This window comes from Platalea leucorodia (assembly GCF_965183815.1).
Source record: "Platalea leucorodia genome assembly, chromosome: Z".
Lineage (NCBI taxonomy): Eukaryota > Metazoa > Chordata > Aves > Pelecaniformes > Threskiornithidae > Platalea > Platalea leucorodia.
The window spans coordinates 79,931,784-80,063,729 of NC_138858.1; the positions used below are offsets into that span (position 1 = coordinate 79,931,784).

The 131,946-nt window shown below is 45.1% G+C and overlaps 6 protein-coding genes across 15 annotated transcripts; 4 read left to right on the forward strand and 2 right to left on the reverse strand.

Annotated features, from left to right (window-relative positions):
* Nucleotides 1-35,926: 35,926 nt before the first annotated feature.
* On the reverse strand, nucleotides 35,927-54,130 carry RAD17 (RAD17 checkpoint clamp loader component). Of its 5 annotated transcripts, XM_082336017.1 has the most exons (16): nucleotides 53,906-54,130; nucleotides 52,277-52,555; nucleotides 51,086-51,169; nucleotides 50,194-50,350; nucleotides 49,554-49,690; nucleotides 48,390-48,442; nucleotides 48,171-48,296; nucleotides 48,015-48,084; nucleotides 47,255-47,366; nucleotides 44,644-44,844; nucleotides 43,095-43,180; nucleotides 42,360-42,506; nucleotides 41,698-41,844; nucleotides 40,825-40,945; nucleotides 39,436-39,493; nucleotides 35,931-37,005 (listed from the first exon to the last, which is right to left on the reverse strand). In XM_082336017.1, the coding sequence occupies exons 1-16, from the start codon at nucleotides 53,945-53,947 to the stop codon at nucleotides 36,738-36,740; spliced, it is 2,088 nt and encodes a 695-aa protein (XP_082192143.1). In that variant the 5' UTR covers nucleotides 53,948-54,130; the 3' UTR covers nucleotides 35,931-36,737. The 5 variants fall into 5 exon arrangements, with proteins under 5 accessions (XP_082192147.1, XP_082192145.1, XP_082192144.1 ...); XM_082336021.1 differs by lacking the exon at nucleotides 53,906-54,130 and having other exon boundaries at nucleotides 35,927-37,005; nucleotides 52,275-52,377; XM_082336019.1 differs by lacking the exon at nucleotides 42,360-42,506 and having other exon boundaries at nucleotides 35,929-37,005.
* Nucleotides 54,131-54,256: 126 nt separating this feature from the next.
* AK6 (adenylate kinase 6) lies at nucleotides 54,257-57,015 on the forward strand. Of its 2 annotated transcripts, none has more exons than XM_082337600.1 (5): nucleotides 54,257-54,315; nucleotides 54,847-54,939; nucleotides 55,281-55,339; nucleotides 55,426-55,571; nucleotides 55,722-57,015. In XM_082337600.1, the coding sequence occupies exons 1-5, from the start codon at nucleotides 54,288-54,290 to the stop codon at nucleotides 55,909-55,911; spliced, it is 516 nt and encodes a 171-aa protein (XP_082193726.1). In that variant the 5' UTR covers nucleotides 54,257-54,287; the 3' UTR covers nucleotides 55,912-57,015. The 2 variants fall into 2 exon arrangements, with proteins under 2 accessions (XP_082193726.1, XP_082193725.1); XM_082337599.1 differs by lacking the exon at nucleotides 54,257-54,315 and adding an exon at nucleotides 54,421-54,556.
* An 849-nt stretch (nucleotides 57,016-57,864) lies between these two features.
* Nucleotides 57,865-70,432, forward strand: CCDC125 (coiled-coil domain containing 125; the record flags this gene model as incomplete). 2 transcript variants are annotated; one of them, XM_082335646.1, is made up of 12 exons in its annotated part: nucleotides 57,865-57,938; nucleotides 58,219-58,595; nucleotides 60,073-60,167; nucleotides 61,536-61,622; nucleotides 62,490-62,567; nucleotides 63,299-63,384; nucleotides 65,497-65,579; nucleotides 66,477-66,592; nucleotides 67,169-67,276; nucleotides 68,306-68,477; nucleotides 69,834-69,967; nucleotides 70,097-70,432. In XM_082335646.1, the coding sequence occupies exons 2-12, from the start codon at nucleotides 58,325-58,327 to the stop codon at nucleotides 70,430-70,432; spliced, it is 1,566 nt and encodes a 521-aa protein (XP_082191772.1). In that variant the 5' UTR covers nucleotides 57,865-57,938; nucleotides 58,219-58,324. The 2 variants fall into 2 exon arrangements, with proteins under 2 accessions (XP_082191772.1, XP_082191773.1); XM_082335647.1 differs by having other exon boundaries at nucleotides 60,109-60,167.
* Nucleotides 70,433-70,970: 538 nt separating this feature from the next.
* Nucleotides 70,971-101,683, forward strand: ZFYVE16 (zinc finger FYVE-type containing 16). Of its 4 annotated transcripts, none has more exons than XM_082335490.1 (18): nucleotides 70,971-71,098; nucleotides 77,553-77,661; nucleotides 77,851-80,024; nucleotides 84,516-84,612; nucleotides 85,492-85,668; nucleotides 86,507-86,658; nucleotides 88,429-88,807; nucleotides 89,344-89,466; nucleotides 89,560-89,715; nucleotides 90,342-90,566; nucleotides 92,345-92,427; nucleotides 94,401-94,505; nucleotides 95,390-95,540; nucleotides 96,729-96,809; nucleotides 97,347-97,509; nucleotides 98,293-98,398; nucleotides 98,828-98,992; nucleotides 99,891-101,683. In XM_082335490.1, exons 2-18 carry the CDS (start codon nucleotides 77,592-77,594, stop codon nucleotides 100,050-100,052), a joined length of 4,569 nt encoding a protein of 1,522 aa, XP_082191616.1. In that variant the 5' UTR covers nucleotides 70,971-71,098; nucleotides 77,553-77,591; the 3' UTR covers nucleotides 100,053-101,683. The 4 variants fall into 4 exon arrangements, with proteins under 4 accessions (XP_082191616.1, XP_082191618.1, XP_082191619.1 ...); XM_082335491.1 differs by lacking the exon at nucleotides 70,971-71,098 and adding an exon at nucleotides 71,326-71,599; XM_082335492.1 differs by lacking the exons at nucleotides 89,344-89,466; nucleotides 89,560-89,715; nucleotides 90,342-90,566.
* Nucleotides 101,684-102,053: 370 nt separating this feature from the next.
* Nucleotides 102,054-112,151, forward strand: FAM151B (family with sequence similarity 151 member B; the record flags this gene model as incomplete). Its single annotated transcript, XM_082335878.1, has 6 exons — nucleotides 102,054-102,085; nucleotides 102,214-102,339; nucleotides 103,521-103,686; nucleotides 107,216-107,433; nucleotides 109,098-109,233; nucleotides 112,001-112,151. Exons 1-6 carry the CDS (start codon nucleotides 102,067-102,069, stop codon nucleotides 112,149-112,151), a joined length of 816 nt encoding a protein of 271 aa, XP_082192004.1. The 5' UTR covers nucleotides 102,054-102,066.
* An 11,069-nt stretch (nucleotides 112,152-123,220) lies between these two features.
* Nucleotides 123,221-124,777, reverse strand: ANKRD34B (ankyrin repeat domain 34B; the record flags this gene model as incomplete). Its single annotated transcript, XM_082335604.1, has 1 exon — nucleotides 123,221-124,777. One exon carries the CDS (start codon nucleotides 124,775-124,777, stop codon nucleotides 123,221-123,223), a length of 1,557 nt encoding a protein of 518 aa, XP_082191730.1.
* Between the last annotated feature and the right edge of the window lie 7,169 nt (nucleotides 124,778-131,946).

Below are 131,946 nucleotides of genomic sequence, written 5' to 3' on the forward strand. Positions count from 1 at the left end.
AGTAAGGAGTGGTGGGGTGTCCCTCAAGGGTCCATACTGGGACCAATACTGTGGACTGTCTTCCTTAAGGACAGAGCTAGTGGGATTGAGTGCACCCTCAGAAAGCTTGCAGATGCCACCAAGCCGAGTGCTTGGAATTTGGGGTTTCTTTTTGCCAGTACAGGGTCCAGCTCCGGCGGGACCCGGCGGGGTGAGATTCCCATCTCTTTGCATGCTGCTGGTGCTCTTCCCTTCCGTAGTGTGTGTCTTGCCCAGGGCAATGCCAGGACAGGCTGCTCTGTGACGCTGCCCAGGGCGCTGGCACCTGCGCTCCACCGTGTCCTGCTTTTCTGGATGGCTCGCTGATAGGCTTTTTGCAGGGAGCTGCAGCCCTCCGGGGCCTCCTTCTTGCTCTGGTGTTGGGGCTTGGGCTGATGGGGCCTTTGCGCCTCGCCCGGTAACGGGCTCCTCTTTCCCTCTGCCTGCCGGGCTTTCTCCTGGCACCGCTCTTAGCGGATCTCTTGCTCCTGGGCTGTGCCCACGGTCCCCACGGGACAGTGGGGCCCCCGGGGGTGGAGCGAAGCGTTTGCGAAGCCGCTAGTCGTGCCTCGTGAAGTCTTCCAGGATGGCGAGTGTGCCTGGGAGGATGCATTTGCAAGGCTCGTCGTGGCTTTGCAGCAGCCCATGCACCATGTGCTCTTGCGGTCCTCCTTGGTGCCTCCTGGGGGGGTGAAAGAGGTCTATCCCAGTGGCCCTAGGGGACAGGAGGGGCTGAGTGTCGTCTCATCAACCAGAGCTCCACGTTGCTTCCCCCTGTGGCCCGGGCTCCACTTAGCGGGCCCTCTCCAGCCCCCTTGCGAGTGCGCCAAGCCCCTTCAGCATTAATGCGCGTTCCTTCCCGGCTTCCCATTTTTTCTCCGTCGCCAGCCGAGGGCGGCTGAGCTGAGATAGCCAGCGGGAGTGTCAGCCTCAGGTGCGCAGTGGGGCTGCCCTTCCCGTGCTGGGGCCAAACGTGGGTGGGGCTGCGAGGTGGCGGGTCCCCGCAGCCCTGTGTGACACGGCGCCGTGTCACAGTGGGACACGTGCATCTCAGCAAGAGCTCTCTCTCCCCACCGTGCCTCCAGCCACACTCCGCGGCGAGGCCTGGGCGACGCCAGGGCTGCTCTCGCCAGCGCTGCTCTCGCCAGCGCTCTGCTCTGCAGGAGCTGCCCTGCCGCCAGCAGGAGGTCAGGGGAAGCCGCGGGAGAGCGTTGGAGACGCCGCTTGGGGAAGTGGCAAGGAGGAGGAGGACGAGGAGGAGGAGGAGGACGTGGAGGAGGAGGAGGAGGAGAGGAGCAGAGGGGGTTTGTAGCAGGCCCAGCACCTCTCTCCCAGCTGCTGCAGCGCAGGGGGGCAAAGATGACCAAGTACCTGCTCTTCAACCCCTTGGGGCCCGAGAAGCTTCCAACCCTCAAGGAGCTCACCACCAGCGGTAAGCGCCTGGGGAGCCCTTGCAGGAGTGCTCTCGGAGCCACGAGGAGTGGAGATGAGCTGTGGAAACCCTGAGGCTGGGGCTGGGGCTGGGGCTGTAGCGGGGGTCTTCTGGCAGGGACTGGCGGCCGCAAGGAGAGCCCTGCCTGCTGGCGCCTTGGGGCTCGGGGGTGCCTCCGGCAGACCAGGCCTCCTGCCGCTGCCCGTGTCAAAGGGATGGATCCCCTTCCCCAAAACACGACGGATGCCTGCCCTTCCTGGGCCCAGGGCGGGCTTCTTGGAGGCTAGGGGCGCTCAAGAACGCAGCTGGGCCGCCCCCGCGCTGCGAGCGTTTGCTCAGGGCGAGGCGGGGCTTGAGCGCCCTGCACTGTCGCCTCCGTGGGTAGGGGGCTGCTGGACGGTTGGGCCTTGCTGACTCAGAGCATGGCGTGCCTTGCCTTTGCCTTCCAGAAATCTGCAAAGTCTGGGCTGCCGCATCCAAGTACATCCGGAGACAGCTCTTGCAGAAGAGGGTGAGCCTTGCCTCCTGCTCATGGCCCATCCTGCCCCTCTGGAGCTCCGGAGCGGGCAGGGCGCAAAGCAGCATCCCCAGGGCCACGCCAGTCACGCGGCAGCCTTCCCCCTGCGCAGCACTGCCAACGCTCCCTCTCCTTGCTTGCCTTTTCAGGCGGTGGACATCGGAATTGGGACATTTGCAGTTGTCCCAGCGTGTGCCACAGTGGGAGAGGACGAGGTTTTGCCTGTGGAGAGACCTGTGTTCCAGCCGTGCAGGTTTCTGAAGAAATTTTACAAGCTCAAGTGTGCGAAGACCAAAATGCCCGGTAAGAAGAGGGATGCTTCCCCTGCCCAGCCCTTGCATTTGACTCGGCGCCCACACCTCTGCGACACGGCCGAGCAAAGGCTCTTCCAACCTCGAGAGCGCTGAGCGTGGGCACACGGACGGCAGCCCAGCACCCTGCCCCTCCGCAGGGAGCCAGCCCCATCTCCCCAGCTCGCCCTACGCTCCAGCTGCTTGCCCGCAGCAGGAGGCAAAGCTTCTCTTTGCCTTCTCTTGGCCATCACGTCCGTGCTGGAGACGTGGCCGAAGCTGAAAGGGGAGCGCTCTCTGGCACAGCGCTGCCCGAGGGCTGGGCGCCCGTGGCACCCGGTCTCGGAGTCAGCGGAACTGCGGTGGGGTGACTTGCTTGCTTTGCGCTTGTTTCCTAGACGACACACCATCCGGTCCACTGGACTTCGAGCAGATTGCTGCGGACATCCACTTCCGCCAAGACATCGTGGAGCAGTGCATACACGAGACCCTGCTCTTCTTCGCTGGGGCCCTCCGAGACGACAAGGAGGTGGAATTCTCCTTCAAGGGCATTGGCATCCTAGCCGTGCGAAGAAAAGCACTCAGCATGACCTTCTTTGATGACTGCCTCCTGCAGCTGGATGCGACCGGGAACATGCTGGCAGCTCTCATCGGGGTGAGCTTGTCCTTTCTCCGGGGCTCCTCCTCATGCCTCTTTGGCAATGCTGCCAAAGCTCGCTCCAGCGGCTTTCTCTTGGCTGCCGCCACCTGCCTCGCCACCTGGCCTACACACGCTCTCGATGAGCCAGGCCAAGCCTCGGCAGCGCCTCGGCCCCTTCGAGGGAGGGGCTAATGACATCAAGGGAGAAGGGGGTGCGCGGCTTTCTGAGAAGCAGCCTTTGGGCCTTTGAGCAGCGAGGCCGTTGGCCGCCTTTGTGAGCAACCAGCGCGTGTCCTGGGCGTCTGCTGACGTGTCTCTGTCCCCTTGCAGGATGCCAAGATGCGGGCTATCGTGGCCTTCCCGGGCAAAACCGATTTCACTCGGCTCAGTCGAGACGGGGTCGTCACGCTGCCAAGGTGAGCAGGACGGCTTGTGCAGCCCCTGGCTGGTCAAGGGAGCAGCTGCTCAGCTCCTGCTGTGGGGGCAGCCTCTTGCCGAGGCTCCTCTCCTGCCAAACCTGGGCAAGAGCAGCTCTTTCCCAGGAGAGCTTCCCGGTCCGCCCGCCAACGGCTCCTCCTTGCCTTGGAGAGTGCAGACGAAGCGGCCAGTCCACTCTCCATGTGCCCTGAGAGAGTGAGAGAGGCGGGAGGGTCTGTGCGGGCAGCAAGGAGGGCTTGCGCTAGGATCATCAGCTTTCTGGCAGGAAGGCGAGGGAAGCAGCGGCAGAGGCTGATGGAGACCGTGGGGCCCCGCAGGTCCCACAGAGAGCTGCGTCCCCCAAGGGCTTGGCGGTGGCTCCCAAAGCTGCCTGCCAGCAGCTTATTAGCGTCAGCCCCCGAGGGAGCGCGGAGCCCTTTTGCCCAGCTGCCGCCGCCTTCTTCTTCCCAGGCTTGCAGCTGAGACCCCACACCAAGCAGCGGCCCCTGCCATTTCTCTGAAGCCCCAGAGAGAGCCGGCGCCTTGGGGCGGGGGTGCCCGCAGAGGTAATGTCCCAGCTGGGTGCTGGCAGGGGGCTGTGGGCACTCCGCTCTGGCCCGCAGGGTCCCAAAGACGCTCTTGTGCTCTTCTCTTGCCTCCCGCTTGCAGTGAGCGTGCTGGATCCCGTGTTCCTGGCTCAGCGGAGGGTTTCTCTAGCCAGGCAGCTGGCGAAGGAAGGCGAGCACGCTAAAGCCACGGAAGCCGGCCCAGACAGGTGAGCCTCCTGGAGGAGCGACGTGGCTGGGGGCGCGGGGGCACAGTGCGCCCTTGCTGTCGGGCCAGTGAGCTGTTTCCCTTGGCCGCGGGGGTGCCTGTGCTGATGCCGAAAGGCCCCGGAGACGTTGTCCTGCTGGACACGTGGCCCTCCTCTCGAACCGCCTGGTGCTGACGGAGCCGCGGGGCAGGCTGCGAGCCCAGCCTGCAGCAACTGGCTCAGTCTGGGCTCGCGCAAGCTCAGCCTGCCGTGCCTCTTCAGAGTCCTGCCAGAAATCCAGAAGTCCCAGGAGGAGCTGAAGCAGCCCAGACCTCCAGCTCAGCCGCGCTTGGAGCTCCCTGCATGTGTTCCGCAGCCCTCAGGAACGGTACGCCCTCGGGATTTGCCAGCCCTGCGTCACATTTTGGGCTCTGGGCCGGGGCAGAAGAGGCGGCAAGAGCTGCCCTCCGTCCCTGCCCTGCCGCCCAGCCCAAGCCCGAGGAGACTAACGCTGCCTGTGTCGTGTGTGCGTGGCCTCCAGGGAACGCGGTCCCTCCGCACCCAGAGGGAAGAGAAACGGCTCCGGCTGCTCATGGCATCCAAGCGCCAAGAGCTGGAAGCGGAAGCGTGGCGCCAATACCGTGCCAACAGAAGGGGACGGAACACGGAGCAAGGCCAGGTATGGCATGCGCTTCACAGCCCCCAGGAAAAGGGCATTTCCCCTCCCCGCTCCCTGGGGAGCAGGCACAGCGGCGCTGCTTGTGGCCAATTGGCCAGGCAGGGCTCTTCTCTCTGCCCGCTGCCCTGCCCGTTGCCCTGACCTGACGCAGGAGCTGTCCCTAAGGCCCCAGGCCAAAGCGTGCAGTTGGCTCTGGCACGGGCAGTCTGTTTAGTGCCTGGACCTCCCTGCGAGGGCTCAGCACCACTCTGCCCGGAAGACTAAGGCAAGCCTGCGCAAGTCACACGCCTCGGCTGAAGCCTTGCGAGCAGCCCCAGCTGTTGGAGGCAGTGCTTCAGGAGACTCTCTTCTGCCTTTGCAGAGCCCCTGCCGCCATCTCTTTGAGGATCCCCATCGCCCTCCGCACCTCCTGAGAAAGGCCTACGCCGAGAAGCTGATGAAGGAGGGGCTACAGCAGAAGGAGAAGGAGAGATGCCAAAGCCCTGCAAGGCAGAGGGCATCAGAGGGGCGCGCAGAGCTGCACCTCCCGGGGAGAGCACGGCAAGAGTAAGTGTGTGCCGGCTCCTGCAGGGGCCAGGGAAAGCTTGGGGGGGGCTCCAAGCCCTGGCGCTGTCCAGGCTTTCGGAGGCTACGCAGCTTGGCATCCCCCAGCTCCTCGCGATGCAGGAATGACCGGCCTTAGAGGCCACCTCCGGGGGCCTCTCTGCGGCCCCAGGCCAACGCAGGACGCTTCTCCCCAGGGCAAGGCTTTGGGTACAAAAGGCAATGGGGGCCGTGTGCGTGACTGCCTGCGTCTGCACGTGCACGTGCGCGTGCAGGCACGGCGTGCTGGAAGAGGCAGGCAGCATCCCAGCCAAAGCACGACAGAACCAGATGCGTGGGGTGCCCCCGTCCTGCCCTGCCCTGCCCTGCCCTGCCCTGCCCTGCCCTGCCAGGTCCTGGGGAAAGCAGCTCTTTCCCTGATGGCCCTTGCGGCCTCGCAGACAGCTCCGCAGTCCGGCCTCGAACCAGGCGCCTTGTCCATCCACGTGGCTGGGTTCCCACCCGCTGGGCGCTCAGGAGAGCCTTGCAATAGGGGGGACACCGTCCCGGGGGGCTGAAGACGAAACGCTGGCTCCGCTGCTGGCCTCTGCCTTCCCAAAGGCGGCAGCCTGTGCTCGCCCTCCACGCGCAGCGACTCCGGGCACCCGGCCCCCAGCTGCGATGCCCGCTCCGTCCCGGGACTCGGCCCTGCCCGGCTTCACCCCCGGCTGATCTGCGCTCTTCTCGCTGCACATTGCTCGCGGCACGAGGGGCCACGAGCCGCCACGCAGAGCAGCGGGCTGCCCTCGGCAGCACCTTCCAGAACTACCGGCCTGAGCCAGGCTTTGGGGCGTTGCGGGCCCTCCTCTCCGACCACAGAGCTGAGGCCCTTTCTTCTCTCTCCTTTAGCAGAGGGGAGAAGACGAGGCTGTTGGAGCGCCGCTGGAAGGCCCAGGGACTGGCAGCCATGCCAAGAAGCTGCGAGCAGCCCCGGAGAGCCCAGCGGCAGGGGCCTTAGCCGGCGCGGCAGCCACCCTTTTCTGCAGGAGAGCTGTCAGCACCGGGTGGCGGGGGCCAGGAGCGCCTTTGCAAAGGGGACCATGCCAAATAAAGGTGGCTGCTGGTGCCTGTTTGAGCGACCACGCTGCACTGTGTTTCTCTGCGGCCAAGGGGACAGAAAGGGGGGTCCTGCAGACCCCTGGTCGGAGGGGTTTCCGGGCAAACGGGCCGGGGGGACTGCCAGCCAGTCACGACAGGTCACGCGACCCAAAGAGCGGTGTCCCTTCCAGGCCACACAGCACGGGGGCTTCAGAGCACGGCTTCTCTGCATCCAAACACCGCTCTGTAGGCAGAAGCAGAGCTCCGTGCCTGGGCACAGCGCTCTCTCAGAGCACATTCGCACTGGCCAAAGAAAACGCGGGGCTTCATGCTCCTTGAAGAGCTACGCTCACGTGGAGAAACATGCTTTGTTGAAGACGCTCCTTACTTGAGCCCCTGGCTGGCCCTCAGGAACTGTCCAATGGCCCTCTTGGTAGACACTTCAGTCATTTTAGAAAGAGAGAAGATCTGGAGCTCAAACCAGCCTCACGGAAGGGAGGTGGCTGCATCAGTGGCCAAGGGAAGAGCAACGGAGGTCATCTAGCTGGACTTCTCTAAGGCCTTTGGCACAGGCCCCCACAACGTTCTCATCTCTGCATTGGAGAGATAGGGATTGGATTGGATTGGACTCGATTGGACTGGATTGGATTGGATGGGATTGGACTGGATTGGATTGGACTGGACTGGATTGGACTGGATTGGATTGGATTGGACTGCATTGGATTGGATTGGATTGGACTACGTTGCATTGGATTGGATTGGATTGGACTGCATTGGCTTGGGTTGGACTGGATTGGACTGCATTGGATTGGATAGATGGACTGGTAGATGGATAAGGAAGTGGCGGGATGGTCGCATCCAAAGAGGAACAGTCAAGGGCTCAATGCCCACATGGAAAGCAGTAAGGAGTGGTGGGGTGTCCCTCAAGGGTCCATACTGGGACCAATACTGTGGACTGTCTTCCTTAAGGACAGAGCTAGTGGGATTGAGTGCACCCTCAGAAAGCTTGCAGATGCCACCAAGCCGAGTGCTTGGAATTTGGGGTTTCTTTTTGCCAGTACAGGGTCCAGCTCCGGCGGGACCCGGCGGGGTGAGATTCCCATCTCTTTGCATGCTGCTGGTGCTCTTCCCTTCCGTAGTGTGTGTCTTGCCCAGGGCAATGCCAGGACAGGCTGCTCTGTGACGCTGCCCAGGGCGCTGGCACCTGCGCTCCACCGTGTCCTGCTTTTCTGGATGGCTCGCTGATAGGCTTTTTGCAGGGAGCTGCAGCCCTCCGGGGCCTCCTTCTTGCTCTGGTGTTGGGGCTTGGGCTGATGGGGCCTTTGCGCCTCGCCCGGTAACGGGCTCCTCTTTCCCTCTGCCTGCGGGGCTTTCTCCTGGCACCGCTCTTAGCGGATCTCTTGCTCCTGGGCTGTGCCCACGGTCCCCACGGGACAGTGGGGCCCCCGGGGGTGGAGCGAAGCGTTTGCGAAGCCGCTAGTCGTGCCTCGTGAAGTCTTCCAGGATGGCGAGTGTGCCTGGGAGGATGCATTTGCAAGGCTCGTCGTGGCTTTGCAGCAGCGCATGCGCCATGTGCTCTTGCGGTCCTCCTTGGTGCCTCCTGGGGGGGTGAAAGAGGTCTATCCCAGTGGCCCTAGGGGACAGGAGGGGCTGAGTGTCGTCTCATCAACCAGAGCTCCACGTTGCTTCCCCCTGTGGCCCGGGCTCCACTTAGCGGGCCCTCTCCAGCCCCCTTGCGAGTGCGCCAAGCCCCTTCAGCATTAATGCGCGTTCCTTCCCGGCTTCCCATTTTTTCTCCGTCGCCAGCCGAGGGCGGCTGAGCTGAGATAGCCAGCGGGAGTGTCAGCCTCAGGTGCGCAGTGGGGCTGCCCTTCCCGTGCTGGGGCCAAACGTGGGTGGGGCTGCGAGGTGGCGGGTCCCCGCAGCCCTGTGTGACACGGCGCCGTGTCACAGTGGGACACGTGCATCTCAGCAAGAGCTCTCTCTCCCCACCGTGCCTCCAGCCACACTCCGCGGCGAGGCCTGGGCGACGCCAGGGCTGCTCTCGCCAGCGCTGCTCTCGCCAGCGCTCTGCTCTGCAGGAGCTGCCCTGCCGCCAGCAGGAGGTCAGGGGAAGCCGCGGGAGAGCGTTGGAGACGCCGCTTGGGGAAGTGGCAAGGAGGAGGAGGACGAGGAGGAGGAGGAGGACGTGGAGGAGGAGGAGGAGGAGAGGAGCAGAGGGGGTTTGTAGCAGGCCCAGCACCTCTCTCCCAGCTGCTGCAGCGCAGGGGGGCAAAGATGACCAAGTACCTGCTCTTCAACCCCTTGGGGCCCGAGAAGCTTCCAACCCTCAAGGAGCTCACCACCAGCGGTAAGCGCCTGGGGAGCCCTTGCAGGAGTGCTCTCGGAGCCACGAGGAGTGGAGATGAGCTGTGGAAACCCTGAGGCTGGGGCTGGGGCTGGGGCTGTAGCGGGGGTCTTCTGGCAGGGACTGGCGGCCGCAAGGAGAGCCCTGCCTGCTGGCGCCTTGGGGCTCGGGGGTGCCTCCGGCAGACCAGGCCTCCTGCCGCTGCCCGTGTCAAAGGGATGGATCCCCTTCCCCAAAACACGACGGATGCCTGCCCTTCCTGGGCCCAGGGCGGGCTTCTTGGAGGCTAGGGGCGCTCAAGAACGCAGCTGGGCCGCCCCGGCGCTGCGAGCGTTTGCTCAGGGCGAGGCGGGGCTTGAGCGCCCTGCACTGTCGCCTCCGTGGGTAGGGGGCTGCTGGACGGTTGGGCCTTGCTGACTCAGAGCATGGCGTGCCTTGCCTTTGCCTTCCAGAAATCTGCAAAGTCTGGGCTGCCGCATCCAAGTACATCCGGAGACAGCTCTTGCAGAAGAGGGTGAGCCTTGCCTCCTGCTCATGGCCCATCCTGCCCCTCTGGAGCTCCGGAGCGGGCAGGGCGCAAAGCAGCATCCCCAGGGCCACGCCAGTCACGCGGCAGCCTTCCCCCTGCGCAGCACTGCCAACGCTCCCTCTCCTTGCTTGCCTTTTCAGGCGGTGGACATCGGAATTGGGACATTTGCAGTTGTCCCAGCGTGTGCCACAGTGGGAGAGGACGAGGTTTTGCCTGTGGAGAGACCTGTGTTCCAGCCGTGCAGGTTTCTGAAGAAATTTTACAAGCTCAAGTGTGCGAAGACCAAAATGCCCGGTAAGAAGAGGGATGCTTCCCCTGCCCAGCCCTTGCATTTGACTCGGCGCCCACACCTCTGCGACACGGCCGAGCAAAGGCTCTTCCAACCTCGAGAGCGCTGAGCGTGGGCACACGGACGGCAGCCCAGCACCCTGCCCCTCCGCAGGGAGCCAGCCCCATCTCCCCAGCTCGCCCTACGCTCCAGCTGCTTGCCCGCAGCAGGAGGCAAAGCTTCTCTTTGCCTTCTCTTGGCCATCACGTCTGTGCTGGAGACGTGGCTGAAGCTGAAAGGGGAGCGCTCTCTGGCACAGCGCTGCCCGAGGGCTGGGCGCCCGTGGCACCCGGTCTCGGAGTCAGCGGAACTGCGGTGGGGTGACTTGCTTGCTTTGCGCTTGTTTCCTAGACGACACACCATCCGGTCCACTGGACTTCGAGCAGATTGCTGCGGACATCCACTTCCGCCAAGACATCGTGGAGCAGTGCATACACGAGACCCTGCTCTTCTTCGCTGGGGCCCTCCGAGACGACAAGGAGGTGGAATTCTCCTTCAAGGGCATTGGCATCCTAGCCGTGCGAAGAAAAGCACTCAGCATGACCTTCTTTGATGACTGCCTCCTGCAGCTGGATGCGACCGGGAACATGCTGGCAGCTCTCATCGGGGTGAGCTTGTCCTTTCTCCGGGGCTCCTCCTCATGCCTCTTTGGCAATGCTGCCAAAGCTCGCTCCAGCGGCTTTCTCTTGGCTGCCGCCACCTGCCTCGCCACCTGGCCTACACACGCTCTCGATGAGCCAGGCCAAGCCTCGGCAGCGCCTCGGCCCCTTCGAGGGAGGGGCTAATGACATCAAGGGAGAAGGGGGTGCGCGGCTTTCTGAGAAGCAGCCTTTGGGCCTTTGAGCAGCGAGGCCGTTGGCCGCCTTTGTGAGCAACCAGCGCGTGTCCTGGGCGTCTGCTGACGTGTCTCTGTCCCCTTGCAGGATGCCAAGATGCGGGCTATCGTGGCCTTCCCGGGCAAAACCGATTTCACTCGGCTCAGTCGAGACGGGGTCGTCACGCTGCCAAGGTGAGCAGGACGGCTTGTGCAGCCCCTGGCTGGTCAAGGGAGCAGCTGCTCAGCTCCTGCTGTGGGGGCAGCCTCTTGCCGAGGCTCCTCTCCTGCCAAACCTGGGCAAGAGCAGCTCTTTCCCAGGAGAGCTTCCCGGTCCGCCCGCCAACGGCTCCTCCTTGCCTTGGAGAGTGCAGACGAAGCGGCCAGTCCACTCTCCATGTGCCCTGAGAGAGTGAGAGAGGCGGGAGGGTCTGTGCGGGCAGCAAGGAGGGCTTGCGCTAGGATCATCAGCTTTCTGGCAGGAAGGCGAGGGAAGCAGCGGCAGAGGCTGATGGAGACCGTGGGGCCCCGCAGGTCCCACAGAGAGCTGCGTCCCCCAAGGGCTTGGCGGTGGCTCCCAAAGCTGCCTGCCAGCAGCTTATTAGCGTCAGCCCCCGAGGGAGCGCGGAGCCCTTTTGCCCAGCTGCCGCCGCCTTCTTCTTCCCAGGCTTGCAGCTGAGACCCCACACCAAGCAGCGGCCCCTGCCATTTCTCTGAAGCCCCAGAGAGAGCCGGCGCCTTGGGGCGGGGGTGCCCGCAGAGGTAATGTCCCAGCTGGGTGCTGGCAGGGGGCTGTGGGCACTCCGCTCTGGCCCGCAGGGTCCCAAAGACGCTCTTGTGCTCTTCTCTTGCCTCCCGCTTGCAGTGAGCGTGCTGGATCCCGTGTTCCTGGCTCAGCGGAGGGTTTCTCTAGCCAGGCAGCTGGCGAAGGAAGGCGAGCACGCTAAAGCCACGGAAGCCGGCCCAGACAGGTGAGCCTCCTGGAGGAGCGACGTGGCTGGGGGCGCGGGGGCACAGTGCGCCCTTGCTGTCGGGCCAGTGAGCTGTTTCCCTTGGCCGCGGGGGTGCCTGTGCTGATGCCGAAAGGCCCCGGAGACGTTGTCCTGCTGGACACGTGGCCCTCCTCTCGAACCGCCTGGTGCTGACGGAGCCGCGGGGCAGGCTGCGAGCCCAGCCTGCAGCAACTGGCTCAGTCTGGGCTCGCGCAAGCTCAGCCTGCCGTGCCTCTTCAGAGTCCTGCCAGAAATCCAGAAGTCCCAGGAGGAGCTGAAGCAGCCCAGACCTCCAGCTCAGCCGCGCTTGGAGCTCCCTGCATGTGTTCCGCAGCCCTCAGGAACGGTACGCCCTCGGGATTTGCCAGCCCTGCGTCACATTTTGGGCTCTGGGCCGGGGCAGAAGAGGCGGCAAGAGCTGCCCTCCGTCCCTGCCCTGCCGCCCAGCCCAAGCCCGAGGAGACTAACGCTGCCTGTGTCGTGTGTGCGTGGCCTCCAGGGAACGCGGTCCCTCCGCACCCAGAGGGAAGAGAAACGGCTCCGGCTGCTCATGGCATCCAAGCGCCAAGAGCTGGAAGCGGAAGCGTGGCGCCAATACCGTGCCAACAGAAGGGGACGGAACACGGAGCAAGGCCAGGTATGGCATGCGCTTCACAGCCCCCAGGAAAAGGGCATTTCCCCTCCCCGCTCCCTGGGGAGCAGGCACAGCGGCGCTGCTTGTGGCCAATTGGCCAGGCAGGGCTCTTCTCTCTGCCCGCTGCCCTGCCCGTTGCCCTGACCTGACGCAGGAGCTGTCCCTAAGGCCCCAGGCCAAAGCGTGCAGTTGGCTCTGGCACGGGCAGTCTGTTTAGTGCCTGGACCTCCCTGCGAGGGCTCAGCACCACTCTGCCCGGAAGACTAAGGCAAGCCTGCGCAAGTCACACGCCTCGGCTGAAGCCTTGCGAGCAGCCCCAGCTGTTGGAGGCAGTGCTTCAGGAGACTCTCTTCTGCCTTTGCAGAGCCCCTGCCGCCATCTCTTTGAGGATCCCCATCGCCCTCCGCACCTCCTGAGAAAGGCCTACGCCGAGAAGCTGATGAAGGAGGGGCTACAGCAGAAGGAGAAGGAGAGATGCCAAAGCCCTGCAAGGCAGAGGGCATCAGAGGGGCGCGCAGAGCTGCACCTCCCGGGGAGAGCACGGCAAGAGTAAGTGTGTGCCGGCTCCTGCAGGGGCCAGGGAAAGCTTGGGGGGGGCTCCAAGCCCTGGCGCTGTCCAGGCTTTCGGAGGCTACGCAGCTTGGCATCCCCCAGCTCCTCGCGATGCAGGAATGACCGGCCTTAGAGGCCACCTCCGGGGGCCTCTCTGCGGCCCCAGGCCAACGCAGGACGCTTCTCCCCAGGGCAAGGCTTTGGGTACAAAAGGCAATGGGGGCCGTGTGCGTGACTGCCTGCGTCTGCACGTGCACGTGCGCGTGCAGGCACGGCGTGCTGGAAGAGGCAGGCAGCATCCCAGCCAAAGCACGACAGAACCAGATGCGTGGGGTGCCCCCGTCCTGCCCTGCCCTGCCCTGCCCTGCCCTGCCCTGCCCTGCCAGGTCCTGGGGAAAGCAGCTCTTTCCCTGATGGCCCTTGCGGCCTCGCAGACAGCTCCGCAGTCCGGCCTCGAACCAGGCGCCTTGTCCATCCACGTGGCTGGGTTCCCACCCGCTGGGCGCTCAGGAGAGCCTTGCAATAGGGGGGACACCGTCCCGGGGGGCTGAAGACGAAACGCTGGCTCCGCTGCTGGCCTCTGCCTTCCCAAAGGCGGCAGCCTGTGCTCGCCCTCCACGCGCAGCGACTCCGGGCACCCGGCCCCCAGCTGCGATGCCCGCTCCGTCCCGGGACTCGGCCCTGCCCGGCTTCACCCCCGGCTGATCTGCGCTCTTCTCGCTGCACATTGCTCGCGGCACGAGGGGCCACGAGCCGCCACGCAGAGCAGCGGGCTGCCCTCGGCAGCACCTTCCAGAACTACCGGCCTGAGCCAGGCTTTGGGGCGTTGCGGGCCCTCCTCTCCGACCACAGAGCTGAGGCCCTTTCTTCTCTCTCCTTTAGCAGAGGGGAGAAGACGAGGCTGTTGGAGCGCCGCTGGAAGGCCCAGGGACTGGCAGCCACGCCAAGAAGCTGCGAGCAGCCCCGGAGAGCCCAGCGGCAGGGGCCTTAGCCGGCGCGGCAGCCACCCTTTTCTGCAGGAGAGCTGTCAGCACCGGGTGGCGGGGGCCAGGAGCGCCTTTGCAAAGGGGACCATGCCAAATAAAGGTGGCTGCTGGTGCCTGTTTGAGCGACCACGCTGCACTGTGTTTCTCTGCGGCCAAGGGGACAGAAAGGGGGGTCCTGCAGACCCCTGGTCGGAGGGGTTTCCGGGCAAACGGGCCGGGGGGACTGCCAGCCAGTCACGACAGGTCACGCGACCCAAAGAGCGGTGTCCCTTCCAGGCCACACAGCACGGGGGCTTCAGAGCACGGCTTCTCTGCATCCAAACACCGCTCTGTAGGCAGAAGCAGAGCTCCGTGCCTGGGCACAGCGCTCTCTCAGAGCACATTCGCACTGGCCAAAGAAAACGCGGGGCTTCATGCTCCTTGAAGAGCTACGCTCACGTGGAGAAACATGCTTTGTTGAAGACGCTCCTTACTTGAGCCCCTGGCTGGCCCTCAGGAACTGTCCAATGGCCCTCTTGGTAGACACTTCAGTCATTTTAGAAAGAGAGAAGATCTGGAGCTCAAACCAGCCTCACGGAAGGGAGGTGGCTGCATCAGTGGCCAAGGGAAGAGCAACGGAGGTCATCTAGCTGGACTTCTCTAAGGCCTTTGGCACAGGCCCCCACAACGTTCTCATCTCTGCATTGGAGAGATAGGGATTGGATTGGATTGGACTCGATTGGACTGGATTGGATTGGATGGGATTGGACTGGATTGGATTGGACTGGACTGGATTGGACTGGATTGGATTGGATTGGACTGCATTGGATTGGATTGGATTGGACTACGTTGCATTGGATTGGATTGGATTGGACTGCATTGGCTTGGGTTGGACTGGATTGGACTGCATTGGATTGGATAGATGGACTGGTAGATGGATAAGGAAGTGGCGGGATGGTCGCATCCAAAGAGGAACAGTCAAGGGCTCAATGCCCACATGGAAAGCAGTAAGGAGTGGTGGGGTGTCCCTCAAGGGTCCATACTGGGACCAATACTGTGGACTGTCTTCCTTAAGGACAGAGCTAGTGGGATTGAGTGCACCCTCAGAAAGCTTGCAGATGCCACCAAGCCGAGTGCTTGGAATTTGGGGTTTCTTTTTGCCAGTACAGGGTCCAGCTCCGGCGGGACCCGGCGGGGTGAGATTCCCATCTCTTTGCATGCTGCTGGTGCTCTTCCCTTCCGTAGTGTGTGTCTTGCCCAGGGCAATGCCAGGACAGGCTGCTCTGTGACGCTGCCCAGGGCGCTGGCACCTGCGCTCCACCGTGTCCTGCTTTTCTGGATGGCTCGCTGATAGGCTTTTTGCAGGGAGCTGCAGCCCTCCGGGGCCTCCTTCTTGCTCTGGTGTTGGGGCTTGGGCTGATGGGGCCTTTGCGCCTCGCCCGGTAACGGGCTCCTCTTTCCCTCTGCCTGCGGGGCTTTCTCCTGGCACCGCTCTTAGCGGATCTCTTGCTCCTGGGCTGTGCCCACGGTCCCCACGGGACAGTGGGGCCCCCGGGGGTGGAGCGAAGCGTTTGCGAAGCCGCTAGTCGTGCCTCGTGAAGTCTTCCAGGATGGCGAGTGTGCCTGGGAGGATGCATTTGCAAGGCTCGTCGTGGCTTTGCAGCAGCGCATGCGCCATGTGCTCTTGCGGTCCTCCTTGGTGCCTCCTGGGGGGGTGAAAGAGGTCTATCCCAGTGGCCCTAGGGGACAGGAGGGGCTGAGTGTCGTCTCATCAACCAGAGCTCCACGTTGCTTCCCCCTGTGGCCCGGGCTCCACTTAGCGGGCCCTCTCCAGCCCCCTTGCGAGTGCGCCAAGCCCCTTCAGCATTAATGCGCGTTCCTTCCCGGCTTCCCATTTTTTCTCCGTCGCCAGCCGAGGGCGGCTGAGCTGAGATAGCCAGCGGGAGTGTCAGCCTCAGGTGCGCAGTGGGGCTGCCCTTCCCGTGCTGGGGCCAAACGTGGGTGGGGCTGCGAGGTGGCGGGTCCCCGCAGCCCTGTGTGACACGGCGCCGTGTCACAGTGGGACACGTGCATCTCAGCAAGAGCTCTCTCTCCCCACCGTGCCTCCAGCCACACTCCGCGGCGAGGCCTGGGCGACGCCAGGGCTGCTCTCGCCAGCGCTGCTCTCGCCAGCGCTCTGCTCTGCAGGAGCTGCCCTGCCGCCAGCAGGAGGTCAGGGGAAGCCGCGGGAGAGCGTTGGAGACGCCGCTTGGGGAAGTGGCAAGGAGGAGGAGGACGAGGAGGAGGAGGAGGACGTGGAGGAGGAGGAGGAGGAGAGGAGCAGAGGGGGTTTGTAGCAGGCCCAGCACCTCTCTCCCAGCTGCTGCAGCGCAGGGGGGCAAAGATGACCAAGTACCTGCTCTTCAACCCCTTGGGGCCCGAGAAGCTTCCAACCCTCAAGGAGCTCACCACCAGCGGTAAGCGCCTGGGGAGCCCTTGCAGGAGTGCTCTCGGAGCCACGAGGAGTGGAGATGAGCTGTGGAAACCCTGAGGCTGGGGCTGGGGCTGGGGCTGTAGCGGGGGTCTTCTGGCAGGGACTGGCGGCCGCAAGGAGAGCCCTGCCTGCTGGCGCCTTGGGGCTCGGGGGTGCCTCCGGCAGACCAGGCCTCCTGCCGCTGCCCGTGTCAAAGGGATGGATCCCCTTCCCCAAAACACGACGGATGCCTGCCCTTCCTGGGCCCAGGGCGGGCTTCTTGGAGGCTAGGGGCGCTCAAGAACGCAGCTGGGCCGCCCCCGCGCTGCGAGCGTTTGCTCAGGGCGAGGCGGGGCTTGAGCGCCCTGCACTGTCGCCTCCGTGGGTAGGGGGCTGCTGGACGGTTGGGCCTTGCTGACTCAGAGCATGGCGTGCCTTGCCTTTGCCTTCCAGAAATCTGCAAAGTCTGGGCTGCCGCATCCAAGTACATCCGGAGACAGCTCTTGCAGAAGAGGGTGAGCCTTGCCTCCTGCTCATGGCCCATCCTGCCCCTCTGGAGCTCCGGAGCGGGCAGGGCGCAAAGCAGCATCCCCAGGGCCACGCCAGTCACGCGGCAGCCTTCCCCCTGCGCAGCACTGCCAACGCTCCCTCTCCTTGCTTGCCTTTTCAGGCGGTGGACATCGGAATTGGGACATTTGCAGTTGTCCCAGCGTGTGCCACAGTGGGAGAGGACGAGGTTTTGCCTGTGGAGAGACCTGTGTTCCAGCCGTGCAGGTTTCTGAAGAAATTTTACAAGCTCAAGTGTGCGAAGACCAAAATGCCCGGTAAGAAGAGGGATGCTTCCCCTGCCCAGCCCTTGCATTTGACTCGGCGCCCACACCTCTGCGACACGGCCGAGCAAAGGCTCTTCCAACCTCGAGAGCGCTGAGCGTGGGCACACGGACGGCAGCCCAGCACCCTGCCCCTCCGCAGGGAGCCAGCCCCATCTCCCCAGCTCGCCCTACGCTCCAGCTGCTTGCCCGCAGCAGGAGGCAAAGCTTCTCTTTGCCTTCTCTTGGCCATCACGTCCGTGCTGGAGACGTGGCCGAAGCTGAAAGGGGAGCGCTCTCTGGCACAGCGCTGCCCGAGGGCTGGGCGCCCGTGGCACCCGGTCTCGGAGTCAGCGGAACTGCGGTGGGGTGACTTGCTTGCTTTGCGCTTGTTTCCTAGACGACACACCATCCGGTCCACTGGACTTCGAGCAGATTGCTGCGGACATCCACTTCCGCCAAGACATCGTGGAGCAGTGCATACACGAGACCCTGCTCTTCTTCGCTGGGGCCCTCCGAGACGACAGGGAGGTGGAATTCTCCTTCAAGGGCATTGGCATCCTAGCCGTGCGAAGAAAAGCACTCAGCATGACCTTCTTTGATGACTGCCTCCTGCAGCTGGATGCGACCGGGAACATGCTGGCAGCTCTCATCGGGGTGAGCTTGTCCTTTCTCCGGGGCTCCTCCTCATGCCTCTTTGGCAATGCTGCCAAAGCTCGCTCCAGCGGCTTTCTCTTGGCTGCCGCCACCTGCCTCGCCACCTGGCCTACACACGCTCTCGATGAGCCAGGCCAAGCCTCGGCAGCGCCTCGGCCCCTTCGAGGGAGGGGCTAATGACATCAAGGGAGAAGGGGGTGCGCGGCTTTCTGAGAAGCAGCCTTTGGGCCTTTGAGCAGCGAGGCCGTTGGCCGCCTTTGTGAGCAACCAGCACGTGTCCTGGGCGTCTGCTGACGTGTCTCTGTCCCCTTGCAGGATGCCAAGATGCGGGCTATCGTGGCCTTCCCGGGCAAAACCGATTTCACTCGGCTCAGTCGAGACGGGGTCGTCACGCTGCCAAGGTGAGCAGGACGGCTTGTGCAGCCCCTGGCTGGTCAAGGGAGCAGCTGCTCAGCTCCTGCTGTGGGGGCAGCCTCTTGCCGAGGCTCCTCTCCTGCCAAACCTGGGCAAGAGCAGCTCTTTCCCAGGAGAGCTTCCCGGTCCGCCCGCCGACGGCTCCTCCTTGCCTTGGAGAGTGCAGACGAAGCGGCCAGTCCGCTCTCCATGTGCCCTGAGAGAGTGAGAGAGGCGGGAGGGTCTGTGCGGGCAGCAAGGAGGGCTTGCGCTAGGATCATCAGCTTTCTGGCAGGAAGGCGAGGGAAGCAGCGGCAGAGGCTGATGGAGACCGTGGGGCCCCGCAGGTCCCACAGAGAGCTGCGTCCCCCAAGGGCTTGGCGGTGGCTCCCAAAGCTGCCTGCCAGCAGCTTATTAGCGTCAGCCCCCGAGGGAGCGCGGAGCCCTTTTGCCCAGCTGCCGCCGCCTTCTTCTTCCCAGGCTTGCAGCTGAGACCCCACACCAAGCAGCGGCCCCTGCCATTTCTCTGAAGCCCCAGAGAGAGCCGGCGCCTTGGGGCGGGGGTGCCCGCAGAGGTAATGTCCCAGCTGGGTGCTGGCAGGGGGCTGTGGGCACTCCGCTCTGGCCCGCAGGGTCCCAAAGACGCTCTTGTGCTCTTCTCTTGCCTCCCGCTTGCAGTGAGCGTGCTGGATCCCGTGTTCCTGGCTCAGCGGAGGGTTTCTCTAGCCAGGCAGCTGGCGAAGGAAGGCGAGCACGCTAAAGCCACGGAAGCCGGCCCAGACAGGTGAGCCTCCTGGAGGAGCGACGTGGCTGGGGGCGCGGGGGCACAGTGCGCCCTTGCTGTCGGGCCAGTGAGCTGTTTCCCTTGGCCGCGGGGGTGCCTGTGCTGATGCCGAAAGGCCCCGGAGACGTTGTCCTGCTGGACACGTGGCCCTCCTCTCGAACCGCCTGGTGCTGACGGAGCCGCGGGGCAGGCTGCGAGCCCAGCCTGCAGCAACTGGCTCAGTCTGGGCTCGCGCAAGCTCAGCCTGCCGTGCCTCTTCAGAGTCCTGCCAGAAATCCAGAAGTCCCAGGAGGAGCTGAAGCAGCCCAGACCTCCAGCTCAGCCGCGCTTGGAGCTCCCTGCATGTGTTCCGCAGCCCTCAGGAACGGTACGCCCTCGGGATTTGCCAGCCCTGCGTCACATTTTGGGCTCTGGGCCGGGGCAGAAGAGGCGGCAAGAGCTGCCCTCCGTCCCTGCCCTGCCGCCCAGCCCAAGCCCGAGGAGACTAACGCTGCCTGTGTCGTGTGTGCGTGGCCTCCAGGGAACGCGGTCCCTCCGCACCCAGAGGGAAGAGAAACGGCTCCGGCTGCTCATGGCATCCAAGCGCCAAGAGCTGGAAGCGGAAGCGTGGCGCCAATACCGTGCCAACAGAAGGGGACGGAACACGGAGCAAGGCCAGGTATGGCATGCGCTTCACAGCCCCCAGGAAAAGGGCATTTCCCCTCCCCGCTCCCTGGGGAGCAGGCACAGCGGCGCTGCTTGTGGCCAATTGGCCAGGCAGGGCTCTTCTCTCTGCCCGCTGCCCTGCCCGTTGCCCTGACCTGACGCAGGAGCTGTCCCTAAGGCCCCAGGCCAAAGCGTGCAGTTGGCTCTGGCACGGGCAGTCTGTTTAGTGCCTGGACCTCCCTGCGAGGGCTCAGCACCACTCTGCCCGGAAGACTAAGGCAAGCCTGCGCAAGTCACACGCCTCGGCTGAAGCCTTGCGAGCAGCCCCAGCTGTTGGAGGCAGTGCTTCAGGAGACTCTCTTCTGCCTTTGCAGAGCCCCTGCCGCCATCTCTTTGAGGATCCCCATCGCCCTCCGCACCTCCTGAGAAAGGCCTACGCCGAGAAGCTGATGAAGGAGGGGCTACAGCAGAAGGAGAAGGAGAGATGCCAAAGCCCTGCAAGGCAGAGGGCATCAGAGGGGCGCGCAGAGCTGCACCTCCCGGGGAGAGCACGGCAAGAGTAAGTGTGTGCCGGCTCCTGCAGGGGCCAGGGAAAGCTTGGGGGGGGCTCCAAGCCCTGGCGCTGTCCAGGCTTTCGGAGGCTACGCAGCTTGGCATCCCCCAGCTCCTCGCGATGCAGGAATGACCGGCCTTAGAGGCCACCTCCGGGGGCCTCTCTGCGGCCCCAGGCCAACGCAGGACGCTTCTCCCCAGGGCAAGGCTTTGGGTACAAAAGGCAATGGGGGCCGTGTGCGTGACTGCCTGCGTCTGCACGTGCACGTGCGCGTGCAGGCACGGCGTGCTGGAAGAGGCAGGCAGCATCCCAGCCAAAGCACGACAGAACCAGATGCGTGGGGTGCCTCCGTCCTGCCCTGCCCTGCCCTGCCCTGCCCTGCCCTGCCAGGTCCTGGGGAAAGCAGCTCTTTCCCTGATGGCCCTTGCGGCCTCGCAGACAGCTCCGCAGTCCGGCCTCGAACCAGGCGCCTTGTCCATCCACGTGGCTGGGTTCCCACCCGCTGGGCGCTCAGGAGAGCCTTGCAATAGGGGGGACACCGTCCCGGGGGGCTGAAGACAAAACGCTGGCTCCGCTGCAGGCCTCTGCCTTCCCAAAGGCGGCAGCCTGTGCTCGCCCTCCACGCGCAGCGACTCCCGGGCACCCGGCCCCCAGCTGCGATGCCCGCTCCGTCCCGGGACTCGGCCCTGCCCGGCTTCACCCCCGGCTGATCTGCGCTCTTCTCGCTGCACATTGCTCGCGGCACGAGCCCACGCAGAGCAGTGGGCTGCCCTCGGCAGCACCTCCCAGAACTACCGGCCTGAGCCAGGCTTTGGGGCATTGCGGGCCCTCCTCTCCGACCACAGAGCTGAGGCCCTTTCTTCTCTCTCCTTTAGCAGAGGGGAGAAGACGAGGCTGTTGGAGCGCCGCTGGAAGGCCCAGGGACTGGCAGCCACGCCAAGAAGCTGCGAGCAGCCCCGGAGAGCCCAGCGGCAGGGGCCTTAGCCGGCGCGGCAGCCACCCTTTTCTGCAGGAGAGCTGTCAGCACCGGGTGGCGGGGGCCAGGAGCGCCTTTGCAAAGGGGACCATGCCAAATAAAGGTGGCTGCTGGTGCCTGTTTGAGCGACCACGCTGCACTGTGTTTCTCTGCGGCCAAGGGGACAGAAAGGGGGGTCCTGCAGACCCCTGGTCGGAGGGGTTTCCGGGCAAACGGGCCGGGGGGACTGCCAGCCAGTCACGACAGGCCACGCGACCCAAAGAGCGGTGTCCCTTCCAGGCCACACAGCACGGGGGCTTCAGAGCACGGCTTCTCTGCATCCAAACACCGCTCTGTAGGCAGAAGCAGAGCTCCGTGCCTGGGCACAGCGCTCTCTCAGAGCACATTCGCACTGGCCAAAGAAAACGCGGGGCTTCATGCTCCTTGAAGAGCTACGCTCACGTGGAGAAACATGCTTTGTTGAAGACGCTCCTTACTTGAGCCCCTGGCTGGCCCTCAGGAACTGTCCAATGGCCCTCTTGGTAGACACTTCAGTCATTTTAGAAAGAGAGAAGATCTGGAGCTCAAACCAGCCTCACGGAAGGGAGGTGGCTGCATCAGTGGCCAAGGGAAGAGCAACGGAGGTCATCTAGCTGGACTTCTCTAAGGCCTTTGGCACAGGCCCCCACAACGTTCTCATCTCTGCATTGGAGAGATAGGGATTGGATTGGATTGGACTCGAATGGACTGGATTGGATTGGATGGGATTGGACTGGATTGGATGGGACTGGACTGGCTTGGACTGCATTGGATTGGATTGGATTGGACTACATTGCATTGGATTGGATTGGACTGCATTGGCTTGGGTTGGACTGGATTGGACTGGATTGGATTGGATAGATGGACTAGTAGATGGATAAGGAAGTGGCGGGATGGTCGCATCCAAAGAGGAACAGTCAAGGGCTCAATGCCCACATGGAAAGCAGTAAGGAGTGGTGGGGTGTCCCTCAAGGGTCCATACTGGGACCAATACTGTGGACTGTCTTCCTTAAGGACAGAGCTAGTGGGATTGAGTGCACCCTCAGAAAGCTTGCAGATGCCACCAAGCCGAGTGCTTGGAATTTGGGGTTTCTTTTTGCCAGTACAGGGTCCAGCTCCGGCGGGACCCGGCGGGGTGAGATTCCCATCTCTTTGCATGCTGCTGGTGCTCTTCCCTTCCGTAGTGTGTGTCTTGCCCAGGGCAATGCTCTGTGACGCTGCCCAGGGCGCTGGCACCTGCGCTCCACCGTGTCCTGCTTTTCTGGATGGCTCGCTGATAGGCTTTTTGCAGGGAGCTGCAGCCCTCCGGGGCCTCCTTCTTGCTCTGGTGTTGGGGCTTGGGCTGATGGGGCCTTTGCGCCTCGCCCGGTAACGGGCTCCTCTTTCCCTCTGCCTGCGGGGCTTTCTCCTGGCACCGCTCTTAGCGGATCTCTTGCTCCTGGGCTGTGCCCACGGTCCCCACGGGACAGTGGGGCCCCCGGGGGTGGAGCGAAGCGTTTGCGAAGCCGCTAGTCGTGCCTCGTGAAGTCTTCCAGGATGGCGAGTGTGCCTGGGAGGATGCATTTGCAAGGCTCGTCGTGGCTTTGCAGCAGCGCATGCGCCATGTGCTCTTGCGGTCCTCCTTGGTGCCTCCTGGGGGGGTGAAAGAGGTCTATCCCAGTGGCCCTAGGGGACAGGAGGGGCTGAGTGTCGTCTCATCAACCAGAGCTCCACGTTGCTTCCCCCTGTGGCCCGGGCTCCACTTAGCGGGCCCTCTCCAGCCCCCTTGCGAGTGCGCCAAGCCCCTTCAGCATTAATGCGCGTTCCTTCCCGGCTTCCCATTTTTTCTCCGTCGCCAGCCGAGGGCGGCTGAGCTGAGATAGCCAGCGGGAGTGTCAGCCTCAGGTGCGCAGTGGGGCTGCCCTTCCCATGCTGGGGCCAAACGTGGGTGGGGCTGCGAGGTGGCGGGTCCCCGCAGCCCTGTGTGACACGGCGCCGTGTCACAGTGGGACACGTGCATCTCAGCAAGAGCTCTCTCTCCCCACCGTGCCTCCAGCCACACTCCGCGGCGAGGCCTGGGCGACGCCAGGGCTGCTCTCGCCAGCGCTGCTCTCGCCAGCGCTCTGGTCTGCAGGAGCTGCCCTGCCGCCAGCAGGAGGTCAGGGGAAGCCGCGGGAGAGCGTTGGAGACGCCGCTTGGGGAAGTGGCAAGGAGGAGGAGGACGAGGAGGAGGAGGAGGACGTGGAGGAGGAGGAGGAGGAGAGGAGCAGAGGGGGTTTGTAGCAGGCCCAGCACCTCTCTCCCAGCTGCTGCAGCGCAGGGGGGCAAAGATGACCAAGTACCTGCTCTTTAACCCCTTGGGGCCCGAGAAGCTTCCAACCCTCAAGGAGCTCACCACCAGCGGTAAGCGCCTGGGGAGCCCTTGCAGGAGTGCTCTCGGAGCCACGAGGAGTGGAGATGAGCTGTGGAAACCCTGAGGCTGGGGCTGGGGCTGGGGCTGTAGCGGGGGTCTTCTGGCAGGGACTGGCGGCCGCAAGGAGAGCCCTGCCTGCTGGCGCCTTGGGGCTCGGGGGTGCCTCCGGCAGTCAAAGGGATGGATCCCCTTCCCCAAAACACGACGGATGCCTGCCCTTCCTGGGCCCAGGGCGGGCTTCTTGGAGGCTAGGGGCGCTCAAGAACGCAGCTGGGCCGCCCCCGCGCTGCGAGCGTTTGCTCAGGGCGAGGCGGGGCTTGAGCGCCCTGCACTGTCGCCTCCGTGGGTAGGGGGCTGCTGGACGGTTGGGCCTTGCTGACTCAGAGCATGGCGTGCCTTGCCTTTGCCTTCCAGAAATCTGCAAAGTCTGGGCTGCCGCATCCAAGTACATCCGGAGACAGCTCTTGCAGAAGAGGGTGAGCCTTGCCTCCTGCTCATGGCCCATCCTGCCCCTCTGGAGCTCCGGAGCGGGCAGGGCGCAAAGCAGCATCCCCAGGGCCACGCCAGTCACGCGGCAGCCTTCCCCCTGCGCAGCACTGCCAACGCTCCCTCTCCTTGCTTGCCTTTTCAGGCGGTGGACATCGGAATTGGGACATTTGCAGTTGTCCCAGCGTGTGCCACAGTGGGAGAGGACGAGGTTTTGCCTGTGGAGAGACCTGTGTTCCAGCCGTGCAGGTTTCTGAAGAAATTTTACAAGCTCAAGTGTGCGAAGACCAAAATGCCCGGTAAGAAGAGGGATGCTTCCCCTGCCCAGCCCTTGCATTTGACTCGGCGCCCACACCTCTGCGACACGGCCGAGCAAAGGCTCTTCCAACCTCGAGAGCGCTGAGCGTGGGCACACGGACGGCAGCCCAGCACCCTGCCCCTCCGCAGGGAGCCAGCCCCATCTCCCCAGCTCGCCCTACGCTCCAGCTGCTTGCCCGCAGCAGGAGGCAAAGCTTCTCTTTGCCTTCTCTTGGCCATCACGTCCGTGCTGGAGACGTGGCCGAAGCTGAAAGGGGAGCGCTCTCTGGCACAGCGCTGCCCGAGGGCTGGGCGCCCGTGGCACCCGGTCTCGGAGTCAGCGGAACTGCGGTGGGGTGACTTGCTTGCTTTGCGCTTGTTTCCTAGACGACACACCATCCGGTCCACTGGACTTCGAGCAGATTGCTGCGGACATCCACTTCCGCCAAGACATCGTGGAGCAGTGCATACACGAGACCCTGCTCTTCTTCGCTGGGGCCCTCCGAGACGACAAGGAGGTGGAATTCTCCTTCAAGGGCATTGGCATCCTAGCCGTGCGAAGAAAAGCACTCAGCATGACCTTCTTTGATGACTGCCTCCTGCAGCTGGATGCGACCGGGAACATGCTGGCAGCTCTCATCGGGGTGAGCTTGTCCTTTCTCCGGGGCTCCTCCTCATGCCTCTTTGGCAATGCTGCCAAAGCTCGCTCCAGCGGCTTTCTCTTGGCTGCCGCCACCTGCCTCGCCACCTGGCCTACACACGCTCTCGATGAGCCAGGCCAAGCCTCGGCAGCGCCTCGGCCCCTTCGAGGGAGGGGCTAATGACATCAAGGGAGAAGGGGGTGCGCGGCTTTCTGAGAAGCAGCCTTTGGGCCTTTGAGCAGCGAGGCCGTTGGCCGCCTTTGTGAGCAACCAGCACGTGTCCTGGGCGTCTGCTGACGTGTCTCTGTCCCCTTGCAGGATGCCAAGATGCGGGCTATCGTGGCCTTCCCGGGCAAAACCGATTTCACTCGGCTCAGTCGAGACGGGGTCGTCACGCTGCCAAGGTGAGCAGGACGGCTTGTGCAGCCCCTGGCTGGTCAAGGGAGCAGCTGCTCAGCTCCTGCTGTGGGGGCAGCCTCTTGCCGAGGCTCCTCTCCTGCCAAACCTGGGCAAGAGCAGCTCTTTCCCAGGAGAGCTTCCCGGTCCGCCCGCCAACGGCTCCTCCTTGCCTTGGAGAGTGCAGACGAAGCGGCCAGTCCGCTCTCCATGTGCCCTGAGAGAGTGAGAGAGGCGGGAGGGTCTGTGCGGGCAGCAAGGAGGGCTTGCGCTAGGATCATCAGCTTTCTGGCAGGAAGGCGAGGGAAGCAGCGGCAGAGGCTGATGGAGACCGTGGGGCCCCGCAGGTCCCACAGAGAGCTGCGTCCCCCAAGGGCTTGGCGGTGGCTCCCAAAGCTGCCTGCCAGCAGCTTATTAGCGTCAGCCCCCGAGGGAGCGCGGAGCCCTTTTGCCCAGCTGCCGCCGCCTTCTTCTTCCCAGGCTTGCAGCTGAGACCCCACACCAAGCAGCGGCCCCTGCCATTTCTCTGAAGCCCCAGAGAGAGCCGGCGCCTTGGGGCGGGGGTGCCCGCAGAGGTAATGTCCCAGCTGGGTGCTGGCAGGGGGCTGTGGGCACTCCGCTCTGGCCCGCAGGGTCCCAAAGACGCTCTTGTGCTCTTCTCTTGCCTCCCGCTTGCAGTGAGCGTGCTGGATCCCGTGTTCCTGGCTCAGCGGAGGGTTTCTCTAGCCAGGCAGCTGGCGAAGGAAGGCGAGCACGCTAAAGCCACGGAAGCCGGCCCAGACAGGTGAGCCTCCTGGAGGAGCGACGTGGCTGGGGGCGCGGGGGCACAGTGCGCCCTTGCTGTCGGGCCAGTGAGCTGTTTCCCTTGGCCGCGGGGGTGCCTGTGCTGATGCCGAAAGGCCCCGGAGACGTTGTCCTGCTGGACACGTGGCCCTCCTCTCGAACCGCCTGGTGCTGACGGAGCCGCGGGGCAGGCTGCGAGCCCAGCCTGCAGCAACTGGCTCAGTCTGGGCTCGCGCAAGCTCAGCCTGCCGTGCCTCTTCAGAGTCCTGCCAGAAATCCAGAAGTCCCAGGAGGAGCTGAAGCAGCCCAGACCTCCAGCTCAGCCGCGCTTGGAGCTCCCTGCATGTGTTCCGCAGCCCTCAGGAACGGTACGCCCTCGGGATTTGCCAGCCCTGCGTCACATTTTGGGCTCTGGGCCGGGGCAGAAGAGGCGGCAAGAGCTGCCCTCCGTCCCTGCCCTGCCGCCCAGCCCAAGCCCGAGGAGACTAACGCTGCCTGTGTCGTGTGTGCGTGGCCTCCAGGGAACGCGGTCCCTCCGCACCCAGAGGGAAGAGAAACGGCTCCGGCTGCTCATGGCATCCAAGCGCCAAGAGCTGGAAGCGGAAGCGTGGCGCCAATACCGTGCCAACAGAAGGGGACGGAACACGGAGCAAGGCCAGGTATGGCATGCGCTTCACAGCCCCCAGGAAAAGGGCATTTCCCCTCCCCGCTCCCTGGGGAGCAGGCACAGCGGCGCTGCTTGTGGCCAATTGGCCAGGCAGGGCTCTTCTCTCTGCCCGCTGCCCTGCCCGTTGCCCTGACCTGACGCAGGAGCTGTCCCTAAGGCCCCAGGCCAAAGCGTGCAGTTGGCTCTGGCACGGGCAGTCTGTTTAGTGCCTGGACCTCCCTGCGAGGGCTCAGCACCACTCTGCCCGGAAGACTAAGGCAAGCCTGCGCAAGTCACACGCCTCGGCTGAAGCCTTGCGAGCAGCCCCAGCTGTTGGAGGCAGTGCTTCAGGAGACTCTCTTCTGCCTTTGCAGAGCCCCTGCCGCCATCTCTTTGAGGATCCCCATCGCCCTCCGCACCTCCTGAGAAAGGCCTACGCCGAGAAGCTGATGAAGGAGGGGCTACAGCAGAAGGAGAAGGAGAGATGCCAAAGCCCTGCAAGGCAGACGGCATCAGAGGGGCGCGCAGAGCTGCACCTCCCGGGGAGAGCACGGCAAGAGTAAGTGTGTGCCGGCTCCTGCAGGGGCCAGGGAAAGCTTGGGGGGGGCTCCAAGCCCTGGCGCTGTCCAGGCTTTCGGAGGCTACGCAGCTTGGCATCCCCCAGCTCCTCGCGATGCAGGAATGACCGGCCTTAGAGGCCACCTCCGGGGGCCTCTCTGCGGCCCCAGGCCAACGCAGGACGCTTCTCCCCAGGGCAAGGCTTTGGGTACAAAAGGCAATGGGGGCCGTGTGCGTGACTGCCTGCGTCTGCACGTGCACGTGCGCGTGCAGGCACGGCGTGCTGGAAGAGGCAGGCAGCATCCCAGCCAAAGCACGACAGAACCAGATGCGTGGGGTGCCCCCGTCCTGCCCTGCCCTGCCAGGTCCTGGGGAAAGCAGCTCTTTCCCTGATGGCCCTTGCGGCCTCGCAGACAGCTCCGCAGTCCGGCCTCGAACCAGGCGCCTTGTCCATCCACGTGGCTGGGTTCCCACCCGCTGGGCGCTCAGGAGAGCCTTGCAATAGGGGGGACACCGTCCCGGGGGGCTGAAGACGAAACGCTGGCTCCGCTGCAGGCCTCTGCCTTCCCAAAGGCGGCAGCCTGTGCTTGCCCTCCACGCGCAGCGACTCCCGGGCACCCGGCCCCCAGCTGCGATGCCCGCTCCGTCCCGGGACTCGGCCCTGCCCGGCTTCACCCCCGGCTGATCTGCGCTCTTCTCGCTGCACATTGCTCGCGGCACGAGGGGCCACGAGCCGCCACGCAGAGCAGTGGGCTGCCCTCGGCAGCACCTTCCAGAACTACCGGCCTGAGCCAGGCTTTGGGGCGTTGCGGGCCCTCCTCTCCGACCACAGAGCTGAGGCCCTTTCTTCTCTCTCCTTTAGCAGAGGGGAGAAGACGAGGCTGTTGGAGCGCCGCTGGAAGGCCCAGGGACTGGCAGCCACGCCAAGAAGCTGCGAGCAGCCCCGGAGAGCCCAGCGGCAGGGGCCTTAGCCGGCGCGGCAGCCACCCTTTTCTGCAGGAGAGCTGTCAGCACCGGGTGGCGGGGACCAGGAGCGCCTTTGCAAAGGGGACCATGCCAAATAAAGGTGGCTGCTGGTGCCTGTTTGAGTGACCACGCTGCACTGTGTTTCTCTGCGGCCAAGGGGACAGAAAGGGGGCACCTGCTGAAGGAAGGTGAGCGGCTAAAGCGAAGGAGGGCTGTTTGAGGCAGGTGAGCCTCCTGGAAGAGGGAAGGTAGAGGAGGAGCTGTTGCTAATGGAAGTGTTTACAGATTCAGGGAAAATTTGGAATTATTTCTGATGCTAGACACAGTTCCTTGCTAGATTTGCATCCCTGTTTGCTTTCTTGCTTCACAGATTGGAAGTCTTTGATGTAGGAGGGATTTTGTATTGCAAGTGTCTCTAGATGGGAGTGCGAGGGGAAGAAGAGAAAGAAAACATTTTCTAAAGAAAATATTGCTTTTGTTCCAGCTAGTTATATCTATTGAGCTGTGTGACGCTCCATGTAATGTAAGTGTTGCGGTTTAACCCCAGTCAGCAACTAAGCACCACAGAGCAGCTCGCTCACCTTCCTCCCTCTGCCCGCAGTGGGATGGGGGAGAGAATCATGTGGGGGATAAGTAAAACCCATGGGTTGAGGTAAAGACAGTTTAAAGAACAGCAGAGGAAGAGAAGATGATAATATACAAAACGAGTGATGCACAAGGCAATTGCTCACCACTTGCTGACTGATGCCGAGCCCGTCCCTGAGCTGTGACTGCTTCCCCCTGGCCAACTCCCCCCCAGTTTATGTACTGAGCATGACATCATATGGTATGGAATAGCCCTTTGGCCAGTCTGGGTCAGCTGTCCTGGCTGGGCCCCCTCCCAGCTTCTTGTGCACTTGGCAGAGCTTGGGAAGCTGAGAAGTCCTTGACCAGTTTAAGCACTACTTAGCAACAACTAAAACATCAGTGTGTTCTCAACATTATTCTCATCCTAAATCCAAAACACAGCCTTATACCAGCTACTGGGAAGAAAATTAGCTCTATCCCAGCTGAAACCGGGACACACAGAGAAGAAGAAAACGGAGAAAAGGCAGCTTTGAGATACACTTTAGAAAGATGCTAATTTTTAAAAGGGAAAGCTCACATTCAGGGAAAAATGCAAGGAAGTATATCTAGATAAAAATGTTGGATATTGCAAAATACAAAGAGCTATTATTCAACACAGGAGTTCCATAAAGTTGAAGCTGTTGAACTTTAACTGAAAATACATCCAGAGATAGCTTGTAAACTAACTTTAAAACCTTGCCTTTATTTAGAAATAACCTCTCTCCTTTGTTTGTTTGTTTTTGCAAACTAAGGATGAGAGCATCACATTGAGGAATAAGGGAATTAAATAATACTGTGGAAAAGAGAAAAACTGCTGATGTTTACAGAAGAAATAGAGAAAACCACAAAAATCTTTCCTATTAACTCCAGCAGGCTTTAGATTAGATCGACGGGTCAAATTACTGCAATGGATTTAGAAAAAAAGTGGGAGGAGAGAGAGAAACATGCATTTCTAACCAACTTCTGGAAAGAGAAAAGAAAAATAGTTGGAAACAAGGCATACAGGTCTAAGTTGAGAATAAAGATGAGATAACGCCCTCTAGCTGCATACACAAAGAGCTACTTCTGCCTCGGGAGCCCTCGGGAGCCACCAGGCAGCTGCCTGAGGAAACCCCCAAGTTTCTTGCTGAATTCACTGCCCTCTAGTTTTCATCAAGCCACCCAGGCCCCAAGGCTCCCTTTCCCTGCAGCAAGTAAACCTGCCCCTTCCCAAGCCACACCGGGAAAGAAGCCTCCCCTCTGCCACAAGCCTTGTGCCCTTCAGCACTGCCTCTCTCCTGACTGCGTGCCCCAGGCTCCAGTCCTGAATCCAAGTTCTTCACCGTAAGAAACCTTGGGACGCCTACGCGGCTGACAAAAGCACACGGGAAACAATCCCTGCAAGTGAGGAAAATTGAAATTGCCTCTCACAGACAGCTTGTAACAGAGAAGCCTATTAACCACTAGAACAACCAGGTAGGTGCAACGAACGGGGAGAATATCCCATTGCCTGACCTTTTAACAACCAAGAGCAGGTATTTTTCTGTAACATAGGCTCCAGTTCCAGTAAACGTCATTGGACTTGACACAGGAGCCACATGGTGAAGTCCTGAGCTTTGTTTCACACGGGAAGCCAGGCGTGCTGATCGCAAGCATGGCTCCTTCTGCCCCAAAAATCTACAAATAACTATTAAGTGCTGGAACAGTGCCAGTTCGTATCCAGCTCCTACCATGAATTTGAAGGAGACAGTCCCACAGTGCGGCTGCTCCTCGTCAGCTGTAACGATCTCTGCAGTATGTTCGCCATTCAGTAGATAACAGATAGAACCTCAGCTGCTCAGGTCACTGCACAGGGAGTTGTGTCGAGTAACATTTTTAAAAAGGGCTGGCTCAGGAAAAAACACACGTGCTACTCTCAACCCAGATGTGGAAGCACTAAAAAGAGGCTAGAGCTGACAGAAGGGCAAGAACTACTTAAGCAGAGGACACGGGGGAAAGAAACCAGTGTTTTCTCGTTCCCCTTCAAACGGGTGTCCGAGGTGTCAGCAGAGCACTTTACATGAAGATGGGGGAGACCCCTGCAAAAGTCCTCCAGCACACCACACTAGGATGTGCGGAGGAGGTCGGACACCGCACTTCAAGATGTGTGAGCAACACTCGGCAACACGTTTAGCACGGCAAGGAAGAACCCTGTTCTCCTTGACACTGAGGCTGCCCAAACCCCAGGCTGCTGTTTTAGAGAAAGCAGAGTGCAGAAGTGGGATGTTTGAGCAAAAGTGAGTTCCTCCAGATTCTGCAAGATGACTGCAGGATTTTCTCTTTCTCTGGTCAGTATGGTTTCTTGTAGAATTCCACGCTGGCATCTGAACTAAGGTCTGCATCGCATTATAAGCAGTATTAGTAAACAGTTAGTTATCAAAAATAAGTGATTGTATCCTAGACCTAGCTGAGATTTTTCTCTCAGTTTAAAGGCAAACTCCAGCTTTGGCCATAATACCACTGCAGCCAGTTATCCCTTCGTCAGTGTAAAGCTGATTGTAATAGCAAATACAACTGGATAGAAAAGTGTCACGGTAGCAGAGAGGAAAGGAAAAGGCAGGAGAAATGAATCTGCCAGAGATAACTGCACTTATTGACCTGTGAGACAAGTTTTAATTTCAGAATTATAGGGGTGTGAAATGTCACCTCTTATGCACAATGCCATCCTGCTGTGGCAGATTTTTTCCTTTGTTGAATAAGAAAAAGATAGGATACATTAGAGAACCCCAGGAGTTTTGTCCTTCCACAAGTCCTAATCTGTTTTAGAAGATGATATAATTGCCTTTGACTACTGTTTCTGTTTTAGCTCTCACTTTCCACGGGTCTGTAACTTTGTGAACAAAACTAACCCTTCCCCACCCCAGGAGGAGCCAGCTGTCTGAACCGGAGCTGGGTTACACTGCTGGGAGCCTGACTCCCAACTCAGCGCCAGCGCTGGCAAAGGCCACTCTCTGAAGATTAAGCTGAAATGTAGTCGAATAGCTGTCTCAAAAACACTGGCAGTTTAAAAGTTCCCCAAACCAGCATGAGCACTGTGCCCCCAGCCAAGTGCAGGACAAGCACAGGCTGTGCTCCTGTGACGCAGCCGTGTCCCCAGCTCCCCGGCGCAGCTGCGTGCTCCACAGCTCCCGGGTGCTGGGGGAGACCTCAGGGGATGGAGACAGGCACGCAGGAACGCTGGACTCCCCATCACATCCAGGACATTGGCAGCTGTGGGGCAAGCGGTAGCAATGTACGTATATTGAATTTGTTGTCATGCTGGTGTGTAAAGTACCACGTCTCTGTCTGGTGTCCATGGCCTTTTACCTGTGCATTTATTTAGAAACCACTACTAGTTTTGTTTACTTTCTTTTTACACAGACAGTGATTTGTTTAGTATACCTTGTTGAATTAATCACAGTTTAGACTTCTCTGCTGGAATACAAATGTACACACACATTTATACTCCATAAAAAGAAAAGAACACTATTTTACTTTTTTGGCCTTTCTAACACATTAACAAATACATAGTTTTGGGAAGAAACAAGATTTTTACCTGGAAATGGGAAAGATATCGCATATACTTTGCTGCTTTCCCTTTTATCGTTGGTGAATAGGGGACAGTGGTCTTCTGCTGCCCTTAAATAGGGGGCAAGCCATAAGGCTATGTGATTTTTGTGTTCAGGATTACTTGATCCTTCCGGCACAGGATCCATATCAATGAGAGGGTCAAATAACATTAAAGTGATCTCTTGAATATTTTTTTTCAGAAGCACTCATCATCAGGCCAATTTTTGTTGCTTTGCTATCAATGTCAGAGTGAGTAGAATTAGACTCACAGTGAAAGCTGGAACTTTCCCCCTAAACCATCACAGCTCAGCATTTAGCAGCCAATGTTTATGCTCATCATTAGTTCATGCGCATTTACCACTGTTTTGTTGTTACTTTCCTTCAGAAAAGAAAGCCATGTCAGGAGCAGGAGAAATACCTGATCCTTCCTGTAAGTTCAAATGCACCTGGAGCTGCACCTCCTTAGGAGTGCGTATATGAAAACTACTTATGCTTTGTGAACAAAGATTAATGAGTCGGGAAGATGAGAACAAAGTTATGCCTCATCTTGCTGTGTAAAATACGCAAAACTGTTGAAGCAGCTTTTTAATCAATCTGGCACTCTTCAATCTTAACATAGTGCTGTCGTGTTTATCAACTCTGACTCCAAAGAAACCTCAGCCATTTATAACAAGCCCAGTTCTGCTGACATTTGCTGTAGTGGAAGAGTTGTTCATTTCAGGGACAATGGGAATGTCTAAAGAAAGCTATGTCCAGGGGATGAATAAAAGCAATATGGAGCTGCGCTGAGAGCTTGCCTTGATTCCAAAATGCTTTGACAGGCATTGCACTGATAGGCAGAGAAAAGCTGATGTGAATGTAGATAAATAAATAGATAGATAGACAGACAAATAGATAGATAAATAAATAGATAGATAGAATACAGATAAATAAATAAGCATACATAAAAGTATACATAAAGAAATAAACATATATAAGCACATAAAGTGCCAGTTCATTGCCTCGGGTATATTTGCTTACCTAAGTTCCCCACAACAACCACTGTACACAGTATTATCCACCGCCTCTGGCTGGCATGGAAATTGTTCTCTATTAGTGGATGAGGATTTTTTCCTGAGTTGTACATGTGTTTGTCACAGTTGCTCTGATTATAGCAGTGGACTGTATCTAATTGCGTCTTTAAGCTCAGTGACTGTCTCTTGTTCATTGTAAAAGGGGACAGAAAGTACCTGATCTTCCCAACAGCACCTGGATGCAGCCAACGTACAGACAGTAACAAAAAGTCCGTAGCAGAAGGGTGAGGGCCGATGGCCTGTAACTCTGCGCCAAGGCTGCCAAGTTGGGTGCGTGCTCCTCGTGGGTGCTGCGGTAGGTGCTGCCAGGACACAGAGGTCAGAGCTGCGTCCTAGATCTCGTCATGTCAGATGCTCTGCACACCCATATTCACAGTAGGTCCTCGCTCCAGACGCAAAAAAGGAGAAGGGGCTAAAATGTCAACAAAAAACCCAAGTGGAGTGATTTGCCTAATTGGCATGATTTTAATTGCAATATCCCCAAAGGAGGTACTAGAAGACAGAACAGTATCAATTCTTCCTATCTGGTAACTTCTGACAACAACTCTTGAAAACTTTGCCCAAGTACTAAGATTATTTTTTTGTTGTTGTAGTTTGTAGCCATTTTTCTAGTATCTGACAGTACCAGTGGTTCCACGAGCTCTTTTTCTAATACACGGGCAGGAAGTTCCCTGTATATTTGCCTAGGAAGGGAGACAATGTTTGTGCATGTTTATGTCTAAGGCCTCTTCTGTGTAAATGCACATTGGATCCAACTCCAATTCACTGCATTCTAGTGAGGGAACTACTGCCCTGTGATATGTGATCGTGCAACCTGAACGCGGATGCGCTAACAAAAAACATACAAAACACGTACTTCTGCAGCTGGAGGAGCGCGTCTCACCAGGCTGGCTCCCCTCTGGCATCCATTTGAAATGGGGACTGCACAAAGGTGAGGATGTCGGGCAATTGGTGTTAGTAACTGGTTTTGTTGGCAGGTGGCGGTGGGGGGAGAAGAGAGCTGCTCATGGTAAACTGGATCAAGACCAAGAGGTGATTCCTTTTGAAGCCCCCATGACGTGAAACAGTGGCATTTGCTGCCAACAGCGAGTTTTCCTGTTCAGGCCCACACTTTGCAGAATTTTTCAGTTCATCTCTGGAGCACTTTGCTGTTAGATAAGGTGGAAAATGTTCTTCTGAATAACTGTTCCTCAGAGGAGGGGAAGCTTGAGTAGGCCATGACAACCAAAGATATGTCTTCTCAGCTGGGCAAGGGCTGATTTTGGCATAGGCAGTAGGCAGGTGCATCCAGCGCTGTGCTTACTCTGTCTGCCTCACACGTTACCATTGTATTGTCTGCGCGGAACACACCTTGAATTACAACTACACTTAGAGAGGGTGTGTTGGATGGGTTCAAGCATGAGCCACGGGGGTTTCCCAAAGGCTGTCATACCTATTGAAATTCTTTGACCGCAACAAAAAAATACACACATCTTTCCTTCTTGGAATGCTCCTAAACGACTCCTATCACTCCTGTTTGAAGGGCAGTTCTCTCCTTTCCCCGGCCTTGTAATTGGGATAACGTTGCTGAGGGAGCTGAAGTGGGCTCTTCCACGCCCTAGGCATGGGTAGGAGGGTGGGCTGTAGCACTGCCACCCATTCTTGTGCCTGCTTGCGGCTACACAAGCTTAACAGCTGTCAGCACTTCCCTTTGGCTTACCTGGGGATTGACTTAATGCTAATTTGGCATGGGATTTAATCGGGCACTCACTAGCCCTTCAATACTTTGGGGCTTCCATCCTCATCACACATTTTGCACGCCACTGAAATTCAGAGGCAAGAGCACACACATTAGAGCACAAGAGATTATTAAAGAGAATAATGCATTTTTTTGGGTGGTGTTTTCATGTGAAAGAGGTTTTACACGAATTACTATGAACACAGTAGTTCATACTGATAAGTCTCTACTATTACAATTTATAATTAACCAGGTGAATATTGAATACTGCCCTAGTAAGGGCAAGGCCAACAGTAACGCAAAGTAGGTGATGTGAAAGTAATTCTGTTACTACTATTATTATGTGATACTATTGTAAGAAAAGCTGAAAAGATATGAAGCAGCAGCTTGGAGTTTTGCTTGCAAAGTAAAAATCAGTATTTCATGCCTTGCTGTCATTTGCAGTAGAGGTCCCCCAGCACAGGGAGCACAGGAGGGGTCAGGCGCCATTTCAGTGGAGGCCCGAGGGAAGTGAGCAACCACCTAAGCTGGGCAGGGGTCACCCCATCCAAAGCACCCTGGAAAGGGGGAAAGGTGTTAAGGGGCATCAACAGACAAAACCATTTTGACTTTGCTCTACTGAGTACAGCTGTAACAGAATTTAAGAATTAATGAAGAAATTTCCCTCTTCAAAATCAAACAATATTTATAGATGTAAAAACTACACCTGTCCCTTGAGAGAGGACACATCTGGACTTTTTAATAGCAGCATTGATTCCGAGGTTATGGTGTATAAGCACGTATTTTCTTCTGCTCAACTTTGGATGTAAGCAATACAGAAATGCAAACATACATTACACATTTGAAGTCGCGTGTTTAGGGTTTTTTTCTTATTCCTGTGGTACCACTAACCACAGCAACGTGTTAGATTGATTTGCATGGACCAATCCCAGTTAAAGAGAAACACTGAAGTATTAAACAGTCTGTTCAGACAGCCACAACACACTTCTCACGTGTGAGTTACCAAACCCAGGATTATTCTTTCCCCCAGCACAACTGCAATTTAAGGAGAAAAACTGCACACTACACCATTAACTTCCTACAGAATACAAAGGATGAGGACTTATGCTCGATTGTTATATTTTCCCCTCTGTAAGTTACGAATATGTCTTTCAAAAAAGAATGCAAAATAATCCGTTGTACAACATCTCTTTAACTTACAAACACATAAAAATCTGTGTCAGAGTACAAAACAGTATTAACACAGTAGGAGTTTTATTTACATCATCAGTACAGGATATCAAATTTTTTACATGTACACTTCAGTCTCTTCTTTCAGGAGGTCCAAGCTTCTAAACAGCAATTTTTTTGAAGGTATGAATTTTAATAAAACCTTCAAATGCCGACAACTTATCAAATATGTACTCAGGAAACACACTGTACAATTGCAAAGTAAATTAAAATGAGTAAAAAATAAAAATAACTTAAAGAGTAACACTGCTTATCTACAGTCTCTTTCAAACTAATTTCTGTCATAATTTCTTATTCTCTTTTTTATCAATATAGATTACTTTATGGCTCAGGAGAGGCAGGGAATAGTTTGTAATTCGGTATTCAGCTCAGGTCTGATCCTGCAAAGTTAAGAGAAAGCTGAGGAGAGGTGTCTCGATGCTGACACAGCATGTTTAGACTTGGCCTCCCGGCCCACCTAAGTGGCTAAAGCAGTACTTTTGTGCAGACCATACTCCCTTTAGCAAAGGCCTTTGTAGCGTATTAATCTATTCAGGCAAGTCGGTGGTTGATATATTGCTGTACTCAGTCGCTATCAAATTCCTCTATTTTTAATTCATCTTCCTCCATGATTGCTTGAGCTGCAACAGGCTGAGGCTGACTGGAAGGGAGTTCACTTCCGCTGCACTGGCTAGAAGAGAGAGGGAATCCATCCGATTCATTCTCATTTGTTCTGTTTTTCTCCATCTGTACAGCCGTCTCCATAGCAACCACATCGGCACAGTCCCCCTCAGAGCTAACAAATAAGTCTGGTATCCCAGGATCTTTGTCAGTAAGTGTTTCAAGCTTTAACCTGTAAAATTATCATTGCAACAGTAAGTCACCACAAAAAAATCCACACCTCCTGCTCTCTCACACAGAAGCTGCGATAGAAAAGACTGCCCGTGTACCACACAAGTCATCCCCCCTTCACCGATGCTCAACAGCTTTCACATTTTCTGGCAGTAATACCCTCCATCGATCACAGTTAATTCAAGCTATACACATTCTGTGCTTAAATCACTACATTCAGTATTACGTTTTTACACTCTGCGCGCATCTTCCAGGTATAGATACTTGTGCCCAGAACTCAACACCATACAGCTTACGCGACAGCCTACAGAAGACACAGGAGTTCCTCTCGGGGAAAGGACTGCCCTACATAGCCTCAAACCACAGCAACAGCAAAACACCCAGTCCTGTTTGTGCTCTGTCACTTTCCCAGTACCCGTTGTTGCTTGAAGTTTCCTCCTTACAGTGACAGTGGTTTTGCTTAGCTTTCCTCATGCACATGAACTGCTAACAGTTAAGCTACTGACAACAGCCCAAGGTACATTAGACCCTTTCCAAGCAAAACCAAAATCCTTTGGGACAGGAAGCAATTTAACTTGAAACAGGCGAATTAAAAAAAAATAAATAAAAAAAAGGAGTGTAAAGGAAATCTTTTTGTATTTTATAATTTCTTTTACTATTTGGACGTCTCAATCTTTCTAGCATCTCTGTATCAGTATGTTACCAATGTTCCTTCATTATTTTTCCCATTTTACATGGGAATAATAAAAACTTACACAGTTACTGAAAAAAACTCATCCTGACACCAACTCCAGCTGATCAAATACCATGTACTCTCCTCAATGCCCATTTTCTTACTACAGTACCATTCCCATTCCATTAATAAATATAATGGAAAATAAATAAAATATTCTTATTTCCACTGAAACAGCTGCACATAAGTTATTTTAAGGACTGCTTAATAACACAAAATAAATAAATTGCTGAATAAATAAAATGCTGAAGGAAGCAAATGCTTACTGAAATACCTGCATTTCTCTATATTTCCTTTCCAAAATAGTGAACAAATGAAAAAGGATTACCATGCTTTCAGGAGAAAGTTACTCCTCAGATAAAACTCTAAATGACACACACCCAACTTATTAATGCAGATACAAAACATTTATCAATATTTAAAGGTATGCTGCAGGCAAAATTAATGGCATAAGGAAGTCTACAATTAATTCATAAAGTTACAAACATTTTGGCTTAGAACAGGGAGATTGCAAATAAACACCCGTTAGGGACACTTTCCCTTCTTCCTGACTAGCAACCAGAACGGGTTTTAATACAACTGTTGGGGAACAGGGTGGTTCTTGGGTAATACAGCCTTTACCTTATAGGCCAGTATTTCATAGTTAAACTCAGACAGCAATACCACAGTGATAAACATGAGATGCTTTGTCAGACGCCCTAACAAACTGTGTCTCGGTTAAGAGATGAAAGAGTTGGTCTCGTTCCAGCTAACTGTGATCATGATCCTTTATTAGAAAAAGACCATCACAATTAAAACTCTTTTTTTTTTTATTTCAGAGATATCAAAGTTATAGAAATGTAACTGAGGCTCTACTAGCATAAATGATGCCTATGATGCAGAAGGCTCACTGGAGTCACAATATGCCATGTCATGCCATGTTACCCCATGACTGCTACACAATCTGTAGGTAGAGCACTACAGTCTCACAGTTGAAATAAACAGTATTTTTTCAGTATTTAACATCTAAGACAGAGGAACTTCAGTAGTTATAGTTTTATTAAAAAAATGCATTCTAAACAAAGGTTTACTCTGAGTAGTCTGATAGGCAAAAAGTCCACAAAATAAAAATTAGTGCTGCTATTCAATTTCAGGGGAAGCACTCATTAAAATATTTTATAGTTCCATAGATATACAACTGCTTCAAAGGAAATAAGAATAATTCCCCATTATACTTTCTTTCTTACACCTTTAACATGCATGTGAACACAGAATGTTCTATCAAACTTCCAGATTAATGTTTTATGTCATGATAAACAATAGGCAAAGCACGCTATACTCTGCATCAATTCAGTTTTATTCTCACATAAATGTTTTTGATTGTAAAAAAAAAAAAAATTTATTCAGATCATGCACTGGAGAAACATAGATACGTCTAGGATAGAGCTAATATTTGATATAATGGAAAAGAAAGCTAAACAAGGCTAAAAAGCAAAATTACAGTTAAAATGTTGCTACTAACATTGTAATGATAAATAGATTAGAACTAGAAAAAGTTTAACAGGCAAAATATAAAATTATCATGCTGCAAGTGAGGGAAAATGTCACATCGCAGATGTGCACTGAAGATGTTTCTCTATGAAAGGGTTCTTTTCCTCAATATATTAAGAAAGAAAGAAAGTCTTAATTTCTTTAAGAAAAGACAGAAGTCAAGATTACCTCCCAAAATGTCTTTTCAGTGGTAGCCTCCCAACGTCTTGGATAAAAGCAATCTGAGCTGAGAACAAAGAATCACCAGTATCATACTGAGTAGATCATAACACACATATAATTAAACATACTGGAAAATAAATAATTAGTATGTTTAGTCAAGTATTCCTGTATATATTTGCAACATTTTAGATACCAAAACACTGCACACATGTGCATGAGTTTTTTTCCCCCCAAACTGTTTACCACATTACCATAACATATTTACAGGATTGCCTACACATAAAAAAAAAAAATTCCTGACATTCATCAATTGTGTATTTATGATGTAGAGTTATTATTCCATAGCCTGCAAAATTAATTCGCCCTGATGTCAATGCCTTAGTTAAGACATTAAGCCTTTTATTAGAAGTAATTAACATAGCATAAGCAACCCAGCTGTCTAAACAATAATTTTTGGATTATATACCATACAAAGTAAATTTTTCCACATGAACTGTCTGCTATTGGATTACCTCAGGTTACACATTTTTTTAAGGCACTGCAAACTTGGATTTTGTTTACTTTATCTGGGACAGGCTTTTTAAAGCCTTTTAAGTCTGTTGATGGTACTGGAAAGGGATGACTAGGCAATGAAGATCTAGTTAATATTGCCTACTAGGTTTCCAAATGTCTTCTCACCAAATCCTCTAGTAGAGTTAAAAGAAGCCCTAAGTCTAAGAGAACAACTTAATTACTAAAGTTTGATAAATAATTAATGAATAGGAAATGGGAAGAGGGGTATGAGGTAATAGTTAACTCTTGCAATGCAATAAAGTTGCCAATACAGTTCTGCAAAGATCTGTGCTAGGACCTGGGCTATCCAGTACATTCTTAAACATAACCCTGTGAAAAAATGGGCTGAAGGGCAAGATGAGCAAGTTTGCTGGTGCGACCCAGTTAGACAAGCTAGTAAGGATGCGGGCAGACAGAAACTGTGCAAGGACCTTAAGAGACTGAGTGAGAGGGCAACATGATGAAATTCAAAAGTACAGAAATCCATTCAGTAAAAAAAGGGGAAAATGATTTCAAATACTCCAACATGAGGACCCCATCTTACACACTTATAAAGCATCATATAAGCCTCACTTCTGTCAGGAGAGATACTTATTTTAATTCTTTCAGTTACAAAAGTTTTAAAAAAGTTCTTGATGTTGTTTCAAACCTAACAGGACACCTTTAATTTTGCCTATGTTACTACAAACATTTTTGGACATCGGCTATATGCATTTACCATAAGTATTTTTTTTTTTCCTGAGGCAAAAGCACAGATAGTATCGACATTTTGGGTTACAGAATTTTTCAGTATGCTTTAATTACAAAAAAAGAGTCCAAGTTCAAGAGTTACACCCTTCTTACCTTGGTTTCTCATTGGATTTGCTAACATAGCAAGATAAGGCAATAGCTCTGTCTGAAGACACTCGGGTGGTAAACAGAAACTTGAAAAGAGAGATTTTGCAGCAAGGCAGTTTTCTTGATACTGTAAGAGTTGGGGGAAAAAGAAAAACAAGTAAAAAAAAGTGGTAAATTATTATTAATGTAGATGTTCTGTACCGTAAAAGACACTTTATTCTTGCCTGCTGGATGACTACACACAAGCTACTGAAAAATGAGACCAGAAAAAAAGATAAGCGGTTAGAGTTAACATATACAGATCATAAAAATGGTGAATTCCTTCATTTTTGCCTTTTGCTGAGCATTAAAATTTCCAGAAAATATTTATCCCTTGATTACAGAATTCCCCACCCATCCAGGCCAATATTTTTTGCCAGATACAGCAAGATAAGTATTAGTTCAAATGTAAAAAATTGGTATCTTTGGTATCTCATGAGCAAGCTATTTCGGATATACATAAAATTTAACAGCAGTAATTTGTTAAACTTACACAACAGTTTAATGTGATTTGAACTGCACAAAAACTTAAAACTTACTTTTAGGAATACTTTATAGTATTTCAACACTAATTGTGTCTCTATTGACTTACGATTAAGACTCCCAGCAGTATACCAACTTAGATACAGGAATCAGACTTTGTCAGAGGTCTCCAATTTATTTTTCCATTAAAGGAATAAAACAAATGTAACTCTTCAAGCAAGTGCTTTTTAGAAGTAGGTTATATCAAAATAGGATATTTGACAAGTTTAGCACTGTGAGCAAATCTCATCTATACTACTCAACTGTCATATCTTAGCAAAAAAAAGAATAATTACAAAAAAAACCCCAAGCATTTACCTTTTTATTGATAAAGAACCACTGGGGTTTATGTAAAGGCCGGAACCCCATCCCTCCTTGGTGGTGAGCAAAGGCTCTGGACGTATTTGAATGTATCACCCCTCGAGTAGCCACAGATGCACTGTATTCTTCCATCACAAGCCGTGTCTAAGAGAGAAATCAGGCATTATGTGAGCCCAAGGTCTCTGTACAGTGCATTTCATTTGAACTAAAACACACTCTGTAATTGCAGTGACATGACATGCCCAGAATGCAGTTAGATTACTGTGAAACTTTTACTCAAAGCAACTGAATGAAAAAGCTAGGTCTATTACTTAAGGGAAAAGGCATAGACTCCAACACATTTTTAGCATTAATATGTTCCACTTAAAAATATTTTGTAGAGTATTTTACAAACACTATAATGCACTATAATAAAATACTGACAGAAGCTGGACAAAAAGTTGGACCTGCATCTCTTCTGTAGTTGGTGTACTGTAGCACTCATTAACAATTCAGTCACCTACACTGTACGTTTGAAGTGATATAGCTTAATTCTTATTGAATTGTAGGAAAATTGCTTTCTACCATTCATAAACACTTAGAGAAAAATTTAGAAGCTCAATGTCAGAGTATTAAAAAAAAAAAAAAAAAGTATGTGTGTATAAAAAGATGACACTTACACTCCAAGCACTACAAAGGACATCAGCAGTGCTCAAATATTCACTGGCTCTCACTACATCATCTATATCAGAAAAAAAGTCTACATAGTTCTGGTGAAGGTATAAATTAAACATGCTTCCAGACATGTGTGATTTTTCCACAATATCCTATTAGGGGGAAAAAAAAAAAAAAGTTCAAGTTTTACACAGTGTATAAGGAAAAGCATCCTATAAAAGTTATGATACATTTAGATGGCTAGGGAGCTGGCACACATGATCTACGAAGTGATGCTTATGTACAGAAGGGAGGTTGGTTTGCTCCCTGAGAAGGCTAATGGAGGGGATGGAGGGGCAGAAGCCATTGCTGTCTTGAACTCTCTTAATGGGTGGTCACAGCAGGGTGAATTCAGACTCCTCTTGGCAATGCACAATGAAAGGATGAGAAGTAACAATCACAGGCTGCAGCAAGGGAAAGTCCACCTTCCACTACAAGTCCGTCAGTGAGGTGAGAGAATCTCTGTTCCTGGAGATACTCAAAACTCCACAGATCAAGACCCTGGGAACCTACTGTACCTTCAAAGTTAGCCTCCAGAGGTCCCTTCCAGATTAATTATTCTGTAACTTAGACAGATTGAGTACACATATATTAAGATCGGTGACAAAACCACTGTGCTTGAGAATTTGCATCAATCCCTTAGAGTTTGTTTTCGTTTTTTTCCAAACCAAACTGGAATCAAGTAGTTATTGCAGATGTACCTCAGGCTGAATAAGCAAGGTGTCTCGATGGTATTCTGATAAGTGCGCAGGCAGCTGAGGAAATTCTGATTCTGACACTGGTTCTCCTACAAAGGATTTTGCAATCTTTAGTTTTAGTATCAGAAATGTTATTACATTTCTGCACATAATCAAAAAAGCCAGAAGACGACACACATTTCAGATTATATATTCAAAATTAGAATAAAAATTAGATAGGAGAAAGAACAGAGATGTGGAACTGCATGAATAGTAGTTTTCACATATATTGAGCATAATTTTTAGCAACTGTCATCTCTACCAGCAACTAGATTACACCATTTTCAGTTCCCAGAAAGCTCTTGATGCAGGCATAAGTGCTTAATAATATAGTCAATATTACATAGTCAACAACACGTAATTAGTTACATGACACTTCATATAACAAATTTCATCTAGTTACTTTCATATTCCCTCATCTCACTATTTCTCAGTTGATTTTGGAACTGATATTGTGAATTTATTCCTGAAATGTGGACAGCCAATGGCATTATGGATGCTGATTTAGCTGAGTGCAGATAGTACTAGTTTAGTAAGTATAAAATGCTTATGAATTATAGTTCTTAAATGTTAAAAAAACAGTACTGTAACCACACAGAGGGAGGAGATAGGTTCTGTAAATTTACAGAACCTGAGCATATAAAAAGTAGAACTTTTGGTAGCAGTAAGGTGGAAAGGGAGACAGGGTATGACAGAGAAGTGGACGAGGTTTTCAGGTCAGAAAGGAGAGAGCACATATGTCTGTTAAAGGGAAACAAAGAGTTGAGATAAACAGCAGGGAGGAAAAGACACCAGGAGTCAAACCCATATACACAAATAAGGGAGACAGAAGCGATGAGGCTGTTCTGTAACCTTTACGAATACAGACGGGTATAGAACATAACAACAGAACAATGTATAATTCCGCACAAAAGCAAAATTTGCTTTTGTAAAAAGCGGCAAATGTGGTGACTATCTATCTAGCTTTGTGTGCGTGAAGCACGTGGACCAAATGCAACTAGAGTTATATAATTTTATTACATACATGTAGTAAATCTTAATGAAACATTTATTTACCAATAGATACAGACAGCTGCAATCTCAGTTACCACAAACTTTTATTACTGTTTTTATACTGTCATTAATGACCAAACATGCAAATTAGGATGAGATAGGATGAGAGGAAAGGGCTTCAAGCTGCGCCAGGGGAGGTTTAGGTTAGATATTAGGAAAAACTTCTTCACCGAAAGGGTGGTCAAGCATTGGATCAGGCTACCCAGGGAAGCGGTTGAGTCTCCATCCCTAGAGGTATTTAAAGAACGGATAGATGTGGTGCTTGAGGACATGGTATGGATGGACTTGGCAGTGATAGGTTAACACTGGACTCGATGATCTTAAGGGTCTTTTCCAACCTTAACAATTCTATGATTCTATGAAATTAGAGCTCACCCTAAGCCTTACTTTAGTAAATCTAGCTATTGGCAGCTGACATGCTTTGCCCATTAAAAGGAAGAACGAGTCAAAGTTTTCTTACTTTTGCAGTAAATTATTTTCCCGAGAGCATGGAAAAGAAAGATGGAAGCATCTTTGCCACCAATAGCTTGTATCTCCTGGTCTTCTGAAGTATCAGATTTACTTTTCTTTCTTACTTTAGATACTGCTGCGGCTGCTGCTTCACATTTTGGTGCAGAGCTCCTTTTCTTCCTTGACCAAAACTCTTTCTCCAATGAGCAGTCTATCAATAAAAGCAAAAATAGGATCAGGATAAAGTACATGAATCCAAAAAAGTTTTCTATTATATTGCTACTGCTAATATTCTAAAAAAAGAAATTAAAAAAAAAAAAAAAAAACCAAACAGAAAAGGTTATATAAATAGGAGCAGTAAGAGAAAACTCATTTATTAGGAAGACAACCCAGTCAGCTAAACTAGCATGCTTCATTCCACTTCTGTCCCTTAAGCCACAGCCAAGGTGCCAAGTACTTTTTTGAATAATAAATGTGTCTTTAAAAAAAGCTAGCATTCTTGTTTATTCATTCTAGTTCTGATGCATCCCCAACTTGCCTTTCTTAAAAATTTATTCTTTATAAAGTACAAGTGCAAATATATGTAAATTATATTTGTTACATTCTGTTCACTTACCAATTTCTCTTCTATTTGCATTATCTGTATAATACACTCACTGAAATATAAGGTGGCAAAGAAAACCTTTCATTTAGGTGATTCTTCCAACAGCCAATTTCCACAATGTTTTGAGCTCCAAGGAATAAAACCCTTCTTCTATTCTAATTTAAAATTCAAAAATGTTCACAATATGATTTAGTGGCAGGTGAATGTTCCTTATCAAGCTAAGAGAATTTATCCTTTAAGTATTTATCTTTCTTTTCTCCCACGATTACCATGGATCCATTTTACCCATTAATACTACTACAAAATGAATGTATCCCTTGTGTTTACACGTATACACGAGTGAAGAAATAAATTATATACATGTAAAAACTAATACTGCGTTCTCAGAAGATCAACAAGGAGGTGAGGGGTCTCCAAAATTTACAAAATATCACTGGCTGCCAATCATTTATCTAACTGAAATACCTGAACAACTAAAAAATCTCTATCGCACATGAAGGCAGCTCTTCTCAATCTGTTACACAAAATGCGAGAGGAGAATGTTCAGTGTGTTATGACTTGAGTACACGATTCTGAGATGTCACGTACAGAAGCTGTCAAGCCATATGCCTTTGTTTTCTCCCAAGTTCCCTTTATAACTCTCATGTTTTTACATTTCCAACGTAATTTATTAAAAATTACACAAACTGGTAATTTTAAGAGCATTTAGATTTTCTACAGTATGTAGAAGCTACTTAGCATCCAGCAGTGAGCTATTGCAAACTACTCTCAGCTATCACCAACCTACCATTTATTAACTCAATGGCATTATCATCAAAATGGGTTTACTGAGAGGAATTTTATATTTTTGTCATTAACACAGAACAATACAAACTTAGTATACTAGAAGACAACATCAGAAGAATTTAGTTTCCACATTTGCAAATTAAACCTAGAAACTTGACTCTCTCCCTAATGTAATTTAACCAACACAGCTAAGCTAATTTCAATACACTTTAAAACTCAAACTAGAACACTCCCTCTTACAACAAGGACTTGAAACTACATTTAATCCTGTATTCCATGAGCACATTTTCTATTTGCAAGGTGGATGGGACAGAAAATGAGTAAAAGCAACAAGATCATTGCTAGCTTTACAACATACCACAGAAGACAGCTGTTGAATTCACTTCTTTATTTCTAGGTTAAATATAAATGCTGGCACCATCTAACAGTTCTTAGGATGAACTACACATGCCAGAGTACTGCTTTTAGAAATCATAGATTATGTAACTTGCATACGTTGGTTTCTTAACAGTTATTGACTTCCAATGCTTATAGGAGACATGACAGTAAGCCTCCTGTTTTCTTTTGTTGTTGGAACATTTAAAATAATCCAAACTAAGTCTGACTTGAGCATTATCCAACCAAGTACTTTGAAGACTACTGAACTGAACTTCACTTAACTTTAAAGTTATTCTATAATACACTCAACAGCTTCACAGTAGGTCATGCCACCTCACAGCTTTTCAATTTACCAACAGCTGTAGGAACTCCAAAACAAAATCAATCATTACAGAAATGCTGTATACAAAGTCAATGGGCTATTTCAGAAATGCTTTAAGGGCGGAGATAAGGACATGGAGAAGAACGAAGCAATGAAAATATCCCTTTCAAATTAAGGTTGCATCATAAAAGCTTTGATCAGTAAACACATACCAATAGCAAAGACATCAAGAAGAAAAGAGTACATTTCATTAAATTACATCAACACATACATAGCAGATATTACTCAGTTTTAAGACTACAGGTAACAGTCATGAGATGGAACATTTTCTGCTTAGAAAAAACACGACAACAACAAACAAACAAACAAAAAAAACAAAGACCAAACTTTGTGTCTTTTATTCCTGCTCCAGAGCAGCATGTCAAAGATGTTTTACACAGCTCACCTAGCTGTGCTGCAACAGTGAACAGAATACCTTTACAGCAGAAATGGTCAAAATATCATTCACTTAACAAAATCATAGGTATTTACCTTTCATGGAATAAAACTGAAGACTGTTTATTGCACTTCTTATATCACCTGAACAACCTCTGCAAAGCAACTCCAAAGAAGTTCTATCAAGAGCATAATTCTTTTCTCTGTTCTACAAGGAAAAGCAACATTCAAAGTAATAAGAAAAAGTAGGAAAAGGAGTACTTGAACATTATTCTGGCTGTGAGGACCCACCTCTGATACACACCATAAACAGACCTCATGAGCACCCACCATGTGCTCAAACCATGTAATACTGCTAACTTTAAAACATTTAATCCATTTCAGCACATTGCCATGTTTTATATAGCAATATTAAAGAGAATAATGCACATAATACTTTGCAAGGTGTCACTCAATATTAGACTTGGTTGTAAGCAAAGCAGTTCAGGAATAGCACAGGATTTAGGTTTGTGCGCTCTTCTGGCCTTGCTGGATACAATGAAAATTACGTCTCTTCTTATTATTTGTTTCATATATACAGTTTCTGTAATAGGCAGAAGAATTTTCAGAAGTAACTTTGAAGATTTACAACAAGGATCACATGGAACTAATCTTAAAAACAAGACATCTTTCCAGTTTGTTCCTTTTTTTGTGCGGGGGGGGGCTGGGGGTGCTGGGTTTTTTTGAGCAGTGTGGGGGTCTGCTATCAAAGATCAAACAAATACAGTAACAAATATAAATAACATATTTCAGATGTAAAAGTCTGAAATCTTTTCATCTTGGCACTGCACAGAAGTTATCAGCTTTGACAACTTACCATACTAGCTTCCGTTGCAGCTATTCGATTAAGAACTTTCATCATATTTGTTGGTGCAACAGGCTTGAAACTGTTGAATTTCATTTAAAAAAAAATTAATTAGTTTCTGACTTCTCATTTATTTCAATCAAGTTTTACTGAGATAAAAGATCTTACCTAATATTGGATATACACAACTCCTCTAGAATTTCCCTTGGGAATAGTAACCTCTGGGTGCTGTCTCCACTAAAGTTATCTGAGATTATAAATATAAGGGGACATCTACTTGTACAAACAAATCTCCTAAATTGAAAAATAAGCAAGTATAACGAGAATCAAACTCCAGTTTACTGCAAATGGCTAAAGCTAATCATTAAAAACTTATTTGCAACTGACCTGAGAATTTCATGTAGACTGCTAGGGTCTCGATAGAATTGGTTAGGTATGTCCTGTTCAAAACAAATGAAATGCTGTCATTGCATTCAGATGTATACACTCTCTCCCACAGACTGACTGTTATGGCACACTACGTTGCTACACATTTCTTCTTCCTAGTTAGCGTGCTTTCAACTAAATTTGAATGCAGCTAATAGTGAAGATAACCAGGGGAAAACAAACAAAGAAAAAACCCCAAAGCACAGTATTTTTTTCTTTTATTATGGAAAAAAATTATCTAAAAAGAAACATTTTCCTTCTGTCCTTGTTTCCCAAGAAACAGCCTTGGGTGATTACATTGCCTACTAGACAGGGTTTTACTCAGAGGATAAACACTCAAGGTAGCAGCTCCACTGAGGAAGAGGGCAGGATATACTATTTGAGATATGAGAGGACCTACACAAGAAAGTGACTTCATGAAGAGAAGTCACAGAAAAATATGCTTCATAAATTCTACAGTTCATCACATTACTCAGCTAGAATTTTTATCTCATTTATTCTTTTTCTTGAAAGTTTACAGACAACTTGACTATCATAACTTACAAAATTCCTCTGTCAGAAAAAATGGAAAACTCAGAAAATGGTATTGAAACACACCCCTGAATAAGTAAAAATAAAGTCTTCTCCTCTACCTCCCGTTACAGCTCACAAACCCTCAGAGTTCACATCTCTGCTCTAAATACCACACACTCCCCTCCCCCCGCATAAGACCAGGGAATGCTAAATTTCAAATGCTTTCTGATTGTATTAATTTATCTCCTACACTCTCATGCATCCTTAAGTAACAAGAAGAGTGGGGTTTTTTTCCCCTCTTCCTGTTTATACACATATATATTTCTAAAAAGCTAATCATACAGAAACATGGGTGTGACTTTTCAATATTGTTTTGATCTACTTTTTGATACTCTATTACTTATTTCTGTACATAAACTAGTCTCCAATTTCTGCCTGACTATCACTTGGTTCTAGCCTGCTGTAGAGACTAAAAAAGCAATAAAGAACTCATCTGCAGTAAAGCAGACTAACTTTTGGCAACACCAGTCCAACAGCTGAAGCTAGTTAGCATGTCAATATTACAATAAAAGGCATTGCTTTCACAACAAGATTTCACAAGTTTTCACTTACTTCAATAAGAATAAGCTTTTTATCATTTTCTGAGGACTCCCCAAGCATCTGAAGTTTGTTATACTTATTTGCTCTTAATAGAAAATCTTGAAAGAGAGCTGCTTGGGCCTGACTCGGAAACGTATGAAAATTTGAGTCTGAAAAAGAAAACTAATTAAAAATACGTAGTCTATATTATACCACATAGAATATAAATACCCAGAAGAACTGATACCCACCCATGCTATTTTCTAACAGTAGCCATTCAACACCAGCAGTCAAGCCCTTTGGCAAACACATTGCAAATACAAGGGAATTTTTAAAAGGTAGAATTCAATTGAGGACCCAGACGAAGACAGGCTCACCTGTTTTTATTGAATTGGCTCAAATGACATCCAGGCTATTGCATAGCTCTCTATACTGATTTCAATTGCAAATTATTTTGGACTAAACACTGTAAAAAAACTAAATCCCTTTTCAGATAAAAGCAAAAGATTCTTATTAAACACTAAGGATCTGACTTACATGGATGTGGATCTGACTTCATATGTGACAGAGAATAAAATAAAACAAATAAATAGAATAAAAAAAATTACAGAATACAAAAATCACAAAAGTAAATGGAAGAAAAAAAAAGAAAAGAAAAAATCAAAATACTTACCATGGCCAAACATATTTCTTAAGTCTTCTTTCGTAAAGTCTAAAGGTATTGGATTGGTCCATTCTTGCACTTGAACACCAAGATCTTTTGCTAATACTTGTATAGTTGCAGTCTTTCCACAACCAGGAGGACCAGTCAGCAGTAAAACAGAGCCACCCTGTCACAAGGGAAAAAAAAAAAAAAAAAAAAAAAAAAAAAAAAAACACCAAACACAAACAAGAAAAATCCCAAACATGATAAATAAAGACTGAGAGTTGGCTGAAGATGAATATTGGTTGAAGTCCTACAGTTTCTCTGGTAATGATTCTCTTTTCCCAATAAAAACTGACTTAAATATTTTGTGTTATTAATTTACCTGTTGAGTATTCAAATAAAAAGAGCTAGACCAGAACTCTGAAAGCCTTGCTCTCAGTTTTTAAGGTATCTGTTCAGTTAACTGCACACCGTGTATACTAACAACATAATACAGACAGAACTGGAGAACTGGCTCTAAAAAACACTAGCCAAGACTGGTAAATGATGCATAAGAATGCCTCTTAGTAATCAAGAGGTTAAAACCATCCTATTACATCAAGTCAGTGCAACTGGAAATTTGCCAAGATACTTAATCTGTGGGAGATAAAATGCAGTTACAAGCAAACACTGAAGAGGTATGAACTGACTGGATGCTAGAAAATGGTATTTCTGAGCAAAACCAGAATCCACCTCTTAGCAGCATAAGCCCTAAACAAATGTACAAGTTCTAATCCATGTTCTTATCAGGTTTCTTATAATGCAATAGATATATAATCGTTACTTGTAAGTTCAGGTTTTTCCCTGAAGTTAAAATAAAATTGAATCCAGCTCATTTGTATGGTTCTGTATCTCTAGCTGCTAATTTTAGCAAGATTACCTGCTTTGGCTGCCTCTGAAATATGTGCATTTTTAACCAGGTTTCAACTTCTTCAATTTTCTTCTTTTGCACAGCAAGGTCATTCTAAAACAAAGTTAAAATACGTGAAATGCATATATGCACCTCTTGGTATCTAAGACTGTGATGACGAGATTCAAGAACAGAATACATGCTGACTATAACTTTAACAGACATGTACATGTATATTCCGGTTACATATGTTTATGCTATGTAGAAGTAAGCACAACAGTCAAGGATAATCATTTCAGCCTGTTTCCTCAAACAGCCAATTTTCCATTGCTTGCAGTTGGAAAATAATGAATTATTTATTATCCCTAAAGTAACAACATTACAATCTTGCCCGTTTGTGTCAGTATGCTTTATAGCTATTGCTGGCACTTTTTAAGCTCTACTGAATCTAATACTACATAGATTTGTGGAACTTCCACAGATCTCATGCAGCTTACTCACCTTCTAGCCTTGTAACTCAACTCCTCTCCATGGATGAGCTATCAAATATTTAAATATAAAATACAGCTAGTACACTCACTCACTTACATCGACAAGCTAGGAGACAGCTAACACACATGCTGACACTTTTGAAGCACACTGTGAAAAAGCTGTTCCACGAGCAGAACCAGCGAAGACAGGTTTACTACAGATCTGAGTCCTTTCCCCTCAAAGCCCTAACGTACCACAGTATCCCCCACCTGCAAAGTCATGCTTAAGATGCATCAAGCGAGCAAGAGATAGGGCAAACTGCAGTTAGTCAAGTACTCTGAACATACTAACAGACCAGCTAACTGCTGTCCAGAAACATGCAAGGTAATTCCTGTTGTTTCCCATAATGAGTGCACTAACTCAGTTCTCTCTCCTTTCTTTAGTACTTGGAGCTGTCAGATCTGGCTGAAACTCAGTAACAGGTTCAAAAGTTCAGGAGTGGATGGACAGGAAACAACAGCTCATCGGTAGCTTTTTCTCCTCAGGAAGCCTGGGGAAAAAATGCATCTCCTACGCAAAAAATAGCTCTTAAAATCTTAACTACAGACCATAAATAAATTGAACTAGCACTTCACTGCCCTTATAAAATAGGATATACTTAGAACCCGACCAATACAGATCACGAACAGAAGCACAACATGCTACGCTATAATGTTACTACTACATTAGCACTTAGAATAACTCTCACACCTGAGTCTCAGGTTTGTGTCTATCTACCCACGGCTCATCTTGAGATTGGCTCCAGTTTTGTCTGGGCTTGTTACAAGGCAGATCTACTGAAGACAACTTTGCTCTTTTTCTGGGCAGAACTTTAGTTTTGCTACTTTCTGGCACAGAAGACAGGTCTTTCTTCTTTTTGCTCCGGTTTCTTCCAGAGTTGCCTTCTAGTGACTTCACAGGAACTGCACTAGAAGAAATATTTGTGTTTCCAAAGAAGTCATCAAATGAACGTGCCAACCAATCTGTTGCCTGGTAAAATACAAACGTTTTGCTATTAGTGTAGCACTCTCCTCCCCTTAATTGGGTACAGTTATCTTTAGAAAATTGGAGATTTTTATCAAGTGTATATAAGAATATCTCACAGATGTAAAGAACTTCATTAGCATTGAAAGGCATACTACCAGTTAGCAACAAACAGAGGCACTTATGCTTTTCGAATGTATCAATTACATTCTTCTTCACTATTAAGATAAAGCTACACTTTACACGTTGTGACTGAGTATTGTGCAGCAAATTGGCAAATCAGAACAAGTTAAACATTCTACAAACACACATTCAAACTAAAAAAGTAAAATTAAAAGAGAGATAAGAATGACAAAATAGCATAAGCTTATTTATAGCATTTTGGCATTAAGGTCACGTTCACATTGTCTCTATATGGCTTTCAGCATGTGGCTTTTTTTTTTCCTTTTCTTAACATTTACAATACAGCCTTTTGTGTTTAAAAATTAGAAATAAGCAACGGAGAAAAACTATTTAGGCAGCACAGTAAACAGGTATTATTTGTTTGCTGCATGAGGAAGCTTGGACTGATGCAGAATCAGACTGTCACATGTACCAGAAGTCTGTCTGACAGTGACACGGAATGAAACTAGTAATAGTGTCAATATTTAATTTTGGATTTGAGAAATACCCTGCTAGGACAGGTGTACAAACTTAGACTTAGCCAGCACCCAGCCCACAAGGGGCATCAGGGAAAGAGCTTCTTTCCCCGGGAGCTGCCGTCAGTGGACAGACAGGGAGGGCAGGACAGGACCCCAGAACCTGCTAACAGCCGCACAATAACCTTTTAGCATAGGAACCGTAACGGGCTACATGCCAAAACACAGGTCCACGAAAACGGGAGTAACAGAATAGATACCTCATCTCCAAAATGCTCCGTGAATACTCCACAGTTTATATGTCTTATAAATTAATGCAACAGACCATTACCAGACGGGAGGTTATCTGAGAGTCAGAGGCATTCGCAACTGGGAAAGAAGATTTGTCTCTGCACGATTTACTTTTAACGTTACTCTCACAAAAACTATTTTTAGTTGAATTTGCATATTTACCAGCGCGCCGGATAGCACCGTATGAGGAAGTTTCCTTTTTACACGTTGCACTAGCAAGTACGAAAATAAACATCTTACACATAGAAAAAACCACAACTGAAAAGGAACTGCCAACACAGCGACCAGGGAGTAATTACCGGGCCTAAAAATATTGCTAATCGGAGCCGCCGGCCTCTTCCCGGAAGCTGCAAAAAGCTTCCTCGGGGCAACTGTGGGCCCCGGGAAACCCTCACACCCAGCCGCTATCTCCCCCTCCGCGGCCTACCTCCGCCGGCGCCGCCTGCCTTCCCGAGGAGCTTCCAGACATCCTCAGCCCGGCGCGGGGCCCATCCGCCGTGCGGCCCCCACTGCGACAACCGGGCCTAAGGGGAGAGCCCGGCTGGGGAGGGAGGGAGGGAGGGAGGGAGGCAGCAGGCGGGCGGGCCGGCCGCGGCTGCAGCGGGGCCCCGTCAGCCGGGCCGGACCGCCGAGCTCCCGCCGGGTCCTTCTCCTCCGCCGGCACTTAGCTGTCCGCGGCGCGCCTGCCTGCTCGCCCGCCCGCCGGCAGGGCGGGTGACGCCATCGGCGGGCGGCGGCGGCGGCGGAGGCCCCCGCGCACGTGTCTCCTAGGCGACCAGCGGCCGCCGCCGGCGGCGGGGAGCGGCGGGATGAGGCGGCCCAACATTTTGCTCACCGGTGGGAGCGGCGGGCCGGGTCCCGGGCCGGTTCGACGCGGGAGGATGGCGGTGGTGTCCGGGGCCCGCCTGGCCCCGGCGGGGCTGCCGGGGCTGCGGGCGGGGAGCGGGGCGGGGCTCGGGCTGGGCCTGCGGGGGCAGGCCCCAGCCGTGCTTACAGCCGGGGTGACTGGCGGGGTGAGGTCCCCGCGGAGGCGGCGGCGGGATGCTCTGCTTGAAAACTTGGGGGTTTTCCGTCTTAGGTAGGGCTTTTAAATGAAGCAAGGTTTACTTTTGCATTATCCCGGTTAGAATAACGCTTCTGCACGAAGTGAGAGTTTTCTTCGTAGTTTTTGTTGTTTGGTTGGTTGGTTTTTTTTATTTCTAGACATTGCTTCTATTTGTTTATCCTTGTCGTGCAGCTTTTTGCTCCCTTTTTCTTACACAAACTTAGCAACATTGAGAAACGCTTCCATTTTGACTGCTTAGAAGGTGATTTGAAAAAGACTTGCATACTGTTCTCTTACCGTTTTATATGGGTTTTTGTCTTTAGGTACTCCGGGCGTTGGGAAAACCACGCTCGGAAAAGAACTTGCGTCAAGAGCCGGGATGACCTATATTAATGTGGGTGACATGGCAAAAGAAGGTAGGCCATGTTAACAAAGCAGTCCATCAAAGTACTTTGGATATTTTTGATTTGTATAACTACGTGCTTATAGTGCACGTATTATATATTAAATGAAAACGCAATGAATTTGCTTCAACATAAATATTTTTGGTGGTATGACTTAAAAAAATATTTATGTAAGAGTAGCATAATTTGTAGTAAGAAATAACACACTTATCCTTGCATGGATTTGTAAACAAAGTGCTTCTTGCTCTGAACACTATCTTTTGTTTGTATACTCCTGAAATAAACGTAACAATATAAATAATTTTAACAGCTGCTGTTACTTCACAAACTTCCACAAATTATTTTTGCTGCAGGAGAACTCTATGAAGGTTTTGATGAGGAATATGATTGTCCGATTTTGGATGAAGACAGGGTAAGTCCAACTTCAAAACCTAGCATTTTTCTATTTTGACTCTCTGTAATTTCAGATAAACTTGCCTATCTTTCTTTCTTTTGTAGGTAATTGATGAACTGGAAGATAAAATGAGTGAGGGTGGAGTTATTATCGATTATCACGGCTGTGATTTTTTCCCTGAACGGTGGTTTCATATAGTATTTGTACTTCGTACGGAAAATTCATTTCTGTATGACAGACTTGAAAGCAGGTATGTCAGTGGAGTAAATAAGGAGTAAAGTACTGTGTGTGACTTCATTGGAGATTTTTCTAGGGTATAAATTACTGATGCTCTGTAGAATACTCTTTATAGATCTCTGCATATCTAAGACTGTCTCTCGGTGTCGTTCTTGTTTTCTAGAGGCTACAAAGGGAAAAAGCTGCAAGACAACATTCAGTGTGAAATTTTTCAGACACTTTATGAGGAAGCTGTGTTGTCATATCGAGAGGAAATTGTACACCAGTTACCCAGCAACACTCCAGAAGACCTAGAGCAGAATTTGGATCAGATTTTGCAATGGATTGAGCAATGGATGAAGGACAACAATTGACATTTGGTGAAAAAGGAACTCTGCTGGATCGCTTCCTGGGAGAGTTTAATAAATTACATTAATAATTCTTGTACGATAAATTACAATTTGGGGACTAGAAGAAGGTTCAGAATAGCCAGGTGGTAAGGCTTTGGAACAGCCTCTGAAGCACTCTGGGAGAGGTACACAGGAGAACTGACACAAGTGAAAATTCAGCAGTGAATGAAAGGATGAAAATGACACGGTTGTCCTTAGTAGCAGGAACTAGGTTCAATAATTGAGAATTTTTTGGAGCTTGCAATTAAAACCAAACCTTCTCCCCTGCCCCCGTCCTCAAGAAGACTGTAAAATCCTGGTAACTGATGGCAGTTGGGGAGCTTTTGATTTCTAAAGGGTAAAACAGTGTCCTGAAAAGGAGTTAGTCTGTATCTGAATTTTTAGACTAAAACCTGTTATACTCCACTGTATTCTTGAATGTGTGGAGGCTAATGTAGAGTGAGGGATGTATGATATAGTTTAAGGAGGGTGCTTTGTTTTGGAGGGAGGAGAAGTGATGTGGTAAGAGGGCTGTTTTAAAATGATTACAAAGATCTTTGGGAATTAGTCGTGGTGTAAGGAAACATTGGCTATATCTGCACTGGTGTGGAATACTATAAGTTTTCTTTCTCCTTTTTCTTTCATTATTCTCCATCACCCATCCCAATCATGGAACATATTTATCTCTGTAAGTTTATCAAGGAAATACATCATTTGGCAGGATAACAAACCTGCAGCAATCCAAAACATGGTTACACTTAAAATACTGGCAGCCATTTGTTCTAGTCGCTTGTAAAGCCTGGGTCCCAGGAGGGCATGGCTATGCAAAGCAGAAATAACCTTTCTTTGCTGAAAAGGTGGCTTGTAAAGCCTTGTGAAAGATTTGGTAGAAAGTGCTTGCTAATAAACTTTGTATACATGAGTTTGAAGAGTAAAACTATTTGCTTGAAAATTTCTATTGTAAAGAGTATTATGGTTACGTATTTAGGATTCTTTTTTTTATTCCAAATTTGGCATAGACTTCTTGTGAGATTTACAGAGGAATGCTGCATCAGCGTTTTGACCCTTGTATAAACCAGAATGGTGAAAAATCTGGAGTTTCCTTGCAGAATTGGGACCACAAGCTGTGGAAGCGCACGCCTACGCGTGTCGCCCTGGAACAGCTGCTTTCAGGGTTGCTGCTCGAATGGGAAACCAGGTGGAGGGCGATCTCTGGTGTGGAAGTGTCGGGACACCACCAATTCTTGAGAGTGTTTAAAATGACCGTAGAATTATAGAATCATTTAGGTTGGAAAAGGCCTTTAAGATCATCAAGTCCAACCCTTAACCTATCACTGCCAAGTCCACCACTAAATCATGTCCGTAAGCACCACATCTACCCGTCTTTTAAATACCTCCAGGGATGGGGACTCAACCGCTTCCCTGGGCAGCCTGTGCCAGTGCCTGACTACCCTTTTGGTGAAGCAATTTTTCCTAATATCCAACCTAAACTTCCCCTGGCGCAGCTTGAGGCCGTTTCCTCTCATCCTATCACTTGTTACTAGGGAGAAGAGACCGACCCCCACCTCGCTACAGCCTCCTTTCAGGTAGTTGTAGAGAGCAATAAGGTCTCCCCTCAGCCTCCTCTTCTCCAGGCTAAACAACCCCAGCTCCCTCAGCCGCTCCTCGTAAGCCTTGTGCTCCAGACCCTTCACCAGCTTCGTTGCCCTTCTCTGGACACGCTCCAGCACCTCGATGTCCTTCTTGGAGTGAGGGGCCCAAAACTGAACGTGGGATTCTTGTAAAGTAAAAATCATGTTTCTAAAAGCTGCTTGGGATTGTTGTAAGTGCTGTTGCAGCCAGAATATAGACCTCTATTAAAAAATCCCGAACCATTAACGCCACTTGTCGCTCCGAGCAGCGTCCCGGGGAGCCGTGGGCCTGCGGCAGCGGGACGCCCCGCTCCCACCGCCCCCGCCGAGGCTCCAGCCCGCCCCGGGGCGGGACCGGCAGCGCGGCGGCCGGGCGGGCAGGTGGGCCGGGGCCGGGGCCGGGGGAGCCGGGCCGGGGCCGGGGCCGGGGCCGGGGGAGCCGGGCCGGGGCCGGGGCCGGGAGGGGCGGCGGGGGGCAGCGGGACCGGCAGAGCCGGCGGCAGCGGGAGGTTTCACCGCTTGCCTGTTTGACCGTGCGGCGGGAGCGATGTTTTCCGTCAGCCCGAAGCCGTGTTGGAAGTGGCCACGCACCAACAGGCTCCGATTTTTCACATTAATGTTGTTTTGTTGCTTTAATTACGGAGTTTTTCTGTTTTTCTAGATAAAATACCTGTTGGTTTTGCGGGAGGCGCTGTTCACGTTGCCAGTAAGTGAAGTGCCCTCAATCAGGAAAAAGAAAAAAAAAAAACCCAAACCAGGAGGAGAAGATGGAGGAAGCAGAAGAGGATGACATGAGATGTGGAGACTTGGGAAACGGACTTGGGAGAAGACCTGGAGGTGTTTATGAAGGGGAAAATCTACAAAACTCCTATTTGTTTAGGTCTAGGAAGGGAACTGGAAAGGTTTGTAATTCTCTCTTGTCAGCGAAGAGAGTGGAAGAAAGCGATGCTGCAGCTCTTCCCAGTTCAAAACGGAACAGTTTTTACGATGGATCATTCAAAAAGCCTGTTACGAGTTCAACCCGACAAAACAGCTGCGGTAAGAGTAATTTGGAAATTAATCATTCACCATCAGAAAAATCCCTGTTAGCAAAACCGAGCCGCTCAGCGGCTTCACGAGGAGTCATCCAGTTCAGTTCGAACCGTGCGCCAAAACACCATGCAGGCTCTGAGGACGCCGAGGAGCGCGTCTGCGTCGCGGGCCTGCCCGCACCCAGCGCAGCCGGGCGCGCCGGGCGCCGCAGCCTGCCGGCCTGCTGTCGGCGTCCCGAGAGGGGATGCTCAGTGCCACTGAGGCAGCAAAGCAGCCTCCCTTCCGACACCTTCATCCCAAAACATTTCGGCGAATGAGGCTGTGGCCCTTCTTAGTGCAGAATGACCATTTTTAAAGGGTTTAGTTTTGCTTTTGAAAGTCATGTGTTAGCAAAGAGCATCCTGTGGTGGGGGACGGCATTGTTTTCTCCAAATACATACATGAAATTGAATGCAATTGCTTGGGTTCCTGGTTTGTTTAAGTGTGTCTTTCCAGAGATTGTATCTAAAGCTTATGGCTAAATCTTCAAAATCCTGTTTGCTATTTAGTTGAAATTTGTGAATTTGCATAGTTTTGAGGTTAGGCGGTTGTTTTTTGAACCAGCACCTCTCTGCTCTCCTGGCATTGGCATTCAGTTGTTTTTGTGAAGACAACACTGCTGTGAATAAAATCAAGTAAAGGCAGTGCTGTTCATTACACTTAAGCTGCCTTGCCGTACATTTTTAGCCATTTTTAGTATTTTGACTGAAGTATTTCCATATAACTTGCTTATTTCTCTCCTATAGAGCAAGTCCCCACTATCCTCTCCACACACTGCAGTAAGCTAAGCCATGTAATTACTGGTTTCAGCAGCGTCAGATTGTTACAACAGGAGCATAATTCCAATTGGTTTCACTGTCCTTCTGACGGCCTGTGTATAATGCTTGATCTTAGATCCAGGTCTTTGACACAGCAATATCCATGAAAGCATGACTAAAGTCCATGTGAACCTGACTTCGATTTAGTAGGAAGCTGCATCTTAACATCTGTCTGTGATGCTCAGTTTAAGAAAAACTGTACCAGTAGTAACCACTTGTTTAGAGGAATATTGGATCTTGTGGAATACTGTACTTCATCATGGTCTCTTGAAAATTGCCCCTACTTCTAAATAGTCCTAGCTACTGTTGTGTTGAGTTTGGGTCTTGAAAAGAATCTAAAAAATGAAATTATTTTTTGAATCAAGATGGCAATTTTGTTGTGGGTTTTTTTTAAAGGAAATTTTAAAATAATTGTCCTTATTTCAGGTCTCTTTACAACTGATCTTTTTTTCCCATTTCACTTATTGAACTGGGAAACAATGGGTTCGAGCTCAGTTACTTATGTATTTCTTAAATCTGTGTATTAGCTCCAGAAGAAAAAAACAGAAAGATGAAAATTCACCTCTGCATGTTACCTGTGTTCAGGGTAAAGCAAATTCTCATGTTTTCTTTTGTAAATATTTTAGTATCTCACCGTTTAGTATCTTCTGTCAATCTCACAGAATCTAATACTGAAGTGTCAAATGAAGAACTAAAGCAACAACTTCGGGACGCTCTAGAGGTTAGTAACCATGCCAAGTGTGCTGCTCTTGAAATTTGCATTTTCTTTTAATGTAGCAAAGTAAAGCATAGTGTTGGTTGGTTTAGCTGAAGATCATGGCATGTCCAGAATCTTGGATGGATTCAGGTTCTTGAAATTAGAGTGCTAGTTGGAAGCCTCGTTAAATTTTATGCCAGGAAATCACAGCGTGAGATGCAGTTTATACTCTGGGTTTTTTTTTTTGGGGGTGGGGGGAAGAAGGACAAGTATTTTTAAAGGTGTAGAGAATATTAAAAGGTTTGTACTCCTTTTCTAGCAGGTTTTTTATTAAGCTTGCATCCTGAAAATCTGCAGTGTAAGGTTTTTACTGTATTTTTGTTGAAAGGTAGCTAACTCTTACATTTTAATTTTACTGTGGTTACATGTGTTGATGTGTTAGCATCAGCCCAGGCAGAAAAAGCAGGGTGATCTCAGCTGTGAAAATACGCACTTCATCTGGCCTGTGTTCTTAACCTCAGGATAGCCCATGGTAGATCATTTTCAAGCTTTCTTAGCATGAAGAACCTTCAGTGCACAGCAAGTTAAAATGTCAAGGAGCTCTACTAATTTTCAATTAGACAAAACTGATAAATTGCCACTGCTCCCAGATACAATTTCAGTATCAATCACTGAAGTAACAGAACTGGAAGAACTATGAAGAAAGTTTTGTATCAGCACAAGTTAACACTGATTGACCTACATAGGGGTTAAGGAAAGATAGGTGTACAAAGCAGTAAATTTTCTGTTAATGCTTGGAAATTGAAAAACTACTTTCTTCTGAAGGAGAGAATGTTACACAAAGACGTGATTGGCATGTACCTGGAGCAGGAATCTGTTTTGTTGTTGTTTTGTTCTGTGCAAGTAGTGGTTTTGATCTAACAAGCCTAACACGATATCTGTGCTATAGAGTATGGATATTTTGTATAATACATAGTACATTATGTTAATGTAATGTTTATACAATATATATAGTAATATTTACTGTATTTTGTGTCTGCTGCATGTATTTGTGTGCATGTATATCTGCTATTCTGTTTTGCTTACTTATTTTTAAGCTCCAGATCTGTGTTGGTATATACAACTTTTTTAGCAAGGAAGAACTGCAGTATTTAATGGTTTATTTTCCAAATGCAGTGGAAGAGAACAGAAGGAATAATAATTACAAGTTGTCTTCTTTAAGGATTTTGTGCTAACATGCACTGTTAGCATTTCTCCATCACAAGCAAGCTATTAGTCAGAAAAGAATCATATTTGTTTTTCGAAGAGGGCAAATTTACATTGCTGTTACAGTCGAGTTTTAACAGGATTACCTTGGCTTTTACTCAGTGTACCTATTTTATTTTGCTTCAGGAAGTTGAAATTTTGAAAGTTGAGCTTGAAGCGTCACAAAGACAGCTTGAAGGAAAAGATGAAGCCCTAAGAATTCTGCAGAGCATGGTAGGAGTTGTTCAGAAATCATTTAGCTACTTAGTGGTAAAGGAAAGAAAACAGAAGAAATCTCCCTGCCGTTCCTCATCAAACCCCACCAAACCTTAGTTCTTCCCAGGGCTATAATTTAAAGCACTGAGTCTGCAAGTGTCTACAGACTTGGCTTCTACGATTTATTACTTTTTCTGCATTGCAGTTATTTAACAAGACTTTACTGTTGTAGCAAATTCTCCTTGAAGATCTAGCTACTTAATTTAAAGGCCTTCTTTCCAGTCCTTTAAATTACAGATTACACTTTCAATTACAGTGCTTGAAATTCTGCTGCAAAGCACAGATACTTTCAGTTGACTACTCCATCTGTTGTCTTAGAGGACAGTATGCGTTAAATGTTAGGTCAGTCTTTTGTTCATAGTTTGTAATATTTTTGCTCGCTATCACAATGGATTATGTTGAAATCAGTTCCTGTTTTTCAGCCTACTTGCATAACCCATTTATAGTTCTGCAGTTTCTACCCTCAGACATTCTTACTAAGTTACACCTGGATCCAAGTATAAGTATGTTGTAACCAGTTTTTTAAAGAGCTGATTTTGTGGACAAGCCCTAAAGAAGATGTGATGTCATTTTAAATGATGCTACATTTTTCAATAGAAAAGATTATGGGATTGAAACAGAAGTTTGTTATGCAACATAGCTATTTAGTGACCTGAAATTACAAGCCACTGGGACTTACAAGCAAGTTGCTAGTGTTTGTAATTCTGCACACTCCTGTTTAACTAAAAATGTGAACGTCTCTTGATGTAAAACTGAAAATTTGGCTAAAGCCAAATTAAGTAAACTTAATTACAGTATTCAACAGACTTACGCCTTTTTTTGCAGGCAGTATTTAATAAAGCTACTAGTCATACAAAAGCAATGCTTCAAAAAACTGAGGAAGAAAAGAGAACTTTAGAAAAGGTAAGGGTGCATGTTTCCTTCACGCCTGTGCAAAAACATACAAGTCCCTTGCTATTAATAAGAGGTTATCAGACTGTTTATTTAAATCAGTACAAATCTGCCATTAGTTCCAGATTTTTTTTAAACTATTCTTATTCCTTTTTAGTAGAAAGGGGAAATGTTAATGTATCACTCTTTTGATCTAAATGTTTTCATACTGTAGTGTGTATAAATAATACCTGAAAGTTATTAGAGTTCTCTCTGTACTTTCAGTTGGTCTTTGCTGTGAGTTTCACAGTCAGTCATAGTGAGTTGCACTGTTTCTTAGTTATTAAGCTGGAACTGCACAATGAGTCTAAGAAATGGGTGCCCAGATTTCATAGAGAGGATGGGGAGGAGGAGGAAGGTGGCATTGAGCTACCTTGTTAAACAGAGTTTTATGCTTTGTTTCTCTTCCTGTGTGACCTTTCCACAGAACAGTAAGGGGACAGGGAAACGTGGCAGTGCATGTTTGTTTTTGTCATAAGCTACTACAAGCATTAGTTCATGTCACACTGTCTGGAATTCATAGATGAGGGATGCAGAAACTTTTTGGTGTCTGGCACCAAATGTATTGTAACAGTATCACAGATTGTCATCATTGTTGGTCACTTAGATCTCTGCCAGTGCCAAACTCAGCACCAGCAGTTCCTCTTCTTCTTTTCAATGGGAGGCTTGTAAGGAACTGCTGCAGGTTTGTTTTGTTTCCACAGGAAATAAATATTTTGCAATGGGAAATTGAATTTGATCAGGACAGATTTAAAAACATAGAAGACACATGGACAGAAAAATATGACAGGTATTTGACTTACATTGTGTATCTTTGGGTTTGTTTTTTTTTTTAATTGCATTGAATGCTATATGTCATCTTTCTTGTGTTCCAAGTCTGCTTCATTGGGGTTTCTGGGGGTCTTGTGTTTTCCTAATTTCCCTCCAGATTTGGGAAGATTTATTTAATTTTCATGCTAGTCACATTTGTATTTTTCAATTAAAACTACTAAAATTATTAAGTCTCAATTCTTTAGTGTGTATATAGGCTAGCTTTGCTAGGCTGAGTTTTCATTTTCATCCTATTATTTTTTATGTTGGCCAGCTGGAGCCAGACTGTCCTTATTTACTTTAAATGTAAATGAGGCATAGAAAATAATGGTATGTGCATGCGTGTGGAAATATCATTTGCTGGTTAATCATTGCTTTATTTTCTTGCATTGTAGGTATGAGCATACGTACAGGTAAAATGGAATGCTTTTGAGAGAGGCTGATCAACTGGTTCTTTGTTTAAATAAGAGTTACTCTGGATGGAGAGCAGGTGTGGTTAGGCAAGCAGAAGATGCCAGAGGCACTAAACTAATAATGCAATAACAGACCTTGAAAAACGTGACCAGCAGGCTCACTTATTTAAATGTAGAGACGATATCTCTGATGTCTACCCATCAGATTTACAATTATTTCAGCAGAGATTTTTATTTAAATTTCTCAAACTTTGAATCAAAGAATAAGCCAAAAGTTTACAAACTATTCATTTGTAAGAGTAGTTTCATTACAATATTGTATCTTGTTCACCAGTTAACTTAGTTACACTTTCTAAGGAATACCTCTTGGAAAACCCTTTGGCTTTCCTGACTTAAGAGAGTAGGAAGTGTAGCCAGGTAGTTCGGAGCAACAAAACTACTGTTAACTGTTGAAAGCTAGAGATGTGGCTTCAGAAAACTGCAAGCCATGAGCTCAGTCCGCTTTGCAAAAAGGTTTTCTGATATCTGAGACAGCAGGATGAGAAGCATTGTGTATTTCCCTTTGTTTACTCAAGTGAAGTAATTCCGGTTACTATTTAGTTTTAAACAAAACCATGACTTTACCGTATGCTGCATTTCCTGACAGCTGAAGAGATGCACCAAAAAATTATATTGCTTTAACATTTAGGACTTTAGATTGCCACTTTTCTATTCAAGAAGGAAATACTTAAAAACTTCAGGGAAAAAATGCGTTATAAATGCATATTGTACATTCTCAGGTTGCAACGCTTGAAAGTACAGCTGTTCTTGAGAACAGTATTAAGAATAGAGGAAGTTTGCTTTCTAAAATTAAGACCATAGCCATGTTGTCACATGTCCAATAACAATTTTATTCTTTCAAGGAAGTAGGAGATTTCTATCAAGTGTTCCAGAGGTTCATAATCACAAATTTCTTTGAGTTTCTAATGGTAATGTGGTACTTAAAATCACACCTTCTTTAACTCTGATGTTGTTGGCACCGTCTACTTAGATGTGAATGATTTTTTAAATTTTGTTCTTTAATATTCACTTTAGTGTACTTGGACGCATTTAAATTGGTTGTGTGAGGGTGTGGTTTCATGAACAAGGTGAGCCTGTTTGAACAGCCCATGCTATCTGCACTCTGTATGAGTGCAGAGATTCTTGGTTTTGCTCCCTGCAGAGCCACCTGCAGCCTGGATATGGAGGACTGACTCCACAGCAGCCAACCTGGCATAGCCTGCTTTCTTAGCCTTGGTTCTGTGCCAGTCAGACTAAGCCTACACACAGAACTTTCTTCAGAGAGTTAGGAGTAGTTTTAGGTTGCTTACTGGCCCTTGGCTAGCAGATTTGGATCTAACAGCATACTACTTATTATTGGTACAGATATTGTAATGGAAAAAATTTACAATATTTTCCATTAACAAATTTACAAGTGAGGAAACTGCTTGTATAATGCTGCATGGATAATATCTTGTCAAACTGAATACTCAACTCTTTTCAGTTTTGATTTTTTTCTTCAATCTTCTCAGTAGTCCTAATTTTAATTTGCAGACATATTAGATACAGTGTTTTAACAAGCTAATATTTTTTTTTAATTTGGGTGCCCATTTTAAAATATTTTTTTAAAAGATAATACAGCCTTTTTCTAACTTCTACAGGATATATTGTGAAAATGCAGCTCTTAAGGAAGCATTGAAACTGAGAACAGAAGAAGTTAAAACTCTTAAAGCTGAAAATGCAAGTAAGCCACCAACAGCTACTCCTCATCACATACGGTTTCTCAGGAATAATTCAGGATTTAGCTGTGAAGGAAGCTTTCTGTTGGGACAAGTCTTGTTACTGGCAGCTGATATTAGTGGATATGCAGAAACCCTCTTTAAACAGACAAGTTGTGTTTGTTTTTCTTCTCACATTGTCCCTTGAACTGAAAAAACCCCATGAAATGATAGGAAAGTCAGGTGTGCATAGCTTAAAGAGTAGATCGGGTGTGAAAGAAGTATACCTATCTTATCTCACTGGCGTGGTGACATGCTGGGCGTGGAGGGAAACAACTGGTCCGTGCTGCCGGTCGTGTCCTGGAAGGAGGCAACAGCAGCCAAGGGAGCCACTGAGTGCTCCTGCTACAATGACAATCTGTGTCAGAGATGTTCGCTTTTAACATACCCACTTAAAGATTCCCATAGCACAAACTTTGAGCTATTCAGCGTGTTGGCTTTACAGGGGAGGTTTTTGAACTGCAGGCTGTGCAGGCGTCTGGCTGGGTCAGATGGCTCCAGACCCTTTCCCTTATTTTTGGTTTCCAAAACGTTTTAAAATAGCTGACATACGTCATTATTTTCCCAATATTGTGCTATTCTAAAAGAGCCGCTGCCTTAGTTGTAAGTGTACGAAGAGATGAGCACTCAGTAGTGAGGCAGAGTAATACATGAGATGGTATCTCTGTAAGTGGGCCATCACCTCTGGGAAAACACAAAAGGAAAGACAACTGGGATCTGAGTTTCTAGATCTGCGTAGTCTCATGACGTTCCCACACTGATGCTTAAACTAGAGAACCGCTTCATTTGGGTGTAGTTAAACCCAGAAATTAAGAAATCAGAGCAGCAGACTTTTTAATCACTTTCCTCATTTTATTTCATAGTCCTGAATCAGCAGTGCTTGGAATTTCTTGCAATGCTAGATGTAAAACAACAGAAGGTTGTTCAGGAAAACATGTCCTTGAATAAAAGTGACATTACAGATTTCACAGGTCTTGAAGTAAGTATGACTTACATGTTTTTTAAAATGGCTGGTTCAAAGGTATGTTTATGTTCAAAATATATAGATAAATTTTGCTTGCGGATTATTTAACTGTTTCTTTGGACCCATTTTTAGCTAATGACAATATGCCCTTGCATGCCTGTTAATTTGTTTTCTAATTTGTGGTGCGTCATGGGTCCTATCTTGCAAAGAAAGAGTAGACAGAAGGAGCGTCAGACTATCTTTCACAAGCCAGCATGCTTATTTTTTTCTTCCTAATATCTCAATTCTTAACTCCTATGTCTACTGCTTTACTTTACTGAGTGAAAAAAAAAAATTATAATGAGGTCTGCAGGGAGTGGCATACAGACACTGACAACTTTTGCCTTTAGGTTATCTTGCAGAAAAATACGTTTCACATATGTGGTTGTGAGTCAAAAGAAATCATGCCTAAATCTCTTGTAGCTTACTTCCCCTGACCCTTGTGCTCCCTTCGTAGTTTCGGGATGGTTTTTTGCTAGTCATGTAGCATCTCTTGGATTGCGTTGTGTATGCAGATAGATACTTAACTGGTGGTTTGTTTTGGATTTTAAGCTGGCAGTTCTTGGAGCCTGCACCTGCAGTACATCTGGGGGGCAGCCTTGTCCCTGTGCTAAAATAGCAGCTGTAACTCGGAAGCAACTTCTGCATCTCAAGCAAGAGGTAATGCTGCTTGGCTTAGACAGGAGCAAGCAGAGGGGTGCTTGTGCTCAAAACCAAATAAAACCAGAAACTCTCTACTGCAGCTTACACAAACTAAGATGTCTTAAAACAAGAATGCTTCTCAGAAATAATGTAATGTTTGTTTGTAATGCTTGTAATGCCCTAACTTTTGCTAATATAAAACTGTAATTATGATCTCAGTCAGCTTTACTAGTAAAAAAAAATTCTCATTCTTTTTCTTCCACACGTATCTTTTAATCTAAAAGAAGGAAAAAACACCCTTAAGTGTATGCACTCTCTAAACATATACAGAGTGTGAGTACGGACTACGACTGACCCTTTGCCTTCCTTCCTGGCAGTGCATTCCACCCCTCCCTCACGTTGACATCAGCACTCACAAGCCCGCTCACCCAGCGACATCAGGAAGCTGATCATGCTGAAAACTCTGTATTTACATCACGCTTAAATCAATAACGTGATTTTCAAGCTCTTCAGGTTTTTAATTTAGTGAAATTCTGTAATTTTAGAATTTGTATTCTAATTTGTATTTGACTCTGCAAATGTGGTAACCGTCCTCATGGTCCCACTGCAGAAGTTCCAGCTGACTTACAGGTTTTGAAAAGAAGTACGGTCACGTCCCTTTTGTACCAAAGTTATTACCCCCGACGGGGATACCATTCTGTTGCTCCTTTTGCTCCTGGCCCGGCTGGCATGGGACGTTAATGCCCTCCTTAAGCTCTTCTGGATGCACAGAGATCAATGGGCACTGCTGGCAGCTTCTCTGTGTAGATGGGTGGTGGTGTGTGCATGCATAGAAGAGGAAGGGTAAGGACTTCAATGCACGTTTCAAACTGTATTTCTTAATGTGGCGAGAAAGCACTTTGTTTGGTTTCTACTACTTCCTTGATTATATTTATTTAAAAGTTGTCCATGTTAATAGCTTCAGTCTGTCTCTTAATATACATTTTAAATCTGCTATTGCTTCCAAATTACTTAATATACTTTAATTTTTTTCTGAATTAAAACCAGATTGAACATCTGAAGAAGAGTAAAGATGAAGCTTATATAATGGCAGATGCCTTTAGAATTGCATTTGAGCAGCAGCTAATGCAGAGGAAGGACCATGCCCTGAGGCTTGCAGAAGTGATAAAGATTAAGAAGGAAACAAAATTTATAAACTGGAGACGTCTGAAAGACGATGGTAACTGGGCATGCCATATATCTGTAATGGTTGAATAGAAAAGAAGTTAGCTGACAAGTGGCACAAGCAGGCTTTCTTCCTGTATTAAATGTATGTCTGTGGTTTAATTGCTGACTGAGGTTTCTGAAGAGTTGAGAAAAAAGGAACGAAGTTGTGTCAAAACTGTAAATACGTTAAATAGTGTGTCATGTAGCTGAAGAACTTCCAGTAGAAGTTTAGCATGTATAATGTAGGGTGTCTGTGTATAAGTAGACTATATAAATACTACTGTAGGTCATTGGAGCTACCAATCTAGGCTTTTAATGTAACTGTTTTTTATTACACATTCATGAACTATATTATCTGAGTAAGAACATGCTAGAATAAATAAGCTGTTATCCAGGATGACAATAACATTTTGGATATTAAAGATGTTTATTATGAAAACAGCAAAAAAAAGGTAATATCTGGCAAGTTTAGCCTGGCCATTTTAGCAATTTAATGGGCTGGGTTTTTTTCAAATGATGTCTATATAAGACTTAGGGAAGGAGAAGAAATGCAAAAAAATATATACTGAGCTTTCACTGAAATACTAAATACAATACAGCTTTTTATTATGTATGTGTATCTACATGAGTATTTATAACTCTTCTTATACTTCACGTGGTCATCTGTGAGTTACAAAGCACTCCGTAAAAGAGGCAGAATTCTTACTACCCTTTTCTTCTTTAAGAAAAAGGCTAAGGAGAAGTATTTAAGTGTGTATGTTATGGTCAAAAGCATAGCAGAATTTAGGACTGGCACTTCAAGATTTATTTGTGTTAGCCATTGACCTGGACGTGCCAGGCTTAGAAGTTTGGTGGGTCTTCTAGATTTCTTGAGCAGCCTCAGCATGTAATACTAAACCAGCATACATCTTGAATATGTGTTTCCCCTATACCAATGTCATTGTTTCCCAGCTCTATATCCTGATACATAAGTTTCATAACTTTAATGTATTTTAATCTTTTCAGAAATCTTAGAAACTTTTAAACAGCTTGTGTCAACCCTTGTTTTTCAGGCTACCTACTGTTTAAAAACTAATTACCACAAATTGTTGTTTAACTGAAGTGTTAAAGTATATTTTCCATACAGCGAAAAGAGTTTTATTTTCAATTTGCTCATAAATACGATGAAAGGTCTATTTAGCCTTTAAGTGATGCTAAGGGTGGTGCTGCGTGCAAGTAATCTGCTGTTATGTACAGTGGGAGAAGCTGTAGCTTGCATTGCCCTTTTAGAGGAGATCGTTCAGAATCCAGTTTTATGCATGCCCATTTTATCCCAAAGTAGTTTTTCTCTTCCTGAGTTCCACAGTTCATGTACTTCTCTTTTCCTTAGGACGTGTCAAGTTAGAAGGGAACAAGAACAGTCTGGGACGAAAACTATCTGGCCTGCTGTCATCAGATGTGGACTGCAGGAGAGTTGAAGAGCTTGACAATCCTCATGAAATCCTGAAGCTGTTAATAGATTTGGTTAGTATTTTGTTGGACTACCCATCGTGAGTCCCTAGGGGAGCAAATATAGCTGTCCATTTACATAGACTGCCTTGTTCTTAGCTTATAAACTAGTTTCTTTTCTTTCTCTTTTAAATAAATACCCAGGTAAACGACAAAGAGGAGGCTCTGGCTCATCAAAGAAAGGTTAGTTACATGCTAGCTCGCGCAATGGAGATGAAAGAGGATGTTTTGGAACAGGAGAAAGGAAATGGCGTGCTGGGGAGTCGTCAGTATGAAGCCCAGGGGTCATCGGGCCCTGTACGCAACTGCTGCCAAAACCTCCGTTCTCAAAACAGTATTTCTTCAGTTCCCAGTGCAAAAATATATGAAAATCCGGTAAAAGTGCTTCAAAAGTCACACTCCTGGCCATCAGAGACTAGGCACTGCGAAGAAAATAATCCGTGTGGAAAAGCAGATGAAACTGTAGTGATCTCTATATAGCCATCTGCTGGAATAAATTTATTTTTTAAAAAGATCTTGTGGAAATGCCTAAAAATGTCCTGTGATTACATCACTGGGGGCCAAGCTAGGACAATACATTAGCCGGTACCATCTTTAATGGTACTGTACTAGCGCGGTATCTATTGCTTTGGCGAAACAGCCCGATTTAATTACCACTAATTTCCAAACAAGATGAGGCGCCTCTCCGTTGTCTGAACCCTCGCTTTTGCCCACCCCTTCCCTGACTCCACGTGATCTGGTGACGACGCTAACGGAGCAAGAGTCACGTCACCGCGGAGGGTGACGTCAAAAGACGGGGGCCAGGGCACGCGCCGCGCACGCCCGCCGCCCTGCGCGTGGAGGAGAGGGGGCGGTGCCCTCTGCCGGCGGGGCGGGGCCGCGTCAATCACACCGGCGGCTCCGCCCCCTCCGCCGGCTGGGCCGAGTGCTGCTCTGCGCAGGCGCGGGGCCGCGGGTGGGCGGGGCCGCGGCGGCCGGGAGGGCGGGGCGCCGCCGCGCACGCGCGGAGCGGCGGCTGGGCGCACAAACAAGGGGCGGCCCGGAGGGGAAGCGCTGGCGGCGGGGCTGTCGCCGGCCGCCCCCCAGCAGGAGCGCGTCCCCCTCGCCCGGCGGCCCGGGAGAGCGGCCCTGCCCCGCCGCCTGGGGGTGAGGATGTGGGGACGGGGCCGGCGGGAGCCGCGGTGGGGCCGGGGCGCCGAGCGAGGCGCGGAGCGGGACGCGCAGCCCCGCGGCGGTTACGGGCGTCCTGCCGCCGGACGGCCTCCCCGCGCCGGTAGCCGCGGCCTCCCGGGCCGCTCTTCCTGACGGGGAGCCTGGGCGGGGCGGCGGGCGGCCGTCTGCCGGCGCTTCCCGAGGCTCCCGGCCGGGGCCGAGGCAGGAGCCGCTGCGGGCGGCGGGCGACGCACGAAGGCGATGGGGTGTCTTCGGGGGCGCTCGGCGCGGCTCTGGGCCGGCTGCGTGTCCTGCCCCCGGGGCTGGCAGCGGCCTGGCGTTGGCGCTGCCCTCGCCGCCGCCAGCTCGTTTTGCAGGTGCTGACTGGCTTTGTCTTACCTGAGCTGGCGCAGATGCGTGTCTCGGTTGAGGAGAGCGTCCTGAGCTGGCGGCGTCGAGCGCTGGAGTTTATTCCAGGCCTGAGGAAGAGCTGGGGTACTTCACAACTGCTAAGTCTGTCGTTAGTCAGGGAAACTTCGTGCAGTCCCAGTAGCACCAGTGAATGCGCTCTTTGGAAATGGAGAATGGTAGTGAAACAAAAACAGACCCGTGTGGGTTTTTAGGATACATTTTGCTACTTGTACACTGTAGCAGCTGACTGCGTAGTACTATTACAGCACTTAACGCTGTGTCGCACATATCAGATGGCTTAGGTGGATTAATTGCCCCTAGAGGTTTAGAGATATTAGTGATGTTTTTGCTTACTTCTGTTCAATGTTCCATTTATTTTGATACAGGGTACAGAGTATAATGGACATGCTTACACCATGCACTTAGAGGCATTAAATGTTTTAAGACATGCTTCTGGGTAAACTGGGAAACCTTCTCAGTCTGTATTTAACTATAAGCTATAACGGCAGGGAGCTGGTTACTGGAGACGTGTAGAGCACAGAAGAGGATCCAGCTGACTGCCAGTACTGGATGCTGTTGGCGTCTAGTGCTGTATTGCTGAGGTTGTCTAATATGTATATCTGGTTATTAATAATGCAAATCAGAGCAGATGAGAAAATTGAGGGAACACTGGTTTCTGTTGAGGAAAGACCTTTCAGACTTGATGTAGTAATCATATTCTCATGACTCATTTTCTAATGCTGAGTAATAAATGCTGATACGACTAATGATGATGGCACTGTGGGCAGTATGTGAAAGATGCATTTGTTCAGTCGAGCAAGTGGATTCTTCAGCTGTGGGCCTGGCTGCTGATGGTACTGTTGATGTGTTGGAACACTGCTGAAAATCAGTAATTGTTGACAGACATTTTTTTTCTGTGTGGTGTCAATGATGCTACTTTCTGTGCAGAAGAGCTATAACAAATTACTGTGGATGAATGAAAGAAAATCTTCAGGAGCTGAAGATGTCAGGATAGAGTTGTCTGGTTGGTGTTGGTGATAATATCGTAATGTTGTTGATAGAGTTTTGTTCTTCTGAAGAAATTGTGTTGAGCTAATAAAATTTTGTTCTTTAAGCAAGGCAGCTTAATTTTTTGCAGCGTGCCATGTAAGCTTTTCCTTATGTGTCTGAAAACTTCTGTAACTTTTGTCTTCAACCCCTGATTCAGCTAGTAAATCTGCAGTGGCAGCAGCCACTGCAGTTTTGGGGTTGGATAATATGTTGTCTTGCTCAGCAACAATCATTTTAGTTTTTATTTGACAACATTTAAGTTTTTCACAAAGCATTTGCTCACTTGTAATGAAGTTCCCTGTTAAGTTGATTGCTGATGAACTCCATGTGCAGTTGTACCCTTAAATTTTTTTTTTGTTTGTAGGACCTTAAGCTTATGGCTAGGTGTACAGCGTAGGGATATTGGAGGCGGACGAGAAAGAGAAAGCTGGTAATTACTTAATTACCCCTCAAGGTGGGAAAAGAGCATACTGTGCTTGATCCAGCACTTCACTTCTGTAGCACTGTGAACTTAGATAGTTCTTAATGGTTGTGTTTCTGTCAGAGGCTTTGTTCTAATTAGTAGTTACTGGGTGATAAGCTGGAAAAAACTACTTAAATCCTGTTGTGAGGATAAAAGCTTCAATATAGCTTTCTGCTCAGACTAAATGTAATGATTAAACACAATGATGGAGTCGAGATAATGTAACTGTGCTATGAGCAAAAAGACTTTCCTGGTAACCTGACATTAAGATGGCTACTGCAGTCAGCTTTCAGGAGTGAAGACCTATGTGCATATATGTGTGTGTTTCTTTACCTCTAAACTTGATCTTGGGTTGTTTTAGCATGCTCCATATAAAAGCAGGCCTGGATGCTGCAGTGGTAATTAGCTGTGACTAGCTGGGGATCTGGTAATGCCTATATATATATATTAACACTACAGAGAGTGTTTTTCAGGGATTCTTAAACATCAAAAGGCAGCTTGTCATCAGACATTAAACTGGTTGGCTGGTAACAATTAACTTATCCATTTTATTTTACAAGTTATTGCCACTGAAAACTACTAACCACCTCCATTTAGAGCGACTGTATTTGAAAGAAAAAAAAAAAATTGACAATCCATCCTGTAACCTGGCCATTCTCTATCCTAGCAGACTTGTGTTATCTTCTCCTTTAACTAAGACTGTCTTGAGAAGTCCCTAGTGGAATGTTGGTTTTGAACTCTGGAATATGTGCCTATTATATTAGAAGTGATTTATAAGGGGTATAAAAGAAGTGGCCTATAAAGTGTTTATAAATGTACTGACACACTTGCAGTTGTTGCACAGTCATCCAGATCACAGTATTTGCTTCCTTTAGGTAACAGTTTTTATGTAGCAGAATTGCTGCCTATGTTTCTTAAGATACAGTCTTTATGTAATTTAAAGTGTGGTATTAGGAGTTTCCCAGGGACCAAGCCTTGTCTGCGCAAATAACGTAAGCAAACCTATGCTCTTCTCTTTTGTTGCATTTAAGCTTGCCTCTTGGAGGCCTCAGAAGGTAAAGAAGGGCATTTGACTAGGTGTCAATGTGGTGTAAATATTAACTGTTCAGAATCCTTCCCGAGGCTGCCACAGAATAGCTCGTTTCAGCACTGCTCACACCGGCTGTTCGAGGTACTGGCTTCCTGGGTTCACCATGGTGACTGCTGCCTGGCATGGCAGTTGAGTGTTGTTAGTTTTCCGCTAAATGAACCTGGGTAAGGTAATGAAGAATGCTGGTCTTGAAATCAGGGCACAAGTGAAAGCTTTGAAAGATAAGAGATTTAGGGTGAGCTTGTTTAGAAACATACCGAATGTTTACCTAGAGAAGTAGCAAGTACTGTTAGTGTGCTTTTTTTGTGATACATCAACAAAATGTGTTGTTCTGTCTTGAAGCTGAAGAATACTTAATCAGCAAAACAAAAGAGTTGACTGTTAGCTGGGGAAAAAAAGAATGGATCTTTGCCAGCGTGTGTACTTGGGTTGGGTGTGTGCTGCTCTTCAAGTGAGATTAGCTGCTGCTTAGGGAAATGAGATGTACATAAGGACAGATGGTGTCGTGAGAATTACACCTGTAATGTGTAGAATGTGACCTGTGTCTATCTATTAATATGTCATCTTTGGTGTATTTGTGGCTGAAGAAGTAGTAAGTGAGCACCCCAGCACTTCTCTTGACATCAGGCCTTGTAGTTTACTTGTACAGTAGACAGTAGGATGTCCTAAGGAAGTAACAGAGCTAATTAGCTCAGTTCAGCACAGTAATCTGTGAAAGTATATCTCTCAAACTAAATACGAAAGATTTTTTTGTAACAGCTTCTGTTGTCATTGAGATACCTGAACAAAATTCATTTCAGAGGACATCTTTAAGTCTAATTTATTGGTGATAGATGTTTGTTTCCTTTGTTAACAATTAGTTTTTTCTAAAAAAACATTTATTATTGATTTAACAAATAATCAACATTCTGATTGCAGTAAATAGGGAGCTTAACTTGCAGGGCTGTAACTCTGCAAACAGCGTGAAGCAGCCAGATCTTCAGATCCTTGCCAGGACTTTGTGCTAGGTTAGCATTTGCTTCACTTTGGAGGCCTGTTTTGGTGGAGAAACAAGCAAAAAAACAACTTTGTTCTCCCTCTAAAGTACATGACTGTCTATCTTTTTAGCTCTTTGGCCTTACTTCTTGTGGGATGAGGTGAGAGTGGGTGCCAGTAAAAATGAAGGCTTAGGGAATGTGTGGCTGGAGAGTGGTGAGAGGCCTGTGACCACCACCCCTTTCAGTCACAGCTGTTAGCCTGCACATCAGTTGTAACTTAAGTGTTACTTGAGTGGTAAGGTTGTATAATGTATCCCTACAGAGAGTAAAAATCAACATTATGTATTTCTTAATCCCCCGTTTTTCTCATAATCCTTCAATATTTCTAGCTTATGTGATCTGTTAGACTAATTCTTGACCATCAGTTTTGTTGCTGTCCATAAATATATGCTTTAAGGATGGGTTCTGGACTTCAGTGTCTCTTGATGAATCACCAAAAGCTGTTAGCCTTGGAAGACTCGTAAATGAAGCAACTTCCATTTCGAGTTGCAATCTCCCACTTGCTGTGAGGTTGGGAAATGCGTTGTTGCAAGCAAGAACTGCATTCACATGAGTGTAAGAGAAATGACATTAAGTATGAACTTATTGCTGTTTGATGCTCATTAGATAGCTGTGTGAGACTTGACACACGGTGCAGCGTGCTGAAGACTGTTGGAGTGACTAATTCATGGCCATGGATATCAATACAGTGGGGTATTCAGATTGTTTATTTTTTGCTTATATATGGGCACAAAGTACTGCATTAAGTTATGATGCATACTGTTTGTTTCACCTTCCTTGTGCTTTGCAAGTCTCTATTTGAACTATATATTAGCTTAAAAAAGTATTCTTGTCACATGCATACTTATGTGGTAGTAAGTGAATGCACCTGATCTGAACCATTCAGTGAGAGGAAACCTTACGCTTCAGTGGAGTAAGTAGGGCCTAGCATCTAGACCTGTAGCTGCAGTGTGGCTTAAGTGATATGAGAGGATTTAAGTATTTCTTTGAGCTCTAAGCATTGAGAAGAGACAATACTAGATGGTCAAAGGACATTGGACAGGGTAGCATGTGAAGTCAGCCAGTGCAGAGACTAAATTCACTGATAAGAGTAGAAGGAAAACTAGACAGACCTCCACAGGTCTAGTTTCCAGACATAGACTAAAGGTATCTGAGTTGCTTCAGTTTACTTAAGGAAAGTGTAAATAACATCTTGATTTTATGTTAAAGGTAATTGCACAGTATGGGTGTTCAGACATGAAAAAGATGTCGCATTAAAAGCACTTCAGAATGACCAAAAAGGCATAACATTGAGTGGCTGGAAATCTTCATTAAACAAATGAAACGGGATGTTTTGCAATAGGGAATGTGATTGATAAATATCTTTCTGATGAGTTAGTAAGTCTCTAAAAAGGGATTAAAAAAAAAAAGATATTTTGTTTGAGTCTTGGAGAAAGTTAGTAAGTTAACGGTTTTTGTGTTTTGAGTAGAATAGCAATGATGAGCTGAATTACCATGCTGCATTTTTTTTTTTCCTGGCCTTGGAGGAAGGTTTAAGAGGAGGATTTAAAGGCAGCTTGTTGGTCATCATGGGGGAGGAGTACTGACCTCAACCTGCTTAAACACACTGCAGCTCCGTGTTAAGAGAACTGTGTCATAACCAGCTGAAGCACTGAAGTATCTACTTTATAGTCCTGATATATTTTAGGTTTTAGCCTGTGTTTAGTCTTATCTGAAACATTTGGTCATAGCTGAAACTAAATTGAGGTCGATTGGCTGGATAGCTTGGGAACTAAGAGAATCTGCTTCTTCAAGTGTCATGTTCACAGGCTCAGTGTTGAACTGGTTGTCAGGTTTGAACTCCTAAAGGCAGCTTTTTTCTTGCTGGCACTTCTGCCAACAGAAGGATGCTTTTTTGTGCTTCCTACTGCAGTTTAAAGCGTGAAATATCTGGGATTATGTGGGCATCATTTATTTAAACAGTTCACTTGTGTTGCAAGGGTAATGATAGCCTGTTTTGGTTTTTTTGCCTGTGAACTGCATGGTGTAAAATGTATAGGCGGTCAAACTAGAAGATCCTAGTATCCCTTCGGCTTTTAAACTTCCTGACATTATAATGCCATAGTATATGCTTTCAGATGCATTTGGTTTTAATAAGGCAGCCTCAGTTTCCTGATTTAAGGTGGATTTTTGAGTGTATTGTGCACAGTGTACTGAGTATACTGTAGAGCATATTCAGAGTACAGAGAGCCTGACAATCTGCAGCCTTGTTTGTACTTAGATTTTGTTTACAGGGAGAGTGAAGACAGTGTTATTAAAAAGAAAAAAATACTCCATAGAAGTTATCTTCTAATAATAATACTTTGACTTTGTAAACAGCAAAATGCTGAGGATGAAATGCTGTATTTTTCTTTTTAGGTTTAAGAAGGCTAAAGCTTCACTAGAACTGTAACTAGAATGGACAGTTACTTTAAAGCTGCGGTCTGTGACTTGGACAAACTACTTGATGAATTCGAACAGAATACAGGTTAGTTCCTGCGCTGCCTTGTTCTCCAGCTTAATAATATTGGTCAAATGACTGTTACCATGGAATTTGAAAGTAACATATGGTAAATAAAAGCTTGTATTGATGAATAGATGGGATTTAGAGGGAGTGGACTGTGAAAAGGGAGAAGTTTTATAAACTTTGCTTTTGACCTCTCTTTGCTTAAAATAGATGAATATGACTGCTACAGAACGCCTCAAAATCCATATGACTCAAAACATCATTCGCTTTCTTCAGTTCTGGATTGCTTGCAACATGTATACCCAACACCAGAACTGCAAGAGGATGCTGACAATTGTACTTCATCAGAAGAAATCTCTCTAGCTAGCCACATTGGAACAAGTGAAGCGCTTCCGAGTTATTCACCACAAAATGAGAAGAGCATTGCCGGACCTGATCTTTTGTCCACTGTGGACAGTGGTTCCTTAAATGAAATTCAGGCTTCGACCCTGGGAAGGTGTAGTATACCTGTGTGTGATCTTGTTAGTGACACAGGTAACTTAATCCATTCAGTGGCTGCTCACGAAGATACTCAAAAGTTGCAGCCAGATGACTTCCAGTACAGTGAAGGTTTGGTTGGCTTTGGCATATCTTGCATACCTGTTCCTACTTGTGTGTCATCAGCTGGTTGCAGTGGTGTTTCAACTACAGAGCAGAGTGATGGGGACTCAATGCTACAAGAATCAGGACATCTTAAAACAGAGGAGATTAATCATTTAGCTTTAAAATCAGACAGTTATGCTACAACAAAGATCTCAGATCCATGTGATGATCAACACAGGATAGAATCTGTAAAGTGCAGTGAAATATTTGATCAGCTTGAACAAACTGCTCGCCTCAATCCTGCACATGTCCCTGTAACATCAGAGAATTCAAATGCATACAGTCCCAAAGATGAGAAAGGATATGGAAAATTGCCTTGTGAACCACAAGATGAAAGTGCAGTAAGCAAAGAGATGTATGGAAGAAGTGCCATAGAAACGGTAGACTCAAAAGATGACAGTAATGTTGAATCCATGCCTTCAGATCTGCCAAAGAGGCCTCAGTTGCACAAAAGCCATGCAACATTACCTGCAAATTGTGTTTTACCAGGCTCTTCATATGAAACAGGAGCTGAAGTAGCATTGGAAAAGAAAATCACAGAAGAGAATGTATGTGGTGAAGAACTTAATACCAATGAAATTCTAAACAGTGTTTCAACTTCATCTATTTCAGTTGAGGATGTCCAGACCTCGCTGTCATGTCTTCCACTTCCTGTATCTATATGTGGTTCACTAGTTGCAACAGAAGAAAAAATTAATCCTCTACCTCAGAATGAAGTGGAGGAGGCTATTGGTGATATTTTAACTGTTCATTTTGGAAAGTCTAAAACTGATTTCTCCAGCAGGGAATCCTGTGAAAACACTGACTTGCATGAACAGGAAGGATATATAGCTAAAATCAACGAAAGTGTTGTGGAAAAAAGGACAGATGGAGAGAAGTATGATACTGAGAATGTAGTTGATGACAGTGATTCTCAGCAAATCAAAGCTTTTGCTTCTGCTTTTCTAGAATACGATGCTGAGCCGTATGGTATTGGTATAGACTCTTACTATAATGAAAGTATGCGCCCAGGTATGGCTGACTTTACTGTTGAGGAGAATGTTATTAAAAGTGATACTCTAATAAGCGATGCTGAGCTTGATGATTTCTTGTATGGACAAAGTCTTCAGTCCAATGTGGTGAAGTCTTCAGACAATGATAGTAACTTAATGGAAGCTGATGCAGATGAAGGGAATTTAACAAATGTGAACAACCTGGGTTTCATAGAGGTCACTGAAGAACATACGCAAGCAAAACTGGAGGAGATAACGAGCAGTAATAGTAATCTTAAAGTATCTCTTACTGCCAGTGAATCGGAGTCTGCAGCAGAAGAGAGTATGTCTTGTATTCAGGACATGACTGAGAGTGGTAGCGAAGCACTAGTTTCTGATGTTTGTACTGAAGGTGCAAGACCAAAGCAGTTGCTTGGCCTTTCACAAGGAGCTATTGGTCAGAGACAACTGAATAGAACAGATGTACTTGAGAGAGAAAACCAGGAAGCCGGTTGTGTTACCCCAGAAGCTCCCCTCTCAGGCACCAGCGTAAATGTTGGTAAAAACTCTGACCCTGCACACTCTGGGGAAAGCAGCTCTGAAGCTGGAGGAAATCAAACATCTGAAAATGTAGAATCACTTAAAATACCTGCAGCTCTCTCACGGAAACAGCCATTGTGGGTTCCTGATTCAGAGGCACCCAACTGCATGAATTGCCAAATGAAGTTCACTTTTACAAAAAGACGACACCACTGTCGTGCATGTGGAAAGGTAAGTTATGGGAAGGGGGTCCTGTGTTACTAAAAGCAAATGAATTCTGATTTGGGGATAACTGAAATACAGAAGGGAAAGAATATTGACAGAATTTTTCTAGGCTTGAAGTATTTTATTTAAAAAAAAAAGTTATTTTTTCCTTCATAGACATGTAAAGACTGTTGGAAAAGACTGATATTAGTTAAGAAACATATGGCCTTTTTGTGAAAATAATTAAAGGGAAGTAGAGAGATTGTTCTTATTTTATCTTCCCATTACTGGCTAGACTGATGTGTTTTGCATAGAACAAGGAAGATGAGACACTACTTCATAGTAGTCATAGTGAATCAGCTTTTTCCTCAGCTTTTAAATTAAGCTTAAGTATTTAAGCTTAAAAAAAAAAGAGGATGACGACCACAATTCAGGTAAGTGGTTATACTAGCTGTAAAACACTGTCCATGAATCTGGAAGAATTGCGTTCTTTCAGGAGCTGTAATAGCAGTACCAATGCAAAAGATTCACAGCTTAAATCTGTCCTCCTGTGTGTAATCCTCCCTCCTGGGGAGTTATCTCAGGGGAAAAGTATGCTACTTTTGTGAGGTGAATGGTACTCGCCAACAGAGCAAGTAATCTGTAGAACATTTTTCAGCCTGTCTTCTGCAGTGAGTAAATAATGTCAAAGCTTATTCTTAATCCAGAATTCCCATGTGAGTTGCTGTGGCTTACACTTGTACTAGTGTGTAAATGGAAGTACAGTACTAATGAACTGATGTTTTCAGTATTCTTCTGGAAGCTTTATGGATGAGGAGATAGAGCAAAGACTAGTGTCAGTACTTACTAGTTTTTTGCATCCCCAGTATTGAGAGGCATCGGGAGAGGCTAGGTAATTTTTTCCCAGGATGCCTCTTCTATCACTCTGTATTCAAAGCATAGTACCTGTTTACTTCAGCTGCAGTAAGTGTGAACTACAATGTAGGTCTGAATTTGGATGCCAGAAGATTTAAGAACTCATGACAACCTGGAAGTCATTGAACTTAATCATTTGGCAGTATATCCTGTTGAAGTCTTGTAACAGTTTAAAACACAGTTCTTCAGAGCAGGTTTCGTTTTAGTCATAAGACTGACTTCAAATTCCTGTTTACATTTGCTGTGAAGTTTCTTGCACTTTGTCTAGAGATGGGGATAAAAACACCCTCCACTACACAGTTCTATTTACAGCCATCAGCTGTTAGCATTGCTAATCTTGTGTGTTAACGGGGGGGGGGGGGGGCAGAAGAACAGTGTAATTAGAGGGAGCATCACAATGCATTTCCGTTGGGAGAATGAGTGAAGGCAGAATAGAGTATCTGTACTTTAAGGATACAGGAGTGCTATGCAGTTGTAACTCTCCCAGCTTTTCTGAATGTGCAACAGCTTAACTTTCTGCCTTGTAAGACTTTTTGTCTTTTTAATAGTAACTTCTTGTCTTTTTAAAAACAAACAAACAAAAAAAAAAACAAACCCAAAACATACTTTGTGGGCATGTCGTGGGTTGTTGTGTTTTCAACCACTTACACATAAGCAGAAACTGGTAGGAATTCACAGTTGTCCTCTGTGGACTGTTCTGGAAGACAATTGTATAGTTTTCATGTGGTCCTACAGTTTTTTATCAATGAAAACGGCAACACTTGTGAATTCTGGCTTCTGTGCTGGAAGGAAGCGTGAGGTTAGTGGTCCCTGCTTTCTCTCCTGTCTGCAGTACTTGTGAAGCCAAACAACTTTGCAGTTCCTTTATTTAGATGTTTGTGTCTTGTTGTGTCTTCCTAGCTCAACCAGAATCAATTTCTTTTCTCAGCAGCCTCACCTTAATCTCCTTTCCCCTGTTACATTACCTGTCCCTTAGCTTGTCTTCACCTCTTGTCTCCTGTGCATTAGGATTAAGCTGCCTTCTCTGTTGTGGGTCCCAGTGGCACCAAGTGTAGGAGTAAAATACCAATTGAAAGGATTGTACTGCTTAGCATTTGAAGCCCTAAGGTGGATAGTAACTGATTAGCAATTAATCTTTACTGGTTACATTCTTAATATCTTTACTGAGCATGTGCATTTTCAGTTGAGGTAAATTACCTGTGATGCAAATGCAGAAGCAATTGGAATAGTTTCTTTTTTTTCTCATATTGCACCGATCAAGTATTACTGTTTTTACACTGACTTTTCCTACTTAAGGGAGTTCACTTGTAACAACTTAATTTTTTCCTCTGTCACTACTGTTTGGTTTTTTTTTTTCCCTTAATCCACTTTGTTTTCCTAGAGATAATTAGGAGTAGCAGAAGACTTTGTGTTCTTTCCACTTACTTAACTCTGGTCTGTGGTAGAAGGCTTGTCAGACCGAGGTTTCAGAAGATACCTTTTGTAAAGGCTAATACTGGCTCTAGAGTCTGCATATAGCGAAAAATGGTGGGAGACTGAAAACTTGCAAATCACCCTTTAAAGAACATAAGTGAAAAGTGAGAAAAGCACCAGATACTTATGGGAACTCTTGCAGAAAACAGCTTTACTAGAGACATAATTCTTTGAATGGGATTGTGCAGGTGTCGTCCAGGCTAAAGAGACGCATTTAGACAGGATACATATCCTGTTGGCGTAGAAAAGCATTTTCTGGTCTTTCAAAGCAGTTTTCAGTAAGCTTTTAAAATAGTTTGCTGAAGGGAGCTAGTAACATGAAGACAACTATGCTTATTCTTTCTGACAGAGTTTGAGAGCCTAGTTAGCCAATATAGTTCCTGAGCCAGCATTAGTAAAGAGCTTGGGAAGCAGTGAGCTCTGGCTTAGATGGTTGTCCCTGAGGTAGAAGAGGCAGCTTGGAATTCCACGACAAACTGATAACACTTGTTACGGAGAGAGTTGGTGCAGCGCACAGTGCTGCAAGATCAGTGGATGAGGAATGGCTCTTTGCTGCTATGAGACTAGGTTGTTGTAACCATAATCTGAATCCTAATGGGAGATTGCAACAGTTACCTTCAGAGATAATACAAAAGCAGTAAAGCAAATCTGACCCAATTCTGGGGTTCAGTCCTTGTTCCTATCGCTGTTGTTTAATGTGAAATAGTTATGGGATAAACAGAAGTAGGAGTGAATTTGGGAATAGGTGGTGCAACATGGAATTCTTTTTGTTGCTCCAGATAAGAATTTCAAGATAATATCACTTCTGTCCTCCTTGTTGCTACTCTTTGTTGTCTACATATTGGTTTGTTTTTTTTTTTTCTTTTTCCTGAAGGTTTCTTCATGAGAGATTAAGATACAGGCTTGAATATTAGGCTGCAGAGGGTTTAGAATCAAACAAGTGTATATGATTTCTTAGAAAAGTTTTCTAATTGCTGTGCAAGTGTATACCAGCTGCTTTGAGCTGTGATCTTAAAACAAAAAAAAATTTAAATCCGATTTCAGCTATTTTGCGGACACCTGGCCTTATGTGATTAGATGCGCTCACAGCAAGAAATTTTAGGTGCTGCTCTGTTTCATAGCTGAATCAGAGAGCATTGGCCAGAGCTGAATCCTTAGCTGTGTAATGTGGATGTTCCTGGCCATGTGTGGAAGGTTGGTTTGTAGACATCTGAGGATTGCTTTGGTCCAACAGAAATACCTGACAAACTTCAAAAGCTTATGGTATAGATAGGTTGCAGGGTAGTTCTGGGAAACAGGATAGGAAGAACCCCTGATCAAAAGCAGACTTGGCAAACTTTGTAGTTTGGCCCAAATTGTGGAGCTTTTGAGATTCTTAATCATAGCATCATAGAATGGTTTGGGTTGGGAGGGACCTTTAAAAATTACCTCGTCCAACCTTCCTGCTGTGAGCAGGGACATCTCTCACTAGGTCAGGTTGCTCAGAGCCCCGTCCAGCCTGACCTTGAGCACTTCCAATGATGGGGCATCCACAACTTCTCTGGGCAACCTGTTCTGTGTCTCACCACCCTCATTGTAAAAAATTTCTTCCTTATATCCATTCGAAATCTACCCTCTTTCAGTTTAAAACTGTTGCCCCTTCTCCTATTACCACAGGCCCTGGTAGAAAGTCTCTCTCCATCTGTCTTATAAGCCCCCTTTATATATTGAAAAGCCGCGATAATGTCTGCCCAGAGCCTTCTCTTCCCCAGGCCGAACAACCTCAACTCTCTCAGCCTTTCTTCATAGGAGAGGTGCTCCAGCCCTCTGACCATTTTTGTGTCCCTCCTCTGGACCCACTCGAACAGGTCCATGTCTGTCTTGTGCTGGGGACCCCAGTGCTGGATGCAGTAAAGGCCTTTTTAATAAAAGCCTTCTTAGTCTGGTACTTCCCCTTTTCCCCAAACAGAAATGTATTGTAAGATACATGTGCTAAAGCTCCTTTTTCCTTCCCTACTTCCAAAAAATGTGTATGCGTGCTTTATATAATGCAATCTGGTTTAGTAAAAGGAGTTAATAATAACAGGAACTTAATTCAGGAAATACTGTGACTTTGTCTGTAATATTTAATTCAGTCTTTTTCTGGTTCAGGTTTTTTGCGGTGGCTGTTGCAAACGGAAATGCAAACTACAATACATGGAGAAGGAAGCAAGAGTCTGTACTGGCTGTTATGATGATATTAATAAAGGTAAAAAGGTTTTTTTTGAGTAATTGAAGTAATCATTAAAGAAGAATAGGGACAGCTAGCATGTCTTTAACCTTTGTTCTTTTTGGGGAGCTTCACTACTTCAATTGGTGTATGTTTTCCTATTTCTGAGATGGAGGGAGGAAGAGGATAATTGTACCTTAGTGGGATTTCAGTTCTTATTTTAAACTTTGAGTAGCAAGCTGGTTATTTTTTATTAAAAAAAATAAAGTAGGTTTGAACTCCGTAGGACTAAATGAAGTTATGCTATTGGGTCATCTGTGGCAGGAGTCTAGCAAAAGTGATCCTCCCTCCACAGTACCCTTCGATGTGTTTAAAGATTGTACCACTGCTTGTTCTCACATGTTATTTGCCCATTTTATGTAGCTTTCTGTCCTTATATTTTTACAAGTCACTTAACAGTACTACAGTTACTGAATCATAATATTACCTTTTTTTAAATGAAAGCTAAGCATGATGCTTTTGGAAACATTGGGAGAAAAAATTAGGTCCTGATTATTAATATTTAAATCACAAGTTGAAAACATACCAGATTTTTAATATGCCTCCTGAACAGAATTTGACTCGATAACAGGGATATATGTATTTGCACCAAAGTACATGGGTCATACGGTTCAATGTAGTCACTGCAACAGTAGCAAGATGTACAAGGAGGCCTGTTTCTGTTAGGAACGAATGAGGCAAATGTGCAGGTAGAAAATCAAGAAATCTAAATTTTCTTCTGTACAATAGCTTGAGTGTTCATTTTTCATAACTAGCTCAAACTCTACTGCTCTTGCAAAAAAAACCCTCCCATAATACTGCACTGCATATGAAGTTTAATCAGTTGTGAGATCTTAAAAACTAACCACATTTTTTTAGCACAGGCATTTGAAAGGATGATGAGCCCAACTGGTCCTGTCCCCAATTCCAGTATCTCATCTGAGTATTCTTCTGCTGTTCCACCTTTGGAGGAAGCCCAGATATCTGGTAGTGCTAGCTCTCCTTCACCTTCTGCATTGTTACCTATCTCAGTACTTAAACAACCTGGTATTGAAGGTATGCTAAATATAATGTAATATATCTAACACTTTCAGGATCTCTTTGGAAAGAGTTGTTTATTGCATCATGGATACATATGTGGTATAGTGATATTTTTTTGTGGGAAATGGAAACTCTGTGAACTGGGACACTGGAAAGTTTTAGCTCCTGGTTTTGATGCCATGTATGAGCTTGACCAAGTCTGTCTTAAGTCTTCATTTATGAAATGTGGATGTTACTTTTTCCATTGTCCTCTCTGTTTATAGTGTGATTTTTTTGTGTGTGTGTGTAGATATTACTTTCATCATTTTTATGTAGCTTATGAGATCTCTGCTTTGTGTTGTGACTGCCAGTCTTACAATAAAAACAAAAAGTAGTTGTTTAGCGAAAAGTTGCTAGGGAGCAGTAGGGGTTAATCCTCTGTAAATACGAATGGTTAGTGGCTAAGTAGTGTCTTTGTTCCACTTTTATTAAACATCTGATCATCTTCAATGAAAATAAATTTTTAAACAAAGCAATAGGCTAACTTTTTTAGAGTGTATTTAATCTTTTAGTTGTGATAATCACTTCATTCTTATCTTACTATGGAGGGATGATTGAAGAAGTAAGCTTCCTTATATAGGAACTGATAGATTTAACTATAGCATGGCAGCTTCCTCTGCAAGTATGAGATTTTTTTTTGGCGTGTATTTGTCTGACTGGAGACTGGCTGATGTCAAACTGTCTACCTGTGCTTGGTTCCAGTAAACAGATTCTCTATATATTTGGGGGGAGAAGGGTCTTAATTTTTATCCCTTTCAGCTGTTAGAACAGTACAATAATATGAAGTCAGTGTTGTTTTCTTAACCTGTCCTAGGGCTGTGCCCCAAAGAACAGAGGAGAGTTTGGTTTGCAGATGGTATTTTGCCAAATGGTGAAGTGGCAGATACGACAAAACTTGCATCTGGAGCGAAGAGGTCGTCACAGGACTTAAGTCCAGTAAACCCTGACTTGCCAGAGATGCATATGGTATGAACTAAGAAGTGTGTGCAGGTGCATGAATAACCTCTTGAAATACCTTTGCTTGCTGTTGATGGAGCCCCTTACATACCATAATACAACTCTTGCTTCACAGCTTTTGGAATCTGAACCAATATTTGATTTTTTTGGGGGTGGCTGTGAAGTTCTTGGATTGAAGTATTCTGTAGACCATACTTCAAAGGAAACCATGTTTGTTTTGGGGGGTATGTGAACTTTAAAAATGGTACAGCAGAAAATTTTCCAAGGTGTTTTTTTTCATACACAGCCTTTGATTAACTACTTTTATGAAGCTAACCTCAGCCGTAGTTCTAAAACCTGTCATTAACAACATGCTTACAGTAGAAGTTTGTGGGTTTTTTTTCTAGTGGCTTGCTACAGTTTTCCTGTTGGATTAGACTAACCAGAAGTTGCTTAATGCCCTGGAATACTGCATTATAGGATGTAGCAAAATCTACATATTGCTTCTAATGTGAACTAATACTGAACTGAGGGGAGGATTGGCTTTTTTATAATAGGTCATATTCATGGTGTTGGACTTCTCTTGTCAAGTGCAACTAGTTCAAAGAAGTGCTATTAGTTTGCTGTGAGATTTGGAGAGATTCCTCAGATGGAGCCTTTTTAAAATGTGTCTCTGAAGTGCTGTCTCAAGTGGTAACATAAATTCTATGATCCTATCAGTGTTCAAGAGTTTTTAAAACAAATTAGTAAAGCTCACAGCCAGACCACATCATTATTATTTATATATGGAGCATCTGAACAGTTACCAGGTGTATAGTGTGTAAATCGGCCTTAATTCATGAAGAATGGATAATAGTAAATGCGACTTCATTTGGACAAGGAGGGACTCCAATAAGTTGCAGTAATCAAAACATATAGCCTGTCTTCCATTTTGGGGAAAGAGTAGGATATTTTCACTTGCAAAAGATGAGCAATGTCTAAAATTAAAAGCAGCGTGGACAAAGTGAGTAGGAAGCAGTTAGTTGATGGCTCTTGTATGCAGCTTCAGAAGCTCAAACAAAACACCATACTGCAGCTCTAAAGCAAAGGATGTACTTTACTAGGTAACACATAATCCTGAACATGCTGCCACAGGATGCTATGAAGGTCAAAAGTATAAAGTGATAGGATGCAAGTCTAACATACTTGAAAGATGGTGGTGCATCTCTTGATTTGTTTTTTTTTGATGACAGCTCATATCCTAATGTGCCTATGCTCATAGCTTGTCATATCCATTTTGCTGGGGGAGCAGCATAGGTGTGACTCCAAACTAGAAATGAATCAGATTGTAAACTGCTAGACTCGGCTATTAACGCATAGTGTAGAAATAGCAACACATTTGCAGTGCTGAACTGCTGATCCCAATGATGGCAAATTACAATGATGACAATGTTTAGTAGCTGTGAGTGGGGAAACAATAATATGAAACAGATTCCTGGAGAGGTACTTTGTTTATTGTTGGTTGTGTTACATCTGACTGTTGTATGCTAAAATGATTAATCTGCAGCGCACTGATATGAATTTTGTGTTACCAAACAAATAAATTAATGATGCATCTTCACCTAATGCCACTCCTAAAGATGGAAAAAAAAAAAAGGAAGGTACAGGAGAGATTTGGTGGCTTTCTTCTTTTTAGAGGAAATGCATTCTCGGTATTTGTGATAGATTTCTTTCTCTTTTTGCTTCTAGAATGCTAGTAGTGAAAGTTTAGCTTGTTGTGAGACAAGAGTGTAGATATTTTTTTTTTCTTCTTCTTCATAGGCTGCAAACCCAGAGGAAGATGACATATTAGCTGATGTAAATCCAAAACCTAAGGAAGAAATTGATATTATTACAAGAACAGAGGAATTATGTCCTTCTGTTTCTTCAGATGATGCACAGCAGGCCCTTCCAGGCCAGAGTGAGGTGGTACATAGTTATAAATCTGTAACTCTGGAAACCAAAGAGTGTTCTCCTACTGCAGAAGCTGAGAAGACTAGTTCCAGTTCAGTTGATCAGACTACACATGATATGCTTGTTAGTCCTTCGAGTTACAGAGCACTATGTGGTGTTGAAAACTGCGTTCGTAAAGAAATCAGCCTTGTTCCTGATGGTGATAAACTGCCACCACTTTTGCTTGCAGTGGGTGAAAAAGGAAAAGGTAAAATTTGAGAAAATTGTTTAATATTTAATCATCTGATGCAAGATTTCTAAATATGAACTTGTGTGTATATAATTTATATTGTAATACAATTCTGATCTCTTTTATTTGCTGCACATTGGATTGTTGGATAATTGAACATCTATTATTAACAAGATCAATATGCTATGAAAAGAATACTTCATCACTGAAATGCATTATAGTAGTCACTGTGCTCATTGATGGTAACTAACAGTACCAGTATATGGATGAGGAGATAGCATACACAATTAGTCAGTAATTACCAAATGAATGATAGCCCTAATTTGCACCTTTGTTACAAGTTACTGCTTTATTTTTATATTTTCCTTGAATCTCAGGGTAAGCTATTCATTGGTTGATCTGTAGCTATTCTAAGTTTGAGAATAATTACCACCCTCTTAAGATAGGTGAATGGGACAGTCTTTCATATGCTATGATCAGTAAATTCTTGTTTTCGGTAGTTGGCTGACATGTTGAGCTAAATCTGGTCATTTAAAGGTGTTACATTTATTTAGATCCTCTAGTGGAAGAACATCCGTCTCAGGAACAGGTCACCTTGCTTCTTGTGGAAGGAGGTCCTAATCCATTAACTTTTATCCTAAATGCAAACTTGCTTGTGAATGTCAAGCTAATAACTTGTAAGTAGTGCACATTTTCTTTTCCGTTAAATCCCGCTTTCTTTTTCTGACTGTAAAACAGTATTACTGTGGTATCCATCTTTTTAATTAAAGATTCTTCAGAAAAGTGCTGGTACTTCTCAACAAATGGACTACATGGTTTGGGTCAGGCAGAAATTGTCATTCTGTTGCAGTGTTTGCCAGATGAAGAGATTTTTCCTAGTGAAATATTTAAATTATTTATTGACATCTATAAGGATGCAATGAAAGGTATGTCATTTTAATGTCTAACTTTTTATTTTATTATATCTTCTTGCTGATCTTTAAAGCTGGAAGTTGATATGTAATTTTTCTTGAAGTATTTGTAAGTACTTAATGATTCTGTTGAAAAACCTTGCAGTGTTAGCCTTGGTTTCTAAATAATCAACAGGAAGAAAAGAATTGAAGTTCCTTTGTTTCATATACTTCTGTAAACATCCTATTTGCAGGGGTTTTTGTTGTTGTTGTTTAGTCATATTGTGTTGGAGATTCTGGGTGTAAGTCCTTGAGTCTATGGTTTAGGACATCTGGAACTTCATTTGTAGAAGTACAATACTCATGTATGTAAATACTTGAGGTCTGTTAATCGAAGTTCATCAATTAGTGTGTGCTGGAACATTGTACATTTTAGGGCGTTTGGCATTTGTTTAGAAAAACCTAGTTTCTTATTCAAGATCATTTAGTTAGTAAATATAGAGCAGTTAGTCTATGGGTTTAGGTGTCTGTCAGACTTTCAGGAAGATGTGTGTACACCGTATGGCTTGCAAGTCTGTAGGAGACCACTGGTTAGAATAGTTTTCTTGACACTAATGTATTACTTCTCCAGATGTGCAGAGTCTCTGTCCCTCTTTCTACAGGAAGGTTAATAAGAAACATGGAAAACATTACTTTTACTGAAAACTTTCTCAGTAACAAAGAGCATGGAGGATTCCTGTTTGTTTCACCAACTTTTCAGAACCTTGATGATCAGATTCTACCAGATAACCCTTTTCTTTGTGGCATTCTGATACATAAGCTGGAAATACCCTGGGCAAAAGTTTTTCCAATCCGTTTAATGTTGAGATTGGGAGCAGAATATGGGGGTAAGTTTTAAGACTTTAAATAGCTGTATAAATCTAAAACTTCCTTTGGAAAATACAAGTTCTTTAGATAAGCAAAATTTTAAAAATCATCTTTGCAGTATTTTACATTACTCTTGTGTAAGACTGATATTTCATGCATGGGAAGCTACCTGCTGAGACACTTGGGAATTTACATTGTCTTGCTAGACTCCCTCAATCTTTTTTTCTGTTCTTAGCTGATGAGAAAGCTAAGAAACCAAAGCTGACAGTAGTAAAGTATCAAAATGTCAGATTTCTGTTGTCATAGGAGAAAGGTGTGAAGGCAAGTTCACAATCCCAATTTACATCTGTGACAAATTGGTTTTTTAAATTGAATTACTGAAATTGAGTATATTGGCAACATATTACTGCTTCATAAAATGAATAAAGGTATTCATTACTTATAAGGATAACTTACTAATTAATACATTTGAAATCTCTAGGCCTGTAAAAATGCAGGAGGCATTCTTTCAAAGTGACGTGGATGGAGAGCATGTAAATGTGTACCACCAGAGGTTGCGCAGTGACACAACCTCCATGTGGGAATTACCTTGCACAGTCTGTTGTAGGCTAATGTGAGCATTTTCTGCTCTCCCAATGAGACTTACATTGACTCTGCTCCAGGCTCACCAAAGGAAGGTGTTTACGCAGATTCCCATTGCGTTGAAGAACAGATAAAGCTATCTTGAGCAAGACCTGAAAGAGATACTGTCCTAAATGCCTTCTGGAGTTGCTTGTGTACTTGCTTGAATAACACAGACATTCAATTTGGTGATACAGGTGCTGTTTTACTTCTTGTTGCACTGCTGCTTATGATTTAGAGAGCTGGAGTTCAGATAAGGTGCAGCATGCAGCTGTTGCTTAAGCAGAATGTATTTCAAAAATGTATCATACACAACTTTCCTGACCTGAATGCATTTTTGATAAACAAGCCTACTATTCTAGAAGCTCCAAGTCCATAAACACGTATCACTCGCTTGTTTATGGATTTCTTGAGTCAATAGTGGATTTCTACTGGCCAGGCTTCTGTCTGTGTGTTGATAAGGGTGGTAGCTTCTTTGTCATTCTTCTTCCTCTTACCAAACTACTTGTCTTTTTTTTTTTTTACCAATTTTGTATCCTTGACCTCACAATCCTGACTCTGCTATGCTGCTACTTTTGTTTTCAAATGGCTTCATATGGTGGTCTGTGGTCTCGTGCATCTCATTGCCTTCCTTAATTTCCCTTTGCCTGTGTTTCCCATTGCAGCCATGGGACTTCAGAGCATGTTACTTTGTATGAACATCCTCACTCACTCTGTTCTTGCTTATCAATACTAAGTGGTACTTCACTTTGTATTATAGCATTAATGTAGAAGCAGATGTTAACCTGTATGGTATTCTTAATCAAGCAACTACGAAGACTTGCAACCCCTCCCGCAGTTGGTGACCCAAAGACTGAACCCAGGATGTTTCCATCCAGATCACCTATTGCAAGAAACAGCTGACAAAGCATTTGAAAGCAGCAACAAGTCTCTGCCACAAAATTACTGCCACTAGGAGAGTGACTCCATGCAGTGACATTGCAGTAGGATTTAACTGTGGGTGGGCTGAAGGACACTGTGACAGAGAATCAGACAGGGGCTCTTGTTCCTTTGGCTGGTCAGACATTGAGATCAGGAAACATAGGCTATAGCTGAAAATAAAAATAACTACTTGGATTGGCCAGGCTTACAGTTTTGATAGGTAAACATAACCTTTTTCTTTCTTCCCCCACCTTAGCATATCCAACTCCTGTAGTAAGTTTCAGGCACCGGAAGCCACTCTTTGGAGAAATTGGACACACAATTATGAATCTGCTTGTTGTGAGTAAATGTTTTATTCTCTTCCTTTCCTGTTGTAATTTCAATGGTGTAAAATACCCTCTAGACTCCGATTCTTGAAAGCAGGGTTGTTTTTGGCAAAGGGCTAATATCTTTGTTCTTCATACCTGACTTGAAATTTTCTTACCAAGGAGTATTTATATGTGAATTAGGAAAGCTGTATCTTTTGTGTTACATTGTTACACATTAGTTCTGGTAGTAAGAAATGGCTTTAAATGAATGAGAAAAATGTTGACATTCACATTTAAGCTGGTAGTAATCATTGTTCAGTTCCATTTTTCTCTTCCAAGCATTGGTGTGGTGCAAGAATTCTAGTTTTAAATCTGACATTTTTTGAATCTGATGAAAAGACTTGACAGGCAGATGTTGTGGTCTAACAATAATTACTTTGTCACACAAACTTAACCTTACCACGATTAACCAGTCTGTCCTATGTGAAGAACTTCAGGTTTTGGCAAAATCATCAGAGTAAGTCAAGTCTGCATTTATGCCATTCTTTGAGGAAGTTTTTCCTCTGTTACCCAAATAATTTGATTTAAACTTCAGTAAGCCTGTATTCCTGACCAGTAACCACCTTCTTCTAATACTTAGATAGAACTTATCCTTAATGCTGTGATGAAAAGTGCTGTAAGGTTGTAGAGAGAATTGCACATATTGTTTAGGTGATCACTAAATCCTCTTTTAAGAGTCTAGAGACCATTACAGTGAGATGAAACTGCAGTCTTTGGCCCCTCTTTCCTTTTCGCCACTGTTAATGTCCATGCCATTACATTAGGAATCAATCAGGAGTTGCACCATCTGAAAAACAGTAAGTTTCCTCCATTAAGAAAAAAATATTTTAATTCCATGAGCCAGCTCCCTGCCTGATTGGTGAAATGGGTACCAATGTGGAATTGCATCTTCAGACTTTTGAGTAGTCTTAATACTGTGCTGCTGATGAAGCAGGCTTCTATGGAGTTTATTTTCAGCTGGATTAGAGTGACTCTGGTTCTCCTTCATAGCTGTGTTTGTAGTGTCAGCGTGAAGCAGGCAGTGGGAATATATGCTTCTTGGCAGACCACGGTCTTTTGATGCGGCAGGAGTTTTAATCGTTGTAAGATGACTGCAAAATTGTTCTCTTTATGTTACATTTTTAACTACCTGTGGTGCAAATCTTCAAGTAAAGATCCTATAAAATTTAGCACCGCATAAGTGGCCGAGGTAGTGGTAAATGTTGGAGGCAAAGGGCGTCTGTCATGTATATCCTTAATATTTCTAAAACAATGCCAGTTCAGTTGAAACTTGTAATGCAGTGAGATGTGTTCATAAATACCCTTCTCACTACAGCTCTGCTGATTGAGGAGGATACTGATTACCTGGCTCAGCTGGTGACAGAGCCTTTTCTGATGTTTTCTGAGCTGAGCTAGTAAAGGCAAATGAGATCATGTTATACCTAACGTTGTTCTTCTGGAATAAAACAGAATAGGGAAATCTTGCAGAAGTGGCTGAGATGATGGGTGGTAACTTCTGTCAGAGAAAGGTATAAGAAACGGTGCAGTATTCAAGCTATAACTCAAGAAGTGAGAGCTGTAGGGGACAGGGTGTGAGCCTGGAAACAAACTAACCTAGGTGGTGGCTTCCATACTTTGCTTTTATTTCAGAGAGGCAAGGTGTTGAAGGATTTTGTTATCTAAAACACTGTAAGATCCTAATGTGCATAAAGTAGCCATAGTCTGAATAACCCACTGGTAAGTAGAGCTACCTTGTCAGTGCTATAAATTTGTTAATATATTCACTAAGGTACCGTTCACATACATCACACTAGGAAAAAAGTGATCAGTAAGTCTTTGGCCACCCTTAATGTCATTACTCTTAGAAGTCTTAGGGTTGTAAGTAAAGTACTTTTGATAATATTTATTACAGAAGGTAAGAAAACTATACTTAATTGTCTGCTAACGTAAAAACTTCTATTATAGGATCTTAGAAATTATCAGTATACTTTGCATACCATAGACAACCTGTTTGTTCATGTGGAAATGGGTAGAAGCTGTATTAAAATACCCCTAAGGAAGTATAATGAGGTGAGTAAAACCATCTAGATTAGCTTTCTAATCCAAACTGCTTTAATCTTTATTTTTCATATAATACCAGTCACATCTTTAACATGAGCTCTTTTGAAAAAAAAAAAGGGGGGTGGGGGGGGAGGGCAAAAGGGGATGGTTCCTAGAGGCTGTAATGTGTTTATTCTGTAATCAGTTTCCGGACAGTTCTGCAAGTGAATTCTCCACTTGATAGCAGCTCTCTAGATTACTTTGCTATTTGCTGTGTGATAGACTCTTTGAACTTTAAACTGATGTAAGCATGTGGTGGTGGGAGGGAAGGGCATGAAATTACCTGAGTACACGTTTCCTTCTTCCTGGATATGTTGGAAGGTGGGTAATGATGAGTGGAAAGTTGAGCTTTAAGATAATTATTAAATGCTGAAAAATTAACAGTTTCTTCAAAATCTTTTAGCATGTACTTTCAAGGATTATCTCCTACATATTTCCTGATGGTGGTGTTTTGCTTAAAACTTAAAAAAAAAAAAAAAAAAAAAAAATTGCCAGTGTAGTTTTTATTACAATTTGTTTACTTCAGCTTCAACCAAAAAGCCCTGAATAGTAAACTGCACAAGGCTTAATACATATTTTAGCCTTAAGACCAACAAAACCCCAACTCTGATATTCTGCATTGTCCAGAGGTACTCAGACTTACTCATCCCTCTCTATTGAAGTAGGATTTTTGATCATGCTTAGTATTCTTCCAGCTAGTCATGGCAGATGGTGTTGTTCAAACTCTCTGGAATTGACTAAGTGAATAATTCTTGGGATTTGTTTTAAAAGCTGGATTTTTCTAATGTCTTGTATTTAAAATGAGTACTGCATACTGAGATTAGTCAGTTTAATGACAAATTTTGTATTGACAGGTAATGAAGGTGGTAAATTCTTCTAATGAACATGTAATTAGTATTGGAGCAAGTTTTAATACTGAAGCAGATTCTCACTTAGTGTGTGTGCAGAATAAGCATGGCCTCTATCACACACAAGCAATCAGCGCTACTGGACATCCTAGGAAAGGTAAGCTATCTAATTTGGCTTGTGGAGAAAAACCACGTTTCTAGAGCAGAACTATAAGTTCACTTTTAGGCTGGAAGGAAAATAATGTATTCCCAGTAAGTTGTTCAGGCAAAAAGTTCAGCATACAAGCAGCAAAGTAATTTAAATGCAAAATAAAATGTTGCTGTTTTATATCAATACTTAACTACCTTTTACAAATGTTATATTAAATGGAGATTACTACTTTTTTGTCTTTGTTTCCAGAATATTATTAATATAGCTTACATAAAGAATCTGATTATGTCTGAAAATGTATTTCAAACTCTAAATGTAATATTAGTGTTAATTGGGGAATATATTTACATATGTAAACAAATGGTCTCAATAACTGAGTGTATGGAAATACGGTAACAGTGAGTACCTCCATACAGCACCTAGCAAACTGATACAACCACCTGTATAGGGAAGAGTGCAGAGGTACCTTTTAGGTTCTGAAATTCATACAGCTGTGCAGCATGGCAGTGCATCTGGCCTGATGAGTCGTGCTTTTTAACCAGGCCCAGTAGTTGAGGGGGAATTCCAGATTGATAGGGCTGTACTCTTACCATCTCCAGTGTCAACCTGAAATGTTGTTCTGTGCTTTGTTAAGCATGGCTAGTGTGGTTTTGTTTGAAGCAATGTATGTAACTAACAAATTTATGCAAAGGTTTGTAGCATGGAAATTCACTTAGGTCCTCCTTTCTTTCAGTTGCTTTTAGTACCACTGAAAATTATCTAAACTTCAGGAATACCTTCTGTAAATAAATTAAATTTAAAAGTTGAGTGGCATGTGTGTTTTAAAGGACAAAAAACCCAAACAAACAAAAAAAACGCACCACTGTTTCTTCAACTATGTCTCCTCTTTTTGTACAAAGGTTTTTTGGCTTGCCTGTGTTGGCTTGCTGCCAATATCTTAAAAGGTTACTGTATGAACTCGCAAAATAAGTTAACAAAGGTGGTCTGTTTTGCCAAGGTCTGATTGGAAAAAATTCTCCTCTCTTTAGAGAGTTATGCTTCATGTCATTCTGTCAATAAGGGATTTCTATTAGTGCTTTCATATAGCAGTATCTTTTTTTGCCTGCCTTTTTAAAAAGGAGTGCAAGTTAAATGTTAGTAATGACAAACTTGAGTGGTATGAAGTGGTACTCACTTTGTTCCTACTTTTTCTAGTTACAGGTGCAAGCTTTGTTGTGTTTAATGGAGCCTTAAAAACATCTTCAGGATTTTTAGCTAAATCCAGTATAGTTGAAGGTAAGAATTTTGTCCTACGTGGTTTCTTCTTAAGAGAACTTTAAAAAAAAAAAATAGCAGAAGTCTTGTGCAAGATCTTTATTCCTCAGTAAGCTAAACTCTTTTTTTTCAGGATTTTTAACTTTGTAGAAAACCTATTGCAAACAAATGCTGTATAAAAAAATACATGCTGGTTCACCTACTTGTTTTAAACCGTACTAAGTTTTAACTTTTTGCTTTAGTCAGTGCAAGTCTTTCCTTTACATCTGCCTATATCTGGAACTATTTTCATTGAGGTATTGATGAAATACATATATTGACATGTAACTGCAAAAACCCTCTAAGATTGATCTTTTAGTCTTAGTTCTGTTGACAAAGGTTTTTATTCTTTCATGTAACATGTAATGCTGTAGCTGGGGGATGGAGTCCATTGGATGTGCATTTATTAACAAGCTGTAGGAGAGGGTTGGTCCCACTAGAATTTAAGCTAAGATTCTACTAAAAAGCTGTGCTACTCTTTCTGTTGGTAAGCTGGAATTTTAACTGGTTTTCTTCTAGATGGACTAATGGTACAAATAACGCCAGAAACGATGGAAAGCCTCCGTCAGGCGTTAAGAGACAAGAAGGACTTTAAAATAACTTGTGGCAAAACGGATACAGGAGACATAAAAGAATATGTAGATATTTGCTGGGTAGAAAATGAAGAAAAAACATACAAAGGGTAAATGTATTACCAAAGCAATTTCTTGAAATTAATCTAAGGTATTTTTATTGAAAGAAAGTACTTGATAGTAAAGCCTGAAAGGGGATAGAATGCTAAAGTCCTCTAGATGTCACTAGCAGAACAATTTTGCTTGTAGTTCACCAAAATTCAATACCATTTTCTCTGTTCTGGAAGTTGACAGGAAAAGTCTGTGAATCCTCAGTTTCCTTTGAAAGTCCTCTAACAAAGCAGTAATGAGTTTGTGTGGGGATGCAATTAATCCCCTTAAGCTTCCTTGTTGGGGGGGGCTTGGAAGTGCATAGTACTGTCCTTGGCCATTCACTGCTTGGAATGCCAGCATTCAACAAAGCAAAATAAGATGTAAGACATTTTTATTGGATGTGATTTGAATGCTTGTTTATGTAGCTTCAAACTTTAATTATACATCAGTAACTCAAAATTTGTCTCATCTTAAGTTGTTTCTCAGGCCACAGGCTTGCGTTGGTATGCCTTTTTCTGTGGCTTTTCTGACCAATTAAAACAAAGAGTGGCTTTACCTAAGATGGTTTATAGCTTCTTAAACTTGTAAGATTAGGTTTTTATTAAGTGTTGCTTGTTTCCTGTTTAGGATATTTCTTTTTGTAGGATCTGTATTTTCATGATGCAAGTGCTGTATTACATTTTGTTGTTAAGCTGTTTAAATAGACTTTTAAGGATGGATAAACATTATTTCATACAAGTTATTCAATATAAATCATAAAATGTTGTTTAAATTATTAACTATACTATTATCTTCTATAGAATTTTAAGCCCAGTGGATGGAAAATCAATGGAAGGAACTCAGAGTGAAAAAGTACCGCAAGGCAGAGACTTCGAAAGAGAGGGAAAAGTTATGAAGTGTACCAAGGTTAGTTTCGTCAGTAATACCACTTAGTATGATCACTTTACCATTTAGCTATTCTAAAAAGTAGCAAAAAGGCTCAAGAACAATGTAATTTACTAACTTATTTGATGCATACCCGTACTGATAGGCGGAATGTTCTCTGTAGCCCTATGATAAGTTTACATACTTTTCACTTTTCTCCTCTGAAAAAAGACTAAAAGCCTGTTAGCATTGATAACTTTATAAATATGTAATCCAGATATTTCACTGGATTTTTCACTGAATATTTCACTTAAGTATTTTGATTGAATAAATGAAATACTAAAATACTTTGTCATCAAACAAGCATTATAGCTTGCTCTGTTCTGCATTATGTGTATGCTGAATTACTCTTTTCCTTACTTTGTAATATAATCAGGCTGCTGACTGTCCTTATCCTTCCTGTAATTTCAGGTATACTATTTCTTAAAGGACCATGAACTATCCAGTCCTGTTCCTCACCAGTTTGCTAAAGAGATTGCTATTGCCTGCAGTACTGCTCTTTGCCCACACCTTAAAACCTTGAAAAATAATGGGATGAATAAGATAGGCCTAAGAATTTCTATTGACTCAGATATGGTAATCTTTCAACTTTTATTGCAGACACTCCATTTCAACTCAAATCTCTTTCTTGTAAAGACCTTGGATCTTTTTCTAAGTGTGTTTAGTTTTTTGCCCTACCCCAGATCCAGACTGAGGATGAAATTTCATGAAGAACTGTCTTACTGACTAGTTTTTCTTCAAAGGAATAGTCCCGTTTCCTTATTATGCCCAAATTCCTTAGTAGCTCCTTGCAGTAAGCTATCAGTCCTTCCCTACTTCAAACTCGCTTTGGCACCCATCTGCCACCAAGGTGAGTCAGTTTAGAGAGTCACGGAGCTAATTTTCCAATGCTTTTTTCAAATTATGTAGTTTTCTGCTGGTTTTGCTCCCTGATGTGGTTCAGTAAGGGATATTTGCACCAAAAATCTGTACAGCAGAAAAGGACACGTCTGCCCAGCTGAGGGTGCAAGAGAGGAAAGGCAAGGCAATCTGACGTGTGATGCCCTCAGAAGATTACGAAACTGTAGAACAGTTCAGCTCCTTGCCTCTGAAGGTGTTCTGTGTTACACTTCCATATCTTCTTTGAGAGAAGCTGGAATACAGTCCCAATAACCTAGTTTTCAGTGGTATGCTTTGAAATGAATCTAATAGTAACTGCGATACTAGGATATAATCACATCGCTCTTGAGCATCAGACTGAAGCAGTCTGGGACGCAGAGGATGTGTGGTCCTGCAAACCCAGAGAGAATGTTGCATGCTTCTCAATGGCAAGCCTAATCGTTCATGATTCACCTCAAAACCCATCCAGTTGCCAGTGTTTGAATGCTATTTTGTCAATTCATGCTAGCTGAAATATTCTTTTACCAAGATACTACACTTTTGTCTTGTTAATATAAAAAGGGTTAATATCAACATTAATATGTTTTTCTTCTAGGTTGAGTACTTAGCTGGATCTGGAGGTCACCTTCTTCCACAGAACTATCTGAATGAATTGGACAGTGCTCTCATTCCTGTGATTCATGGTGGGATGTCAGATCCTACAAGTCTACCATTGAAAATGGAATTAATATTTTCCATTATAGAACATTTGTTTTGATGAGGCTGATTATGGGCAATATACTGATTTGCTAGATCTGAACACCAAAGTTATAACGCTACAGACACTAAAAATGTTAAAGTTTCTAAACCTGTTATGTTTTAATAGAGTTTTCAGACTGTTTTTTAAAACCCTCAAATCTTCTCCGGTTACTTTACCACAAAAGAATTGTAGTTTGTAATGTTTCGTAAAGTTCTGAAAGTTTACACTTAACCTGCCCTCTTCTGCACCTGTATTTTCTTACCTCTTTACACAGTTGTAGCATTTACTATATGTAGTGTAACTTTAAGCCATACTATCTTCCCTCTTAACCTCAGATAAATGTTACTAAAAATTGCTATGGTGAGATCTGATCTCTGTCTGAAGCATGTGCTTTCCATGTGCAAATGAGCTGAACACTGAAGTAGAAGCTGGCACATCACTCTTTTCTTGCCATTTGAGATTCAAATATGAGATCTTCTGTAGCTGACTGCAAATGTCATAGTCAGTGCAAAATATAAGTGTGCACCTTCTGACACTTGTTTATGGTCAGCATGAGGAAGAATTTTGCACGTATGTTTATGAAGACTTTGTAGTTGAAGTCCGTAGTGTTAGGATGTTATGCTGGTGCTTCAGGAACATATGCTCTGAATTTTTTTTTTTAATGGAATAACTGATTTCTTTCTTGTATTTATAAGGATTTATCTTAAATGGATGCTATTTTTATAAACACTGCTATTTTTTTCTTTAGTCCATGTTCAGAAGTTCTGATACAATTTGATCTTTCAAGGATTAATAAGAAACGGGATTACCCTTGCGTAATCTACATGTAGCAATAAGTCAGACAAGAATTCTGCAATATCTTTTCTGCTCCTGTCTAGTGCTTTTGCCACCTCTTAGTAGCCACCTTTACTTTCAGGGAGAACAGATGTATTAAGTGTGAATTTTCATGAACAGATTGATTTTTAGTATACCTGAGGTTCTTGTATAGTACGTATTTTTGATATTGGGTCATTAAGATCTATTTATGTATTTGTGATGCATGTGATTTGTACTGAGGTTGAGCAAACCATAATTGGGGTTTGGTAACTGTCACACAACTGTTCACGAAGAACAGAACCAAAACTAAATATATACAAGATCTATATTGTTTTCGGTAAAAATGCTGGTACAATTTTATAATGAGACTATTAACTTTGATGCCTTCTTGATGCTAATAGGGGATATTCTATGTTTTTGTATCAAAAACAATTTGTAACTTAACCTCACCTGCTCTGCCATTACCTATGCTTCAAAATACCGGTTCCAGGAGGGTTCAGGCTTCAAGATCTTACCCTGGAGGAAACTGAGGCTGCGTTTCAGCTAATTACCATTACTTCTTCAGAGACACTGCAGTTCTCTTCTGCAGAAGAGCTGAAGACCACAGTATGAGCAAAACATGTCCCTGCTTGCAAACAAGCTGCAACCGGACAGTGGGGGAAGCAACAGTGAAAGGTTGGACAGTAGTTAATGACTGTGACGGGGTCGGAGGTGGCTGTTGCCACCGGTACCTCGTGCTGCCTGGGCGAACCGGCTGTGCCCAGGTCTGCTTGTAGGGGTAACTGAAGAACAGCTGACTCTTGCCACTCACGCTGTACTCTGACTCATTTTAAGTAATGATCAATAAAGTTAACTAAAATGCTTGGTATTCTTCTCTATTATTTAAAAAAAAAAAAAAAAAAAAAAAAAGACAACTTTGGGGGGGACGGGTCTTGCCTTCGCGGCTCGCTGGGGGCGGTCGCCGTTCCCGCCGCCCCGGGGCGGGGGGCGGCCCTGGCTGTGCTGACTCCCGCCGCCCGTTCCGCTTCCGGCGGAAACGCTGCCCGCAGTCCCCGCTGTCGGCGGCTGGAGCGCAGGGCCCTGGCTGCCCTGCCCCGCGCCGCAGAGCGCCGGCAGCCCCGCGGGGCCCAGCCCGGCAGCCGGCGGCGCTGTCCCCGCCTCAGGAGGCGGAGGAGCGCACCCCCGCCGCAGCGGCGGGGCGGGCCCCGGCGAGGCGATGGCGGACGAGGCGCAGGGTAAGAACTGGGCGGCGGGGACCGGGCCGCCGCCGCCTCTCCCCTCCCGGTGCCGGGGCGGGGGGGGCCTGGGGCCGGTCCCGCCGAGCGGCGGTCCTGAAGGGAGCTCTCCCTGCGCGCCGCCGCAGGCGCCTGGGGCGAGGCGGCGGTGGATCACTTCCTGAGGGCGCAGCGCATCCGAGCGAGAGATGGGGCGGCCATCAGGTGGTTCCACGCCGCGAACAGCAAGGCCCGAGCCCGGGAGGCGGCGAGAAGTAAGTGCGAGCCGCTGCCGGCCTGCCCTGCCGCCGGGCGGCCGCCCCGGCCCGCGGGGACGGGCGGAGGGGGCCTGGCCCTGCCGTGAGGCGGCCCCGCTTTGGCCTCCAGGCGGGGCCCGTCCTAGGATGGGCGCTGCTCCTGCGAACCGGCATCGCGAAGGCCGGCAGGACGAGGTGTGGAGGTGGTACCCGATTACTGGACAAGCTCACGTAGCTGAGAAAGGACAGCCAGCTTCCAGGCGCGCAGGCTCTCTGTCAGGCCAGACCTTCGAGTTAGCAAAGCCCTTCTACACCTCCTAGCAGACCAGAGCCATGGTTAAGGAGTCGCCTGGTTTCACACACTCGAGCTAAGCTTGTCTGGGGTGGTGTTCGGTTTATATGCTTGCACTGCAGAATGCAAAAGCTGCTGCTGCAGGTAAAACTGGTTTCTCTGATGCTGTCGTACATACGGGTAGACCGCAGCTCCCTGATAGCCAGCCCAGGCAGCGGTGGTCACGTTGTCTCTGTTCTTTCCTGTTTGATCTCATGGTAGGTCACCTTTTCCATTATGCTGACACTTCTGTTTGTGGGTCTGCTCTGGAAAACAGAAAATGGAAATGAGCTGATTAAAAGTCCGTCCATCCATCCATCCATCCATCCATCCATCCATCCATCACTCCTTCCCTCCATCCAGTGAGGTTTGGTATCAGTGCTGTTAAAAGGGCAGTAGGCAGCGGAGCAAAACAAGTTTTGGCTGAGGTGGGTTGGTCAGTTTTGAGAATGAGACAAGGGGAGTACTCAGTCTCTGCCAGTGGTAAAATCTTCTGGTGACCTTTTCTCTAAAAGCCTCTGTCTGGACCCCTGTTTTAAAAGGAAAAGATTTGTAGTTTAGCAGGAGTAGATTCACATTTGGGATATTCATTTTGCTGTTCCTCTGAAAAAAACATGATTACTTGGCCGAATGTATCTACAAAAAAAATTTTCATGTGCTTGTAGATTTTTAAAGAGTTTAGTGACTGAAGTACCCAAAGAAATGCATCTCTGTTGCTTCACAGGCAGCAACTCATACTGGGTGATCTTTGTGGAGTAAGTGTGCAGAGTGCAGTGTAGAGAGACTTGCCCTGTAATTGTTACTCTGAAGCAGACACTGGAACTATGGGATTTGCTTCTGTTAGAGCATTCATTTTTTAAATCAACAGGTGATGTTCACATGATAGAAGCAGATGTTCTTCTTCGTGGTGGCAAGGGAGGAAATGGAGACCCTATCATGGCTCATCCACCTGAAACAGACAGTGACAACACATTGCAGGAATGGCTAAAAGAGATTGTCAACACAAATAAAGGCATCAAGCTGGATTTCAAGAGGTATCTCAAGACAAAAAGATTTGTACATTCTTTGCATTCTGACCAATTAACAATTGTTGAGGTACTGCTAACTATCCTTTGGCAACGGTAGACCAAACTTTTTCTTATTGTGCAATTTAATGTAATGCATTCCTTCTGAAACAGAAAATGCAGTGAAACGTAATCACTATTTCTAAATGCATTGCAAGAATAAAAGCTTTGAAAGTGTTTTGAACTACAAATAATGATTTCATATTCAATGAATTTGTTACTTGAGCAAAGTTTTCCGATTTGGAAAACTGAAATGATAGTGCCTATCTGGGAAACTCCTATGAGTTTTCTGCTTGTGCAAGGAAATTGGGAAAGACAAGACAACCTTCTGACTGGAAAGTCAGACAGTGACTCCCAGGCTGCAAACGGGACTGAGCCCCCTGGGTCTCTCTGCCTGCCAGCGCACAGGCTGTCATCCAGCTTTCTTGGTGTCGTTCTCTACCGTGGAAGGGGAATGAAAGTGTCAAGGTTTTTCAGTGAGCATCTGAAAAGCTTGCTGTAAAGCCAGCTTCTGTTCCAGGTCTGCTGAAGTTCATAATAATTTAGAAATGTCATCCCATACCAGCATGAATATGTTTATTTTCCCAGAGCTTCCCGCCTCCCCCCCCAAGGAGAGGAATTCTGTCTCCTGATCAGCTCCAATACTTACAATCTATTGGGGATGTCTCAATTCAAGAATTAGGTATACTCCTTTGAATATCTGATCTCATACCACATATGATGTGGTGGTAGATTTCTTCAGCATTGTTTGTAATACAAAAAAGTTGTCGTGCTTATTGCATAGTAAGGTGCATGTATATTGAAGTAAATTCAGTTTCTTTGACCTAACTTCTTAATTAAATTTTCAGAGGTTCACTTAGAATTTTAACCATTGTGAATTTAGCTGTTTCACTGCCTTTAATGGAAAATATACCTGAAAACCCCATGAGATTGCCTTGAAAAGTTTGAAATGGGATTCAAAGTGAGCTGCAATTTGCAGATATACACCTCTGCAAATTGTAACTTCAGCTTTGTCTAGATTTGCAATGTCTATTTTTGCAGCAGATGGAGAATCCACCTCCACATTAAAAAGAGCCTCATCAATGCCTAACTATGCTGTGGAAATGCAAAAAAAAAGCTAGGTAGTTGTAAAATGTGATTTGTACCTGTTGTTCTGTGTAATGCAATCACAGTTTTCCTGTGAAAGTTCATAATACAAAAAATATAAAAAACGTGGGCAGGCTAAATAATTTTATTTTTAACAGAATCTGTAAATGTCTGCCTCAACAGAGAAGGGGAAGGACAGTGAGAAGTAGACATTTCTTTGGGTTTGTTGATTATTGGGTTGTTTTTTGGTTTTGTGGGGTTTTTTTTCATTTTAATTATTGTTTAAATTAATTTAAAAACATCTACCTCTTATTTTTCTGCAAGGAATTTCCAGGCAAGTGCAGTGATTTAAAAAAACTTTTAAAATCATGTTGCATTATAAAAGTCTATTAGTATAAAATCATTTAAAAAATACAAGCATAAAGTGCAGGTACAGTCAAATGAGTGATACAGATTATGGCATTCTTTTGAATAATATTTCTTTGGATACCACTGCTGAAGTTTTGAAGATTATTTCAACAGCACTTAAATATTTTGTATGTTTCTACTCTGTCAGCTTGATTGACCACATAATCTCATCTCCTCCTGGCTTTATCTACAGGAGTGAATGTGTTCTGCAAACGGACTTCAGAGTCCTGCTTCAAAAATGCCAGAATCATTCAATGTGGAGTCAGCAATACGTTTGAATTTTCCAAATGCTGTGCAATAAAAACAGTGCTGTCCGGGGCTTTTTTGGTTTGTTTCAAGAGATGCTGCTTTGGGCTTTTTTCTCTTTACATTATCTTGTATTTTGTAGTAAAAAGGAAGGCATTCCACTGGCTTTGACAATTACTTGTATGTGGGAAAATGTGAACTGTTCTGGCCTCAGACAATGTGAGAAATACTTAAGCTAATAATATTAACTCAAGCCATTACTAGCTTTTCTCTTAAGTCTTGAGCTAATACTAACTGAAAGTGTTGAGTGGAATTCCTGCCACTACACAGCTTTCTCAACAATACAAAAGTTGAAATGTACAAAACTACTTTTTACGGGAAAGACCACAGGCAGCTCAGGGGACAATTTTTGGCTTTAGAGCTAACCTAGTGTAACTGGTTACTGTAGCTGGCTGCCATTCCCATTTTTGGCTTCAAATCCTGACACAATTCATCTGACGTCATCATGAGGCAGGTTAGGGAATAACTTGGTACAGAACCGTCCCTACAAAACAATGAGAATAGTAGCTTACCACTTTGTGTCCCTGAGCTCACGCACTGCTGCTAAGGCAAGCGTCAGCACTGGTTTGAGAGGCTGGAGATACAGCTGGAACTGGGAACCGGGCAGACACGGTAGCAGTTAATCATCATCTGTGTTCTTCAAACAGGCACCTGTGGAGCACGTAGCCTGTGGTTTATATCCATGTAAGCCAGAGCAGTTGTGAATCTTCTCCTTGCGCGTCACAGTGCCTTCTCTTCCCCTTGCTTTTCCTCGTCCTCTTGTGACACCCAGAGGGACCAGTTTAGGATGCTGAACAGGGAAACTAACCCTGCAGAACAACATGAAGAATTTTCTGTTGGCTCAGCTCTGTATCGGGTCACTGCGAGATTTTGAGGAAAAGCTAGAAGATGACTTATTCAGAGCTTTTCAGGACTCGCAGGAGAAAACACAGGTCCTTGCTATGAGTAAGGAAATCCCAGCTCTGACCATAATGATTTTAAATTTTTGAGTGTTATATAGATTGTTAATCAATTTGCTGTGAGAGAAAAAAATACATGTTTTCTTGGCATTCATGCCTTTTTCCCATTATTCCACATTTCCTTTCCTTCCACGATACTGCTGTCTTGAAAGTTTTGGTAGGATAGAGAAAGGTTATTGTTTGCCTTCTAGGTATGCTTTTTCTTGTGATTTGAGAGAACAGTGAGAGTATGTGACTTAAAATATTTTGTAAAATGCTTACAAGTGGTGATATATTGGTTGCTCAAGTGACTACATCTCACACTTAATAATTAGCTCTAGGATGAACGTCTGATGGACGGACTTCTTCATGCTGCCTCTATTATGCCACACTTCTGAGCTGTGGGAACAACCACTACAAAAGTGTTAGAGCCTGCCATGGCTTCCTTAATTAAAATCCTTCCTAAGAGTTCAATAACATCCAAGTCTTGATGTCCAAGTCCTGACCAAGCCAGGTCAAGAGTTAGAAGAGCCATGAGATAAAAGCCGTGAAGTAGTTCATATTGGGCAGCAGGGAGACGAGAGGTTTACGCTACTTTACACCAGCAGTAGCAGTCGCCTTATGGTAGAAAGGGTCTTCAGCATTTGCTCTCTGGCGTACAGGGAGAGTTTCTTTAACATACCTATCTATATATATACTGTACATTTCCCATCTTCAATCAGAGTGAGGTGTCTCATCTCACCCATGTGTTCTTGGTACAGGCTAGAAGCCGTACGGCCTTCCTTGGAGCTTCTTGAACATGTGAAGCAGCATTTGAGGCGACCGGTTTGGATCAATGCAGACGTCCTACCGGGACCTAACGGGAGTAATGCTGTAGTGGATGCAAAAGTGTTCCTCGACACTGTCACTTCATTTTTCCCCAATGTAACCCTATCGCTGGGATGGACAACTGGCTGGCACCCTGACAAACACAATAAAGGTAAAGATAGAAAATTTAATGCTTGGACTGCATAGCCTGTTTTCTTCAAATTCATTTCATAATTGGTTCAAAATGAACTATATGCCATCTTCTCAGTTTGAAAATAATAGTGAATGTAAGAAGAATTGTTTTCTTTGTTGATGTATGTTTGATAGTGTGTTGTATAGCAGTTAGTTCAGTGTTTGAGTTGCAACAGAACTGTATAAAAAATCTGATATTTTTGTTGTTAAAATAAACTATTTTGTTCTTCAACTCATTCTCACATACTAAGGAATTTTGGAGGACAAATTGCTCAAGTCCTGTTTCAGGTAGTCTGCTCCCTGAATTCTAGGAAGATTGGTTTGGTAACTGTAATTCTGGCACGTTTCCTGAAGAAAAATAGATTAGCTGGAAATTTCAAACCCTATCAGTGTGCTTTTGCAATAGATAAATAAAGTTTTAGGTCAGCATTGTTTATAACATTTCATTTCTGTTGAATAACTGAATTTTTGCAGTAGATTTTCCAGTTAGCCATTACTTTAGGGTCCTTTTCACAGGCTTCCTCTCATAATTCTCATAGCTGCTTTGTTAGGGTGTTTTACTCCAGTGCCCATGCATTTGTGTGCAGTAGCAGTCCCCACTGATACCGTCTGTGACCACAATGGCAAAATTATACACCATTCCAATTGCTAATTACTCATTATCAAGATTTAGTATTGTGTGGATTTTATTGTATGTTATACAGCAATTTTATTAAACTGTGTAGTACTTTCTCCAAAGTATTTTCAGTGCAGTAAAGAGTTGCTGGAAATGTGTATTAGAAATACTGTACTGAGTAACCTTTTTTAATAAATGTAACTTTATCTCCAGTCTAAATTTCAGCTTATGGTGATGCTAATTAAGGGTATACTGTAAGACAGGAGAAAACCAGCTTATTTGACTGATTTCAACTCAGAGTTGCTGTTTGCCCAACAAAATCTTTTTTTTTAAGATCTGGTGCTTTTTTAGTCTTTCCAGTAACTATATTGCATATGAGTAATTGAGAAAAAAATTATTAACTGTTGTTACTGAAGTTAAGATTTTCATAGCCTGTTCAAATAAAAGAACAGTTAAATACCATTTTAAATAGCTCCAGTGCTTGTAAAAATCTCAACAGCAGGCACTTCAAGTGTTTTAGATTGCTTGATATTAGCATTTTTAAGCACAAAATGTTTTACGTGCTTCATTTGTGTGTAACTCCAGTCCTGCTGAATTAATTTTAATTTTTTTTCTATATTTTTCATAATATTTTTGTTTTAAAAGGGTCACTGTCAAGTTAAAACTAGTCCATATTGAAGTCAGTGGCAGCAATGTTTTTTAGAGAAAGGGCAAAGATACAATTTCCTGGACATTAAAAAATGTCACATTCTATAGCTATATGTAAAATAACAAAGCAGTTACTGGAAATAAAGATTCTCAGAATAAGTTTATTTTTCCACGTCAGTATTGCTTTTCTCCTCTGAGACGATGACATTTTTTATTTATAGTCATTTGGCATTTTCATTTAGAATTACGTGATTTTCACAAAACCCATTTTGCTCTTGTTTTGTCTTACAACCTAACCATTCTATAAATCATTGTGTCTTTATTTTGATAGAGATGGTGTTTGTGAAGAATTCTTTTTAATCAAATGGTCTTTACTGTAGGCTATGATTGGATGATGGTGAAAGAAATGGCTCAGCTATGCAATACACTTTCCCAGCCTGTAACTTTCCCTGTAAGAGCAGCATTAGTACGACAGTCAGTGTCTGAGCTGTGTTGGTTAATCCAGCAGTCGGATAGGTAAGTTTGAGGCCTTTATTTTTAGCTGTCTTTATTATAAAGGCACATATTTGTTCATATTAAATATAGCACATTTATGTGTACATACTTATCCCAATTGCATTGAAAATATTTTTTCTTTTAGTTTGTCCTTTCAGTTCTTTAATTTCTTCAGTTTTTAAATTGTTTTCTCATACAGAAGTGGTCACTATTCATTTCTTTAAAATAATAATATTCCAAAAGCCTCTTTCGTTACCTGTAGTAAGTAATTTTAAATCTTGTGTAGGTCTGTAATCCAGTTCCATTATAAACATTTCATAAGACTAATATAGTTAAATAGACTAAATATTTTGATGTTGCAATTTGGAATTAATTCAATTTAAATACTTAGATTTTATATATACTTTTTATTGGATTCAGTATTTATATCTTCGGTAGTAATGTCACTTAAAAACATCAAAAGTGATTTTTAGATTGGAAGTCAGTGAGTTTGCTACGAAGCTAATTAATTTTGCTTAGGTATTTAAAACACATTCAGTGGTTTCCAAACGCTGACTTACATTTTCCTTTTAAAATTGTTCTTACAAACACATAACAATTTCATTTAAAAAATTAATTACATTTAATAGAATGCGAATAAAACCTGCTTCATACATATTGTCATTTACTCATCTTTTTCACCTACTCTGCCTACCTACACTTTACTTAAGCACCAGCCAAGGTCAAAGCCCAAGACAGAAAATTTAAGACAGTCACTTGTCTGGAAAATTTCTAAGTAATTAGAAACAACAGGATGGACAAATAAAGTGCTGTTACTCTTGTTTACACTGGAGAATCAAGAGAGAAATTAGAATTAAACATTTTAAACTGGGAAATTAATTTCAGAATATTGTTATGTTAAGAATATGTCTTGTGAATTGTGCCGTTCTCAAATATATCCTCATTGGATACAAGCATTGTTTCTCTTTTACCTCAGCATAAAAATACTGACTTTTTAGTGTCATGATTGGAAGACAGAAATTCCTGAGCCAGTTTTGCTGCCATACAGCTAAATTCTGATTCACCTGTATTTTAGAGTAATGCAGTTTTAATAAGCAAATGGAAAAATGAAGTATTTGTCATGCGGAGATTGTGGAGTGTGTCGTGGTTTAACCCCAGCCAGCAACTAAGCACCACGCAGCCGCTCATTCACTCCCCCCACCCCAGTGGGATGGGGGAGAGAACTGGAAGGGTGAAAGTCAGAAAACTCGTGGGTTGAGATAAGAACAGTTTAATAATTGAAGTAAAATGAAATAGAATAGTAGTAGTAGTAGTAGTAGTAGTAGTAGTAGTAATAATAACAACAACAACAACAATATACAATAATAATAATATACAATAATAATATACAAAGCAAGTGATAAACGATAACAATTGCTCACCATCCCCCGGCCAACTTCCCCCAGGTTATGTACTGAGCATGACGCCATACGGTACGGCATAGCCCTTGGGCCAGTCTGGGTCAGCTGTCCTGGCTGTGCCCCCTCCCAGCTTCTTGTGCACCCGGCAGAGCAGGGGAAGCTGAAAAGTCCTTGACCAGTGTGAGCGCCACTTAGCAACAGCTAAAACATCAGTGTGTTATCAACATTATTCTCATCCTAAATCCAAACCACAGCACTATACCAGCTACTGGGAAGAAAATTAACTCTATCCCAGCAGAAACCGGGACAGTGGGTAATGCTTTTGACTTTAAATGATACTTCGAAGTTCTTCTGTTTTTTTGAAAAGTTGTAATAAAGTCTGTGCAATTAATGAGAAAAGTGTATGTGATACAGAAGATAGATACATTCAGTTAATCAGATGGCATCACTACACATCACTGAGGTGACAAAACATGGAGTATGAAAATCACCTGACTGAGATAGCCTCATATTTTCTGTTCTAATGCTCTGCTTGTAAGTATTTATTACTTTGTCAAACTTTAAATGCTCAGTCTGGTAAATTTCTTTGCTGGCTATCTGCCTAAGGTTTTTTATTTCACTCCTTGCTAGGTTTGGCAGAACTGTTTTCACAAGGACCAGGCTACAGACAGATTGTCCTGGGTCGTGTAGGATTGTCCATCTTAAAAAATTCGCAGTCCTTCTTGGGAAGTTCTAGCAAGTTTAGCTTTAGGAGCAAGAAACTGAAGTTTGACTGGAGCCAAATTGTGTGACTTACCTCCGCAATGAGGAAAAAAAAATGTGGCAAAGGAATAGACCTCTTCAAATTATAGTTTGCAGATGTCAAATAGAGGTTTATTTAAAGTTTATCAGTCATATTCTTCAGCTAGTGTGTCTGTACCAAGCATTCGGTGCACCCTGTGTGCAAACTAGGGTGTGTATGAGCACGCCTGTTTCTGGGGTAGCATTTTGATCCAGCAATTGCTTTTCCCAGTAACTTGAAGTCACTGTGATAACAAGAAGATTGGAGAGACTCTCGGTACTCTCGGTTGTAGCACAAATGGAGGGTAGAGAGTGGTGACTTGCCTTGATCTAGAGTGGTGAGGAGGGCAGGTACATACAAAACTGTTAATTCTGATAGTTCATAAATTGTGGTGGCTTAACTTTGAAATCTAAAGGAGATTAAGTTTTTGGTATTTAATTACATTCCTAAAATTAAGATACCATAGTCCTGAATATTTTTAGTAGTTTATTAGTGCAATGTCTTTCTGTCTTGTATGCTTTATCTTAAAATAATAACATGCTCTTTTTTCTCTTTTTTTCTCCTTTTTCTCTTTCTCTCCCCCCTCCCCCCCTGTTTTTGGATATAGATACAGCCTCACTGTTTGGACAGGAAATGAAGATGTGTATTCTGTAGAAGATTTGCTTTACATCCGAGAAAACTTTGATAAAAGTAGGGTTTATTATGACATTTTAGAGCCAAAAAATTCTGAATTCAAAAAAGCCATAGGAGTAGAATAGTAAATACAAAGCAGGCAATGTCTGACCTCATAATAATTAGCCTCTTTAAACAGGAAGATTTCTTGTTCGGAGAAATGCATTTTCTTACCAAAAGAATTGTACAGAACACACCTGTGGTTATTGGAGGAGTTTTTGTATAACACTTTATTGAAAGGCTTAATTGTTACTTACTCATTATATGCATGTTCCATCTCATTCACTCAGTGGCGCATGGTAAAGGCTATTCATGTTACCCGAGTATTCCTAGTACTTCTTCCCTGCAAGCATATAAAGGGCAGAATGGCCCCATCTGATAGTTGTGGACCAAGATAATTTGCTACTAACTGCTTTTGTGTAAGCCAAAGTCTATGGGACGCTCAATCTCTACTAAAGCCTGTTTTTGCTTTTTATAGGGGAGGACAAGAGTCAAGACTGTATTAAGTACAGAAATGTGCAGTTCCCAAAGGGGTTATTTTGTAGCTCATCTTGATACGCTCCGTTTTTAATGCCAGTGCAATTGAGAATGTTCTCACTCCTAGTCAGTAGAAGATTCTGTTTGCTAGATCTGAAGAGTGGGATCCATCATGCTACATATTCCAGGGAGAAAGAATGGTTATTTTTCCCGAATTAAAACTAATCGGGTTCTCTGCAATGTGGCAGTTGTGCATTCCACACCATGGCTTGCCTCCGTGCTTTCTGAGCCATCAGCGGCATTGTCCTTGGGTTGTGAGAAGGCTGAGTTGGAGTTGTAGCTGCACTGCAGGAGGTGCTGGGGCAAACAGAACCCCCAAAATGAAGAATAATCGTGTCCGGTACATAAAGCACAAAGAGGGATTACAGTGAGGTACACATCAGAGGCAGCATTAAAAGAGCTATAGTGGTTTATAAGATAGAGAAGTGCTGGTGGTTATTTCAGGAGCTTTAAACTAAATTTTAAGTATAACAGGAGTTCTGTAAAATGTTCTGCTGCAGTCTTTGTGAAAGCGTTTCTGAGGGTCTAAGAATGAAATAGCTGTACAGCGATTAGTGCTTACAGCAAAAATTATACATTTATGTGATAGTACAGTTATTTTCTACATTCTCCTGGATTTTGCATCTTTTTAACTCTCAGAATATGATTTCAAAAATTTTCAAAAGTTGAACTTCCCATTGAGAAAAACTAAAATGGCAACCCTTATCACCTGCATGAAAAGTCCGACCTATTTAATTTTAAGCATTTTTTGGCTCTCTTGCTTCTGCATCCCTTAAAATGGATACAGATACTGAAGTCTGTGCAGATTGAATCACAAGCTGTGTATTGTTGTCTTTTGCCATACATTACAGATTTTTTTTTTTTTCACAATGACAGAGGAGATTTTGATTTCTAAATGAAAGCTGATTCTGTGAAGAGACGTTACTCTGGCATCTTCCTACCCTCCTCTTCCTATTCCTCTCACATGTATGAATTTTTTTAGCTTTGATGTTTTACGCAACACTGGACAGGCTGTATACTAAAGAGTTAAATACAGCAATTTTTGGTTCTTACGACTTTTTTTTATAGTATTAATACAACTGTGATAGAAAAGTTAGTTATATTTATTAATCCTGAATCTTGAAATATTATTTTATGCAGTCATTAAAATTCAGGATTCCTTGTTGTTACCTACAGCTCCTTTACCAGGTTTATCTAGTAATCGTTTTACATTATTGAGGGGTAGAGCTTTCATCATTTTTGTCACCTACTAAGATATATTTGGGTAAAATTACGCAATACTTTTCCAAATAAGGAAGAAAACTATCTAGCTGTACTTGGAATAGTTAAACAGAGTACTTAAATTAATTTACACAATCAGGCAATGTGAAAGGCAGTAACCACCAGAAGATCCAGTTTGGCAGCGTGATTCCTTTTAATGAATTGGGAGAAATGATTTACTTTTTAGTTCACTGTGACAACGTGATCTGATCTGAACAGATTTAACCTCTCAGTTCTTTATAGCATCTGTTTCTTTGCGCTTTGCATGCATGCTTTGCTATACCATGGGAGAAGTTTCCTAACTGATCATAACTATGGAAAATATTTTCAGTACTGCAAAGACCCTTTTCTGACTCAGATCATTTTGACTAAAACAGGCTCCGGAGCTGTTGCGTGAACAGGCGCGCTAGCAGATCAGATCATGCAGTATCCTCGTCTGGGTGATGACCCTGTCACCTAACGCCCCTTCAGGGAGAACAGGATATGTGACTGACCAAAGCGCCAGTTAAACCAAAGTTACAGGCATTGCTTTGAATCTATAGTACGTACAGTAAACTACGAGGAAATAGTATAGTTAGAGGTTTTTATTTTCTGGGATACACCATTGAACAAGAAGCACTTAGGGGACATCAGCGAGCTTTTGGAATCAAATGCAACATAGCTGCATTAGCCAAAATGAGTCGGGCAGGTGTCTGAATAACAGAATTTGCTTTTGAGGGACATAAAGCAAATAGCTTCAGGACACATTGCTGTAGCCATGTTCATTTTTTGAATGAAAGTTGTCATTAAAGAGCACTGAGTTCTTTATATTATTCTTATTGAACACTTTACTAGTTCTAGACCTAGTTTAGATTTCTTTTCAAGATATTGCTGGTCATTCAGAAGCAGCAATACCTTCTAGCCATACATTTATTTCTAATAGATTTAAAGACATAAGTATCTTGTTGTCCTTTTGTTCCACAATTTGTATAAATGTTTAGGACTAGCATGGACTCCTAAATCTTGTTTCAGCTCCTTGTTGCAGGCAGTTACATTTATTGATTTGAGGGATTTCGCCTTTCAGTTGGTTAGGCCTTTTTGCATCTACACCAGCAGACTTTTCTGTTATTTAGAAACCTTTTTCCCATTTACCAATAACCACCTGAAGTATTAGGATTTGTTAAAACTGGTTAAACTATTAAGTAAAAAACATTATCAGCAACTGCCAGAAGTATTTTTAAGGGTGCAGACATCATGGAAGAAGTATCACTGAGCAATATATGTGGATATGACACGTATATTAACAGGGAAGTTCAGATAAAATTAAAAGAAGGCATGATCTGGTTTACCAGAGAAGTTAATTAAGGGAACAAGACATGTTAAACTAGATTAAAAAAAATGATAGAAATTAATTCTGTGAAGCATTCTTGCAGTGATGGAAGGGTTTGACTATATGGGGAATTTGTTTATTCTATATGGATTGTCCCGTATGTCTGAATTTCTGTACGTATTCTTTTTTACCCATGGATCTCTTAATTTCCTGTGAAGTCGTTTATGTTGTTTATGTCAGTCTGGTCTGACATGCACATAAATAAATTCATTTGAATTTGTTTCTCTGTTTTCATGCCAGTCTTCATACAAATATTCTCCTAAAATAAGGTGTGTTAACTGTGGGGCTGGCAATGAGATCATAAAGGTGAAATTAAAGCCAGTTATTTTTTCTGTTGGAAACAGGGATCTGTGGCAGTTCTATGTTATTCTAGCTGTTGCTGTCTTTTTTTTTTTTTTTTTTTTTTTTTTTTACCTTCTGTCAGTGATCTATTCCTTGTACTTAAAACTTTATTTGGGAGCTGTAAATTCTGACACCTCTTTGTGGAATCATTTTCTCTATTGGTGTTGCTTCATGTCTGTTTATATCTTTCAGCCAGGTTTTTACACGTAATTGTCCTTGTTACATGAAAAATCTTGTTGACTTTAATAGAATTAGGTATTGTTCAGGATGTCCAGGTGAGTTAATTGATTAATAAAACATTTCTAATTTACTGCAAGTGTAGTTCAAGCTTTGTATTTTTTCTGTGAATTTGATGGAACTTACTAAATAGATAACATGTTACAGAAGAGAACTGACATCATTAGTCCTGCACAAGTACTCAGTAATATCCTGCAGTAACATGCAAGTAAAATGCTGAAAGCAAAACAGAAGCTGATATTCTGAGGTTTGTATTGTTTAAATGTGCTGTGGAATTGAAGAAAATGCCCCCAAAGACACATTTTTCAAAAGCAGTTCTCCCCATCTTCCATCTTCAGCATCATCTGAAGAATTATTCAGTTTTGGCCTGCTCTGACTGGAAACAAACCCAGACTTTTTCTTCAATTAAAACCTTCAAATTAAAGACTTTTATGTTTTCTTTATCAACCAGCTGTCTGTGATCAGGTGATTTGCTGATGTTACTACAGATTTATTTCTGCACTGTCCATTAAACCCTATTTAATGTTTGAGTCCGAGCACTGTAAAGCTTTCACTTATGGTTTTTATTGTGCTTTGTTTGGATACTGAAGAATTTGATTCCAGCACCTGGCGCATGCCGTCTTTTTTATATCGGCAGTGTTTGTGCAACAGCCCCAGGAAGCTGTATCTGAACCTTCCCAGTTCCCTTGTGCAGAAACAGGTTTACATAAACCTCCGCTTCTGCAGCCCACCATCAGGAACTTTTGTTACTGATGATTAAAAGATGACCAATTTTTTTGTTGTTGCCGTGTTTTGATGCTCACAGACATTTATTCTTTAGTTAATTTTTTGTTGCAGGAATATCTCTTTGCCTATGCGGTGTGATTCCCTGATGCCTAGGCTTATCTTCTGTCTATTAACTTGTTACATTTACTGTCAGTTTTACCAAGAGTTTTATGTATAGATCTTGTACTAACCTATGTGCAAAAGTAAGGGCTGCTAGGTAACATCCAAGCCAGGGTGTTGTATTAGTCTTTAGCTCTGCCTCTCTTCCAGGGCTTTGACGGATGGGTTTTGGCGTATGTCTTTTTGCAGTGGAGATGTTACTACGTTCTTGTAGCTGCTATTACTTCCGATATATTGTTTTACTGCAAATTACTGTAATTATTGTGTTATTACCCTTTTAGTAGCACAGTTGAAGAAAATACTCGCTCCACACTGCAGTTACTCCGAATTGCACTGTGGCATGAAGGTCCATGTTCCCTTATGCAGGAGCAGTAACTTCTGGCAGATTGGTGCAATAAGCATCTGGGGAAAACATCTTGGACTGCCACAGCAGAGCTTATTCATTAAAAACCCATAATAAAGAAGGATTTTTTTATTGTGCTTCCAGTAAAATTCAAGGTATTGTACTCTATTGTCCTCTGAATTTTGAACATCTACATTTTTGGGGCAATTGTATGTTGTTTTTTAATATCCTTATACTTTGGCTTGGTTCCCTTTAATTTTTCAGCGATCCTTCTGCCATTACAGCTGTTGCCTTCACCACCTAATTGTGATTCCCCTTATTGCATTAGCAGAAAAAAATTGCATATGCAAATTCGTAATCTCTATGGGGATCTGTCTGAGCCGAATTAAAGTGTCTTTTGGAAAGGTGTTCTCATTATTGTGGTTTTAAAATCTGCGTACAGGTCAAGTTTGTATTTTCAAATGGATTGGCTTTTGAGAAAGAAGGCTGTGACTCGTGCACCTGTGGCAGCTTGTGGAAGTGTGCAGAATTGTTAGCTGATGTCTTCAGGGAAGAAATACAGGAATTAATTACAGTTCATCAGCATGCATCTGCATCTGGATTTCAGAAATCTGGGAATAAACTGGACTGTATACAACTCTCAAAAAATACCTTCACTGTTCATTTTAAGATCTTAGCATGTTTTTTAAATGGATGAACATAAATTAACTTTTTTCCCTGCTTGGGGCAGAACCTCTGAATTAACACTAGATGATGTACAGTGTGGTGCCAGAACAGGAGGTGCCATCTTTATGGGTAAATTTGAAATGGGGGTTTTGACTTCACGTTGATAACTCTGAGTCTTCTGGTGCTTCCTTGAGTGTTGAACTGTTGATCCGTTGGCTTCCCGAATCCCAGTTTAGATGGGCAGTATGGCTGAAGCAAGCCCTGCTTTGAGCCGGGGGTTGGACGAGACCTCCAGAGGTTCCTTTCAGCCTGGATTTTTTTTTTATGATTTAAGGACACATTTCACCTGCTACATAATACGTACTAACACAGAGGATTAATACGGATGCAAAAAGAGTTTTAAGTAATTCTTCTGTAATTCCTATAGTTTGGTTATTACAAACTTATTTTCATCTTTGTTGAGCTTTAACAGATACGTGCAAGGAATTTGTTGAAGTAAAGGATTTGTACAAAGTAACTGCTCGTATCACCAGAGTGCCCCAGTCCCTAATCAAAGTCCTTGGGTGCTGTTGCCCCTTCTGTACCAGCAAAAGAAGCTGGCTTCGGTTTCAGTTGTGTGAAATGCTAAAGCCAAGGACGTTCCTAGGAGGTCTGTGCTTTCTTTCAACCAGCTACACACTTCATCGGCCAAGGAGACGCCTGTCTCAGGTAACAGGTGTCCTGTGAAGAACAGGAATTCTGCAAATATATATATATATGTTTTAAATATATATATATATTTTAACTTATATAAGTTTAACTTGTGTAAAGGAGTATAAGACCTATTGTCTTTTAAAAAGGATTAATAGATGGGTATTTTATCAGAACAATTAGTCAAAAAAAAAAGGAATTTTATCCCTTTCACTCTGGAAAAAAAAAAACAACTGAGTTATAAGATGTATCCTTATCAAACCTCATCTCCTTGAAGGTATTGTAGTGCCAGTAATACTTCAAGATGAAAATGTGTGGCTTGGAATTATTTTAAAACAGGCATTCTTCCCTCTAAACGTGGATTTCAACATTAATTTAAAAAAAACCAACTTGCCCCTTTTATGAATACAGTGTTAATGTTTTTAGTAGGATGGTTGGTTGTGACTAATGTTGGCCTTTCTATAACAAGCCATGCTCTTGTTACATGAACAAAATAGCCAACTAATGGAATAATGGTTTACTAATGTAAGAATCCATTTATTTATAAATACCTGATTTTAGTTGGAAAATTAATTAGTTGTACTGCATAACAGATGCAGAAAGATGAAGGTCCTATTAAGGATTGATGAGGGAAAAAAAGGAATTTAGTGACTGGTTTAGTTTACTATTTTTCTTGCGTAGCTGCATCAAATTATGGCAATATTCTTTTGGAAGTGCTGCATAATTGTAAAAGACAAAAATCAAAACAAAACAACTCCAAATACTTTTCTTGTTAAAGCAAAAACAAACAAAAAGTGCAGGGAAGGATATTTTGAAAACTCATTTGACCACCACACCTTAAACACAACCTTGCAAATTGCTTTTTTACAGCATTCTTCTGTAGTGACTTACTGTTATTAAATTTCTTAAACCAAAATATGAAGTTTTTTAGATGATCACTGTTTTTTGTGAGGCCACCACTATTTGTCTAGAAGTTACTTTCATTGTATGGTTTCACAGCATTGTGCAGAGAAAGTGAAAACCAAACGTAGAAAAATATTTTTCACCTTTCTAGCCTTATCACGTAGATTCGAAATCAGTAATCTCATAGGTAGTGTATTTTACTGAAAGCTGTAGCAACAGGAATGCTTGCTCACAGAAATGCCACTTCCATTTTATATAGTTTAAAATATGAATGTTTAAGGGTTTATGTCATTAATCTTTCTGTAAGTTAAAGTGGATGAGCTTCACTAATTTTTCACTGTAGTGTGTGAGAACTAGTCCAGATGGTTCTCTCTGGATGGGAAGCCACAGCTCTTAAAAGAAAACTACCAACAAAAAAGTTTCATCTTGTCGTGTTTTCTTTATTAAGATGCATAAAAACACCAGAAAGCTATTTTGTTGTTTGTAAACTTCAATGTTTTGGGGAGCGGGAGGGGATTTAACGTTATAAATTCAGGTCTTGCTTCCCATTCTTTGCTTAAAAGACATTATGGATGACTGGAAAATGACGAGGATTAAGACTTCACAGATGGCAGAAGTGTATCTCCACTGAAGTGGAACCACAATAAGCTACCGACAGACTGAAAGAGCCTCTCTCACACAATACTTTGTACAAATTTAGCTATGTTGGATTAAATCTAATTAACTTCCAATTTTCCTGTATAGACACAGCCTGAGAAAGACTTAGCAGTGAGTACCTTGGTAGTGACTCAGCATCTCCTCAGTGGTGAATAAAAGGATGTGTCTATTTCCATATTCCCTGAATGGAGGGAAAAAATAACTTTTATTTATGCACCATAACAACGTCAAGAGAACAAAACTGAATTGTTTTTCCTTTGAAGGTCACTTGTAACATTGATGCAACAACAAACACTAATGTTAACCTTTCACATTACTTCTGCATCAAAATTAAGCACAAAATACTGGCACCACTACAGAACTTCACTTCTCAAGACATTTGCCATTTTCCTCCATTGAGCATTTTGTAAAAAAATAACTGTTTCAGTTGAGGGAGCAGTAATCCCATATATGTGATTTTAAAATCAATACAGCACAAGTCAGGCTTTATACTTTCAGCAACGATACCAGTTAGATCATCTGATCTGTTAGCTGATTTTTTCTAACAAAGTATTTGTATTTTTTTAAAGATGTATTTTTTAGCTTCAAATATTTAACTTCATTATGAGATGAACAGACTATAAATTGCCGTTTCCATTTATAATATCATAAAAACATTTGAAAAGTATATTGTGTCTGTACATGGTGTTTGTAGGGACCAGTTTATACCCAGTTAATAATTTAATATTGACATATGCTGTTCCACATAATTTTTCTGCCATAAAAATATTTCCACGTAGTCCTTGTTTCTACCTGGTATATGCGGGTGCTGATCCAGCAACATCTTTTGAAGTAAGAGGCAGAACCTGCATGGAACCAAATGCTCCATCAGCTTCACCATGTTTCCACCAGTACGTAAGAGCTCTTAAAATGCACCTAACTTCACTTTTGTAACTTCCTCATTTTTGGATGCTTAATGTCCAAACTCAGGTGGTGTTTGGGTTTTTTTTTAACATAGTGAACACTTCTTGTTTGTGTATGTGCAGAGACCAGAGTTTGCCAGCCAGTCCATAAATGACCAAGAGTCTCAGTGGCTGAATAGCCCATCTCTAATTAAAAAAAAACCCAACGTTTTTGTGACTGGTACTTATTGCTCTTGAGGGGTAAGAAACTAAAGAACCACAACAGTCATCTGCGAGTAAGTTGAACACGATAGCGCAGCGCAGCTCACCGTGAGCCTTCCCAGCTGTCGCCAGAATGCTGCGCATCCCAAGTCAGCAGAGCTGTAACTGAGGACAAAGGACAGCACGGCTTTTAAGACCTGTATTTTGTGGGGAAGAATTAATTTTGACAACTGCGATACAGATTTGCATCTTTGCTTATTCTAGCTACCTTTGAGAGCTTGGCCAGAGAATCAATGGTAAGATCATCTGCCTTCTAGCAGTCGTTGCTACAGATTGGAGACACTTGGTCGCAAAATTTATTTCAAGGTTTAAATTTGTAGTTTCAGATCAGTGCTTGATATACAACTCCGTTGTGTAGAGATGTAAACCATACTCCTTTTTACCTTCCAGATGTCAAATCTTCCCATCTTTAAAATACGCATATTAGGAACTGAAACATTTTTATATTTTTACATAAAAAGGTATTTACAGAGACCGTATGTTTATCACCCACTTGAAATTGTCTTATACTAAGGGCAAAGCTAAATAACATTACAGTTATTTGTTAGGCAGTGTCAGACTGGGTGAATTTTCACTGAACCTGCAAGAAGGCAGATAGTACCCACTATGTATTTTCAGAAAAAAAGTATCTCAGTATACAGAAGTTCACATTATACAGACACAATTCCAATACAATTAATTTCTGTAAATTATGACAAAACAGAACACATTCAGTATTTCTCAGTCTTTCAGAAGATGAGTTATAAAATGCTAAATGCAATACCAGAAATCAAGCATCTATGGAATACACACAAAGACAGGGTAGATGGCTGGAATTGCAGAACACTGAATGGGAAGGGAAAATAGATTTTTAGATTGAGATACTTAAAAATACGCAATAGCTCAGAGGCAAAGGAGCGTTTCTGATCTGTAAGAAATTCAGTCCTCTGCTTAAAATTAGGCAAAATGAGGACTTCCATCTCCCAGGTGAGTGTCCTAGCTGTCGGGGTTTTTTTTTTTAGGTCTGAGCAGGAGGACAGAGCTCTTCCTTGCTCCCAAGCGTGTGTGTGACGTGTCCTCGCTGATCAAGACAACATCTGGATGTGTCCCACCATCTGTATCCTGTCTTGAAAAGACCCAGGCCTGTGACTGGGCAGAAGGAGCTCCTGGATGATGTGGAGGTCTCTTTTTTTGGGGGAGTTTGGAACTACAGAAAGTAATGGACCCTAGTTTAGATACAGCCTCTGCCTCCCCACACCCTTCCTCTTTTCAAATGAGCAGATTCCAGCAGTCCCCTAGCTTGAGAAGCCCACGTTGATTGACATGCCTAATGGGCAGTGCAAGCAGGGTTTGGTCATTACGTGAGATTATTCAGGACTTCTTGCTCGCTGTGCTGGCTTCTTGACTCTTCCAGGCGTCGTGTGCTGAACTTGAGCTCTCCAGTGCTCTGCCTATCAGACTGACTTCCATCGGGCAGCAAGGCATCTAAAACAGGCTCCCAGCCTTCAGCTGGGGCTTCCTGGGCGTAGCGATGCGTGCAACACAGCTCTGCAACACGAATGTCATTGACTCCGTGTCTCGTCCATTTACCTGCAGTGAAGCCACTGAAGCCAGAAGACGCTGCCTATGTACGCTGGCCACTGCCCACCCTTTGTGCACACTGGTTGTGCCTGAGATTTCTGGATATTGCACAACTTGGACAGAGTCAGGCTGATGTCTGGCATCACAGTTGAATGTTTCAAGTTCCCAAATTCCATGTGTACCACCCTTCTGGGTGGAGAAAGAGTACACGTTTGGGGAAACCATGGAGGGGTAGTATTTCCAACCTAAAATGAGACCTGCAGTGCCCAAGACCCTTTGCAGGTTCAGCCTGTCACGGGTAAGATTTCAGTGCTGAAGTTGAAAACATTATGAAAACAGTATAATAAATATTCCTCAGTTTGCAGAAAGCAACATCATTAGTTAAGCATGTCTTTTCATGTAGTCTCTAAGCTATTTAACTCATTCCAAAGCAGAGAGCCTTACATCACAGAACTGCTGTCTCTTGTGATATGTATCATTGCAATCAGATAGTGCAATGAATATGTACATATTCCAAAGATTTTGTAAGCCTTTAATTCCCTGTTAAAAATTCACTAGTTGCTTAATCTGCTCAGTCTGTAATGACTGCCTCCTTAGCAGCATTTTTGTGGTTTTGGTCTCTCTAGGGAAAGCAGGTGCTGCTGGTATTAAGTGTTTTTGTCCATGGGAAATTATCCCAGAAACCCTGTTTATGAAAGTAATATCTGGAATTGGGGGGTGAGGATTCACATTCAGTGGGGGAAGAAAACCTGGTCTTGTCTGAGCAATATGATCCAACAACAAGGCTCCTGAACCCCGTCTTTCTAGAAAAGCTTGATGTCTCCTGCTCAGGGTAACAGGACGCATGTTCTCCAGCACTTCTCTAGAACTTGATAACAAAGAGTGAGATGGAGAAAGAATCTTCTTCTTTCCTATCACTGACTTACTGTCTTCTGCAGCAGCAGGACTTAGACTAGTAGTTAACTGAGAATCAGAGCTGTAGTGATTTGCTCCTAAATATCTTTTCTGGATAACACTACTGAGGTTTGAAATAAAGCAGATTTGTCCCGAACTCGCATCCTTACCCACAGGAATCCCACTGGGGTTATGTTTCTCTTCAGCATAAGGAGTCTGAGAGTTTATCTCATCATATGATAATTTCCTTGATCCAGTTTGATCAAAGGTTTTCAATAAATGAGCGGTGTCCTTTATGTCAATACTTTGGTGCCTGGTGATGAATCTCTTTGATAAGGCAAGGCCATTGACTTTAAAAGAGAGCTCCTCTTCTGGAGTAATATCCTGAAGTTCTTCTTGTAAAGAGGCAATTTTATTCTGGTGAAACAGTGACGGAGAGCTCTTTATCCAAGGCTCAGACTGTAGGCACTGCACTTGTGCCAGCTTGGACCCGACTTTTGTTGAGCTGGATTTTCTCGTCGGTGAAACTGCTTGAGATGAGATGTCCATGCTTCTTGAATGATCCAGCTCTTTAAAGCTGAAGAGTGCTTTTTTAGTTTCATTTGAACTTGAAAGTGGGGATGGAGATGTTTTCAGTTCTATTTCCGATGGGGAAGTGCAAGCAGTTGGGGAATGGCATTCCTCAAGGTCTGCAGGAGGGACGTTTAAGTACTGCTTTGTTTTCTGCCTTCCCAACGGGGACTTGTCCGTTGTGATGATGATGACTTCTTTCCCTCGCGCCCTGCAGGCATTAAGAAGAACTTTCAGGGTCTCTCTGTCTTCAGAGTTTATTGCATACACAAGTGCAGAGCAGTTGGAGTGATCTTGCAGGCTTGGGTCAGCTCCACTTTTCAGGAGCAGAGATACCACTTCAGGGCCTGCTTTTTCCAGACAAGCGTGCATCAAGGCTGTCTTTCCAGATTTGTCCTGTATATTTGGATCAGCCATGTTTTCCAGGAGGTATTTAACCATTTTCTCCTTGCTGACACTCTGGGAGTCCACATGCTTTGTCCTACAAGCAATCATTAAAGGGGTTTCACCTCTGTCATTGCTCTCGTTGATGTAGGCGCCACCCTCTAGTAACAGCCTGGTGAGGCGAAGGCGGCTTTGATAGACGGCTCTTATCAGGGAATTCCCCTCCCCTGGCAGCTCCACCATTTCAGCCATCGCACTTGTCTCACTCACACCTTCCTAGTGGCTGCAAAGAACACCTGGTTTTCAGAGCAGGTAAAAAGTCGTCGTGTCCCCCCCCCCCCAAAAAAAAAAAAAGAAAAAAGAGGATTTAACTGTATGAATTGCTCCTGTAAATACCCCAGTACTTTGTGAAAAGAGTATGAAGGGAAAAAAAGAAAAGGTATTCCCACCTCCTAGACTTCAACAAATGCATTAAAAAATTAAAATAATATTTGGATATAATTATAACATTTATAGATGCTTAAACTATGGCTGACACTTTTTTTTTTTTTTGTCCTGGACTGCTCTCTCTTTTGTCACACTCTGCCAAATAAGCTGCAAAAAAAAGTTTAATTCTCCACACTGTAATGGCTTTATACTGACTACACCCACGTGGCTGTGCTACAGTTGTACCACTCCTGATTTGCATCAGTGCAAGAAACAAGAACTGAACAAACGCCATAGTGTTTTCATTGATGTGAGATACTTGTCACATTCACTTATTCTCATAAAACGACAATGCTAAACATCTAGAAATTAATGAGAAAAAGAAGGTTCATGGGTCTTAATAAATAAGAAAAGCAAGTGTAGTAAAACATTTTTTTATCTAAGAAGAAACTGTTAAATGGCTGGAAAATAAATGTTAATGCCTTTTATAAAAGTAATTATATTGTGGAAGTACACTACCTTCTTTATGCTGCTTTGAAAACGTACTAGTCTGAATGAAACAGCATAAATGAAGTGATACACAGCCTGTCCCACTCGTCGTGGGGATCAGTGGGCTGAGAGGAGTCCGGTACCTGGGCCAACAGTATTGGCTCTAGAACAAAAGAAACATTTGATAGCATCAAAGAAAATCTGGAAGTTTCACACAAAAAAATTAAGAGCTTTATGTGGTATAAATAATGAAAGGTCTTGTATGAATGTACACCTGCATACATGCAAGCAATACAATTAAATTACTTTTATTTTTGTCTTTCATGTGCTTGCTTACCCATGTGTAGGGAAAATCTTTAAATAAAAAAAAAAAAAAAATCAATATTTAACAGTTGGCAGAGCAATATAATTCCAAGACAAGATTAGACATGGATATGAAAATTACGTTTGTTTATTTACAGTATCTTTCTAGAGAAATAAAAATGTTTAATTAGTTTAACTGCAAAGGAAATTAACAGAGATTCATTTTTATTTACCATTGAAAGCACTAGTAATGTTCTGGTGAATAACTGAAGAGCAGTAATTTTGCTCTATTTTTCTTCAATATTGGAGTTTTAATTCCAAAATCAAAGAATTATATCAATGTAGTTTGTTCCAGAAGACCAACCAAGTCAGCTGAAATACACACGACTTTTTATCACGCATTCTTCCCTCCCTGTCCCCTGTTTATTTCACTCCATAGCATCACGCTCCGCAGCTACAGGTGCTTTCGCTAAGCAGTGACATTATCAGTCACAATGAGAACAGTGAGTTACAAGGCTTCATACATCCAACATGTTAATTAAGTCTTTAACTATTATTTAATATAGTTGTTGTTTGGTGACATGGTGTAATAATGGTCATGCATAGCATGTTTTTGGGTAAGACGCCTCACAATATTTGGTACGTCAGGAAAAAAAACAGGAGACAAACACATGCGATGAACCAGTTCACCGTTGGTAGCATTTATTTCTGGGCTTACAGCCCTCACAAAGACTGTTCATTGTGTATCTATGACTGCAGTCCTGTTCTGAGAAATTAAGGAGGATGGACAAGGGCCAGAACTTCTCTGTCCATCCTCATGAGAGTAAACATCCCACTTCTGATCACTGCTGAGAGTGGGGACACTGCTGTGGACTATCATCTTCTTTTCACCAGTTGGTTGGTTGTTTTTTTTTTTTCCCCTCTGTCTTGATAAAACATTTTTAAAAATTGTGTTGAAAATACTTTAAGGATTCATTCCATTATACTGAAAGTACATGAGTCAGTAGTGTCTAGCTCAGCGTTCATTGATGTGCAAATCATTATTACGAAATGCATATTTTTGACAAGTAATATATTCAAGATTATTATCAAGTCTTTTATAAAAATATCCAATTATTTTGTGCATTTAGGTTTTCAGAAACAAACTAAAGAGAATATCTTTTAGAGAGCACATATGCTGGAATTCTAGTTGTGTTCTCCCTTGTTTTTGACCTTCCTGGAAGTCATTGGTGATTTTCCATTTCTTTCATATTTATCTAACCTCTTCTGATACTTAACTGCTTGCTTTACTTAAGTGATGGCATATAGCACTTCTTATACAAGTCTTTTTGTCTGTAGAAATACCTTTTATGGCCAAAAGAACATTAAATATTAACGGACACAGAAAGAGGAGAATGCGACTCGAAGTCATGCAGCAGGTCAATGCTAAAATGAGACTGGTTTTCTGACATTATCTGATCTAATGCCTCCAATTGCTTAAACTCACTGTCTCCGCAGACTTTACCAGGACTGTTAACGTGTGTGAGGGAGGAAGACTAGGCTAAACCAGTACTTAATGTTTGGAGCAGACTGTGTAGCCAGGATGTTGTTTGAACCTGGCCTGGAGAAAGCCCAAGATGTTTTTGTGCAGGTCAGCAGTTCCAGTGTGCCCGAGATCTCACCAAGGCTTTTAGGCACTAACAAATTTCATTTCAGAAACCCAACTAATCATTACATCTGCAGGCTGGGACTGTCAGGTTTGCAAAGCAGGCTGGCTAATCCCTGAAAGAAGGAGCACAAGAACCACTGCTGCTAAGGTTCAGCCATGTTATTTATAGGTTGATCTACACTTTGCCCAGCAAAGGAAAAGGGGACAGCATGGGGGCAAAGGAAAGTGGAGAAAGAAATACAAAGCAGGGAATAAAAATCCACAAATACTTAAAAATCAGATACTATATGATTAAAAGGAAGCGTTACAGATTTGCAACTGGAACAACCTAACGTAGAATACATTCTTAAATGCTGGATGAAGATAACCATGATTGCATCTGGAGAATCTGTTAATTACAGGAGAACGCGCTTGGAGCTGTGTCATCCTAAAACTGCCACTGTGGGAACAAAGTGCAGCTGGACTTTTGTAAGACCCACACTGCCACCAGCTCAGTGGAAATACACGTGCCACACCTGGACTGGGTACAACCTGCTCCAAAAAACCCCACAGCTTGCTATTTTGAAGTGAAAGCACAGTTCAAGCAGATTCCCTATAAAAGTAATTTATTTCATAATTCATCACAGATTGATGCCAGACAGACTCAGATTATAAAACATTCCCAAATCTAATTAACTGCGATATCAGAACGACTCAGTAACATCATGTGTTACTGAGATGTCAGGAGTGACACAGCTCCCTTTCAGCTGTGGAGGTAACTTGTGCCAGGAAAGCAGTTTAAAGAACGTGGAACTATGCAACCTAGTGTGTGACACTGAATCATGAACTGTTCTTTCAGATTATCCACAAACTTCTGGCGTTCTTGTACAAACAATATTCCTGGAACACTCTTTCTGTCTAGGAAGAGCTTAATTTTATTTTCAAAAAGCAATATTGTCCTGGAAAGTGCTCTGAGATGAAGTAGCACAAAGCACCTTGTAGTATGAAAATCAATTTTTGAAGCTGATGATGATTTGTTTCCAAGAAGTAGATAGCTGCTGTTGTGGATTCGTGCTGGGTCCTATTCTGAGGTCAGGCTGGCAAATGTAAGAGTGACAACCCAGAGTCCTATTCTAACACAGGTCCTGCTGCCACTGTAGTGGGAAAAGCCACTAAAAGTTGTAGCACTTCTTCCTCCAACCCTTGCTTCTGGATTTGTAAACAGCATTTACTTACTAGGAGAAACTCTCACAGTGTTTTGTTGCATCTAACAGTGGAAATAATCACAAAATTGAGGGGGAAAAAGCTCATCAATGTTATAACGTATAAACAAATATAACCAAATTTTTCACTAAGTAAAGGAGTGCTATGAATCAATATTCTTGCAAGATATTCCTCACTTTTTCAATGTGAAAGCCAAATTTTCTGCCCTCTCTGCCACAGCACTCTCAGAGTTACACAAACAAGCTTTCACAGTAGTGTTTAGAGAGTCTAAAATCATTCCAGTAAAATTAAGTCAGCGATTCTCATCTCTGAAAGAAGATGTGCTTACACACTTCGAGGACATAAGCCTTTAAATATTCTTTAGATTCTTCATATCCACATTAACCCTGTAAATTCTCTCAGTATAACAAGAACTCTGATTTCCTACACTGTTATAAACATGTTGAAATGTATCACATGCGAAAGCAACTTTTGATTAAAAAAAATACCGTTCTAACACAGCCAACACTCCTCTCCCCAAAGTTGCCAGAGTCAAGTCCAGTTTCGGAAACCTAGCCTGTAAAGTTCAACTTTCCATAGCAAAGTCTCTGTCTCTTCAGCCTTGCTGTTCTCCAAGGTTAACTGCAGGATGGCCAGGATCTGTACATTTTTCACCTGTCTTCGCACTCAGGATCTCCCGTGTTTGCACTTTTGAAGAAAGTTTGGAGAGGTCCAGCCAGCTCATTAACTACCTTTTCCCTGTCACAGCATTTATCATCTTTCTGGGTACTCTTTCTCATTTGGAGGTGTTTCCTATGGTAATAATTACCGCCAGAGAGTGGCTGGAGCATGGTGGAGGGCACCAGAGGAGGAAAGTTTTCACTGGGGCTCTACATTAAGGTCAATGTCGTTGCTCACTCCTGTTTCACAGCATCCTGACTTGGAACCTAACAGCTCTAAAGTTTTTCCTGAGGGAGAGCTGGAAAAAACAGGGACAGGCAACTTCTCTATAAAGAAGTTACAGAGACCACACCTGAAAAATGTAAACGCAGGCTAGAAGAGTAAGCATGTTAAAGGCTTTTCCCTTAAAAATTCACCGAGAAGGGACTGGTGTTCGAACTGAGAGGAGCCTGACAGAATCGCCCTGCAAGACAAACACCCCACGTACAGCCCCTCAGGCAGCGACCTGAACCCTTCCTCAGCACCCCGGCCACCCTACCTGCTACACAGCGTTAAAAAACCGCTCCGTCCCCCTTCGTGTGGGAAAGGCGAAGGCCAGGCGACACCGCACCGGGCAGAGGCGTCCGGGGGAGGGCGAGGGGAGCCTTTTTACCTGTCGCCGTCGGCAGCGTCTGCTCCTCCCTCATCACGGGCCGCCGGGCGGGAAGGGACGCGCCTGCAGCTCCTCGGCAGCGCTCGGCGAGGGGAGCGGTCTGCCAGCCCGCACGGCATTCCCACAGAGCCCCTGCCGTCCCCTGACCGGCCTTCGGCAACACCCCGCGGCCGATCCGCCCGGGAGGCACCGGCGCGGCGGCGGGAGCGCGCACCCTGAGGGAGACGGCGAGGAGGAGCGGGCTCCCCGCCGGTCCCTCCCGCCCCGGCCGGCGCTGAGGGGAGGCGAGCAGCGGCCGCCGCCCGGAGCTCACCTGCGGGGCGGGGCGGGGCGGGCAGCGCGGCGGCGGACCCCAGCGCCTGCGGGCGGCGGGGAGGGGCGCGGGCGGCGGGCGGGAGCGGAGCTGGGCGGCTGCCACACCCGCTCCCCCTCACACCCCCGCCCGCCCCTCGCCGGCCGCCACACCCCCTCACGCCGCACCCCCTCACACTCCTCACAGGCACCCCCACACCACTTCACACACCCCCCCACCCCACATGCCTCCCTTCAACAGCCCCTCAAGCACACTCCCACACCCCCCTCACGACCGCAACCTCCCCACCACTTCACACCCACACAGACCCCTAAATCCACACTCACGTCCCCTCAAACCCACACCTCCTCACACCCATACACCCCACACACTTACACACCCCACCCACCACCTCGCTCTCTCCCACACCCTCACACCTCCTCACACACCCTCACACCCACCATTGCACCCTCACACCCACACTCACACCCCTCTCGCACCCTTCCAGTTTTGTGTCATCTGCAGACTTCCCGAAGGTACACTCTGCCCCACCATCGGGATCATTAATGCAGATGTTAAACAGGACTGGACCCAGTATTGGCCCCTGGGGTACACCGCTCGTTGCTGACTTCCAGCTAGACTTGGTGCCACCGATCACCACCCTCTGGCCTGGTCGTTCAGCCAGTTCTCAGTCCATCTCACTGCATGCTTACCCAGCCCGTATGTCAACAGCTTCTCTATGAGGATCTTCTGTGAGACCATGTCAAAGGTCCTACTGAAGTCCAGGTAGACAATATCCACTGGTCTCCCTCATCCACCAAGCTAATCATTTCACTGTAGAAGGTCATCAGGTTGGTCAAGCATAGCTTCCCCTTGGTGAAGCCATGCTGGCTATTCCCAATCACCTTACTGTGCCATAGTCTTGTTTGGCTGCTTGGCACCTCTGATGACGCTTATGGAGTATCCTTAAGCACACCTGCGAATGACAGGACTTCCTGCTGATATTCCAGTATTCCAAAGATGTTTTCTTGGAATGCTGGTCCCCACAAAAGCACACTGTAACAGTTCTACACAACATTTTGCAGAAGTTTTGACTGCCTTTTGTCATGCTAACTTTCTGCGGTGGCGATGCGCGGAGGATATAACAGATAGATGTGGGACCTGCAGCAGCTGTCTCGTCTCCCTCGCAAACACTGTTAATTGTGGGAGCTGTAGTGCTGTTACTGTGCAAGGTCCTGTACTCATCTATTTAAAAAGGCAGCTGCTGCCTCAAAGATGTTGTTGTCTTGGCGTATAATAAAAGGCAACAGGTGAATGCAGCAAACAAATAAGGGAGGTGAGGGCAAAGTAACAGCGAAACAATCCATCATGCTTGGTATAATAAGTAGCAGTCACAGGGCACCAGCATCCTTGATGCTATGAAGAGCTTTTTTAGGCATCACAGGAGAGAGAAGTTTCCAGGAGGAATGTGAAGGAGATTTGTACCGTTCTACTTTTAAAAAGTGCATGACAGGATCAGTTAGATACCAGCATGACTAAGAGCTGGATGAATTGTATGAATAAGCCACTAAGACAAACAACTTCCCAAGGGCAGGTTCTTCAGTTACTCTTTAACCTTGCCTTTCAAAAACTAAGTTGGGAGAATGTCCGCAGACTTTTTTTTCTGCGGTGTGATTCTAATTATCTTTGTTTTCTTTTACTCTCTGCACCTCACCCACATTGTTAATACTTGGTCTTTGCCGAACAGC

Bases quoted from the DNA above. Each gene is read 5' to 3' on its own strand.
- RAD17 (XM_082336017.1), bottom strand. From the start codon at position 53,947: ATGTCTGGAAGCTCCTCGGGAAGGCAGGCGGCGCCGGCGGAG. The intron at 42,507-43,094 runs GTACATCTGCAA...TCCCCCTAATAG, and splicing joins CCTTGCTTATTCAGCCTGAG to GATATTGTGGAAAAATCACA. The intron at 41,845-42,359 runs GTAAGTGTCATC...TTTCTCTCTTAG, and splicing joins TCCTTTGTAGTGCTTGGAGT to ACACGGCTTGTGATGGAAGA.
- AK6 (XM_082337599.1), top strand. From the start codon at position 54,520: ATGCTCTGCTTGAAAACTTGGGGGTTTTCCGTCTTAG. The intron at 54,557-54,846 runs GTAGGGCTTTTA...TTTTGTCTTTAG, and splicing joins TTGGGGGTTTTCCGTCTTAG to GTACTCCGGGCGTTGGGAAA. The intron at 55,572-55,721 runs GTATGTCAGTGG...CTTGTTTTCTAG, and splicing joins TATGACAGACTTGAAAGCAG to AGGCTACAAAGGGAAAAAGC.
- ZFYVE16 (XM_082335490.1), top strand. From the start codon at position 77,592: ATGGACAGTTACTTTAAAGCTGCGGTCTGTGACTTGGACAAACTACTT. The intron at 84,613-85,491 runs GTAAAAAGGTTT...ACATTTTTTTAG, and splicing joins TTATGATGATATTAATAAAG to CACAGGCATTTGAAAGGATG. The intron at 90,567-92,344 runs GTAAGTTTTAAG...CCCCCACCTTAG, and splicing joins ATTGGGAGCAGAATATGGGG to CATATCCAACTCCTGTAGTA.